Source organism: Colias eurytheme, chromosome 11 (genome assembly GCF_061535395.1).
Source record: "Colias eurytheme isolate Ceu_HAF_F1 chromosome 11, ilColEury1 Martin Lab GWU primary, whole genome shotgun sequence".
NCBI lineage: Eukaryota > Metazoa > Arthropoda > Insecta > Lepidoptera > Pieridae > Colias > Colias eurytheme.
The window spans coordinates 12,800,520-12,922,415 of NC_142990.1; the positions used below are offsets into that span (position 1 = coordinate 12,800,520).

Here is a 121,896-nt window from a genome sequence, read left to right on the forward strand (position 1 = left end):
TTTGTTTGAACAAAGTGCTATGTATCATGCTTTATGCAGAATCGTTAAAGCTTAGCTGCGACTTTATTAAATTGTTAAAAAAACTTTAAACTTAATAAAGCTTTCCTTCAAATTATGATATTTATTATTTACACGATTCATAATGTACAGAGGAATCAGCAGCCAAATCTATATAAAACAATTATTCCTCTCCCTATTCTTAAGTAGAGTCCTGTAGGATTATCATTAAATTTTATGATTAAAAGTAAGTGTGTCAAGAACAAGGCAGCCAGACTTACTTTCTATGAAACGATAAGTAAGTAATAAATGTCTCTGCAATTCGCAATAATTTGAATATTTCATGACAACATTATATTATGCAAACACTTTATTATTACATTAAGACTTAGAAATACTTTATCACATAGAATTTATTCAATAACTTACCGTGTTCTTTTCTATACACGTGATAGGTACTAAAATAAGAGCGAATTGAAACACGAATTTTATAATAATTAATGAGATTTATTTATGGCTTTCATTACTTATAGGACATAATATTTCTAAGATAAACTAAATTAGGCAGAGGTCAGTTCTATACCATAAAATCATTGAGGTGGAAAATGAAACACAATTCATATTTACAAAATTTATTATTTCATTTCTTAGAATAAGTATTTCAAATACAACTGATCAACTTTATAAGCTCTAGACAAATGTTTTATTACAATATTACGAGCGATAAATTGTCTCTGTAACAAAAAATAAGCCCTCGGTCACACCGCACGTCGGCCGGTGGAGCTGCGAAGGAAGTGCGTTATCAGATGTGGACGTCACGGTGTGCACCTGCCCTTACCGGCTAATTATACTGTTATTGGCGTTAAAACAATGGTTACGCTGCGGCCATTATGTGCCGCGAAAAATATTCTGTACGTGACTCTGGAGATATTTGGTGTTTTAATAATATGAACTTGTGATTGATGAACTGAATTACGTTTTATCTTTAATCTTATAATAATAGAGCGGGATATAAAACAACTACCCTTTCTATATTTTAATTTTATAATTATACTAGCTATGCCCGCGGTTTCTTACCCTTAGGAAAGGTATATTTGAATACTGACATTAAAACAGATTATTTATTAGCTTTGCATGGATAGTAAGGCGACATTTTCGCTAAATATGGAACTCTATCTCACAAATAATCTGCACTTCAAAATTCAAATCATGTCTTTCTTATATAAGATATTCTTTATCAAAAGTCGTAGATTCGATACCTCATACTCAAAGTGTACCTTATTGATGGATAATGTAATTATACCAACTAAACCCTACATCAGTAGGCCTTTTTGTGTCCTTACATTTTATGCATTGGTCACATGTAAAAACTAAACAAAACAGCCTTAATTACCTTTGTTATTATTGATATCTTTTTACGTTTTACCTTACCCCTTAGAAACTGCATTATCCTGCATCACCACCGCTGCAACTCGTCGTGTCGACTCGCCATCAAGTAAAACTTTAGCTTTAATATTTACTAGCTTCTTATACCGGCTTGTCCCAGGTTGAAATGATACAAAAAAATAGCTAATATGATACTCGTTAAAAAGGAAGAATTTCAATACCTAGTGAAAGAGTTAAAATCGATAGAGTAGTTTCAGAATTTTTTCGTTACATACAGAAATAAAAATCTAAAATCTTTATACTTAACATTAATATTTAATATTTATTATAGAGGTTAACAGCTAACAAATAGCACTTCATTTTGCGGAATAATTTCCAACGAAATGTGAAATGTGCCGCATAACATTTGTTTTCTTCAAACGTTGGTGTAGGCCGATTATTCACCGCCGTTATATTTTATTACCTACAGTTACGTGTTTATTAATTATTGAAGTGAAAACTTCTTTAGCGGCGTTGAGCACTTTTTCTGTAATGGGTATAAAATCTTAAACTCGCGTCAGGACACGTGACCTGATCGAAAAAGCGTAAGACGGATGGAGAGTAGAGACAGCTATCCCCTCTCTACTACGCGCGTTTTCACTTCTGCCGGCACTCCCGGAGTGCAACCCGTCTTTTTTTTAATATTTATTTGGTTCTGAGATTAGTTTAAGTATTTTAGTGTTTTCATTCAGAGAGCAAGTAAAAGTTTCAGTTCGGGAAGAATTTCCTGCCTTAAAGGCTATTGCATCATACCACAGGAAGGCTATAGGTGAATACTAAAGATTTATTCTCAAAAACATGTAGGTACCTACTGAAATCTATATTCTAGTCTCTATGTAGAGGAACGTTTAAAAACTTTTAATAAATAATAAATTTTACGAATTATTACAGGCGTTCTACCCTTGAGTAACCGAACCAATTTAGATGATATTTGATGCAAACATACTTTACTTTATGCCATACTAGCGGTCCGCCCCGGCTTCGCCCGTGGTACATATTTCACAATGAAACATATTTCCAAATTTCATCAAAATCGGTCCAGTACTTTATGAGCCTTTTCATTAGGTACATTCAATCAAACAAACAAAGTTTTCCCCTTTATAATATTAATGTAGATTAGTTATAATTTCAGTATTACGCGACTGAAACCAACAGCACTACGAAGTTATTTCAAAATTGACGATGAAAGACAAGTTAAATTAGCAATAATTGAAACGTTTAAACAATTTCATAAAAAATATCGAATAGGCTCGCAATATGAAGGAAAGAAGTGTTAATATATTATGAATATTAATTAAAACGGCATAAATCATTGCTTCACTAATGTGTACATCTGAATAATTAAAACATTTCAAAGACTCGTTTGAAGTTTCCTCTTGCGATCTTATTTATTTCGATTAATACCTTTTATCATAAATTACCATTAAAAACCAACACAATATGTTGACTACAATGCAATAAATACGTATGTACTACTGTAGTAGGTAATACGAAAAATAATAACTTAGAATTTATTCAAATAAATGTTTAAGACTCTATTTAAAAATATATTTTTTACTTTGAGAGCATCGAGATATATTACTAGAGGGGTTATTCCAAACAAAAACATTGCGCGCGGCCGATGTGGTGGGGTACGTGTGGAACGAGCGAGGCGTGGCTTCAAGTTCAAAGATTAAGCAATGCGTGCAGATGCGACACATTGTGCAATCTGTTTACTCGGTACTATCTGGTGGTACTGATACTAGGGAATTAATAAAACGAGGATTTTATATTAAACTATGTATTTTAATTTCCTTTAAATTTATTAAGCTTTTGTCGTTTTGTGTAGTAATCAATAGTTTTATCAGTTTTTGCTTCATGATGTAATTTAAATGGATACGATGATTCAATGTTGATGGCGTTTACGTATAACAAACTCACATTTTGAAAAATCTCACGCGAGATTCGAGGATGGGGGAGGGGTTGAATAAATTCTCACGACTTCTCACCAGGGGGGGAGGGAGGTGCAGAAAATTTTAAAAAACACCTCACGTAATTTATGGACGCCCCCTTACTCGATCACAATTTTTGTAACTTTACTATAAACGGAACTACATTTAAAAATATACTTTATTTATTGAGTTATAAGGTTGCTTCCATTCTGTTTATTTACATTCTCAAAAACATCAATCGCTGCAGAGGTGGCTTGCGACAAAGGCGACTTGTGTCAAAGGCCTCGGCGATATCATTTAAGAACATAATATTATGTACTTTAGGCAAACTTGTTATAAGATCTATTTTACTTTCTTATTAGTCCATTTGACAAGGATATTGGGTAAGATACCTATTGGAATAATTTTATTATTATGTATGTACTTATTAAATCCGCGAATAAAAAAAATTTTTAGTCGTGAATATAGAAATTGGGTCGCATTTTTTTAATCCGCGAATAGTGAAAACACGAATAAAGGAAGCGCGATTAAGGAACTTTTACTGTATTAGTTTCTGTGAATGTTGTGTTTATTTGTAATTGTTGTGCATAATAATTTATAAATCCTATTGGAACAACTATTGATTAGGCTTTTTTTAATAAATAAAAATAGGTAAATAAATAAATATTACTTAATATAACCTACCGTTTTACTTTGCGTAGTCGGGTAAAAGTATAAATATTTAGGTACTACACCACGGTAATCTTTCCTAGTAGATATTGTATATACATAGTTAAAAAAATCCAGTTACATTTTTTTAACAGACTCATCGATAGTGTCACGTCTGTGCTGTTAGTCTATGAAAAATGGCGCGAAACGCAGAACGCGTGGTGATTTTTCGCAAAATGATAACAATATTAGTAAAATGCATGACTTACTCATAATAAGGAAACTTACTGGTGAAAAGTCACTCCTCGGGCTTTGTTTGTATTATGGGAACTGTTAAAACAATATCTAAGCAAACACGAAGGCATTTTGAACAGAGCAATAACACGTGTTGACGCGGCAAGCGGGGGGCACAGTCCGACACAGACTAAAGAGACTTGTGATTCTTACCTCTAGCTCGTGTTAAAGAGAGTGTAGTAGCGATCGCCTCTCTAGTACGTAGTACATTCTATCTCGATGTTTGAGAGTAAATTCAAATATATTTATTTGCAAGAATGTAGTACAAAAATATAGATACACATTATTTTTGGGTGTGCAAATTTAAACTGTAGGTACTACATTTTAGTAAAAAATAATAACAAAAACATACTTCCTTAAAAAATTATGCTCAACTAATAGAAGCATTCCAAATATTTGTATTATTAACTGAAGCAACATTTTAAATGAATTAGAATAAAAAAATATTATTATTCGAAGGATTAAAAAATCAGAGTTGTTTAGGAGTTAATTAAGAAAACCGGTCGATCCTTCCGTGTTCATTAAGGAACACCTCGCACATGATAACAATGCGCTATCGAATATCGCACATGATTCCTGCAAGATAAAATAGCCGCTAGTAGTTTGAGATAAACATTATAATTGCTTGGACTATTTTCTCGTGTGTGAGTGGAATTGTGCGATATATTGTACGGTCGCAATTTCGATAATTAAAAGTAATAAATAATGATCGCAAAAAGCAGTGGTGCAGCGTGGGTGCATTGCTTTGCATTTTTCGTTTGTTCATTTATACTGTAGAGATAAGTTAAATCGCCTTTATTTATCTAATCCTAACCTTTGTGGTACATAATTTTGTATTCACTCGAAACACCCTTTGATTCATTGACTAATTTTTTGAACTACGATGAATCTACCTTTGAAACTTATCGACTTTGCTGTTTGCTTGCTTTTATTAGATCTTAGTTTAAAATATATAAATTATAAAGGCACATTTTATAAACTACTAGCGGTCCGCCCCGGCTACGCCCGTGGTACATATTTCGCAATAAAAAGTAGCCTATGTCCTTTCTCGGGTATCAAAATATCTCCATACCAAATTTCATGCAAATTGGTTCAGTAGTTTAGGCGTGATTGAGTAACAGACAGACAGACAGAGTTACTTTCGCATTTATAATATTAGTATGAATGAATTAAGAAATTGTCTGCATGTCTTATACTTATTTCTTAATAATTAAACGACCAAAAAATATATTTTAATAATATTCGCGGACATTTACGATACCTACCTACAAGTGAGAACTAATAAACACCGTTTTTAATTGGCATATAAAACTAACACATATTTTTTGCTCAAGTCCAAACCTACGCCCGATATTCTCAATAATTAAGCTAATAGAATCAATTATCAATTTATTGCCACCGCTCGTATAATTAGGGAAATAAACTTTATAAAATAATGGTACTACAGACTTTTATGTAGCATATTTTTCAGTTTTTTTTAACTAAAAAAAGTAGCAAGACGTTTCAAAATCATGATTTTGCATACTAACATTGTAGCAGTATTAATTTATTGTGCTAACAAATCAGTGTTAAGAGGTGACACTACGTCCTTTGGCATGTTTGACAGGTGTTTGCGCAAGCCTTCCCTTATGTTTGTGTGTTTGTTCATGCACAAGATGTGAGAGCGTGTAGCGTGTAGCCGTGGAGTCGCAAGGTGCAACCCAACGTGACCCGAGGCACCTGCACCTGTTCTAAAATCCACGCTGCGAGCCTGATTTGTGTATTAAATACCGAAAAATTTAAGCTTATACGCATTTTAAAATATAATTCGCCGTAATTTTCCAGCAGACTTCATTATTTTTGATTTAATCTCACTTTATTCGAATAGTTTTAAGGAAAACAAATCCAAAATTGTAATTAAAAACTCAAAATATGTACCTAGTATGTACCTTTGTTTAAATAAAATAACGATATTTAAAGGATAAATTGTGCTAGAATAGGTAATTAGCAACGTCTAATTCTTAGTTACTTAGATTTAGATGTTTATCTTTATTGTTGTCTACATAATATTTTAATTATAAAAATTTAATTAACAAGGTTAGTGTGTATTATTATAATATTCTTCTTCATTTTAGTGTTATACCTATGCGTTGTTGCTAACTAGTATCCGTAGGTAGGTATAAGGTAGGATTATTATTTGCGAGATTCTTTTATGGTTCTTATAACATGTAGGAACATGAAATAAAACTAATAATATTAAATAGTTTTAGGCGATTAACACACGGTGCCGCGTCCCGCCGCGGTTGGCGGTGAAGCGGTTCTCAAGTTGCATTAGCTTCTATTAAATCCGTTGATACCAAACACACATACACCGCCCGACCGCGCGGTCGAATGGTCCGTTCCTCGTAGGGATTCACTGCCAACCGCCGCGGTGCGCGGTGCCGTGTGTTAATCGCCTTACTCGTTACTATTTAACCGAAACGAGAGACTATTTGTCTCACAGTCCAACTATACAAGTGCATAGAATATTAATTTATAATAATACTAGCTTTCCGCCCACGGCTTCGCCGCATTTTCAAAGAAAAACCTGCGTATGTTCCCGTGGGATTTCCGGGATAAAACCTAGCCTATGTGCTAATCCAAGTTACGCTACTCTATGTGTGCTAAATTTCAGTGAAATCGGTCCAGTAGTTTATGCGTGAAAACCATACATACATACATAATTACAAACCTTTCCTCTTGATAATATTAGTAGAGACAAAAATTACAGTTGCATTTTACGTTAAAATTAATTCAATCAGCCCATTCGACAATAACATAAACAAGTTTTCTATTAACGGAACACGACAGTTTTGCAAATTTTGTGTATCGTAGGCCCAATTAGTTGGATAGAAACAATGAACCGCACCCGAGCTACGCAGCCTATATCTCTATGTTAAATAATAAATATCTATGTATAATAAACTGGATTTAATTACTCGACCATTACATATTATAATTTTATTTATGTACATTAGTACTTGTTAATTACAAGATTAATAATCAGTTGGTTAAGTGCTAATTCTCAAATACCTGAGATATGTTGCATTAATATTTAAAAATATTCTGTGTAAATTATACCAATATAGAATGGATGTTATTTAAAACCACACTTACCACATTTAGATTTAAATTTTTCGATTAAAGCCTTCTGAATAATAAAATGAAATTTTCAGGGTAGCTACCTGATAGATAGAGCAAGTTTTTAAAAGCCCAATGGAAAACTTTTTTTATGTGATTTTATTTTTTTATGGGCCCTTGAAGTTGTGAACATACAGGGTAATTTTATCTTTTTGGTATTTAATTTTTTTTTATTCAATCCGAAGATCTAACGATAGTAAATGTTACCATACTGAAATGGCCTATCTTTCAGCTTAGCACACAAAAAAGTCATAACGAAAAAAATGTCATATCTCCGAAAATACGAAAAATCGCATAACATACATGGGGGTGATTCGGATAGCCCTCTAGGTCCTCTACCTCCCAGCTTCCGTTCATCACTACTTTTTGGGACACCCTGTATATTATGAAAGATGTTAAGGTATAGTAAACTATAATAGCGAAATTAAAATCCACTCTCCATAATCCGTCTCATATTACCATTAATATATGAATAATGAATATGTAAACGGAAAAAATAACTCATAAACTTTCAACCGCACGCTTATACAAAGCTCCGTAGCAAGATCGCTAAGAAAAATATGTAAATGATTGGGCACCATACGCAATGCCTGAATAATTGACTTTGACTACAACACATAATTAATAATAATAGGTGTCGGAAGTAATAGCAGCTTCTGTGATGCGATGATGACATGCTTTTTATACGAGTTGAATCTATTAACATATTAACCTGTAATTTCGAAGTTTAATTTTATTATGAGATCGACGTTTGAGAAAAAATTTGTATTCGCTGTTCACTTTGTTGCACGTTTATTCTATACATTTTAATTACCTACGTACATTAATTAATAGGTACTTCACTTTTTGCCGAGCGTATTTGGGAAACTTCTATTTTCTTCAACTGATGAAATGACGCGAATTAGTAAAACAAATATGGATAAACACAAACACAAAACCTTATGTGCCAAGTAGAAATGTCGCTCATTGAAATATATACACTTTGCTCTACATAACTATTAACTATACATGGGACTGGGAGCATTCTTTAAAGTACTGTAGTCGTCTTTCTATTGGTCATTTAATATGAAATATCGATATTAAAGAACGCTTATGTAACAAGAATTAACACATACAGAAAAGTGCAACCACAAAATAAAATAGGCAAAAGCAATTGAACTGTGAGCTTTAAAACTAGGGATGTATTGCAATTGGCGACGCGTAGTTAGGGTCTGAAGCCCATTGTCTAGTCTAGACGCAAATGGCCGGAAGTTAGACAAATCGGCGATCAATCATCATTGCTTGTTGACTCAACGGATATACAGACAGACAAATATAATATATATATATCATATATTGATTTGACAAATATATACTTAGATATTATATGATATAGATTTAATGCATTGTGCGTGTGTATTAATTTAATTCGTGTTTAAAATATAATCTAAATTAAATTTAACATGACCTTTGAATACCAGGCCAATGTTGATAATTTGTGATAATTATTATCAATGATACTTTAAAAGATTAACATTCATCTTATATTATCAAAATTAATTAAATTATAAATGATTGAAACAAATATTTGCACGGAACCCGAAATATTTTCACAGATCTTGAACTCTTTAATTAAAATCTTTTAATATGTATTACGCATTTAACCTCAAAAAAATGCACCTCAATAATTTATACTTGCATGTACGTTAATAAAGGTTAGGTACCTATTTTCATCAATCATTAACTTAACGTAAAAATGATCAAGATTGTTCCTGTAACTCCTCGAAAAGCAAAGTGCCTCAGTATTTTTTTTCAGTTACTTCGATTTTGAGCTTTGCTTTGCTTTTTACTAACGCAATAATATATAGTTCTATTATAAAAACAATAAAATTGAATAAGTAAAGGGTGTAGGATGCGACTCCCGCCGACACCTAGCGGCCATTCATGGAACTACACCCACACATGCGCAGTACACCCGCACACAAGCACATAACTAAATTGTATTACGTACAGTAAGTGCTAAAACTGTTAACACGAGGGAATTTGTCTACTGTCCGTAGTAGAATAGAGTTAGAGTTTTATCACTTTAGTCCTGTTAAATGTCCTCAAAGTTGAGTGCGAAAAACTATTTATAATTACGTTTGTAATTTGTAAAAGAAGCTATGGAAAAATAATGACTCTACATTTTTGTAACATTAGAAAAGTGTCCCTATCCGTAAACCTTAAACTGTAAATTATTATCTAGGTACATAGTTAGTACATACCTATCTACACGGTTTACTGTAAGTAGTAGGTATTCTAACAGAATGATATATCCAAGTCTTTGTTATTTACATTCTTTTAGATAGCAACTACGCTACAAAATTCTGTAAATTTACAAATTTCGACTTGCTAATACACGTAATATAATTAAATAAACGAACACTACACAAACTATAATCCATACAATATCAATGTTGTATGTAATCACCAGATAGGAATGAGATGAATTCGATTCTGTTCCCACGCGTCGGCTCAAGGCAGTGAGAGTGTATAATAATAACTACTTCATTGTCAGTATTAGTGCTCAATAGATAACTAATTTGACACTAGAATTACCATACAATTAATATTGTTAACCTACAGTTATGTTGGACTGATTTTTACGACCGTTAATCGGAACTAATTTGTTATTAAGTGTCCTGCTTGCAAGATTGTTCTATTCGATAAGAATTAATATTTAAGGATAATTTATACGGAAATTTAATAATCATTTTATAATGTACCAAATTCACAGCGAACAAAATACACAATTCAATGCGTATCCTTAGACACGAATATAAGTAAATTTGATTATTTTTTCACACGACAAGGACACAATTAAATTGTAATTGCAAATTACTTTAAAAAATTACCTACTTCTTACAGTATCATTTGCGTTAATGTCTGTCTGGTTTATGTTCTACCAATCTAATTTTTTTTATGAAAAACATAAAAATTAAGTTGTTTTTAAGAATAATTATCCTTACAAATTTTCAAGGCTACTAAAATTAACGGACCAGCATTTTAAACGTCATTAAAAACACAGTTTGAATATTAGGAACTTAAACTCACATATTTATTTATTTATCTAGCGTTTAAGAAGCGCTTTTTAATCGCGATAATGCAAAAAACTAATGAAATAGGTAGTAGGTAGGTATTATTATACTGGTTCGAACTATAAAATATTTATTCATAGGATTTATTGTATTCTTATCAATTTCTTTTCATAGTATAAGAGTTAAATTATTGAGTTAGGGAGATTATTTCTTAGTTTCGTTATAATTACGATTGATCGATCAAGGCCACGAGCCAGTGACCCAACGGCCCTAATTGAAGACCAATTGACACCAGGACACTGTCTCGTTAGTGACCAGACATGACATCCTTACTAAATCTATACTAATATTATAAAGCTAAAGAGTTTGTTTGTTCCAACGCACCAATCTCAGAAACTACTGGTCCGATTTGAAAAATTCTTTCGGTGTTAGATAGCCCATTTATCGAGGACGGCTATAGGCTATATTATATATCATCACGCTAAGACCAACAAGAGCGAAGCCACGCGGGTAAAACCGCGGGGCACAGCTTGTTAAATATATAACCATTTCTGTTAGTTTATCACCGCGACCGGTAAGCAGGTAAATATTAAAGCTCATATTTTGGAAATCATTTCAACAATTTTTATGATTTAGTATTGTAAAAAATATGAGCAATTTGTATTTTAATTACATGCCGCATGCGAATACATTTAAACCGAATCAATTTAAGTATTTTACAGGAAAAGTAAAATTTAACTGCAAAAACAACATTAAAATGTCTTGTATCTAAATTTTAATATTTTAAAGCGTCTAGCAATAGGTAATAGATTGTAAACGCATAATGAGATCAAAACACTATCATTATTCTCATACCTTAAAACTGTATTACAAATAACATATAGCTAATAGCACTCGACCGTCGCTAAATAAATCATATATTCACATATACTTATGAAAATTTCAGACTTTTTCTACTTCCTCCAGTCTAGAGTCTAGACAGATTGAATTAACATTTTTTACATCACGCACGTTGCTTGCGAACAAATACACTTTGTTGTTTGTAGATATAACAAGGAAGTTCAGTCAAAATCAAACTATCATAATGCGTCATAGACGTAAGGGGATTTTTTATTTGTGGGTATAAGTTATTGGATCAATTTACGTTTAAGGAAAATAGTACGAAATCTTTAAGTTAACTTCCCTAAAAAATGAAAGATAGATGTCTAGTTTAAAAAGAAAATATTAATTAATATAGAGTCCTTTCTTTTACTATTTTTTTCAAGTGTTACACGATAGGTACAGATAATATTAAAATGTAATAATTTGTTTAGTTTCGATTGACTTAGGCGTTAATTTCTCGTACTTTCATACTAACATAATTAGGTTTAACAAAATGTAACATAATTTAATATATATGTCTCTAACCGTTAACCTTATCAAGTGAAGCCCGTATCGAAAGAGCCTTGAAGTTACGTCTTATTAATTATTTAATCGAAAGAAAACATTTATACACCTTTGTATTGGCTAGGTTTTATATTACCTACGTAATGTCCTACACATTTCCTGTTATAGAAAATTGCTAACCTTCCGCCAGCGGCTCCGCCCGCGTTTCAGTAGTATTTGCGTGAAAGAAGAATAAACACACACACATCCTCACAAACTTTCGCATTTATAATATAAGTAGGATTTATAGATAATTATTTAAATAATTCTAAGGAAGTAGATAAATAACAATATTATTTGATTAAAATAAACGATATTTTTTAAAGAATAAGTTGGTTTAAATTTGTTGTATTCCTAGTAAACATTGCTTTCAGGTCATAAACTTTTAAATGTTTCATATCAGTTTATTAAAACATTCAATGTGCTTGTATCTGTAAGTAAAGCGCTTAAGTAATATATGTACCTATAATATATAGAGGTCTATATCTTTATTGGTCTTATTGACTTTTTTATAATCAAATACTAAAATGGATTGAAAACTAATTTATAATTAATCAGTAATATACTACTTACTCGATTAATGAGAATTCGAAAAAAATATTTTCGATTACTCTTTGCAAATTAATAAAAAACTGTTTCTAATGATGAGCCTACCGATGTAATCTACCTAATAGACTCCTATTTGTATCCAGTATTTTCAAAACGTTATAAATTATCAAAACTGTAAATAGTAAAATGTGGTAAAGGCATTTCACATATACCTAAGTGGTCCCAAACTCATCGAATAAGGATTAAAATAAAAAAAACTTATAAACACCTTTTAATATAGGTACCTACATTAATCTACATATCAAAAGTCACCAACTAGAAACAATAATTTTGTGCCAAAGGATATAATGAAGTGACTAGGCATTTAATAGCAATAAAACTGTACATAGGAACACAATATACAGAAGGTCCGGCATAATGAAGGCATATAGGCAACATTAGCAGCAGGCTGTTATTACACGCAGTTAGTTACCTATAGTTCCTATGTCACTGAGTGCTTAGCGCTAACTGCCTAAGTGCTTATCAGCACGCCATTCTACGCGACAAAACAAATTCGCTTTTATTGTCTACGTCTCAAAGATTATAGTCCCCTGCATGGCCCTTATCAAACAAATGGCATAGGCTGTATCGCTGAAATTAGTTTATTATTGTTATTCTCGCTGCAAACGGAAGTCGGTTATACAATATATTATATTGTATCTAGTTTTTTATTAAAAACAGTAACGTACTGATGAAAAATTTTAATGTTTTCCGGCTCTGAATTTTTTAACAATTACAAACATATTAATAACAAAGAATTTTCAAAAACTGATAAGGAGTTGAAAAAAACTTTTAATTTAGAAGTAGGTATGCACAAAATATAGTTATGTTCATATTCTAATAATTATATAGGCACCTTTCTAAACCTATTTCCCAGATAAAAGTCTATATTTATTTGTAATGTTTTGTTCATTTATATAAATAAAACACCCCAATTTAGTAAGCATTGATAAAAGTGATCAATAAATTTATATTTATAAATTTATAAAAGTCATCAAGTTGAAATTAACTAAAACGTTTTTAAACCCAATTTTACCTTGAAGTGTTATTTCCAAATATTCCCAAAGCTACGATTAAAAACCACTTAAAGCCAGTTTGTAACAAACATCGAAAGTGCTTCCTTATAGTCACACTCACACATCGTTAGAATTTATACGAAAATAAAAAATAGTTCTTTATTTTTTTATAAAGCATATAAAATGTCACTTAATGATTTTAAATATATTTGTAACAAGGTGGTAATTTATTTTATGACACAAAAAATATTTTAAATTAATTCATAAAAAATTGCAAGTAATAATTTGAATATTTTGATATAGATTAAACCTTTTGTAAACTGCCTTCTTAAATATTAGCTAACCAAAATATTGTTGTATTAGTTTAGATGCCTAAAAGCAAATTAGTTTATTTTTATAACATGGAAAAAAAACAAAGCATTAATTGAGTAAATATTTCTTTTTATTCTGACGCAAGTATCGGTGGGTAAATATATTGAAACCGAGACAAATGCGTAATATCTATGTGTTATGGATAAATTATTAAATTGGACAAATCTTGCATAAGTATGTATAATATATGCACATATATGTTTTTTACTTTAAGTCTTCTACGCATTACGACAATCCTTCAAGTGTAGTATTTAGTTTAAAATTAATGAATAAAAGTTTAGTACCATAGTAGACATAACTAACATAAATTAATGAAAACTGATAAAATAACTATTTATAGAACTACCTACTAATTCTAGGGACAGCAAAACATTCTGTTTTGATATTGTCTTGTCATTGAATATTTTATTCGTTTATTTTTTCTTTACATACCTACTTTGATACTACATAGATGTGCTTTTAAATATTATCTTCTCGGATCTTCAATATGAAGTAACTATGTCCTAACTTTAACAGATTTTCAGAGTTATGTTTATTTGCTATAACATAGAAAACTCTAATATCAGAGGAAATACGCATAAAACTTGAATATGTAGGATTTGTACGCGACATTAGTGCGAAGGAATACGCGTGAAGGCCGCAGTATTATTAGACACCCACTGTACTATCTGGAACCTTGAACAAGCAGCCACTATCGACCATTTAGTGTCATTAACACTACACAAAGAATATTTTTTTGTACGCAATTAATAGTGTCATTTAGACAAAAATACACTCATAACTATCGTTTACCTTAAAATATTTTTAACTATGGTTTTTCTACGTTATCAGAATCCTACTGATATTATAAATGCGAAAGTTTGTGAGGATGTGTGTGCGTTTGTTACTCTTTCACGCAAATACTACTGAACCGATTACAATGAAATTTAGCACACATATAAAAGGTAACTTGGATTAACACATAGGATAGGTTTTATCCCGGAAATCAAACGGGAACGGGAACTATGCGGGTTTTTCTATGAAAACGGGGCGAAGCCGCGGGCGGAAAGCTAATTAAATATAATTTAATATTATATTGTATAATAATAAGCGTAATTCAAACAAACGATTATCGTTTTTACCGAGACTACAATAAAGTGTTTATTATAAGACTGACTTGGATCGAAAAAACCACAAGGCTAAAGATTTTTAGATTACAATACACGTAATGAATCCACTAATTCAGGTTGTGTTCGCTTATTTATGATAATCATTATCGCTCTAGGTAATAATAATAATAATTTACAGTTTTCAATGTTTTATTGGTAAGTTTTAGGTTAATCTCGCCCGGCTAAGAACAGGTGAAAAGGGATATACATAGTACATACCTATCAATCATGTTTTATACTAGATATCTGTCTACCAACATTTTCGGGTCAGTCAATTTGCCTGGTTCAGTGCGAAAATAAAAACTCTATCTAAACCAATATTCAGTAAAATTACGACCATTCAGTTTCAAAATTTAAATTATTTACTTGTAGGTACCTATTGTTTTTCAATGGATTGACTTGATTGTCACACAAAATGTGGTGGCTTTGAAAATATTTTAAGCAGAAGTAGGTACGGCCGCGGCGACGGGAAATTTTAAGGTTTTCACATTATAAATCAAAATCAGACTAAGTCAAAACGAGACGACAACGGGCTTACTTAACACATTTTATATTATCTACATGAAAAATGAAACGTTTCAGACCATTATGTTAATTATACAATTATTTTGATAATATAGTCATTTTTAGTGCAAACCTAATCATAAACACGTTTCCATGCAATATTAAACAGCAATTTCTTCTAGACAAAATACTTGAATGTTTGTTGACGATTACTTATCGAATTATTTATAGGCCAATAAAATAGTGATTGCAAAAGAATTAACATCATTACAGACTGGAATAGTTTATATGGAGCCGATAGCGACAAAGCTATTTACCACCTTTTTCGTGTTTTTCAATAGATATCTTATCTATCTTTAAATAGACAATTATAATGTTTTACACTGAACATGATATCATGTGTTTGTCAAATTTGCACCAAATTGTTTTAAAGTTTTCGGTGCCTACGCTTTATTTCTATAATCGTATCACAAGTTCAAAATGCATTTTATCTCAGTAACACTTTACACTAACTTCATAATATATACCAGACTGGCGCAAAATGAAATATAATTTAATAATTCATTTTAATTTTTTTTCTTTGAAAATAAACTCTAATATATTTTGAACCAGAAAATTATATTGATTAAAAAGTTTTCCAAAGCGAAATGCCCGTTGAAGTCTTATGAACGTCTGACGCATCCCTATCCAATATTCATATTCAATCAATATAAATATTAATGATATTCTAAATTCTTTAAACAACAATCATATGCTGTTGCATCTTTCTTATTTAATTGAACGTATCGTGACTTTTTTTTTACTATTTAAGTATCATTTTTGGATATCCATATTAAGTTACACAAAAATAACATGAAAGTTAAACGAGCAGCGACTTTTTATAAATTACTTTTGTAGACATAATAATCAACTATAACAGTATAATATTAAATGATTACTTTAGTTCTAGATAAATCTTCCACTCCAGAAAAATAGATCAACAAATACTCTCTATTCTATTTCTATGTCCATGTTAACAAATAGACCGTTTTAAAACTAAAATTCTTACCGCAATTAATAATACCGTGGCATAAAAAATGATCCCCTTAATAAAAAACTAGTTGCGCCCCGCGGTGTCACTTATACAAGGTGCTCAGTTTATTACAATAAAATATAACCTCTAACGCGCCGCGATAACGCATCTTATCACTTAATGAAGAGAAAATATTGTTCAAATACTATCAAAATTTTAAACAAGAATTCGAGAGATCAAAAGGGTAAAGTTCATTAAGAAACACGATGAGTTTAACAAAGTTTTAAAGCAGAATGTTTCGCATGACGTCGTAGCTACAACTAATAAATTAGGTTTATATAAAAATAGCGCTGTGATTTGTGTCGACTGCGGCCCGCTATGCAAATGTGCACGCAAACTGTACCTAAACAATGATACCGATACTTTTTGTTTCAAATTCACTTGTTGTATGACATTCTGTTGGATCCATTTTAACTGGAGGTAATTGCTCATCCCTAAATATACCTATCCAACTTTTATTAATTAATGCCTTTGTATTTTCTATTTTTCGAATGCATTTTTGCCTACATGCGCTGTTCAAAACAATCATACGAAATAATATTATGACCAAATTACGTTGTAAATCCATAAAGTTTTCAAAAAAGCGTAGACCTTGAATTAAAACGGCAAATAAAAATCTCATATTGTTTAAAATGTAAAACTCTACTTTTATAGAGTAACGGTTAATTTCTGTTATTCAAAGATAGAATATACTGTTACTAAAACACAATTTCAGCTACTAAATATTAAATAATATCATATTATAATAATTATTAATCGAAACAAAACCGAACAAAGCTTTATTTAAAGTTTAAATCATAGCTCTACATAATATATTGCTTCAATATTGAGTAACGCACAATAATCAACGCAATTAGTGTTAAAATCATTGTCAAGCACCAATTTGTAAACCGTAAACACCCTGATAAATAATATAGACAAATATTAGTGCGTATAAACTACAAAATGAAGATGGCATTCATTACAAGGTGGTCGGGTTGGAACTTGGAGCGTGGAAAGTTACCGACAAGTGTTCCCAATTCTTGGATTAGGTCAACGTGAAATATTGCTCTCGGGTGCCGAGAAAAAACATCAGATCCATGTCTTCTATAGATATTAATGTTAGATTAATGACCATACTTTAAAAGTAGAAAATATGTGAAACGTCGTCCAAAGCAGTAAGCACGCAACGCGCTTTATTCATTATAATACTTTATTTATTTATTTTGTGTACTTTTAACGTTTAACCGCGATACTGAATTATAATGTGTTTATTTGCATTTAGAAAACTATTCATATTGTTTATTAAAATATGTATCTACACTTTTGTGTATTCTATATATATAGTATTTTTATTTAATTTTATTAATAACGCAACAATGTCCCGTTGTATAAAAAGCTAAGCATGAATAATTGAAAAAGAACAAAAAATAAAGTATTTTTGTGCATAATTAGTCCAGCGTTAACATTTCGATCCGTTTCTTTGAGTCAAACAAGAGTTACGTATCTATATATTAATATTTATGATTTTATAACGAATGCAGACGCCGCGGTAACCACACATACAATTACAGTTATTATTTTAACGGAATTTATTCATTCAATTATAACTAAACTTGGTCATAAACGCGCGATTATACGGTAATGTATCTTTAATTTACATTAAACATCACAAAATAGCGTCAAAATTTAATGTTAAATAGTGTATTAGTGTAAGTACTGTAGCTCGAGTTACCGGTCGGTTCGTATCATTTACACTTAAGCTGCATAATTTCTAATTATGAAAATAACAATAATAAATCGAGCTCACGCAAGTGTAGGCTTCATTAACTAATACGCTAGCCCTTGAACTGAATTAAGTATCAACCCCATCTTCACTAGAGCACTCGTTAAACAAAAAATCTCAATATGAGACATTGTTCTATTAGCTATAACTCCCTTATCGGCTCGCACAGTTCAGTTTCACCTCCAACGCTCGACTAGGCCCGCGGAATGCCATTTTGTCCATGACCACGTCACGTGATGTTTTTGTCACTAACATAAGTTATGTTCCTTCGCGCGAACCATTTAACTGTAGCCGCTTTTTATAGAGCTATTGACAGGTGAAACTAAGAGCCAGCCGAGCCGAACTAGCTCCGAACTGATTGACGCGCCATTGGGCCTATGTTGAGGCTCCACTTTTTGCGGTTAACATTTACTTAATCAACATTACTGTTCATGAAATTTAATACTTAACAAAAATTGATCGTTCCGCTCGTTACTACGCCGACGCCGACGCTAGAAGATTTTACGCGCTTATTGTAGAACGGTTAAAATTATTTATTACTCGATTTGAACAAAAAGTTCACAATATAGAAAACAGAAAACCGCCTTATTTTCACTATGATAGAGTCGGTAGAGTTTTTAACGTGAGTCGTCGGGTCAACGTCCAGACAAGAAAAAAACTTATTATTTTTAATTGAGAGCGTCTAGCAAACATAATAAAAACGCGAAATTAGAAAATTAACATTATAATACTACACATTAAAACCTTTAAAAGTTATGACAACGTCTTCCTTTAACGCAATTAAAAATAACCGATGTCTTCGCGCTTCTTATATTACAAATTCACAAAAACTTGCGCCAAATGATAGCCCGTATTAAAATGTAGATATATTATAATAAAGAAACAAACTAAACACACATTGTTTAATGATACGCGGTGTACAGTTGAGCGCCGGCGATTGAGACAAGTTTTTTATCAATAAATCACGAGCAGGTAGCGGGATCTTATCGGAACATATTGCACACTGATTTAGTGTTTATTGGCAGTAAGCAGTTATGATCTGTGTCTGGTATACAAGCCAGGACGTGTCCTGTTCTTCGGGCATTATAAATATTATAGTTATTCAGAGAATTTCAGTAGTAATCAGAATTATTTTATCATGTTCAACAACAGTTTTAGTAGGTCAAAAACTATTTCCTACATAAAATGCAAAAGAATTCATCATAACATTTGTATCAGAATAAATTTTTCATGTGTTCACTAATAGAGTAAAAATTAAAGTGTAATAATGTTTGTATGTGTGTGTTATTTGTGTATAAGACTGATCACACGAACATTTCGCAACACAGCAATCTTATTCAAGTTCTAGTTACTTCAAACTGTCGCTAGCACACTTTTATTAATTGTCGGGACCTCAGAGTGAGTGTTGTACAGCGATAGATCAATTAGTGCAATGAATTGAATGTAATGTAAAGTAACACCGCGAGAGAGCGGTGCGGTGCGGCCGCCGCAAGGAGCGGCGCGGCGGCGAGCGGCACCGCCCGCCGTCGGCACGCTTCACAAAAACTCAACAAGACAGCGAATAAACATGCGAAACAAACGAATGTGTCAGCTCACTCTTTATCAAACTTTTTATAAGGTCTCGGGTTCGATTCGTTTTGTTCGCTCCCTACCTGCGACCGCGTAAAAAAGCACCTCTGTCCCTACGGTGTGGCCTGTTGACCGGGATTCAATAATACTACTTTGTAAAATATTTACTCTGGTTTATTTAAATACTTAGATAATAATATAAAACATTTTAAGACTAATTATTCATTATTTACCTACTAGAGGCTCGCACTACCACTGCCGTTCGTTTATTACCTATAGTTTATACAGTTATATACATATCAACTTCAACTTCGTTGAGAATAACGGAATAATTACATTTACAACAGGTTTGGTTCGAATCGGGCGAGCTCCGCACTCTCTTCTACTCTACAGGAATAACTAAACATAAGCAACTAATATGGCTCGCTCGCCTGCCTCGCGCCCGCCTCGGCCTCGCACACTGGTTCACAACATTTATATAAAATAATATTAAGTACCGAGATTGGCTACCATATAAACAAAGAAAAACAACAAAACAAGTAAAACATTAGATAACCATTTTGGCATAATGGCTGCAACTTTTTGATTAAAATAAAGTACGAATAAGGGCTCGGTGAGCGCGGCGCCGGAGCCAGAGCCCGAGCCGGCCGCGCACACACCACTTAACATATAAACATTGCACCTAATGACTCGATCGTATTCCCTCTAGCTCACACCCGATTCGGTTTCTTCGCTAATTAATTTACAGTAGTAGCAACGGGTTTAAAATTTAATCCACACCACGACAACCTACACAGGTAGGCACGTATGAACGTTAATAATCTATAAATAAATTCGATGATATCGTCTCTCACGAAAGCGGCCCTCGCCGGGCGCGGCGCTGTACTTACCGGCGCCGGGGCCGGCGTGGCGGTCACTCACTGCGACACTTGCACCTATGTACAGGGCACTGGCCGCGGCACGTCCTGGCCGCGGCGCTGCCTAAGTCCCGCGGGCTAGTGCGGCTCCGCGTAGAAGGGCCGCGGCGGCGCCCACGGGGCGAACTGTTAGTGCGCCGCCAGCGTGTGCGCGCTCTGTAGCGGGTGCTGGCCGTGCCCGTGCTGTCCGTGCCCGTGCCCGTGCCCGTGGTGCGGCGGCGACAGCGCGGGCGAGTGCGGGTGAAGCGGCGGCGAGCCGTGCACGTCGTGCCCGTAGTGCCCGTGGCCCATGCCCTCGAGCATCTCCCCGCCCAGCGTGTTGGGCGGCGTCATCCTCTTCTCTTTCTGCCGCCTGTTGCAGAACCACACCCGCACCACCTCCTTCTCTAGCTGCAGGCTATCCGCCAGCGTCGTGATCTCCTGTGCCGACGGCTTGGGCTGTTTGTGGAAGTGTTGCTCGAGCGCTCCTTTCACTGACACTTCGATGGACGTGCGCTTCTTTCTTTTCCTGCCTTGGGCCGCTATTTTATCGATACTCGTCGGACTTCCCGTCGTCGAATCCGCTTCCTCTAACCACTTTTGTAACAACGGTTTCAATTTGCACATATTTTTAAAACTGAGTTGTAGCGCTTCGAATCGACATATCGTCGTCTGAGAGAACACATTTCCGTACAGGGTACCGAGCGCCAGCCCGACGTCGGCCTGCGTGAAGCCGAGTTTTATTCTTCGCTGTTTGAACTGTTTGGCAAACGCCTCGAGGTCGTCGCTCGTCGGCGTGTCCTCCTCGGGCTGGTCGCGTTCGAGCGGGTGGTGGTGGTGCAGCGGGTGCGGCGAAGGCTGCACGTCCCGCAGCATGTGGTGCTGGTGCATCGGCACGGGGTAGCCGCCGTGCAGCGTGACGGGCGAGCCGGCGCCGTAGTGCGCGGACACGACGGGCGCGTGCCAGCCGCCCTGCAGGTGGCGGTGGTCGTGCGGCGCCGCCGGCGGCTTCACGTCGGCGGCGTGCGCGTGGTGCTGGTGCATGCCCCACGGGTCGGTCGGGGGCAGCGACGCCCAGGGGTTGATGGGCGCCCCGGGCGACGGTGAGCCACCCGAGTGCAAGTGGTGCTGGTACTTCATGTCGGCGGGCTCAACGCTGCGCGGCGAAGCAGCGTGGTACCCGCTCAGGTTGCCGAGATCCAGCTCTCCCGGCATGTACGTGGTCGCCGCCATGGCGCCGTACCTCAGATCCACGGTGGACGGCGTCTTGCCGGTTCGAAGGCTCTGGAGCCTTCACCTGGCGCACACGATCGCGAAACAAGCGCGTTAGTCGCGCGGCACTGCGGCAGCGAGGGCCACCTCACATCACCGTGTTCGACAACGAGCGACATGCGCGTGCGTGCTCAACGGCAGCACGGAGCGGACTGGTGGCGAGGCGGTCGCGGCGCGCCGCGCGCCGGCGCCGGAGAGGGGCGGCCCCGCCCAGCGCCGCCCGCCGGCCGCCCCGCCCCGCGCCCCTGCGCCGCGCCCCGCGCCCCGTGCCGCACACCGCGCCCCGCGCCCCACACCGCGCCCCTCGCCGCGCGCCCCGCACCGCCACGCTTCACACGACGCCGCTCACATCGACACCTGATTATTTACAAACATTATGATTACTCGTACGATTTACAGGCGGCCCTCAGCGGCCTGAATGTTTTAAGAGCATTGATAACCGACAACTACGATAACTTCACAGCTGACGCGTTTAACTTGTAATATTTATTATTACTGTTTTTCTATTTCTGCCTCCGCAATGAAACCACTGATATTTTATACTACAATATTGGTGTTTGCAAATATTGTAGTTTCTTACAAAAAAGTAGACTTATAATAATAATTATTATAGGTATTTCAGATAGTTTTAATTTATTTTATTAAAACTTTAAGCAATTCAAAATAACATGCAAACAAAATTGTGAAATATTAGGTACTAATAATTGCTACATTAAAAATATTATATCGATTACAATATATTATTATGTACCTTATTTGTTTATTTTTTTTATTCCTAGAAAAATATAAAGTCACAAAACATAATTATCTTTATTCTACAATAAATCGAGAGAGTTTATTTATTATTTTTCCGATAAAAAATGTTTAGTGATTAGTCATAAAATTTACATTAATTATAAAATACTGATTATAATACTACATTTGAGTCTAAATTTAAATTTTATTAAATATTATACTATGTTATTCATAGCATTTTGTTAAAACTTAAATCATTTAGCACGGTGTACGTGCCGCAGACAGCGCTTACCTATGTAGACGATATATCGATAAACATGTGTCTAGCTTTTATTCAAGGGATATTTAATTAGTAAATAAATTGTAAATTATTTTGCTCTTTGAATATCAATACTTTTATTACAATTTTATATCACGAAATGTTGAGAAAAATGAAAACAAATGTTCGTTGTCAGTTGTCACGTTCAATATAAAATACTAGAGAATTTGGAATAGAAAATTGAACTGACAAAATCTTGTTTTTTTTTATTCTGTCCCAATGCATGATCATTGATACTTCAAAAACTATTTTTAAGTTGAGTATGTTATTAATTTTAAATTAGGTATTCACTATTCGATAGGTAAGCCCAATATTTCCTCACTAATTAAAACTTTAATAAATTTGATTTATTTAATTAAAGTTTTAAAAGCGTAGTATTTTTATTATTTTTTGCCTCAAATATTATGTACCTACTTACAATAATTTAAACAATGCCTGCTAGAGCAATACTAAAAAAATGTTTATTTGCCTTATATATGTATTTTAACCGTTTTTTTTTTGTTATAAAACACTTATTTTATAACAATGAATAAAAAGTACTATTTTATTATAATTACTTCTACTTCGTGTTTACTAGATGTACTAGTTTCGAACTTTATTCATCAAACCGTAACTTAGAAAGCTAATACTAGCGCCATCTAACGTTGAGTAGTTGAACTATTTATAGCAACGAAATTAATTTAATTTTTTTTTACTTTAAAAATAAAAAAGTGAAATCGTAGATTTTCATTATTTTGAATAAAACAATATTTTTCTAAGGTCCTTTACGTTCTAAGGTTATCGTGGTCAAAGAGATAAATACAAAAATACCTACAATTAAATTAAACATTATAAAAAGTAAAACAATGTTAAACAACACCAGTTCAAAATAATATGGTAAGTGTATTGAAGTGAAGTCTATTCAATGTGCATGTAAAATTAATTTGAATGTATTAACATACCATTTGATTGACAATTCTTGTGTTCAGCGCCATCTAGCGGGAACTGGAAGCATTCGCTACCCCTCAGAGTTTGGAGTTTACCCTCGCAACTCATGAGGGTTCGTTACTAGGCTCTTGAAATAATCAAAAGCAATAAAGAATATTACTTGACCCGAGTTTCTAACTAACGGTTTATTATTGTGTAAAACTATATCAAAATTAGAAGGTATGGATATAGTAAAATATTAGGTATGTTAAGAATTTTTATCGAAATACAGTTTTTGTTGATATCTTAAGATTATGATTTGTTAATTATTAATTGATTTTTTTTTCTCGATGAATTCTAATTAATTCTTAATAGTTATATTTACTAAGATTTTAGAACACAATTAAACCATTAATTAGTACCTGTGAGTATAAATTTTATAGTTACATTCTAGGACGTAGGTATACCTACGTACAATAAATCTTTTATTTTATCTAACAAGTCAGGAGCAAAGACAAAATATAAGAATAATATTTAGGTTTTGTATAAAAATATGTAAGTTTCATCGAAAAACATGAATATATAGAGCCTGTGGTAATAATACAAATTTTATTCAATGTTTTGATTATTACATTAAAAAATCTGACCCGTAATAATATGTGGTAATATCTTCTCACGGTAAGTACCTAGTACCTACAAAGTGTGCGTTTTTTTAACTTATAAATGTTTAGATCTTACTAACTAGTATAATTCTCAACATAAAATGAAAAATATTTTCAAAATATTATAATTATTATAGGTACCTATGTCCATGCCGTTGGTCCATGCACTATTCCCGAATCCCGACGGAAAACTTAAACAGCTTGTATTTTATAGAGTGCACAATTTTTGTTTCAATTCTTTGTAATAAACCTTTCTAGTATTGAAAAAATAACTCGAGAAAGTTGATTACATATTAAGTAGTAACCTAACCCCTAAAAAATCGAATCAAAATATATTAGAAGTCCTTAGAGTTAAAAATATAGAGCATACCCAATAAGTTCGTAATAAGAAAATTTTAGATACTATTACCAATATTTATGATTACCTATTTTCTTAAGAGTTTTCGATTGATTTATACGGAGTATACGTTTAAGTAAAAATTTGCATTGAGACTGACAAAGTTTTAAAAAATTCGCAATGCCTGCATGCCTACAAGTTAAAAATATTCTATTGCCTTATTTTTCTAATAAGATTCTTGAGACTTATATGATTTTGGACTCTCTTTTACAACACGTAGTAAGTATCTATGTGAAACAAAGTTTAAACTTAGTAAATTACCTATATTTTTTTCAGGATCTCAAGTAGGTAATACTTCGGTGTAATCTAATGATTAACATAATAAGAATGCTACATACTAGCAGCAATTTTAAAATTATACAACAATCAAGAGTATCTAACGTTTAATTTTCAATGTTGCCCGTAATTGTCATTATTGTCTGCTGGGAAAACTATCGATCAGTTATAAAAAGTGTTGCCCGTTTATAGCACTCAGCATTGCCCATAAAAACGTCGGTAAAGCTGAGCTATGTCTACGGTAAGTCACTAACTACGTACAGTTTATTACCAGAAGCCTCTAGAATTATAAAGATATTTTCCATCCTTTCCACCCGCGGCATCACCCGCGCTTTCAAAGAAAAACCCGCATAGTTCCCGTTCCCGTAATGTTTTCGGCATAATATTTATATAGCCAAGTTACACTCTATGTTTGTGCCAAATTTCATGAAAATCGGTTCAGCAGGTTTTGCGTGAAGGAGTAACAAACAGACATAATTTCGCATTTAAAATATTAGTAGGATATCCTTCATTTTTGCGTGAATCTGTTCCTTTATTTCCACCAATAACAAACACTTTGCTGTTACAAACATAACAATCCTTTTGTTTTCAATTGGGCAATCATTGGCAGCTTGAGAAGGAATTGCAAACAAAATAACAATGCTGTTTGCTGTCCCGAGCAAATAAGGGGTGGTGTGTCAATATTTTATGTGCCCTGTGACGGGGCAAGGAGATTTTAATGTTTCCTCTACGTTTTACGGGTCACGTGCTTTAAAGCTACGATTAAAATATAGTTTTTAAGCTATAACTCTATGATTTATTTTGTTTGTACAACGGTAAGTAATTGGTATTTTATTAACGTTGCGCTTTGATACTTAATTGAAGTGCGATTTTTTTATAATATTTCAATAAGGAAGCTTGATATGTTAAGTATAAATCGTATTGCTTAAGGGGGCGCATAAAGCAAAATAACCAATCTTCTATTAGATGATACGTGTAATATGCAAGACCAAATCTAAAAAATAAAATATATATCAAACTAGATGATATGTTCAACGATTCTGTTTAATCAAAAACATAAAATATTAAAATTTACTCGATAAAAAAAAATCACCAAGTTAGCTCTAATTTTCACACTTTTACGTTTTCTACTTGACATGGTAATACTTATTATGATTTTTTTTTCATAAACAATTATATTAAAACATTTGCAAGATATTTGTCAGAGCATTTTGTGTAATTACTTTTAGTTTTGGTTTTATCTGCGATAAACCACTTTTGGCGCTCTTTTTTTCTCGAGATAAACGTTTGATTTTGTCACGATAAAAGTGGTTTATCGCAGATAAAACCAAAACTAAAAGTAATTACACAAAATGCTCTGACAAATATCTTGCAAATGTTTTAATATAATTGTTTATGAAAAAAAAATCATAATAAGTATTACCATGTCAAGTAGAAAACGTAAAAGTGTGAAAATTAGAGCTAACTTGGTGATTTTTTTTTATCGAGTAAATTTTAATATTTTATGTTTTTGATTAAACAGAATCGTTGAACATATCATCTAGTTTGATATATATTTTATTTTTTAGATTTGGTCTTGCATATTACACGTATCATCTAATAGAAGATTGGTTATTTTGCTTTATGCGCCCCCTTAAAGATATTTTGCTTATGCAAATATCAAAAATAGGTTTCAATATTTGGAACCAAAAAACATATAATGCACTATAATACACATACATAAACATATAATACACAAAGGTATATATATAGGTCATATATATATACCTTAAAAATGCACTCCTGTAAGAATTTAAGTAATCTACCACAAAATTTAAATGTTTTAAGACAAAAAGCTCCAGCACAGAACTTTGCTCAAAAGTGCACGATTAAAAAGTGCACTTTAAGCTCTTAGAATAATTTCATTTTTTATTTCCATGGTTTTACCAGTTTTAAAAGGATATTGCTATTTTCATGACCATAGAACAATCATCAAGTCATTATAATACTTGTTTTTTACCGACTTGTGTACTCGTGAACTTGTAACTCTGTGTTGTAACTTAACAACTTGTTAAGCCACTAGACAAAACTTATCAATTATCGTGGCATATAAAATACATTTTTAATTTTATAAACACTATAATTCTCAGCACATGATCCTAATTATTCTGAAGCTTATAATAATGTAAGTTAAGAAACCTATTTATAAAATTTTCTAATAAGAAAATAGCGAAATGTCCACATTTCCATATTAAAAAGCAGTTCATTATTAGTATTTTTTTTTTTTTAATATTCGACAACATAGATATTTTCTGTATAGCCGAGCTAAGCATTATAAAAAATACTTCTACGTTGCACGCTTAGGTTGCACGTTACAATCACTCTATTTTATCTGTTTTTCAGAAAACAGGAAAACAGATTAAAAACCTGTCTAATGTCTATTACAACTTTAATATCAAATAAAATACTTTTGAATCATATTCAATGGAACTTTAAAGTGTCTGAGTGGAAACAAAAGAGCTGGCCGCTAGAGCGCTAGATAACTTAGGTTCTATTAATTAGTATTAAAAAAAAAACAATAATTTGTAACGTGTATACTTTAATAAAAAGAAGTTATAAATAATATCGATCGCTTACAATTATGCTATTGCTGATAGATACTACATTCCATAGATTTCAACCTTCCATATATTTATTGATATTACAGAAATGTTTCACAACTAAAACATTCCTCACATATGTGTGCCTTTATTGAATCACTCTATACATTTACAAATTGTATTATACGCTCATTTATGAAACCTTTACAGGGACAAGTCACAGAGCGAGTAGAGTTAACAATTTTTTTTTACCATGCCATTGTGATGTCATCTCATATTATTTGAACTGATGATGTATCATAGATCATTTGATAAAAAATCGAAGCTAATAGATATAATTTTGTACTGACATTTCTTCTTACTGAACGAGTCTTATTATTTTGTTGCTACACATTCGTACAAGCTACCTTCCCAACATCGCTATGCAATGCCACACTTATCTTAGCATTGAATCTGCTAATTGCAAACGATCCCAATCCCGCGTCTCATAAAATCACCTGGTAGATGCGATGGCACGGCAATTGTCTGAAATACTAAGAACACAATCATTGAGACATAACGTGCGGTAATTATTTGTAATTATTTAGACGCGCGGCCCGGGGAGGTCTGAGCGAAGTGCCTACGCGCTGCTTATCTCGATTTTTGAGATGCTATTAACCAATATACATATTTTTGTCCTTATACATATTGATGATTTGATATTTTAGTGTATTTTAATGAAATTTTCATGTAGGTATTTCTTAGAACTTTTTAGAGTAGTGCAATTAAAATATGTAGTTGGATTTACTCCCGATTAAAAGTGACCTATGTACTTATTCAGACTATAATATAATATATCTGTAGATATCAAATAAAATACAAATAAATTGACTATTTCTTTTAAGAAACATCCATTTCAACCCCAAAAAGAAGATTAATTATTAGTCGTCTAATGTAGCACTGGTAGGGAACTAAAATTTCTTTTTTTTCCATTTTGTGCTGTACCTACTTTGATAGAACCATAAAATATATACAGGTGCAATTGGTGTAGTGCGGTTTTCATTCATAATAAAAAATCTTATAAGAATGGAAAAATTTCATTTCTTAGAAATTTATGCGATTCGACTTCTTTAATATGTAAATATGAGTAGGTAAATTTAACGATATCAGTTTAAACATATTATAACAAAAACTTCACGCAATAATTCATTCACTAAGTGATTTTGTAAAATCTACTCTAGATACAGTCAGCAATTACAATTTTAAAGATGATATTTTTATTTGCGTTATAAGCCATAAAAATACCGGTTACAAGAATATTTAAGCGAAATATTATAAAACATCGCAACAATCAATTATGTTCCGCCCGTGAAGAATCAATTTCACTGCTTCGGAGTTCCGACCACCGAGATCTCTATCTACACTTTATTTCTTATTTATTTTTTTGTGTAACTGATAGCAGTAATATAAAATATTCGTAATAGTAATATTCTACTTTGTAATGTGTATAAAATTTTATGATTTATTTATTCTTGTTAGAAGACGTAAACTCATCTTGGAATTTTCAATTTCAAGAAAAATATAAGTATGTAGTTCTTTCTCCTCTCCCCTCTCTTAAAAATCTCAAAATATATTTCTATCAAATGTGGAAAAAATATATTGTAAGCATATAATTTAGTTACAGTATTCAAATAATGACTCACATATTTTCCCTAAATATGTAAGTGTTCTATTCATCTTGAATGACTGCCTCCTCAAATATATTATAGCATAAATTTTTATTTGCAAAAAAATGTGTAACCACATTTCAACAAAGATGTATTGAAGTTACAATCTGTCTGTAATAGTTATGATCAATATTTTATCTTACACAGAGCAATTATTACAAAAAAGTTATACCTAATACAATACTCATACACAGTAGAGCATACCTACATCGAATCATCTATATACATACTATACAACTTATAAGGATCTACCAAAACTGCATAATGATAAGATCCAGTGGACAATAAAAGCAACATTTAATTAATATCTGAACCCGCTTAATATCTGGTACCGGGGTCCGGGCTGCGGCCAATTTGCGTCGCTCCCGCCGGCGGTTCGCGCTAACACAACTGTGCCTTGGAACATTGGAACATTCCACAATTAGTTCATAATGTTATGGTTATGAAATTATGATTTTATACCTAATAGCAAAACAACTTAAATATTTCTGTAAGATTTCGTGAGGTTTCTTGAGTAGATTGGTTAACAATGTTTACCTTTTTATATACATATTTTAATTTCAGACAGGTAGGTATAATTGCACTGCCATAGAACATGGATAACAAAGATTAAAATTAAGCAAAACTTTCTTAAAATATAACAAAAAATAATCATCAGCAATACCTAGAGTCATTACCAAAAAACCGAGTTTGAGCCTATAGCTATAAAATTTATGATATTCCATATTTCTCTGTAATTTAAACATTATCGTAATATTAATATCAATTAATGAATTGTCACACTTTTCATCCTAGCCTAACCTATCTAATAAGAATCTTATTCTGAATATTATCAAGTGGAATCCTATTAATAAATAATATCAAATGCGCAATAGTCAGTAAATATCTAAACCTCTAGATACTACAATAAATATAAAGTGAATAAATAGTGAAATAATAACTTTCAATAGTATAATGATGAAGCGGCGGACGTTTGTAATTAGCATATCATCGCAAGTGAATGATAATTTATTATATTGGAAATTGAAAGTGCGTCTCTATGCCGATCACGAGCAGTATTAATTGTTCATTTATATGAAGTATTTTTAATTGATTTTGGATATAAATTAATTCTTAATCGTACACATCACGTATTGGAATTAATATTAGTAAGTGGCTTGTTTTAGTAGGTACCTACTTGAATTGTGATGAAATCCCTGTGTGTATGTTATAAATTTAAATGAATACTATAATTATTATTCCTATTCCTATTTAGTCCTAATTATTAGTAAAAAAACATATCGAATAAACGATTCGATATCGATTTTCAGCTCCTCATATAAATTAATTAATTAAATGATTGATTTGTAAGCTAATCGTGTGCCATTCACCTGAAGAAGTTTTGTAAAATACACCTTCAATATCAAGATAAAATAAATAAATTATAATTATTAATATAGTCCTCATAATTTTGTTACTCGTTGTTAATAAAAATTTATTACTTTCGCCTGTGACCCATACAGGTCCTCCGACTTTTCACCTTTTTTTAATTCTGTTTCCTAATGCACAGTGATCTTACAATTACTGATGATATCGTTATTATAGAATTGTAAATCCGAATGAAGATGGAGATTCCTTATTATTTACTAGTACATAGGTATATACCACAGGCATATGCCTATAGTGTCTAGGTTCTGGCATTAGAACACAAATGATGTTCTAATAAGACGTGCCATAAACAAATGCTCGAAGCGAATCAATTTGACAGCTTTATGGTGAACGCGACTGAATACCAATTTTTATTGTAAGTACTAGTATTAACTTTTATTACACTATTGTTTTCTTGGAATTCTTTATTGTTGGGTTACGAATATTCATGGCTATGCAATGGGGAAAATATTTTTCTGTATTTTTCAGATGTGTTAATTTTTTAGTGATGATAAATCGAATTTGTTTTTTGACTTCCATAAAGTATGATGATTATGTTCATTTTATGTCAGACTCTTAAGGGGCTTAGAAGAGCTAAACGAGGCAAAACTCGAGTTTTATAATGCTTTAAAGTATATGATTAACTGTAGTAAAAAATCTCAGACAAATATATGATATTCTTCAGGATATATACTAGTTAGATATCGTGCTGAAAACACAATACAACTTATTTTACTCGATAGAAAAAAATCACAAAGGTACCTCTAAAAAAATCTTTTGATACTTAAAAACCATACTAAACTACATGCAATCATTCTGTTTTTACGGCAAATAATTCTACAAGCAACATACTAAAAAAACTTCGTTTTATTTTTTTAGTCCAATCAATAGATTTCGTGTAAATCGCAAATTCTTATTCCCAAACCAAAAACGTACGCATGTGTGCGTGAACCGCCTGTGTACCGACACTACCGGCCGAGGCCTGTTAACCACTAACCGTCGTCGATTGTGTTAATGTGTGCGCGAGTCACTCAATTTCAGCTAGCTCTTGTAATCCCCTTAACTCTAAGTTTATGAAAAAACAATATCGTTATTACTTAATTGTTTTAATATTAATCGTATACACAATAAAAGGTTGTGTCGTCAAGATTTTTATTGAGTTTCTTGTAAGTAAGCCATAAATTAAATGGTGATTATAAAAAAATAACTAGGTAGTATGGAAATATTTGCAAATTACAGGATGTTGTCTGTACCAGCCTCCGCGTTTAATAGATTTATAAATGCTCTGTTTTATAAAACTAAGTTTTTTATGTTGTGATCTATTTTCAATTATCATTTTATATTATTATAGTTGATATGCAGGTTTTGAATATTCATTTTGCTCAACATAAGATTGATAAACTCAATAAATATAGATACATTGTACAAAATAATATATTCAAATTAGAATAAAAAGGTAATACCACACCACACTTCTTTACACTAGCTCGCAGAAAATACCTATAGGTACTCTGTGCGAAACCATTTCTTAATTATATTCAAGTAATTTTAAGAGTCTTGTCTCAAAAATGTAATGTTAATTGTCTATAATGTAATTAGCATGCACTATCCCATTACTTCGTTCTTGTTTAACATTAATACTGACGGACTATTATGAGTGTATATTTAATATCAATATAATTACATGGTCGATTTGAGTGCATGAAAACAAATGAATTGCACATGTACCTATGCGGCACTAAATGCAATTTAATTTAATTAAATTTGCTATTTTTATGAATAGTAGTAGGTATCATAAATCACTTGTTGAGTACAGATTTGCTGATTCGTCAAGGTTTTCGCTTCTCGTTTCTTTCCGCAGCTATTCAGCAAGATTCCATTAAAGGATGTAAACGCAATCTCAAGAACCCTTGAAAATTCCTAAAATAATTTTTAATAAAGCCCGTTCAATTATAATCGCTTTTAAATCGCTGTGAATTCTTAAGTGTCCGATCCGAGCTACTGTATCATGTTTATGTCTTGTGAGGCTGCAAATTTGTCTCAACGCGTAATGACCAAAAATAAACCATAATGTTACGAAATAAGGTATATTTTATTACAGATAAAGTTGGTACTTACGTTGTTATGGAGTTGGATTAAGCAGAGTTAAAGGCAGTTTATTTCATAAGAATATAATTAGTGGGCGGAGTAGCTGCAGCGGTCGGCCAAATAAATCTATCCGAAAGGAATCCGGAGGACGGCGTACGTGCATAGTTTTATGGAATATTATATTTTATTATTTTACCAATTCTTCATTTATAATATATGTAATATGTATGTGACATACAAACCGCACTAGGCGTACTTATGGGAGAATGGTTTAAATTTCTTCGTACTGAAACTTGAAAAAAATAAGTGAATTTATGTCATTAATTACACTCCCTTGTAAAAAAATACATAATTTATAAAATTACCAACGTCATGATAGTTTAAAAATTAAAATCCCAATAAGTATATTTGAAGCGAGTAACTAAGGTGCGAGTGAATGGCATTCCATCCCCTGGTATGTAGGCTGCTTAGCTACACCAATAGTGAATAGCACTCCATTGACGTACTGTCAGCAACGCGACGCATAACTATTTTTATAGAAGGAGAGTAGGGTTAGCATGAAAATAGTAATATTAAAAACTATACTAACTCAATATCAGAGAAAAATTATAGATTTCTTTACCAATATTTTGCAATTGCTAGGTGCAACCGTTTCAAAACTCTATACTATTGAATCTAGTACGTGATTTACAATTTTTAAACACATGGTTATAGGGAAACAGTATTTTATGTGAATCACTCAAATTTCAATATACAAGAACTCAATTCGCAACTAATTTGATGTAACTTTTATAATATCTCCTGTCTCCTCAGCTCTACATTTCTTATAATAAAATATGGAAAAATTACTTTATTATTATTTGCTGTCCGTACTAGTCCGGGCGGTCGCGATCGATGTTGATTACGCGATCGGCCACTTATGTCGGAAAATTGATAGGAATTATAAAAATGGCGGGCGATTAGCGACGGCTTACCGAAATACGCTCGCAAATTGGCCGACAAACCAAAAATGGCAGACATGCACCTGTCTAACTCTGGCTCCAACCGGTTTTGGGATGAGCTAGCGTTAGGATATCGATGTTATTTGCATAATAATAAAGACAGATGTTTTGGCAATATGCGAAACGAATAATAAATTAAAAGATTAAAGGTATACAGAATGAGGAAACTATTCGATTTACTTCATCAACGTACACGCCGTTGTTTTTAAATAGCAAAAAGAATTCATCAACTGCTTCTTTTAACATACCTATCTCAAAACAACATAAATCTTAAGCTGCCATGCAATATTACTCTAAAACCATAAACAATCCTCTTTACGACGGTAAAACCCAGATCACTTACATGTAAACGCCACTCGCAAAAAACGTTTGATGTCATCGCTAGCCAGGAATCCTCTAATATAAGTAACAGTTACGATTTGCATGAAGCCAGCGACTGGCGCCAGGCGGCTCCATCTGATAACTACGTGACGGACAGAAAAACAAACACCGCTATAGCTAGTTATGCTAGTTGCTGGTCGAGGTCGGAGGTTACGCGCGTTTTGGGATATTGCACTATTGTTTCATTTTTATATAATTTATACAAGGTCTTTTTAGGTATCATGTTTGGTCTTGGCGATCAGGCTTGTCTATCAATAGATACCTATCGTTTAAACGAAACAGGAAGCGATGCGAAAGCAATAGATTTTCCTTGCACTTTTGTTACTGGGATACCATTTATCCTTTGATGTTTATTGATAGCAATTCAAGAGGATGCAGCGCTATTGATGAGTAAAACAACAAATTAACGAGACAAGGAAAATCCTAAACCCATGCATCCATTACTGTCATTCGTTGATCACAATTCATATCAAGCGTCTAATGGCAGTTCTAGCGAAACTAGCAATTAGTAATAATAGCAGAATGCTCGTACGTACCACCGCCGTCACATGCCCGTGGTATTCCAGCTATAAGAAAAGGAAGCAGCAGCGCGTGATGCGGCGACGTGTCTCACATGCCGAGTGATACGCGAGCATACTCACTAAATGGATGAACTGAGATTTATACGGCTCCACTCAATGATATTTTATGCAATAATTAGTAGAATTTAAAAACACGCTTAAATTCATGAAAATATTCTATTGTCAATCTGTCCGTTTAAAGTGGGTCAAAGTCGAGTCTTAATGATTTTTACATACGTTATACATATACATACAAACATACAAGTAAAGATAATAATAAAAGTGTATTTGGAAGGAGTAGATTGCTTATTAGCGCTTCTGGAGTAGTATTGGCTAATCCATACTAATATTATAAATGCGAAAGTATCTCTGTCTGTCTGTCTGTCTGTTACTCAATCACGCCTTAACTACTGAACCAATTTGCATGAAATTTGGTATAGAGATATTTTGGTACCCGAGAAAGGACATAGGCTACTTTTTACCCCGGGAAATAGGTAGGTGGTTTTATCCCGGAAATCCCACGGGAACGGGATCAATGCGGGTTTTTCTATGACTGCGCGGGTGAAGCTGCGGGTGGAAAGCTAGTTAGCTATAATTTGCTTCAGTTGACTCTATGTCGCTCACGATATTTGAATCGTGCCATCTCTCTGACGTCTAATAGTGTGTGTGCCGTTTTTGAAGACGTTGTGTTGGTAACCCATCTACACCTTTTTACTTATAACATCATTGGCTTTAATAATATTGCTTCTTTCTGAAATAGAAACAACATATATGGACCTTGTGAGGCGGGAAGTTTCTAATTACGCCTCTCTATCACGAAGATATATGGCTACGATTACTTCAAATACAGGACTCGATTATCAATTAGGAATCGTAAAGAACTATTAATTACGATTCGCGGAAACATTAATGAGTGTGAAAGATGTTCTCTATGCCGATGTAAGTACAAAGAATTTACCTAGAGTTGATTAAATTCATTCAGATGGGTAAAACAACTGTGGGTAAAATTTCTCCAAGAATCAAATATGAATTTGAGTAAAATATACTTACTCTATTTATTGGCGACGCGGTTGGCGCAGTGGTAAAGTAACTACCTACTGAGCCGACGGTCCCGGGTTCGATCCCCGGTCAGGGCAAATATTTGTGTGATGAACTCAATTATTTGTTCTTGGGTCTGGGTGTTATTATCTATATATATGTATTTATTAATTATTATATTTATCGTCGCCTAGTACCCACAACACAAGCCTTAATTGAGCTTACTGTGGGACTAGGTCGATTTGTGTAATAATGTCCTATAATATTTATTTATTTATTTTCAGCACTGAAGTTATCGAAATATTAATGCATCGATTTCACATAACTAACTATATATTAGAAATAAAATTAATTATAATTGAACATGAGAAGAGACAAGAAACAGGAAAAAAATACATAAAGATGCCAACACAATGATTGAACTTTAAATGTTATTATGGTATTAATAATATGAACTTATCATCATATAATAGCAATAAGCAAGTAGGCATGTTTCTTTATCACAGGCGTTTAACTCTAGAATTAACAAAAACTGTCCAATGCATAGGTACCTACATACAGCTACAATTCGTAAGTTTCGGGCCAAGCGGTCATTGATATGTATTCAAGACGATGTTCACTTTATTTATAAGAAGTAGCTCAAACAATGCCGAGATATGATCACCGGGATTGGCCAGCCGCTGCCAACTGGGTTGCGGGTTGCGCCTGCGGATTGACATAAGAAGAGTGCCAGAAGAGGTCCTGAATAAGGAGGTAATTTGTTTACAATAATGATGTTAATTTACATTCAATTTGAGAAGCATACGTGATTTGGGAAATAATTACGTCATACCTACATGTAGGTTAAAGGAAATTTTTTAGAAAATGTTAATTAAATTAATGTAGGTAGTACCTATTTTGTACTGTTGTACTACTTTAGTATTAATTTTAGCCCATTTATTATTTGAATATTCACTTTCCCTTATCATTATTAATTATTACACCCCCTCCTCTCCTCTCGTTTACAACACAACACTGCTTCTTACTGTGTTTACTTCTTCTTCTTTGATATGTGAAAAAAGCTTTTTTTTTTTTTTTTTTTTTTTTGTGGTGTCTCTCAATGTTAGCCAGAAGGGCTTCTACATTTTAACGCGGACGCGGGGGTGAACTGAAGGTTCACCCTGGTAGCGACATGCACAAGGGCGTCCCCCCTTGACGGGGACCACGAACCTCGGCTTGAGCTGTCGCTTGAGTGGAGGAGGCCAGAAGGGCCCTAATCGGACGGGGTGAAAAAAGCTTCTCACAAAGCTTTGCTTCAACAACAAATACAAACTTTGAAGCGTTCAAAATCCTACTACATATATTGTAAGCAGCGAAAAAACCGCTAAACCTATCAAATCTATAACCCATTTACATGAACAGCTAAATTAGTAGATACTAAACTACGGCTATACAGTATACAGGTAGGTACTGAAAAACCTTTTATATTTTTTTTTTGTTTCACCCGCGTGGCTCCGCTCTTGTTAGTCTTAGTGTGATGATATATAGCCAATAGCCCTCCTGGATGAATGGGCTATCTAAAACCGAAATAATTTTTTAAATCGAAGCAGTAGTTCCTGAGATAAGCGTGTTCAAACAAACAAACTCTTCAGCTTTATAAAACACTAGCTGATCCGCGCGGTTTCACCCCCGTGGCTCCACTCCTGTTGGTCGTAGCGTGATGATATATAGCCTATAACCTTCCTCGATAAATGGGCTATCTAACACCGAAAGAATTTTTCAAATCGGACCAGTAGTTCCCGAGATTAGCGCGTTCAAACAAACAAACAAACAAACAAACTCTTCAGCTTTATAATATTAGTATAGATATTCATATAGATTACTGCAACTGTTCCCAACATGAGGGCGTTATTGCTGTTTCACACAGTGGGCAGCAATGAGCAAGGGCCGCTGACCGCCCGGTTGCCAGGCGGTGCGAGCCACGTCCGAGTTTCTACGCTCGCTATGCGCGCACGCAGCCGGAATCACAAGCGCCTCTCTCGGCTATAACTCCTCGCCGACGGCGGAATCAACAAGTAGGTGTGGTGGACGGTTTGTAGAGATGCTATAAGTCCAGGGAACGGTGGCATCAATGCCATTTGAGGCAAGCAGTTGTGTACACGCAAGAAGCAATATAGACAGTATGCATACCTAGGTTATTATTAGTACAACAAAGTTTCCTAAATTCTTATTACTAGAGACTATTTGTTCGCACAGAGATGGAAAATATATCCAAATGCTAGTAAAATACTAAAACCCCCTAGTAGATTTTGTCATATTATTACATTTGATTAATTTTACTTTTAGGCCAAGAATATGAACACGGCAAGGCTGTCAGGAAGATGTCAGGCTTTCAGTCAGACCAAGAGTTATTATGCTATTATGCTGTTATTATGCTATAGCCTGCAAGACTAATTATATTAACTTCAAAATGACTGAGTAAAGACTAACAAAAATTATTAGATGTCCAATCAGTAAACTTTACCTACTATCTTGTTCCAAACAAATACATAAAAACTATGAATGGAAAATATAATATTAAAAAGCTATACCGTATGTGTTATGTAGAGATCTGTAAGCAGATGTATTACTATTAATATAAACAGGAAGCTTTAACATTGAAACTTAAATTTATTGTAATATTATTGAAACAAATGGACGACAAAAATCAAACCGAATTTCGGGACAGAAAAGATGTAAACTAATACAATATTCAACGCCTGCGCATAATCCAATTTAGGGATCAATAAAACGCCGAAAAAAACAACATTCAAAGTCAATTTAAATGTGAACTTTATTAACAAATATGTACATTTCTTTTTAGAATAAAACATAAAAGTTTTGGCGCGTACAGATCCATAACAAGGAGACACCGCGACGGAGACATCGTAATGTATTTATTTAAATTTATTACAATTGCAACTTAATAAGCTGTTCGCACCCGATAATGTGATCTTTAAAATTATTCCTCTTTCTGAATCAATTATAATCTGTAATCCGGTTATGTAACGAGGTCTGTAAGCTCTTACCAGTTAATTATGTCTTAATTGTTGTTAAAATTTGGTCGGCTTACACTAGGCGGCGTATTCAATACGAGATTATTTTCATGGTATTTCAAAACAAGTCAGTTATCCAATTTTTAGACAGCTAAGGATCATGTGTTCATAAATCCAGTACAAATTTTATTATTACTACAGTTTTTAAAATGTTTGTTTTCACACTTTTCCTTCAAAAATATATTCAAACTAAAAATCTAAAACAAAAATATGTAAAAATATACAATGTATAAATCTTGACCTTTTTATAGACAGCGATATATTTCGAATTTACATTATTTGAAATTTTGGTAACTCATGAATAGATTTTTTTTTTGGGATCCTTAGACTTAACATTATTATAATATGATTTTAAATTGTATTTAAGTACATTATAAAAATCAACCATTTAGTGACGTTAATATTTAAAAAAAAAACTTTCATTGGTTATTGCTGACTTCTTTTCAAGCAATCAAAAAAAATTCAAAAAAAAGCATTCTGAAAGGCTATCTAAATTTTTAATAATATTATAATGATGATGATTGTAGGTACATTAAGCACTACCACAGATAATATAGATTTTCCATGCTCTCTAGTTTTGTTAATACCATAGACCACGTCCGCTTAACCTTCCACAGGCGCCACAGATTAAAAATGCAGATTGAAAATGTAACGCTCAGTTAACTAATTATCGCCATAAGATGCAAATCCGATATACGATGGAGTGTAAAGTGTATCGCGGGCTGGTAGCTCCGCTAAATAATTCATTAATTTGCCTCGCTTATCAATCGCATCGTTTTTTGTGCCTCCGAGCCCGCGCCCATTACAATACAATGCTAATGCGCCGGGCCAGGTGGCCGGCAAAACGCGCTTTGTATATTTTGTTACATTTTTTTATTAGTTCCGATTACTTAAAATGTAGTTTTTGTTCTTTTTTACCTGTGATTCAGTGTTAAGTACTGATTTGATGTGTCGTGTTTAACATACATATTTAATATCTTATCGGTTTGCAGTTTAATATAAATAAATAACGAATTAGCGAGACAAGCTCTATCATGCGCTTCTCAATTTTTTGTGTCATTCTTTTAATATACATGTACATGTTCTGTAAATAAATTAAATTGAAATAATTTATATTCGGTTCGACATCATTTATTTAGGTTATATTGACGAACTAATTGTATTTTTAACCTTTTAGGCTAGCTCATTATCTAGATATATACAAAAAAATTAATGCAGCAACTATGTGTTTTTTATAGTCCTAAAATACAGAACTTGAAAGCGTTTTCCATCTTGTTTACATCTTTGTCATTTTTCGTCATCGTAATTCTGTATCTTTTACCCACCTAAGTGTGTCGAGAAGCAACAATCGATGCGCGTAACTATAAACCACGTATTTGTTTACGGCCTACCGGATGTACTAACTACTAACTATCAAGTGTGAGAATAGTAGTAATAACGTTCACGTAACATCGTATTTTCCCAAACGGCGTCGCAGGAAGCAACAAAAAACGCAAGAGTCACGAAGCGCAGCGCACGTAGCCTGGTTTCCGCCGGCCTGCGTGCTCCTGCCTCCTGATAACGATGCACACTCGTGTAAGGGCTAAACTTACACGTTGTCCCTTAACAATATGGAATATACTAGATATAACAACAAATTACACCCTACAGATTGTCAGTTGTAAAAAATGACAGTGGTAGTGCACACTCTTGCTGATATTACAAAAAGTACCAATCATTGATTGCGCATCAAATGTACCTCCACTTTATCGGCCATGATAAATAACTATACTTTTCTTTAATGATAATATCTTGCGAGTTACGGTACATTTATATCAAACGAGCGAATGCTAGTTTTAACTTCACTATGTCAAATTATTTTAGTGTAAACAGGCGTAGAGCAGTCTTTCGGGTTTCTTAGTGGGTTCATAAAGTTCGTTATACCGAACAACACTGAATACGAGTTTTCGTTTACACTAAAAGATCACGAAAGAATGCTCTATCTCTAGAGCTTCAAAGAGAGAACATATAGAGCTAGCTCTATGTTCGTTTTATGTAAATGAACCCTTAGAGTAAATAACTTTTACTACGATCATTGAATCATAGCCGGACAAGTTCATCATCATCATCATCACCAGCCCATATATGTTCCCACTGCGGGGACACGGGCCTCATATGAGGGCACTTTTACCAGACAAGTTATCTACCTACGCAAAATTGATGATAAATTTACATTTTCACATTTATTTATTAAACAACTGGGTTGTATGGATCTATAAAAATGTTAATTGACGAACTATTTGTAAGATCGTCTGTTACCTACATATTTTTATCAACCAGATATTGAAATTATCACTATCACAAAATACGCAAAATGTAGTCAAAGGTAAATGTAGGTAAAGGTATAAATATAGTAGATACCTACTATATTATGCTAATTAGCTTGATTGAATAAGTACCCCTAAAGTCATACCACTTTGGTTCTTAAGAAATATACGTACATTTTAAAGGAGAATGAGGCTATGAAAATAAATCAAAGATTCCTATTGAATTTTCCAAACTATCATCTTAGCGCATTTAAATTGGTTTACTACACCTTTCAACAAATGCTGACCTTCACTGAAAATAATATGCTCAATTGATCTACAATAGCTAATTGCTCTTCTCAAATTTGTTTGCAATTTCAATAAAGCCATTTTTTAGTTGGGTTTTCTTGGATATTAATTTTTTTTTTTTTTTATTTTACATTGAAAATGTAGTGTCCATGTAATACAACTAATATTACAAAAATGTGGTTAAATGCTACATAACATCACACTACGACCTATAAGAGCGAAGCAATAATGAAATATGTAAAAAAAGTACTCCTCATTAGAGCTTGAATAGTGATAATATTTCAGATTTATAATGCTTGATTTCAAATTTAATATAATATATTGTGATTAGTCCAATTAATATTAGTATAGATTTCGACTGGATATGGATGCTAAATGCCTACGTGCATTTTCTTTCTTTCTTTTGACTTTCCTTCGCTTATTAAAATCTTTTATCTAGTAGGTACCGTATGTAAAAATCTTTATCTGCGGTCATAAAAAAGACAATTCAAGCTATATTGGGTAGTCGAGAACGCCGCATAGGAACACAAAATGAACACATTTGAAATCAACTCTCTCTCATAAGCAATCGACATTCACGGCGTGTGCGCCTTATCCTTTCCCGCGTGTCGCCTCTCACACCCACAGCCCCACGGCGGCACAGTTCAGCTGTCTACATTATCCGCCATATTATACTCTCTCTCCAAATGCATTAGCATGCATCTCATCCTTAAACATCACGCTTCCACAACGCTAATTATACAATTTGCCTATCTCGACACACATACTAAAGAGCGCCAAGTCCTGATTGAATCGTCGAGCGAAGGCCGGCCGTAGGGCGCGGGCTTTGAGCCGCTTTTCCCGGAGGCGCCGCGCGTCTTGGCTCCGACTAAGACATTGGCAGCGTTGATTTACATCGCAATGTATGCTAAGCGGTAGTGACCGCGACAATTAGGCTAGATGGGCATTGGGCACGGTCGTGGCTCCGCGCCCTTGCGTTGAATTGCGATCAGCAATTAGTGCAAGACGCGTCGGCTGCTCGCATATTCGCTCACGACCGCATGCATTATGCTGGGCGCAGGGAGCGTCGGGAACCGTGCCGTATTAGGTGTTACATAATGACGCGTGGGATACAGACGTCATCGTGAAATTATCGTCGGGAATTTCCAATTCAAACCACGTTATTAATAAGAAAAGGTCAGGGCTCGTGATCGGGCCGCTCTCCTACGCCACGAACAAAATAGTCGAAAAAGGTAAGCGGTCGTGACGGGAATGTCGCTGATGTTATGTATTTCAGGTCGCACTCATTGTATTTTAAACCGCTATTGTTTCGTATTTCGCGCCTGCGCAGAATGCCCGCTCGCTTTCGTTGTAATATTTCTCGTGTCAAAATCGACGGTAAATAATGCAATTCCGACGAAAAGTTGGACATTGATGGACTGTCAGGGCGACTTCGTAAATCGCCGGCGATAAGGTCCGCGTCGACCCGCGGCCCGGCTGCGCTTCTAAAAACAGGATGTAACATTGACGCGACAAACTTGCCTTTTTTAGATTTTTATCTGCGAGAAAACCTGTATCGACAAAAAATGACATCAAATTTACATGATTACTTTGATCAATATCGTTTTTACGTTGTTCAAATTATACATTTAGAATAAATTTTGTCCACCCGTGGAAAACAATGCTAATTTGATGCGTCTGATAGAGCATTAGATGCAATATGATCGTACAGGAAATTGTTACTCGTCGCATTAGCATAAGTAGTTGGAGACCGCAGTATAGTTACACTAATCAGGGAAACTGCACTAGTGCCAATTATAGCTGATGGTTATAGACTTGATCTGTTTACGTATTATTACAGAAAATGCGACAATTAGGTATTTAACAAGCCAGTTGAGTAAAGATGCCACGTAAATATGGCACCATAAAGACCAATTTAGGTTTTTACCTTTAAGTTAATAATTGAAAAGACCTTTTGTATAAACAAATTAAATGAAAACTGATTTGACCTATTACTTAGATGTGCTATTTACTAAATACCTAGGTTTGAAGTCCGAACTAAACTCAGCTGAAAAAGAACTGCATGGATTTACTTCGAATTTTACATTTAGGTATATTACTAAAGGTCGGGTCAAGATAATATTATAGGCTATAGGTATTATATCATCACGCTAAGACCAATAGAAGCGAAGCAGTAAGGGTAAAACCACGGGGCACAGCTAGTACCACATAAACAGATATATTTTAGTCATTAGGCACTAATAATATTTGCGATGTTCATGAACAATCTAATTAGTAATTAATTTATGCACATGCTGATAGATACACTGAACTTCGACTTATTTCAATTTCTCAACGTTAAAGTTATTATATTATGTTTACGATTTAGCTCCTAACAGAGGAGCAGAGTCTAGGTTACATGCTTACATGTAAATAACTCATATAATATTCATGTAATGGTTGCTATGTGCATTATTTGCGAAATGTAGAGTTATTGCTCGTGGACGATTATAATTTATAATAATGCACCGACTAACAGTATCGATAGCATCGATGAGTTTGTAGTTGTGAGCTTTGATACAAGTGCAGTTTATATTTTGGAATATTTTTCTTTGCATCTTCGTTCCTAAATGTAGGTCCAGCGCAACGAAATTTTTATTTTACACTAGTTTTTTTTGGAGTAATCCAAGATAATATATTTTAAAATATTAATTTTAATCTATTAACAAAATTCACCTGATTCTTCATTTACCTCGTTTGTTTACACGTATGCATATGGGAATAATTGGTACGGCGCGGCACGGCGGCGTTCCCTTCGAATCCTGGAATCCAATTTATTTTTATTCATTAAAATTCTTCTTGATAATAAATAACAATTAAATCACTTCATGCTCAATGTAAAATACTGAAAATAGGTACGTACAACATTATACCTAATATTTTCAATTGAACTTTTATCCAATCCAACATTAAATGGATTAGTGACCCAATGGCAATGTGTTATATCACTTATAGAATAAAGTACATTTGAAGGTCCATACATTAAACCAAGTCATGATTGTCCTTCGTGGTGCGGTGCGTGCGACCGTGCGGCCGGGGGCCCGGATGGGGGAGGGGGGGAGCGCACGTGGCCGCCGCCTCTCCCACGGTTGTTGATTAACGGTGCGGAGCCTTCGCGCTAAGCGGGGACCGCGGAATACTTAGCAGCTCGTGACAGAACTGCTACCGTGCTACCACACATTACTGATATACCTGACACTCAGCCGATGAATAATCAGCGGCTATGGGAAATCTGAGTACGAAAATGTGAAAAGAATTCAATGCAGTAATTGCAGTGCTTACTGCTTCCTAGAAGTTACGTAAGGCATTCTTTAAATATAAACGATTCAAGGTAAAGCTTGAATTCTTATGTATGAAGTTATAAATACAATAGGTATGTGATTTAAATTCTTGTTTCATTTTACAGAGAAGTTGTAAATTGTTCCTTTCTAATGTAATGCCGGACCTTTTTACTAATATTCTGTCATCTTGCCAGATAAATCTTTTCCAGCAACCACCAAATGTATTAATGATGTGTTTTCTACAAAAAAACGAAATTAAAAAGAAACTTTTTTCATAGACTATTCGGAGCGCATGGACGAAGCTACACATCTACGCTTACATATCAAACTTGACCAGATTTATTTTTAACTTTACTAATTCAGAAGGCATGACGCATATGCTAATTTTAGCCACACAATATCCTTAAACCTGTGCATATACTTATATCTCTAGCGATACAATCAAGTCAGTCACCTATCACGCTGAAGCTATAAGGCAGACGTTCCCAAGCTATCGGCGACATCTCGCGCGCGTCCGAGCGACAACATGTGTATTGTGTATAGCAAATTATGTTCTACTGCGCCTCCTTGGCGCAAGGAAGGCACGACTGCAAGTGCGCTTATTACTGCTTTATTACTCTATAAATAAATAATAACAAACTGGCAATAAATTTACTTGGCAGTAACTGTAACAGTTCGTTCTTGATAAAAAACTTTTTTAACTTCTCTAAAATTGTAGATGAAAATTTTCATAATGCTGTTCCCTGATGAAATTTCCCTGCTTACTCATTTTAACAAGGAAGAGAGCATTATAATAGGAACCAATAATATAAAGTACGTATGATGAAGTAACTATTTTGTTACTCATCTGTAAGAGACAGTCTTAAATACAGCGTCTTTGCATTCACCATGTTGCCTTTTACTAATTTTTGCATTCATTTACAAATTTAAGTTTATGCAACAAACATTTAATCCAAGATAAATATGAAATTCACACTAGTTGTAACGTAATCTATACGATGAAGGCTGGATGAATGTAAGTACATGATGGAATCAAGACTCAACGCGATGGCGGCTCCTGTGGGATGCTATCGCTGAAACATACGACGGTCATGCGACGCATACTTAAATAGCAAATTACCTCTTTTATTCTATTTTTATGTGTAATTGTTTACACAAATACAAATGTATGAAATAAAGTTTAGTATAAGCAGAGATAATATTATAATACTATACTGTTTAAGTTACAACAAGAATCGATTGTCTTTTGCATCAAACAAAACGCCCAAATAGAATATTTGATCAATCTTCCCTTTGCAACAATAACTACAGATTATTCTGCATGATTGTATCAATGCCCTTTTAATAATTTAAAATATCTCTCCTACATTTGTTTGTATTACTCCTATTTTATATTTTTTTATCGATCTCTAATCTGCATTCTAATACAAAAACAATCCTTCGATTGATATGCTTTTGTCAGAAAATGGACTGCTGATCAATCAATGGTGCAACTTTGGGTTTAAGATTGATTAGGATTAATATCGGATAAGTCTGTAGGTATGAGGTATCTCCATCGAGTTTGATCCCACATACTTCAGTCCACAGCGGCACTATCTATAAACCAAAGAGGTAGGTAATGAAGACATGAAAAAATCCAAGTACATGCGTGGCACGTTCAAAAACAACGACATTTAGTACGCGAGGCGCCGCAACTCTGGCATTTCTCCTCGTCCCTAACGGTAAGCGGCTATCTGTTTTTACCAGCTCTTCATACCGAAACCTAATTATAACAAACACTGCTTCTATATAAAAAAGGAAAATTTCTGCTATTCAAGATTTGCTATTGAAGAGTGCCACGGAATATAACTCTATCCGGCTTCTGGCTCACATGTCACACTAATTTGAGCCAGTTTTTTGATTATGTCTTAACTTGAAAGAGAAATTATTGCTATTCATGTGTCAAAAGTCGAGAAAATTTTAATAAAATACATACCTACAGTGAGCATACAATTACAGAAATTATTCTCGCAAAACACATGCATTTACAAACCGGCGCCCGGTGACTTGACTTATGAGAAACAGTCGTTTTAATTCGGAATTGATGAATTGTTTTGTTTCTCTTCCGAGTTAAATAAAATAGATATCTCAATAAGTCTTTGATGTGAAATCTCTATCATAAGCTGTGATACTCGAAGACTCAATAAGTTGTTACTCTGAAAAAAAGCTTAAATTATATTTTAACTTATTATTGAAGGAATCGTGTCTATTATAATAAATTTCAATAAAGGACAAAATACTTCTTATGAATGAAATTCGCAAGGGCTATAGAATTCTGAAAACAAAAGTTCTCGCGACTACATACAAAACAACCGTAATAAATATCGTTAATGGATAGCACAAAGAAAAGTCCATCGAGAGTAGAAAGTTCCAGAGCGAGATGTTATCCGGCCGGAATGTTCGAAACAGTTTTTCTGACGGGCGAGTCGCGAACCGTCAGGTAGCGATACGTCGCAAATACGTCGACATTAGTATGCGGGAGGACATTCGGAACAACGGCCAGCGATACCGAATCTCACTGATGCTGAATATGGGGCTTTTTGTGCGCCTTAGTTATGGGTGGAAGGTTTTAATTGTGGTGTGGGGCGCGAGCCATGTGCGAGCTTCGTGCGGCGCTCGCGCGGCGGGGAAGGCGCGGGCGGGGGCGCCGCGGGGGCGCAAGGCACGGGGGCGCGGGGGCGCGGGGCAGCCGCACATTCCGGCGCGCCGGCGCAACTCGTTGGTATTCCGCGCTCGCGTCGCGCGCAAACTGAACGCGCAAAAAAGACAATGACTTTGTGTTTTATAGCTCCTTAAACGTTTCATCAGCGTATTGATACTATTCTGTCGTGTCCTTAAATGATAAGCCGTTTCTGTTTTTGAGGGATTTCGGGGCGAGTCTTCGTTTTATTTTCGGTCAGCGATGGGTTTTTTAAAGTCATTGTTCCCTTAATCTCCGGATATCCAATCTTGAATACGTTTTATGTGGCCACAGCTATAACATTGACAATAACGCGCTTCCCTTATTGTTGCGTCCAGCCCGTATATTACAGGAAAAACTTGACGAATGAAATAACACTAATGTTGAATTAGTGCGCGCATTTTCGATACCACGTTGGATCATTAAAAAAATATAACAAACCATAACAATCATAACAAACCTTAACCTAAAGCTAAAGTAGAAATGAACTAATAGCGCAAAAACCATCACACAAAGATCTGGACCACTGTTCAATATCTGAAAATTAAAACAGAATAGACAGAATAAATAAGTATAGTGTCTTAAAGTACCGGATTTTCCGGATATTTATTTAATTAAAACGAAGTAAATACTTCTACTATTACTAATTTATTATTTAGTGCTAATTTCCCCTTTACACTATCTGATCAACTCGTTGTAGGTATAATAGCTCGCTCCCAGAGTTGCTGGATTTGATCCCAGGACACAATCTCCATCTGGAAATATAGAAAGCTCATCTCTACCAATACAGAAAATAATGTTCCCTTGATCAAATTTTCTGTTTGAGATGTATTTTAAGTTTTTTGTAAAGATGAAAATTATTTACTCAAAATTAAAAAAAATATAAATGTTAGATGGACAACATCATGTACCATCATCATGTAATTATAGTACGTACTATTTATTATTTTTTTATGTTAAAAAAATTTTAATAACAAACTGACCTTTAATTAATTTAGGTAGCCTACATACCTACTTCTGTCAGAAGGTCGGGATCGACTCTTTCCATCCCTACCTACTTGACAGACAAAAATATCATCGATAGAGCAATTCTATCACCAACGTTAGAAAAAAAAAAACAATACTATCTAAGAACGAATGACTTGTGTATAAGGACAATAGTTGTGTGTGTCTGTGCGTCTTCGGACAATGAGGTGACGAGCCGGTGCGTGTGACGGTTGACGACGGTCACTGCTTCACAAACTGTTTATGCCACAAGTCACAACTAATCTCAAACTCAAACATTTACTTAAATATATTTTTAACTTATCCAATTTATTTATTTTTGTATTAATTATTTTCTTTGCCTCCTTAGTTTTAAGTATTAGGTACTATTGTATTTTTTTATTGTGTGCATTGGAAATAAATATATTCTTCATCTCATCTAAACTATGTTGTTTTCGTACCTACTGATGTGTAGTTATACAAATATTTGTGATGATTACGTCTACAGGTACATATTTTATGTACCTATGAGAGACAAGTTTTGATTGTAATCAAAAGTTCTGTAGAACAGTTTGATTTTGTGAATAATTCAGTTTTAAAAATTAACGAACTGGCGCTTTATATTAAAAAAAACACTGTTTTAAAGAATAGTCACTTAAGACTTACAAAAGGGGTGTTTAATGCTTTATTGACAAAAATAATCTAATATCTAATATCTTAATCTTAATACTATTATAAAGGCGAAAGTTTGTAAGGATGTATGGATGTATGGATGTATGGATGTTTGTTACTCTTTCACGTAAAAACTACTGAACCGATTACAATGAAATTTAGCACACATATAGAGGGTAACTTGGATTAACACATAGGATAGGTTTTATCCCGGAAATCCCACGGGAACGGGAACTATGCGGGTTTTCCTTTGAAAACGCGGGCGAAGCCGCGGGCGGAAATCTAGTACTATTATAAAGGCGAAAGTTTGTATGGATGTATGGATGTATGGATGTATGGATGTTTGTTACTCTTTCACGTAAAAACTACTGAACCGATTACAATGAAATTTAGCACACATATAGAGGGTAACTTGGATTAACACATAGGATAGGTTTTATCCCGGAAATCCCACGGGAACGGGAACTATGCGGGTTTTCCTTTGAAAACGCGGGCGAAGCCGCGGGCGGAAATCTAGTCTAGTCTAGTATATTATAAAGGCGAAAGTTTGTAAGGATGTATGGATGTATGGATGTGTGGATGTTTGTTAAACTTTCACGTAAAAACTACTGAACCGATTACAATGAAATTTAGCACACATATAGAGGGTAACTTGGATTAACACATAGGATAGTTTTTATCCCGGAAATCCCACGGGAACGGGAACTATGCGGGTTTTCATTTGCAAACGCGGGCGAAGCCGCGGGCGGAAATCTAGTAGATAAATAAAACAATTATCATCAGACTAAGCATTTTCGATCTAATATTTAATACTGTGTAATAAGATTTTTGTAGAATATTATCTTTAATAATTCTATGAATATCTTTCTGTCTCTCCACATAAAAATCTAAATAATTTTCAATTTTGACGCATCCCCAAAAGATACATAAAATTAAAAGATGTAAATATGTAATAACCAAATACGTACGTTTGTCTTCCGTAGGTTTGCTTGATTCGAATGTTAAATGCACTATCTATACAAATATTATAAAGCTGAAGAGTTTATTTATTTGTTTGAACGTGCTAATGTCAAGAACTACCGGTCCCATTTTAAAATATATTTCGGTGTTAGATAGCCCATTTACCTATCGTGGAAGGCTATAGGCTATATTATATCATCACGATAAGAGTAACAGAAGCGGAGCACGCATTGCTCAGTAAGTAAAACCGCGAGGCACAGTTAGTACCTACATAAAATATGCCTCAAGCATAATGTCCTGTGGCATTAATAAAATAGTAATTGTTGCAAATGGAACAATGGAACACAAATAACCAGATCATAATTCAACCAACAGAGGATTCTTCTATCGAAAGCTTTACAAAAGTGAACATAAACAATAAATCACTATTATATAATAATACTTATATGAAAATTCAATAATGTTGAACAGTTTGAGTATCTTGTGCTTTGTCTCATTACCATGCGTGTGTCGTAAGTTGCCCCGTATTTATGTCAGCGAGCGTAGCGACCACGTGACCGCCAGACCACCAGACAACACCGCTTTTACATCTTGTGTTATGTAACTAGTGATAGACCCCGACTTCGGGTGGGATAACTACACGTAAGGTTAAGTAGGACATTTATAAGAATAAAAAATTGACTTCCATTTTCCCAAATTTCTCATTTCTGGGTTTCTCACGAAGTTATTACATCCATTTATTATAATTATTAAAAACACGCCATATTCTATGCCATTCTATGTTTAGTATGTCCAGCTACTTTTAAGAACACCTACTAAAATAATATCTATCAAAAATCTGTTTGCACACATGTTTGAAGTTTGTTACAAATGACTTCACGTTTAGTATAATAAATTTACGTAGAGAATTTTAATTGGTTGCAATCATACAAGAAACATTCAATAATATTTTATCATTTTCAAAGGTTCCAAGAAATCAACTGATACAAAGTCTTGTAATAGGTACATTGTGACAGTTAGCACCAAACAATAGGCAACTGGAAGTCTGTAATTAGAAAATTAACAGTCTTGACGAATAGGAGAAAAAATAATTAAGCAGTTACATATTGAGGTTACTTGAACCTGTCCAGAAGTAGAGCTTCCACTTTCGATGCCGCCCCGTGACGCGCCAACACTTCGCACATGACTCTCGACCTACACACACATGCGCACACTACGTGACATCACTTACTGCGCTAACCACTACAGGCACCAGCTACATCGCTGACAAACCATTTTATCTTGACATCCCCTGCTCCTCGTAGTTCTAGGAACTGCAGGTACACGAGAGGAATGGTGCGACATTCGCGGGCTCAACGTACGCTGGTCGCAAAATAAACTCAAGTGCTGGCAATGCGAGTGCCATTGTTTTTCACGCGGCACGCTTTTTCCTCGCGTTTCGGCGGCAAAGCGCGGCCAATAGCAGGCGTGCGCGCTCCCGATTGGCGGAGCGCGCGGGGGCGGTCGCCGCGACAATTCTTTGCGCCTTCTGCAATAATATGTCTCGCTTCGACTTCAACCGCGCGATCTATTTTTAAATACGAAATAAAACGTTCGAAACACGCGGCAATTTACAACATAACAGTAGTTCATGACATGCTTTAATTGAGTTCATTTGGGCGAGCTTTATGTGTTGCGTGCTGCCTGCGCGTGGACAGTTACTGTTGTTTGTTACATTTAATTTTATATCTTAAAAATTATATTATTTATTACAATACAATAAATTAATTTTATATTTTAAACTTTATCATCTGCATGTTTGTTATTCATACCTAAATATTTTATCCATAGTGACCTTTAGATATATTTTACCGAGTTAGTTTATAATTTAATTCACAAATATACCTAATAAGTAAGTACCAGATAATTTAGGTAGATATCATGTAATTATTGTAAAAGTAGGTACCTAAACATTCAGAATTAAATATCACTTCTACAATTACACTTATATTATGATGTATAAAGTTTACCTTATTGTTAACAACTAACAAGGTACTGTAATCTAGACACCTATGGTATTATCTACCAACTCACGTACACTGATTGAGTGTGGAATACAATATTTACGCATTCACAATATGTAGGTATTGATTTTATCAGCTGCAAATATCACCTTTATTTCATAACCTTTGAAAAGGATTTATACGTAACGAATAAAAATACAATCTAATAAAAAATAATTTAAAACTTTAGAAAACATTTGCTTTACTCGCACTTATTACCTCTCCATATACCTAATTTCAGTTTATAATCTAACCATATTACATTTAGTTTTCAATCGTTCGAGCTAACTTTACATGTTCAGTAGGTATCTAACATACCTAAACATGTAACAAATAATTACCTATCTATTCATCCAAACTAGATAAACAACAAATAAGTTATGTGTAAACACCTTAAGCAACAATGACATTAATCTCTTAATCCATCAGTCCTCGGAATCACAGACACAATAGAAAATCTATTGTGTCGCGCCCCGATCGGGCCTTACGGTGGTCAATGGGTTAAATAGGTATAGGTAGGTAACTAGGTACCTACCTAAGTATATAGTGTTCAGTTTTAAAAACAATTCATAAAAACTATAAATCATTGTTTATCATTCCTTATTACTCCTCCTATTATCATAATTAACTACTAAAAACTATTGAAGAAAATAAAGGGTCAATTAAAGTTTAATCACATGTATGGGAAACGCATTCTGTAAGCCATCAGTCATTTATTAATCATCAAAGATACATATATATTATATACTATATAGTAGGCTGTTAGGAATTTATCGTATAGATATTATAACTTATAAGGTATGATTTCTTTTTATAAGTATGTTTGAAACGAAAAGATCGAGGATGTTTAGGTAGGTAGGTACCTACCTATATTGATACCATAAAACATAAAATAGGTAATAAAGTAAATTGAATCTTTACAGTTTTATGAAAGTACCTAAGTAAGTCGGTAGCACAGATCCTACTCGATAAATATTATCCTTGTCCCCTAAAATAAATGTTAACGAGAAGAGCAAACAGACAAACAAAATCTAAAATGCAGGGAAGTAAATTATTGGTAAAATTTGAAAAAAATGCATTACAACTTCATTTGCGATTTCAGAAAATCGTTATTCAATTTACTTCTTTGTAGTTCTTTCATGTTAAAATCTTTAAAATCAATCTCTAAGTTAAGTATATTTTATTCAGAACATTCCAGTTATCAAGACGAACTATAACACAATATAATGATCTAACAATTCATATCACCAACATACGAAACGCCTAAAGTCGTGTAACAGATCCATTGAAAGTGTTTCCAAGATTACATCAGCTCCCCTGGTGGTCCGGGCGCCTCACGAGAGCGGCGTCACGTGGCTGTGATCCACCGCCCTCTCACGGTGATAACCATCTGCTTCCTTGCTGGCTCCTGGGAAACAGAACTCCTAGTAAAGCATCTCTCTATATAATAATGACATTTTTAACTGTGATTTACGGTACACCTTCAAGGTCTGCAAAAGCCGGTAAAACAATCGCATGCCCCTAAAGATTCGCAATGCCTTACTTTGCGATTGCTCATGGGCGGCGAGTATCACCTAATATTAAGTGCATCGAAGCTTGCTTGTTTGGTATAAATTAAAAAAGCATACCATAGAAGGCCATCCACTGCAATGCTGTCTAAACTCCACTGTGTCATAACTATTTAGCAATCTGTGACTGTGTCGCGGGTATTGTATGGAATTCATACGCGACCATGAGAAGGACTTACAAAATATAGCTCGCTATAAATTGCGCCCTCATGTACCGAATTATTTTTACGAAAGGTTGGTAAGAAGCCGATTTGTTTCATTAAATACCTAACTCCTTAAATTAAACTATTTTGGCCGCACAAAAAGTACGATCGGATTGGTTTAACTTTAAGTATTCATGCATTTGTATTTTGTGATTATATTTAAAACTAGTATTCCGCCCGCGGCTTCACCCGCGTTTTCAAAGGAAACCCGCAAAGTTCCCGTTCCCGTGGGATTTCCGGGATAAAACCTACCCTATGTGTTAATCCAAGTTACCTTCTATATGCGTGCTAAATTTCATTGTAATCGGTTCAGTAGTATTTGCGGGAAAGAGTAACAAACACACTCACACACATCCTCACAAACTTTCGCATTTATAATATTAGTAGGATTAAAACTGCTTTTTACATTAACTCTCTGATTAATTTTTTTAATTTATCTATCAAATTAAATACTAAATTAAATAAATAATATTACCTTCACAATCGCCTAACAACGGTTTAGAGCAATCTTCCGTATCCTCTCCCATCTCACGGAACCGTTGTATTCAGTTCTCTTCTGAATTATTTCTGAGAAATACGAAATATAAGGTTATTTATTATGCATACCATGTTTAAATAAAAATTTATAGTTGAATCGTTTCTATCGCCTTAAATACGTATTTTATCATAATTTATCTATAATATTATTTTTTATTGACTTATGGATTTTTCCTGACTTATAGAAATTTTTGCGGCAAAGAGAAATTTTCCTCACGTATAGAAATTTTCCTGGCTTATAGAATTTTTCCTGACGTATAGAAATTTTCCGGACTTATGGAAATTTTCCTTGATTATAGAAATTTTCCCGACTTACGTATAGAAATTTTCCTGGCTAATAAACATTTTCCTGACTTTTACAAATTTTCCTTATTTATATAAATTTTCCTGACGTATAGAAATTTTCCTGACGTATAGAAATTTTCCTGGCTTATAGAATTTTTCCTGACGTATAGAAATTTTCCGGACTTATGGTAATTTTCCTTTCTTATAAAAATTTTCCTGACTTTTGGATTTTTTCCTGACGTAAGAGAAATTTTCCTGATGTATAGAAATTTTCCTGGCTTATAGAAATTTTGCTGGCTTATAGATATTTTCCCGTTTTATGTATTTTTCCTGGCGTATAGAAATTTTCCTCACGTATAGAAATATTCCTGGCTAATAAACGTTTTCCTGACTTATACAAATTTTCCTTATCTATATAAATTTTCCTGACATATAGAAATTTTCCTTATCTATATAAATTTTCCTGACGTATAGAAATTTTCCAGGCGGCTAAGATCGAATTGTAATAAAAATGAAGAAAAACTAAAATATTTTTGTCTACCCGCTCGAATATTGATATTTTTGTCGCGGTACGCATACTGTCGCTACAATTATCACACTTTTTATGATTAGTTAATAATTTCTCATATTTGATTTGAAAAAAACTAAACTTTGCAATTTCGTTGAATTAATTAATTTGTCTTCATTTGCTATCTCTTCATCATCATCATCATCAGCAGCCTTTTGTCCTATCTCTTACATATGAAAAATATAAGCATTTCATTCATTCATAGTTAGAGAGATTTCTTGAGAAGGGGTTCTCATTTACATCGTGGAAATGAAACACGAAGAAAACCTAAATATTCATTTTTTCGTCTCTTAATTAATATATCGCCTTAAAGCTCTACCAACTAAAACCATGTCAATATTTTCAACTTTGCATTCTGAAAAATCTTATTATTTTTTCAATTAAAATATAATTATCTCCTCACTAAAAACAAATTTAAACAACGACTCCATAATATTATTTAATTACTTGACGTAACACGGTCCCTTAAAACTGCAAACAGGGGTGATCGCGCACAAAAGTGACTTCAATTTGTTTGTGAAGCGAGTGGTGAGTGGTATCAAGTGTACAAACAAAACAACGCAAGCTTGTGCACTGAAGAACCCCCTACTGGAAGAGATATAGGGGAGAAACAGGTTACGATCTGTGAACAAATTATAAATTACTATAGGTGTTGCTTGAAGTGATTTTATGTCACAGGTTAGATAAGAAATCCGACGATTTGATGATACCTTCGTGTAAGTATAAGAAAAAGTAATAACTTTTAGACGTTATTGTTTTAAATCAATTTCATTTGTTTTAAAGCTGTTAGAATATCTCATAAGTTTTATGAGGTTTCTATACCTACGTAAATATTATTTTTCTTAAGTCAAATTGTTCTTATTTTACTTTCATCACGTAATTTTCTAACTTTTTCAATTAAGTAATCACCTCTCATCAAGATTTAAAACAAAACAATTTCACTCCAAAGCACTTTTCCACCTCACAGTACACAGCACTTCCGTGCCCCAGTGTACAGGGAGGTACCTTGGAGGTACAGTCGCGCACAGAGGGTGGTTCGCATTAAATCATCTCCTCGAGACAGTACAAACGCGAGGACTGACACCTCTTCAGAGCCTCACTCCGGTGGAACTCGAGAGAGCTCCAGTTTTTTCCATTACAATCCTCTTATTTTTAATGGCCTTGTTATCAGAAACATTAAAAAACATATTTCAGTTTGTTTGGAGACATTTCCTTCATTATACCGCTCTAGTTCATAATACCGCTCCCTTCGGCTTTCAAAAGAAGTACATAATAATATTATGTACCTACCATTTCTACATTTCATTCAAACTTAATATTTGTATTTTGTACGATTGAACATTGGTTCACTCAATTACATGAAAGTACATCCTCGTACTTCAAGGAATATAATAAAAAAATTATTATCGAAATCGGTCCACCCGTTCACGCGTGATGCCGTGAGTTGTGACCAAGGAAAACGGGTTTTATTTTTATACATATAGATAACAATTAAAAGAAAGGACGTATTGTTATACAAATAGAACAGCTTTTATGTAACACTGATTTTCCTATAGGAAATCTTTTTGCAAATCTTTTTATAAATCGATGATGAAAATATGATGCGAGATAGCCTATGAAATTAAATGTTGGAATAGCTTTGGTCTGAATTGGAAAGTGTTAATTATACGGGTATTTATTTATTTTAGTAAATCTCTATTGCTTCTATCTAACTGCTGAAATAAGATGAATTTTAATTAGTAGTGTGTTTAATTCATTTTGATAATAACAATTTTTACACATTCCCATTTCGACCGAGACGTCGTGTGTTCGGAAAACGCATCTGAGACAAGTCTGATTGAATAAATATAATTTTTTTCGTTGAAATTGATTGATTTTTATATTCGTAAGTGCCCACCAAATATCCAGAAATATAAGTAGGTTAGTAATAGATAATATCAAAGAATGGACAATCTAAACATAGCAAAGCAGATGGTTCTAATAGTGCCAGCTTCTACACATCTACGCAATGCACATAAAACAATGTACTTTAGTTGTGATTCAATTAAAAGTTATGAACAAGTGCAAAACGCGTGTCTAAGTGTTGACGAGCTCGCTTTGATATGCAAAGCGGCTGTTCCTCTCCGCGCCCGACTCGCACTCGCCCCGCACTCACCTCACTCGACTAGCGCCACTCGCTCGCTACACAATAAGGTATGCTTCAAAAATATACGTAGTTAACACATAGCATACACGATTAGAGATACAAGTGATATTAATAGGTGCCTAAAGCCGGGTTTCTGAATAGAGAATTGATTTGATTCAGGTATGAGGTAGCTTATATGTCACATACAAGAAAATATTTAATCGGCACTTAAGCCAATTTTAAGCATGGTTTGAGACGATCTTAACGTCAAATATTCAATTCAGTGCAGGTACTGTATCATTCTTATTAATTAATTTAATTCTTGCAACTTTTCTTCCAGCTGCTTTCAAGGAAAAAGAAATAATAATAATAAGTAACGCCCTACGCCATCTAAGTAATCAATGCACTAATTCAGACTACCTATTCAGACAGTCTATCTCTGCTTCATTTCACACCGATTAAGTATAAGGATATTAAGATAAAGTAACAAGCGTTCATTTATGCACAAACATTAAAGTTTATAAAGGACACACGGGACAGTATATTTTGTACGCACCTTTTAATTTAGTTGAGAAAAAAATATTTGACTTTAACATTTTAAATTTAAAATAGTATTAGACACATGAATTAAATAATATAAATATGGTCATAAAACAATGAAGAAGGTTCCCAAAAGGTGGTCGCAGCAGCCGCGCCGCTCCGGCGACCCACCGCGATATAAAAACATCTGACGTATTTGTAATAGGCATTGTCCTCATACAAACCCCGTGAAAAGATTTTAATGAAGTCGCCTCAGATATTCCGCTTTTTACCGGCTATTTTGTCGCGACAACCTTTTTCCTCCGATAAATACTCGTCACATTTTCTTCAAAGTAGGTATAACATTTTGAGCATTGTATTGAAGACTTGCAATGCCTATCAAATCTTGAGGGATTTTGCATAGTACAGTTATTGTTAGACATAATTATTGATCTCTATAGAATTAAAGCAACTCTGTAGATTTTTTTTATAAAATTATAATAACTCTAGGTGCGTTTCATTACAATTATTGCATCAAATAGTACTGGTTGCTTTTGCGTGCAGCAATTCTCATGTTATTATGAAAAAAATATCTAGCATTAGGTACATATAAGGTATTTAAACACATGAGCACACAAAAATGCAATAAACTATCTTCCCCATGTTTTCACTTGCAATATTCTAATGCAACCGTTTATTCTTCCATCATTCGCGATACTTTTTCTTAATTATACAGCAATAAGGGGTGAGCATTTTAGTTGGACATGCTTGATCACGTTGTGCACAAAAACATCACTTCTATACTTGTATACTGCACCTAGTGGGAGTATTTTTTCTGGGATAACATTACGAAGAAACAGCTGCACATTTCTCGGTATTACAATACATACCTAATAATAATCATGGAATTATACCAGCGTATTGCGTAGGTACGTTTCGTAGCACATTGTTGGATCGTGCATTTTATAGAACATCCAGCTTCTTGTTAGTTTCTACTTTTTGTATCGTCCTTAATTACATGTTACGAGAAATTCAAAGTATTTTCAGCGAACATCTCGAAAGAGTAAGGCCATTAACATTCCTCCTTTATTGGGTGTCTTCCTGAAACGTACGTATCTAGCGGATCGCACCACACACCAGTTTTTGTAACACATTCCTGGAAATATCGCTTGTTTTCTCGTTAAGACGATAATTATTATAAAACGTTAATTAATGAAAGCTACCTATAGTATAATTATAATATAATACCTTAACTATTCGATCTCAATAATTGTCTTCTTTATGTGATGCCAAGTTGCAAAGAAATAAATAATAACGTCACGTTGTAACCTTTCTAAGCTTACACGCTCTATTTTATCGACTCTACAATTATTATATAATTTATTAAAGTATAAATTACTGCAAACTTTTTAGTTAATAAGACAAAGAAGATGTATTCTCGAGGTCTTTTGGTTTTGGATCATTAGAATAAGCTTACATTACTTACACAAGTAACAAAATTATAATTTAAAGTTCAGAATTAACGTACCTAGTCATTAAAATCCGATTCGCTTTACATATTATTTGTTCGGTCAATGCACAAACAGCATTCGATAATATAAAGATTAGACATAGACCATACGATTACTTTCATGGGAGAAGTTCGCCAAATTTGCTCTATTTTTAATTTTATATCTCTAACTTCCGAGGCAAATTAAACATCAGAACACAATGAAATAAAGACGAATCTGTGAACTCCCTTCCCTAATGACACGTCAATCAATCAGAGACGGACGCGTGTCGATAACGAATTGTTTGCCGATACAGCAAGCCAGCCATTGTCCGACCCTTGCCTTGCGTCACAATGCCATAACAATACGAGTGTACGAATTTAACGATCGTTTGCGGTTATAATTGATGGGAACGTGTTTTATTCGATATGCTCTACGTCTAAACAAAAGGTGAAAGAGTTAGAAAGACTTTCTCCCTTGCGAATTCGGTAAACGACTGTGGGACCTGCTTTTTGTTTTATGTGAAAAATCATGCTTAGCAATATCAAATGTGTATAACATCCCCGCATAAAGTATCCAATAACCCACAAATTACACACAAAGAAGACTATAAGATGACATTGTTATAAGCAATATACACCTCTCTAAGTGAACATTCAAACAGTTACTTCTTTGTGGGAGATTACATAAATGTGTTCATTTATGGGCCAAGGTATACGCTTTTACAACAGAATTCCTCATAATATTAAAGAGTTTAATAGTTCTACATTTAAATCTTATATAAAAAATGTACTTGTCAAGAGAGCCTATTACAGTATTAAGGAATATATGGAAGATAAAAACCCATGGAGGGTTGTCGCGTAAAAACCACAGGACAGTTCTTTGGTATATTATGATAATATATTATGATATTACATATTATGTAATTTGTAAAATTGTAAATCTGACATGATTTAAAAGAGCAACTATGGAGTTTCTTGCCGATTCTTCTCCGTAGATACTGCTTTCCGAATCGGTGGTAATGTTAAAAACATGTACTTAATGACGTTTCAAAAGTGCTTCTAGAAGAAGTCTAATTGAATAAATAAATGTTTGAGTTTGAGTTTGAGTTTGAGTGTTCATTTTAAACGACATTGCCAATTTTGCACTGCCTTTTAAACTCAAAACTCAAACTCAAACTCAAACATTCATTTATTCAATTAGACTACTATTTAGTAGCACTTTCGAATCGTCATTACATAGTATTTTTAACATTTACCACCGATATATTATATATATTTAGATAGTGGAACAACGAAAGCTTAATGAAAATGAAATATTATAATGAACAGAAATATTTCATCAGCATACAATATATAACACAGGCTAATGAAACTAAACCGCATCGCTGATATTAATCATAAGGTTAAATCGAACAACATTTGTACCATTAGTGATTACTTAGTACTTTTTCGATGAAGCAATAATAATGGAATACATTTTTATTACTAAATTAGGAAAATGAGCAATTAAAAGGCACGCATGCACAGCGACTAGCAACGCTAGACAGCGTGCAAGCCGCTATAATTACACATTCACCGATATTTGCATGTCCATCACTTTATTCATACAATTACAAGATTTTTTGTGATTTGTTCATTATTCAGCATTCCGTCCGCCTGTCAATTACTATTGCCAGACGATTTTTGCAACAGGTGATCGGCTCAATAGCTCGGAACCCGCGCTGCCCGTCACAGTCTACTGATTCGCGTCTCACTGTACCACTATTTTTATTATTCTAATTAACAATCTCTAGCTTTTTCAGCGCTTATCAATATAGCAATATAATTGATGCAGTGCCAGTGAGCCATAATAATACAGCATAAATATTGTTATGCTTATTTTTTGTTAAGAATACACGTAGCGACTAAAGTATCCTATTGCAAGAATTATCTAAACGTCAGTCATAAATTACGTTGTAAATTACTGATAATGGAAACTGCGATAAGAGTGAAAACCTTTAACGTTTACGAGGCATAAAAATTATTTCTTTGCTCAATTTTTGAAAATTTACCATAAGTCCCGTTATCAATCTAAAACTTTGAGCATGCTCTGATGTAAAAGTTGTCTCTGGTTGCCCGTGGTTGGCTTAAATGGAGTATAGGGACAAATTACTAAACATTGATTGCTCTAAGCCCATCTGTATCAGACATTTAATTATAGTCTCCAGAAAAGACCGCATTGATCCTGATGAAGCGTATCTTATTGTCTTTTGTTTTATCTTACGTGGGTGTGTGACATTTAGAGACTAAAACCTTTTTCTGTATATCGGACAGAACACTCGTAATCACATTGTGCGGACGTCATTTTCTTATAAAACCTTTGTATTTAACCACAATTCTGACAAATACATTTTTCATTTCAACACGCTCGCAGTTGTTAAATGGTCTATTCCTAAAGATAATTTACACATCTTATGAATTGAAACTTATTGATAAATAGATTTTTTTTTTCAATTTTATCATGTATCTACATATAAGCATGTACTTGAATGAGTTATTTTTCAATTTTATTATACAGCAGAGTTCCTTAATCAATGTAATCCCAATGCAATGGAAAGTACAAAGAAAGCAATAAATGAGCTTACAGCGAGCAGCGTGACAGCGTGACAGGCGGCGTGGCATCGTATTGTGCGGTATTGTTCAATTTGTCCGAGCGCCGAGCAGCCGCCGGTAGATGGCGCTATATTGCAGACTGCATTAGCGAGACGCCTCTGACGTTGACGTTCCACTAATTCAACTTTAATTAAAATACTGAGCACCAGTTTTTCACCCCGTCCCGTATTGACGCATGTCAGCGAATTAATGACTACTGTATTTGGTGATATATATTGTTATTAGTAATTCAGATTACATATTAGGCGAGGCATATTTAATTAAAATTTATATTTTTATTTATGCATCCTCCGGCAGGTGTTACTGTGTAGGATCATTGAACTTGCTAACCATTTATGGAACAAATTACTAACAACAACCATGAAGTAATCTGAGGGTATCCTAATGTATGTATGTTTCAATTTATGTAGTAACATTAATATAAATATGGTTACAAATAATAGTAAATTTAACTTGTAACATCGGAATGTGATCTTGCATCGGAATACAAATGAACTTAGACAAAATAATTACTATGCTAATGTAATTGATATACGTATGCTGTTTCATTCATTTTGCTCAATACTAACAATAATTCTGATAGGTATACCTACCATAGTCCATGATGCATTAACTCCACACAAATATCAATTTTTAAGACACCTCCCGTGCAAGTTCCATCTCTCCGTGCCGTCATCTGTACTACAGAAAATTACCCTATCTCGATCCACAACAATCTAACGTGTATTGTGTCGAGTGTCGGTGACAGCAGGCATCAGACATCAGCACACGGGACATAATTAAAACGCGGCGGCGCGCGGCCGAGGGCCCTCAGCACAGCCCTCAGCCTCTCGCCTCGCGCCGCTGCACTCTGAGTAGACCTGCGACCTCTCTACCAGCTTTTAGCTACATTTTTATGTATGTTAAGTTCATTTAGAGATAGTCGTATCTAGTAGTAGATTACGGAACAATGCAATAGGAACTTTTAATTATAATAAGTCTCTGTTATCTAAGAAATATCAAACCACAAATAACTACCTGTTTGTCAAATACATTTCCTTTTTAAAGAACGTGTAAATATTAACTATCTCAAAAAGTTTCCGTTATGGCGATCAAATAAATACGTTTCCAACACAGTGATTAAAATTGTCCCGATCCATTCATCAAAAGAATACCGCTTTTTCTGCATTTGTCGAAATCTGATTTCTAAAAGGTCAGGTTCATATTATAATCTGTGGATATATTTAGTCACGCACGAGATCAGATAAACATTCTCACACTTGTATCGAATATTACCATAAATCTGCAGAACAGAACGTGATAATAGACATCGCAGAGATGGTATCTCGCGGAGACACCTGCACCCGTTTTTACGGCTCGTCTCTGGCGACTCTAAATCATAAGAACCCTTTCGATTCTCCACACTGCTGGCTATTCACATATTGCCGAATTGTTCGTGTGATTTATGTGAGAGCGAGGAACAATACGCCCGATACTCTGTTAACATCCACCGCTACGAAATAAGTCCATTCAAATGAGATAAAGCTTTTTTATATGCCGCTTCTGGAAAAGAAGTCCTTCGAGTGTTACCTATATAGATGTTTTTTTCCTAAAGAATGTTTGTTCTGTTATAATGAAGTTTGAATTGACTGTTGGTATTTTTAAATCGCTTGTCGTTTTCTACACTATTCCATGAAGCTTTATTATTTCCATATAATATTCAATCTACTATTAAGTTTAGATAAAATGATATGATCCGATGCCGTCAGTACGTTTATGTAAGCGTGTAAATGTTTTTAACAAGGGCATGATTATAGGCCACATTATAACCAATAACAGATTGAAGTGAATACATCCCAATGTTCGGGGCATGTGCGACACATGCATAATTCAGGTAATCAGATCGTTGACGGGTTGACAGCTGAGGCTAAAGTTTGACGCCTCGAGCCTAGCGACCGGTCACACGAATAATTCCTGATAATTTGGAAAAACAACCACAATGTATGCAGAGCGTATGCGGGGACGTAACGGTTGGCGACTTTTCGAGAACTCATCAATATTTGATCTGCCATTTGAGTTGTAGATGCGCTGACGCCGCCCGCCTCCCTCAGCTCATTCTTATTCTTGTTTGTCAAATCAATCGTTACGAGCGACTAAATGATTTCTACTTTTGTTTGTTTTCCCCTCCGGTGCTTCAGCTCGCTCGTATTTAAAGCTAACGTTTTGTTCAATTGTACCTACCTATATGATGTTTCTGACATTTTACGAATGTTTAGCATTTTTTTTTTTCATTTAGACGTCATTAAATTCATATTTTTATTAATGAATATCGTTCAATTTATTTTGACCTACAAAAATATATGTTTGGTACACTTTCAATGGAAAATCACTATACGGATTTTGATGTAATAGTAAATTTAACTTGTAATGACGGAATGTGATCTTGCATCGGAATACAAATGAACTTGTCTACTTACAAAACAATTACAGGAATAACTTATTCTAAGACAAAATATTGATACTTGGCATTGATGTAGCTAATATACCAGAATAACACATAGTTATTCTTCAGTTTGCCATGGAACCGCTTATCACACCTAGTTAATATAAAAAAAGGATCAAACGGAAGAATTAGCGTAAACACCTTATATCAGTCTGTGACCTTTTTCCTTAAAATTTGATGCTTTAATAAAATATGAATAAAAAAATATAAATATAGATATGGCAGTGGAGAGAGTGTTGGCATTGACCCGCCTCTCGAGAGATCTGTGTCGCATTCAACACCCGCTTACATAATCGAGCACTTCGAGCTTCAGCCGTGATACTCCAAGGGGTTTCAAGCTTTTACATAGATTATAGTATGCACTCTCTTTGGTACTTCATTAAGGCTTGTTTAATGGAGGCCTGTTGGTAAGACAACTGCCAAAGATTGATCTTTCACCAATTTTAAGGCGTAATCCTTTTAAGGCGTAATCCTTATACATTTTTTGTCAGAATTTTATTACATTCATCATTTAGACTTATCTCACACTTGAAAAACAAGAAATATTTAACTAATAACCTTTAACTAATCTGTAATCTCACGGACAACAACAAGAGGACACGGTATTTTTAGATAAAAATAAAAAGAGATTAAACTTTAAAATGAATGAATGACATCAGGGAATTTAGCATAAAAGAAAATTTCCCAATCGAGCAGGACGCGATGACGCAACTTTTCCCACTGTTTTACATCTGCTTAAATTGTAATCAAATTCAAATGTAAACATTAAAAAGTCCTGTAAATATTGACAAAGTGGATCTATTGAACGGACACATTATGGTAATGGCGGCTACAAATGGTAGCGCACGTGTCCCGGCGACAATGGATGAATTTACATTATTTTTTATTCGAAACTTCTTTGCGATATCAGCGATCCCTTACTGGCTAATTATAATGAATAGTTATGTTTGTTTCGAGTCGTCTTAAGGCAAGTTAACAATTCTCGTCGTTGTCGCAAAAAGAGCTGGCATCGATGCGACATCCAGCTATTTGCATACATATATGCGCCCTACATAAATGGGTAAAATATACAATATAGGTATTTACAATTATAGCGCTATTGAGCTCATCGACGAGGCCGTTACTCAAATACTTTTGAATAAATAATTATCTTAACAAACCTAATTAATTAAATATGCTTCGGTATAAAAATATTCCTTCATTGTTATGCACTTACCATTTTTAGCAAAAAAAACGTGGAAGCGTGATCATTAATTTCATTATTAATGAAGCACTTTACCGTCATCCATTTCGGTGTTGGCAAGAAATGAAATATGTGAAGACGTGTGATTGTTTGGGCTCGTTTGCGTTCGCAGAAGGCAGTCCCGTTGCTACCTGTGCTGGGCCGAGCCGTGGGTCCACTCCGTCTGTTTTTGTGTCAAATATAATGTACGTGTGTCGCACTGCTGGGGACGTGATATCCGCGTTTATGAATTTTCGGGGAATTCGGGATACAGTTACTCTAAATCACTTCGTAGGAATTATTTACTGCTATATTGAGGACTGTTACGAAGAAATAGTTCGTTGATGTTTTCCAAAATTGAAAATAGCAATGGACGCCATGCCACTATGGGGTATGTAAAAAAGAACTTAATTTGGAAATGGAATGGAATGGATGGAATACAAGGTGTAAACCCAATTGATTCTACCACTAGACCAATTTGCAGTCGCAGTCTCAAAAATAAATTATGAAAGTTAACAAAAGTCAACATCGTACTAATTTTACAATTCTCAATCTACCGCTCGTAACAAATACTCTATTCCATCACATTTAATTAAGTCTAATTAGAACACGTACGATACCAGATATTTTTCATACAGCGTCTGATATAATAATTGAATCGACTCTTAACAGTAATTTCAATAAGACAAAGCAAATAAACACATCGCTTATGTAAATGTGGCCACAAAATGACACGAGCTGAATAAATGTTATTAATTATATAATAGGTAATCTCCTTACAGACAATTTACATCACATGCTGATTATCTTACTCATTACGGGCATGTATTGAATTATTTATAAGTACAGTTATCATCAGAGAAATATGGTAAATAGCACTGGGGAGTGAATCTTTAGCGCTTTTGTGAAGACATTATCTACCCGTTCCAGTTGTCTCAATTTAGTCATTAGCTTTTGTTGTCAAATTATCGTTAAATGTAATAAATATCAGATTAAATACAATAAGTTTTAAGGCTATCAATAAAATAAAATAAATCATTCAGTTATTTTTTACACATTCATGTAAGTACCTACCATTTCGCTAACGGTAAAGGCCCCTGTTAAATTATTATAACCAAAATATTCAAAGACTCTGCTGATAAAAACAAACTTTCTCGTTCGACACCGTTTAATTGAGCTACGCAAGAAATGCAATTCATACTAATAATGAATACCCTTGGCCAAAAACTGAATTTTGGCACTTGCGGCGCGCTAACGAATTTAAAACATTTTTGTGGAAGAAGCAATTACTCTATAGATCTAAGCTATATTAAAGAACTTTTCTAAAATCAAATCGAATAAATTATTTAATATACAGTGGAACCGAACCGAGCAGTGGTGAGACCTCGTATTTCAAATCGATAAGTCCGGGGTTCGAGACCAGGCGTGCGCGCAGGAAATTGATTTTTCAATTTATCTGCGCATGTTGACACCACCACTGCTCGAACTGTGAAAGAAAACGTCGTGAGGAATCCGACAAGTCGAAGAATCAAAAAGTTCGAGGACATATTGTGTCATCCGCGAACGCGTACCTACTTGGCCAGCGTGGTGGATTGCGAGCCTGTGCCCTCATAGGAGGCCCGTGTCCCAGCAGTGAGATCGTATATGGGCTGATGATGATGATGATGATGATACCGAAGAAACACTGCCTACTTTCATACTTATTTTAATACACTCATTGCGGGTCTTATATAAAATCATCAACATAACATCACATCGCGTACCGTCACGTCACGTTACGTTACATCACAACACATCAAATCTCATCACATCTCACCATATCACATCACATCACACCGCAACACATAATATGACTACAAACATAGCATCGCGTCACGTCACATCACATCACAGCACATCACAGCACATCACATCACGTCATATATCATTATCACACCACAGCACATTATATGACAACAAACCATCATAGCATCACATCACGTCACATGGCGTAAGCACAGTATTTTTATAAAATGACTTAAAACCACAAAACTCACAATCATGTAAATTTCAGAACATTATTAGGTACTTATTGATTTTTTTTGGTTCTGCTTAAATTTCCAAAATATTTAGTCACCATACGTAATCGAGCACATTTCAATTTTTTTTCGATGTACAAATTAAATCTAAGTATATCTACTAATACTAGATTTCCGCCCGCGGCTTCGCCCGCGTTGTCAAAGGAAAACCCGCATAGTTCCCGTTCCCGTGGGATTTCTGGGATAAAACCTATCCTATGTGTTAATCCAAGTTACTCTCTATATGTGTGCTAAATTTCATTGTAATCGGTTCAGTAGTTTTTACGTGAAAGAGTAACAAACATCCATACAAACTTTCGCCTTTATAATAGTATAATAGTTAAGATTAAGATTATAAAGCTGAAGAGTTTGATTTAAAAAAATTCGGTATTGGATAGCCCATTTATCGAGCTGGTCACGCTAAGACCAACAGGAGCGGAGCAATGCGGGTGAAACCGCGGAACACAGCTAGTAAAAGATAAAAATAACAAAACGACATTTTATCTTACATCTGAATGTGTAAATAATATGTATTATAAATGACAAAATAGAATCTTTTCGTAAATCTGCTGATTTAGGAAGATTTTATTTTATATACGGTTTAATCATTAATTACTGAAATTAAACAATACAATTTAATAACATAATTTAGTGTTTAGCGGCTACCTTAAATACGTTTGTTATCATGCTAAATGGTATTGTTAAAATGAAATTATTAATACGAGTTTGGCAGCGGCCGCATTGTAGGTCGATAAAAGGACACAAAATCACATCGTAGTAAAAAACCTGAGACTGTACCTTACACGGTACATTGTTATATCTTCGGTGATCTATAGCCGCTGATTTATAGACCCTGAGGGATGCTCCGAGATGCCACTGTATCAAGTCCTCCCCAAAAAAGCTGATTAATACACGACAATTATTATTCGTCGGGACGCAGTGTCGTGTCGTTGTAGATTTAAATGAGAATCAATTTGTATTACGGGAGCATAAATGAGTGTCGCTAATTAGTACCTAATAGCACAGACTAATAATAATATACTACGTATCTAATAGTATTAGTCATTAATTAGGTATGTTTATTTTATTATGTCCAATTCTTATGTAACTTGCGCAAAAATATTATTAGTGCAACTTTGTTATATTCTGTAGGTAATTTCATTTGATGTAGGCTCAGCATACAATTTGGCTATCTAGGTTTACATTTACGTGCACAAGAATTATATTTTGTATTTAAAAACCTGTACGTAACCAACGCCCAATGCTCTATTCACTTGGATAAAACATAATCTGTGTCAATAGTTCATATTTTTTTTTCTGCGTAATATGGTTACAGACTATACAGACGTTATCGTAATATTTTGAGTGGTATCTGAGGGTTGAGCACATTGATGTGTTTGGATATGTACCTACATAAACTATAAAGGACTGCCATACATAATATATATATGTACCTATTTGCTTTTCGTACCTATTTCTTTACGTATATCTTTTTACATCTGTCCGTTTTCCGTGGGACAAAATGGAGGAGTTTACATACAAACATACAGGTGAAGCTAATAAAAGCGTATTACAAAGGTCCTTCAAGTCCATGAAGACCCATATCTCTACAGTTCGCAGAAATTACACACCGCGTCGGCTAATTCAAATAGCGGCGAAACTTACCGATAAATACAAAATATGTAAAATGAATATTACGAGGTATGAGTGAATCGACAATGGCGGCAACAAAGCGACCGCTCGGGCACAGCGCAGATAAGCGGCCATAAGTTACGGCGCGTGCGCGTTCGTTACCGGACAAAAGGACGCCTGGAACAATAGCGCGGGCAATACGGTAGCCGCCATTTGCATATCGCGCATCGCTTGCGCATCTACCCTCGCGCGCTTTAGCCCTACACCTCGATGTGAGCCCTCTACCCATCCCCTCCAAAGGTGCAAGTCCCGTGGCCGTGTCGTGTCGCCGGGGAGGAAGCTGCGTGGCGAGTGGTCGGTTCCCTGGGCGTCTTGTCGGTTTAGCGACGCGAGATGTTGTCGCGTCGCGAAGTGCTAATCTCCGATACATCGATTATAATTTTATTTGCCGGCGCTTTGTCATAATTTATCGTTAACGCTTTATTTAATCTAATGCACATGGATGCTATCAGCATAAAAATCTTCTGATTTATTATAACAAATTAACTTTTAGTAATAATGTATTTAGTTGATATCGTAGGGAAGCCGTCGAGAAGATATTAGTTTAAAAACAACATCCTTTTGGCGTTTGTACAATAAAAACATGAAATGAAAGAAACTCTATCACAATAAAGGAATTTGTTTTTGCGGACTCTCCTTTCAAGTTCTTCATAAAGGATACGTTTTAAGCACTTAGTTGGCCTTTCAATTTCATGATTCTTAAGATTCCACCTGCAATCTACATCTCCAATAAATATACACTGATAATATTAGAACTAACTATTCAAGTGATACCAAAACCTTTTTTTTTTCTCCTATTTTCTGGCTTTATTAGCATCAAAATACATATTATTTTATCTACAGCTACCATTAGGTACTGTACTATTTACCTCATACCTATTACAATAGACGCAGATCACGTGTACCCGCGCGAGACATTAGCATGCATCTGAATTGAGTGACAGCTCACGCGGCGCCTCCGCCCGCGCCCGGGACCCGGGAGCCTTCGAGACGACCCACTTCTAGACGTTAATATGCTGTGCCTTGGACATGGAGGTCTATTCTAGATATAGGTAATGTTATAAGATCCATTAAAAATATGGGCTCGAGAAAAATGTTCAACAAACAAAATATAATTTCTTTAATGATTTTTTAATTAACTACATTTCAAAATGTTAAGCTACTTGTTTATAAATTATTTGAATAAAAACGAGATCAAAAATAAAAGTACCCTCGTGGCTAGGAATGTAAAAAAAGCAACCAAATTTGTGTCTGAGCGAGAAATAAGTCAGTCAGCTAGTGCTATTAGAAATATCAATAATATAAATCAGGGTTTCGAAAAAAAGGAAAATTGTATGTTCATATACTTTTTTAGAATATTCCCATAAGCATAATTCATAAACACATAATTAAAATATAAGAAACCATATCTACGCATCTTGGAATTTCAACAGGACCAGCAATGCCAAAAAGTAAGAACAATGATCGGCATAACTTCGTATCATATCCTAATTGCCAAAGGGTCGAAAAAAATCTCTTATCTATATATCTGTTAAGGTGCCCGCAGGTGACTGGTGAAGCAGGCTGGTACAGTTGCACACGACGCAGTTTTTGTGCTGAAGGGGTGACACATGCGCATTGGCCGCTAACTGCATCACTAGTACACTAATCATAATATAAAGGGCTGCTAGTTGCTATACGTGTATAGGATATGCCTAAAATATGGGGAGTGATGTGAGGCTCTTCTTTTGTGAGCTTTTCCGTAAAATTTTTCACAAAGATCCTCTTGAATTCAGCAATCAGCAAAAATTTTCAATAAGAACATTAAAATTGAACCAGGAAAATTTCCATAAGTATATTTTCAGCGCTTGCGCTGTCAACTAGATGGACCTCAATGAAATCAGTACGCAGACGGCAGAGGTAATGAAATCAATTTAATAATATATTTTATATTGATTGATTTCAATAATACTTGAGCAAATGTGAAAGGACGCAGAACTTGAGTTTAAAATATAACAAATTCGACAAGCTGACCCGACAGACGTTGTCCTGTCTTTTATATGTATAGTAGTTAAGTTTTCTTTATATTTTATTAATTTTTAATAATATCTCAAGTTTTTCTTTGATAAGATCCTTGGGCCTTAGACAAAGTAACAATTACAAAACGATAACGAAGTTAGAAATCGCAAAAATGTATGGGATTGACATTAGATAGACCACGTGATCTAACGCGGCGTATGTCAATCCCATACAATTTTGCGATTTCTAACTTCGTTATCGTTTTGTAATTGTTACTTTGTCTACAGGCCCTTCTCCTGACTTTAACGAACATAAAAAAGAAATAATTGTCAAAATCGGTCCAGCTGTTCATGTGCGATGCCATAACCAAGGGAACTTAGCAAGGGAAATACGTATAGAGATTTATTACACGCTTTATATTAGCTTCACCTGTATGTTTGTTTGTAACCGACTTCTTTGGGCGCGATTTTGACCCACTTTAAACGGCCAGATTTCGTTCAAACTTTGTAGATTTATTGAGGACCGATGACAATACACTAATTTGATAAAATTTTCTATTTTTTACACGCTTTATTTTAAACTATTATTATTTTTATATGTAAAGAAGATAAGTTTACAAATTACAATAGTTTTATATTATACTAGCGGTCCGCCCCGGCTTCGCACGTGGTACATATGAAAAATAGATGTTGGCCGATTCTCAGACTTACCCGATATGCACAGAAAATTTCATGAGAATCGGTCCACCCGTTTCGGAGGAGTATGCAGACATGCAGACTAACATTGTGACACGAGAATTTTATATATAAGATTGTGTGGTTTAGTTAAAAAAGCATTGTGATGTGAGGACAATCTTCGATAGCACAATAACAAATTCATTTTAATTTTAGATTGTATAACTCTATTGTTTAAAATATATAATAGTCCACATTTACTTCACAATATTACTTACATGAACAAACGTAATTATCCTGTCCAGTAATAATTTATTAGAATTCTTTAAGCTTACACGATAACAGCATTCCTCATTATCTGTACAATATACACAATTTATATTAGTCAAGTATTTTTTAATAAAAACCAACTTCAAAAATACAACTCAGGTGGGACGATAAAAATATTACAAAATATAATTTGTAGAAAAAACACTCCTTAACGATTCCTTATTTATATCTATAGACATTTGTAAAATTTTTATAAACGATATTTTAATACAAAAAGATAAATATCTGATACGATGTCGATCCTTAACAGGTTTATTATATTCTGATAAAACAAAATAATGAGCAAATATTGCCATAGCATACACAGACCTTTACATTTTTAATAAAAACACAATTAACTTTATCTTAATTAATATGCAGTTTTTCTCCGTATATGAATAATCGTATCACTAACAAACTCGGACAGATGTTTGTGTATAACTAAGCAAACAATGAATATTAATTCACCCATTAACTAATAAGCAACAGGCATTTACTGAATGTCTTTGGGATACAAAAAATTCGCAAACGAAGTGGCGACGCAACTTTTGCTATAAATTCCAACTGTTTATTGGCTTCAGGGCAGGCATTTCGGAATTGCGATCATTTTTATACACCCGGTAATTATAAATGGCTTGCATACCGGAGCGATTCCAGAATATTTAAATGTTTACCAGAAATTGTAATAGAATCGGGCCTCAAGTTGAAAAGATGCATCGAGTTGCATTCCAGAAAAAGAAAAACATACCTTCATTCACAGCTTTCATGCAATTTAAATGATAGTTCCCACTATATTATTAATATGGTATTATCTAATATCAGAGCCTTTAACTTATAGTAACTTCATTTTCTGGGACTAAAGAGACATTTCGTAAGCAAAGGTTGTTTGCCGTAAATTGATTTTTTATGCGTCGTATTAGGTTAAGGTCAAAAAATTTGGCCGTTACTAACATCGAAGGCGGGTTTTTGCCGCGTCGAGTCGCGGGCGCGCTCCAAATCGGACAGTGGAAATGTTTAATTCACTGAATTTCGATGGGGATAGTTTTTCATCGTCTCCTGTCGATACACATGTATACAATGTACACCCAGCACTGCCCTCGTCTCTGTTTCCTTACCACGATGGAAACTTCCATTTTTGTCTGTTTAAAAGTATCTCTAGGATTTATTAAATATTACCTATCGCTACGGCTTGTTACTGACGTGCATGCGATATTCTGGCGAAATTACGTTTTTCATATTATAAAAAAACTTTTGCTTAGTTTAAATATTGTAAGTAGGTACTGTAATAATTGCTGTCTCTTATATTATACAAATTATATTGTTAAAAATAAGCAAAGGCGACGGAGGTCACTAGTTGACCCCGCATAGGTTTTCCTAGTAGGTTAACCAGGGATTTACATTTTATGAAATAGTTTGAAAAATTTTGTGAAAAATAAATAAATTTTGAATTTGAATTAAAAAGTTATTAGGAAATTACCTAACTTTCGTCGTTTTATGAAAAAAAATGTCAAGTGAGTATCTACAATAAATCTTAATTTAGCATTAACACCTTGCGGCACTAAACAATGCTGTGGTGTAGGTATACGAGTAGGTACGCTTTGTCCCATCACGCTACTGTATAAACATATTTGTCTATGGTATAAACCACAGCCAGGTGCAAAAAGGTTGCGACATTTGAAAGAAAACTTGTAGTAAATAAATATTGCAACATCCGGCACTTAAATTTGCAAACAAACAAACGTAGAAAAATATTAAAGAATACTTATCGAAATAATTCGTTACCATCTCAGAGCCATGGTATTACAAAAGCATATCTGCTATTCTCTGCCAATCAATATTAATTAACCAATTTAAACTATTCAGGATGTCGATAATAAACAGATATTATAATAATCATTAATTTAATAATTTAGGATTAAAAAAAATTGTAAACGTGACTCGAGAGTTTTTCTTTGTGTTCTACAGAATTCAAACCATCATCTCTTCCTGGTCAAGAATCGTTGATAGCGCGGGCGCCTGAAAGATTCTTAGACAGAATGCCCGAATAAGCGCTCTATAGCGACTTTCATACGCGTGTTGACGTGTGTTATAATTTAACACCAACATTAGCGAATCGTAAATATTTAGAGTACTTATTACAGTTCAGTGAGTTAAGAGCTACACGACTAATTAATGTCGCAGGCATGTCACCGCCGCGTGCCGCGTGGTGCCGCGTGGGGTCCGTGGTGCGTCGCTCGTTACGAATTGCGCTATTGCATTGTTCGGAGGATTTATCAACGCCCATCACTTTCCTAATTTATTTTTATTTGATTATTTAAACTACCAATATACATAATAATAATAATATAATATAATTTGATTTAAAATTTTAATCAAGTTGCATTCTAATACTATGTATATATGCCTTATTTTTAGGTATTCACAGTTCATAGTTTCAAAAAATATTATATTTAGTATGTACATACTTATACTGTGATTTATATAAATAAGTAGTAATGTTATAATTTATATAGAAATGTAGCAGTTTTATTTCAGTAGGTATATTTATTATTTGTTCCTAAACAAACAAAGAACATTTTTGATTGATTTTTGATGAATAAACATTTTGGAACGTCGACAATACAAGAAATGAATATTTCTTTACAACATAGGTATCCTACAACATAATAATATAATATATCCTACGTGACATTAATAATTCAGACATATCATAATAATACAGCGGTCGTTGGCTAGCTGATAGCTCTAGGTTACATATTTGGACACTGAGTGTAATTTAAACAAACAAAAACAAACAACGTATAATAATATTGATATTGTATTATGAAGGTTGCCTGGCAGAGATGGCTTTGAGTCATAAGGCCGCCATTTGTACATTTTTGAATGGTTTTGTTGTACTTTTATTTTATAAGACTTTTGTGCAATAAAGAGTATCTAAATAAATAAATAAATAAATATTTTAATGAATTATTTTCTTGTTCGTTGCATAACTTTTGAGCGTATCGAAAATATGAACAAAAACCGAATACCTACGTACTATTTTAATGATTGATCCTTGTTAATTAACACCTGATTAACATTGCAGAGCCTCGAACAACTCGCAGCAGATGGATCAACATTTATTTGTCTATTTTGATGAGATCTTTAATGGTGGCTAACTGGCTAGAACCCGCAGCGCATTCGATTTTATCTATATTACCACCTGAAGAATAGTTAAAAATATGTTTGTACCTTGTTTGTACTCTATGATGTACCTAGTCAGTTAGTCACTATAAAATTGTACGTCATTTTTATCCCTATATTATATACGTATAAAAATATAATTTTTAAGGTTTGTGTTGAGATTGAGTCACACAATTTTATAACCTTATAACCACAGACATGTAATACATGTCTGTGCTTATAACGAATTGATCCAAATTTAACGTCAAAGATCAACAGCTACTCTATCCATTGGAATTGTATTTTTATTGATATCAATGTTTATTTATTACATCTTCGTTGGCCATTGCTAATATGAAAAATCTTTTAATGTAGATATGTAATGTAATTGCACGTAAATAATAAATATGTAACTTGTTACTCGGAAAATTACAGAGCAAATTTTTATAATTACTTATAGTAGATAAAGTTTTTTGTGTTAAACGCTCATCATAGTAGGTACGGAGTACCATTTCAATTATTACACAATATGAAATAAAATCAAATAAGATTTGTAAGATCCTATGTTTTCTACTATTAATAGGTACCTGGACGTCATATCTTAATATTATGTGTCATTGAATTTTACTTATTTAAAATAAATACCTAATTATCATTTAAGACCGATGTACGGTTTACGTATTACATCGAATGTGGACTGTATTTAGGTCGCGTTATAAGCTGCTAAGAATGCTATGATATTATGGGACAACTGGGAACACTTTAATTATCGCTAATAATTATATATAATTCACGCGGATTCGAGCGGATAGATTAGCACTCGGGCGCTGCTATGGAAGAACTGCGCTTTCCGGCCGGCTCGGCCGTCGCACGATAATAATGCTGAGGCAGCTTGACCTCATTTACGTTATTGCTCAATAATTGTCATTACTGTAATGTAACTATGGATAATAAGTAATTTAAAATAAAATATTTGTTCGCTGCTCGAACATGCTCCCGAGGCCCACAGAAGATATATAATATAAAATTTTATAAGTTTGGAAATGTTTGTAATGCATAAAGATTATAGTTCCACCACTGATTCACTTATAGCAGAGCGTTTGTTAGTTATTGGAGACGTCGACCTATCGCTCCTTTTAAATCGCGCACTTGCCCATCGTCTGAGCCTGTTTTGTTCACATGATACTTCACTACACTCTCCCCGCTCGGATAAGGGAGACGCACGAACACTAGTAACACTTTTTTGGTGCACACACACACTAGAATCGACACACTCTTGGGGTATTGTCCGAGACTGAATAGTTTGTTGCGCTGCTGGGACGCTCTGCTGTTGGGCTGCTGGGACGCTCTGCTGTGGAGTCGCTCGACTCCTTCGCCACCACACGAAGAAAAAGATGCTTGCTAATATTGCTAGTGTTAGTGTTCCATATGACACTGCGTATTGGTGTGGGTCGTGTTTTGAAATACCTAAGGTATCCGTATTCTCGACAGCGTTTTTCATTATTTTTATTTTCTCCCCAAGAGTTTTTAATGATGCGTTGATATCTTCGTTGTCGGAGTAGTTTTCGATAGGCAGAGCAGAGTTAATCAGATTGTGAATGGGATTTAATTTGGTTTCTAATATGTCGGGTTTCAGATATAGCTTGTTTTCAACCTAAACATGAAACCTAAAAATGAAATTGCAACAAAACGAAAAAAATATAGACTTTTTGAAAAATTTAATAGTTAACTCCAATAAATTGAATAAATCCTGCAATACATTAAATATAACGCCTTTAAAAAAACAAATGTTGAATATAAGTTTTAAGACACCAAGACACTCACCTTTGAAGCGCTTCACCAACAATTTTATACACAACACTTATCCGAAAATAAAGAAAAATATGTTTACTTGCACTGAACAAAAACCTTCTCAAGAAAAAATTGCACAGCTGAACGAAAACACCATGAAATACTGTATAAACACAACACAAATGATCATTCAAGATAATATGAATAATAATCGTTCTACCTGCATTAACAAATATAATACTGAAAACAAACTTATCACAACAGATGTCAGCACGAACCACCAAAAACGTAAAATTGTGATAATAGGCGATCAACGCACTAAAAACCTATCAATTTGTATGCATAACAAAAGGAGATATAAATGAAACGACATATATGAGGTATTTGGCCTAACGAAACCCTATGCTACTAGCCAGGAAATATTAAATAATTGTGAAAAGTTAATTCAATCTATCAGCCATGAAGATATAATAGTATTGGGAATAGGTTCAAATGATAAAAATCCATACAACTTAATCTCAGGGTTGCTTTCTTTTATATGTAAATTAAAAAACAATAAAATATTTGTATTGAATGTGAAACAAAATCGTTATTTAAATGAAAAATTACTAAATGAACAATTAAAATTATTTTTAAGAGGACATACAAATTGCACCTATATCAATATTGATGGAAATTACAAATACTATAATTATGGATTAAATTATTTGGAAAACTTAACTAATAAATTGAATATCGAAATTGACAGTATTGAGTATAAAAAAATATATTTAAATATTAAACATATTGCCCAAAATCTGAAAGAACAATGTACACTACAAAATGTACAAAGTAACTTGAGCATCTCTAAAATAAAAAAAGGCACAATTCCTTATTATTTCACTATGAGCAAAAAAGAAAATCGTAATAAAATAATAAATAAGACTAATAATACATCAAAAAGTGCACCACCAGAATATCCAGCAGAAAATAATGAGCTTTTTCGTTCCTAAAACAAATTATCTAACAATTCTGCATCAAAATATAGCTGGTGCCACTGGTAAATCAGAAGAATTATATCTTGCAATTTCACAATTAAATACAACTTCACAGATAGATATCATATGTTTGTGTGAAACCTTTATAAAAATGGGAAATGAACGACTACTTCAACTACCAAGTTATAAGGTGCGCTCATCATATTCACGAAAGCAAAAAAGAGGAGGAACTTGCATATTAGTGAAGCAAGATATTCCATGCACTAATTTAGACTACTTAAAGGATTATTCCTGTGATTTATATTTTGAATGTTGTGGAATTTATCTAAAACACTTAAACACGATAGTTATCTGTATATATAGAGTACCCGGACTTAATATTAACATTTTTGTTCAAAGGCTCCAAGATTTATTACAAGTTATTTCAGTTAACAATAAAAAGGTAATATTGTGTGGGGACTGGAATATCGACATATTAAAAAATACTAAGCTGTCGTATGAACTAAATACATTGCTAAAAAATTTTAATATTGAATGTCACATAAAGACACCGACAAGACAGGGAGCATGCTTAGACCAGATAGCTACCAATATAAAAAGAGGGGTAATGGCAGAGGTTATTCATCTTGGCCTTTCAGACCATGAAACAGCGCAACTTATAAAAATAAATATTAGTAAACAAAAAACAAATTCACATTGGTTTGAAATTAGGAGAGACTACTGCAAATATAATATAAATAAATTTAATGAATGTATATCATCATTGACCTTCTCGGAAATATACGAATCTAACGATATAAATGAGTGTTTCAGAGCATTTCATGAATTATATTCTTTATTTTATAATTTATGTTTTCCATATATTAAGATAAAAATAAGTACAAACAAAACAAACATAAACTGGATAACAAAGGGCTTAAAAAAATGTTGTGTACGGAAACGATACCTGTACTTAAACTATTTATATTCAAATAATAATAAGAAGAACAAATGGAAAAATTACAAGAAGTACACACATATATTAAAAAAGTGTATTTTCAAATCTAAAAGAATACAAAGTGCTAAGTACATACTCAAAAATAAGAATAAAGGCCAAGCTTTATGGAAAATGATATCAAATAACATCAATGAAGTCAGTAATACACATGAAATAGCCGAGATTAAAATAAATAATATTGTGTATTCCTCAATTAATGACATTTGCGAACAATTCAATAATTATTTCATTGACATGACTAATCAGACGAACTTCCAATTTAATATGACAGACATTAAAAAAACATTGACCTATGATAATTTAAATTCAATGTTCTTGACCCCAACTAGCGTTGAAGAAGTCTCTAAAATAATTCAATCACTAAAAAATACAAATGCAGTAGGATCTGATGGAATATGTACAAAGATATTGAAAATATCAAACAAATGTATAGCTAGTCCACTATCTTTCTTAATAAATTTATCTATGGAACAAGGAATATTCCCTACTATTCTAAAAACCGCAGTAGTAAAACCTTTGTATAAAAAAGGGGATCCCTCTGATATAACGAATTATAGACCCATATCATTAATACCTGTGTTTTCAAAAATCTTTGAGAAGGTGGTAGTAGAAAGACTAAAAAATTTCGTAAACATGAATAAATTATTAACTAGACAACAATTTGGCTTCAGAAAAAATAGTTCAACATCCTTAGCTTGTTTTGATTTAGTAAAAGAAGTTATTCAAGCCTTTATTGAAAAAAATGCTGCGACAGCTATATTCTTGGACATGAGTAAAGCGTTTGATTTTGTAGACCATAATTTGCTCTTATATAAACTAGCGAAATATGGGATCAGAGGTAAAGCGAATGAATGGATTGAAAACTATCTCAGAGAAAGGGAGCAATATGTCGAACTAGGAAAATGTGTTAACAAAAATAAAATTATATATAAATCCAGTAGAAGGTTAAATAGCTCCGGAGTGCCACAGGGCAGTATTCTCGGTCCATTTCTATTTCTCATGTATATAAACGACCTGCCAAACATAACCAAACATAAAGCAGTTTTATTCGCTGATGATACCACACTTATTGTGAAAGGCAATGCAAGAAATACTTCTTACAAATTAGAAATAGGTAAAGCATTATGTGATATAGTAGGGTGGTTAAAAAGTAATAACCTCCAAATCAACTTTGACAAAACTAAAATGATCCAATTTTGCACTAAAAATAGTCGACAATTCGAATTAAAAGTTGATTATGAAAACAAAACCATAGAACAGGTAAAAAGCCACAAGTTTCTAGGTATCCATTTGGACGAAAATTTAAAATGGAATGTGCACATTGAATACATATGTGACAAGATAAACCGATTTGTTTATGTCATAAGACGACTAAGGAACACAGTGTCCATGGAGGCGGCCCTAAATGCTTACCATGCATATGTGTCATCAATTCTCTCATATGGTAAGTCCATTATGGGGGCAATCTTGTGATAGACAAAAGGTGTTTATAGCGCAAAAAAAATGCGTACGGGCCATAGTAGGATTGAGACAAAGAGACAGCTGTAGACCCATATTTGCTAAGCTTCGTATATTAACATTGACATGTATGTATATTAGAGATGTATGCTTATTTGTAAGAAAGCATCCCGAGTATTACACGAAAAAAGGAGAAATCAATACTCAATTTATGACCAGATTTCAAAACAAACTTTATTTTCCGACGTGTAGAATAAATACTGCGAAAAATAGTATAATTTTTAGAAGCATTACAATATTCAATAAAATACCAGACGATTTCAAAGAATTACCTGTACATATATTCCGGACGAAGTTAGTAAATTGGCTAATCACAAAACAATTCTATGATATAAGTGACTTGACAAATCAAAAATAGTAATTTAAAATTAATGGATATCATATCGGGACATAAATTAATATTTTAATCTTTTTCTGCTACTGTATTGGGATCTATAAGTGTTGTGGGATATAATATTGTATTTAATGTAGTTTATAATATATTTGCACGCTCAATTACGAGCAGAATGTTTAAGGATCTATATTATCTGTATCTACAAACATCTTTGTAATTCTACATTCTGCAAATAAAGCAATTTGAATTTGAATTTGAATTTGAATTTGAATTTGAATTTTCAAGTTGCTTAAATGAGTACAGTGTGATATCTTGTCCCTTTATTATGCATTGTTTGCTTAGTGATATAAGTCCGGCCTTGCTGACTTTGCGCGACTGTATGTCATCGTCACATATAATGCGTATGTGTGCCGTATCGCATTGAAAATATAAATATGTAGTTAGATCTTGTAATAGGCATGACGACAGTATCCATAAATGATCGTATTAGTGTTTTTAAGGGAAAATGTATAATAGATAAATTACATATAGTGACATAGAAATCTTAAAAACATTAAGATTAATGAGATTATCAATAAAATAAAACATTGAAATACTGCAGTTGGCCATTTTGACTAAAACACGCGTGACGTCACGCATAAGTAAACAACTCAAATCAGATGTTTTTTGTTGTTATGAATATGTTGAGAATACGCATTTTTATTTATTTTCTATTATTTCACGTATGATTTATCGACTCAGAACAGAAATATAATTGCGAATTCACGAATACATGGTTCGGGGTTCTCCGCGCCAACTTTATACAATCATTTCTTATTATTTTCTCGCTTAAAATAATTACTAACACATTTTTGAGCATTATTTTTATGTGGATTCACACTGCAATACTGCACACCACTCATAAACTTTGAAATTCGTTTCCGTAAAACATATTAAATAAATATTTTTTTAATTTTCTTCGCAATGCGTACAAATAATTACGTATTTACCAAAATGTGACGTCACGCCTACGCCATGACACCTACGAGCTGTTTTGGCACAGTTAATAAATATTTTTTGGAAAATGGCTTTTATCTTCGTTAAATTTAAGTATATTACCGAAATATAGGGTTTTTCTTGTATAGTAAACGTATACACACATTATGGAAGAGGATTTCAAAATCTTTCGTCATGCCTATTGTATCCAACTACTTTTACAGCTGTTTATATTGTATTTACATTTATTATTTTTTAGTTCGCAAAAACGTTCATTATTGCTAAAGCTTATTATGGGACCGTGCAATTGGCAAAAATAAATATCATTCTGGTTTTGGCATGCTTGTAGCTCGGCTAATGTTAATGTAATGTAGGCATCTCTCTTTATGTTTATAGAAATATATTCCGCTATTGGTTTTATGCTTATCATGTTGTTGTTAACTTGCTTCGGGTATCAATCTATATAGTTGGAAATTGTCCCGGCTAATCAATGGTATGAGTATTTCAAATATAAAGAAGTTTTCGGTAATTCTAGCTTTTACCTTTATTAATTTATAGATTTTATACAGGTCGGTATGAATGTTCTCTATGGGTAATGTGACGTCCTTGGGAATTTGACTTGATATAATTTGCAGCTCGTCGCGTAATTGCTTTGGTGACAATAAGTGTACATTTATCTGGCCGTGGTAAATTTCAGTGGTGGTGTCCAATAGAGTATCTTGTATTCTCCGTAAATTCTGAATCAAATTGTTGCACGCTATTGCTGATAAGGTCACTTCTTGAATGGTCTCAATTTCTGATTGGATTACATTTGTTTTATTGTTTAGGATATTTAAATGTCTGAAAGATTTTGTACTGCGTTTCGATTGTTTTTTCAGTTCGCTTTAATATGTTGAATTCGGCTTCTATGACTGATGTTTGGTTCTTCCAAAGTTGGGTTATATGGTTGGCGTTATTTTTAATGAGCTCGATTTCCTGTTCATATTTCTCAGCAAAGCTTTGATCAAGTACTCCGAATAATGAATTAGCCACTGAGCCGACCGCATTGAAAAGACCGCGCCGGGTTCTTGACCGCGCGTCGAAATGCTGATTCAGTAACAGCTGGTTGTAGTATTGCAGTTCATTGTAATCGTGACGTATTTGTAACAAGATAGTCTGGCAGTGATTCGATTCATTCATATTAGCGCAGGTTTTTTCTAAGTAATCCGATAAAAGATCTGCCGCTGTGTTCCCTTGCCAATATGGAGACATGTCAAAATATGCGATTAGCTTCCATTTGTCCCTAGCTAGTTGCATTTCGCCCATCGAGTCAAAGTATATGGATAGATTGCTTTCAAGCTGTTTTAACTTATATTCCGCTGTAGAGTACGATAAAATGCTCATAAAAAATATTAATGATAATACGACGCTTACAAGTTTTGCAGGAATATTTTGTCTGATTCGACTTTTCTTTCTTTCGCTTTTCAATTCGCTGCTGTTGTTTTGAATGATTCGACTTTCCTTTCTTTCGCTTTTCAATTCGCTGCTGATGTTTGGAATAGATATATTATGATTTTGCTGAAGATTGCTTTTTTCTTCGAGTGGTAATAATGATAATTTTACTACTGGCCGCTTTAAGATTCCATTTTTTGTTTTTAATGTAACGACTCTTACTAACCCGTCGCTTCCTGGATGGGTTTCTACTACTCGGCCCACTGGCCACTTCCCGGCTGGCATAATATCATCGTGAATGGTCACTAAATCCCCTATTTTAAGGTTTCTTTGAGGTTCTAACCATTTGCTTCGAACCGTCAACTGGCTGAGATATTCATTTTTCCAACGTTTCCAAATATCATTAAAAGTTTTATTTATTAAATACCATCTGGTCCTGGCATCATGTGCTGTTTCTATTAGAGTATTCTCCGCTCGCTGATGTAAGAAATGTGAAGGTGTTAAGAAATCTAAATCTTCTACGTCTTCCGTAATTGAACATAAAGGCCTTGAATTAAGGCATCCCTCTATTTGGGCAAGGATTGTGCTGTATTCTTCAAAGGTTAAGGCTTGCTCTCCCACTACTCTTTTTATATGCTGTTTTAGGCTTCTTATCGATCTTTCCCAAATTCCTCCTGCGCTAGGCCACGATGGACAGTTCCAGTGCCATTCTATCTCCATTTCGGTGATTTCTTTGTAAAAACTATCGCTAAAATTGCTTATTAATTCATTATATTCTTGTTGTATAATTTTATTTGCTCCGACAAAGTTCGTGCCATTATCTGAATATATATGCTTTGGGGTTCCGCGTCGTGCTGCCATGCGTCGCAGAGCCGCTATGAAAGTTGTGCTGCTGAGGTCGGAAACTATCTCTATATGTACCGCTTTCGTAACCATGCATATGAATAACGCTATGTAACCTTTCGTGGTTTTAACTCCTCGACCTTTATTAATCTTGACGTTGACGAATCCTGTAAAATCGACTCCTGTATGATAAAATGGAGGAGCTGGATTAACACGATAGCTAGGCATATCTCCCATTAGTTGATGTAATTTCGTAGGCTCTCGCTTTTTACATGTGATACAGGTACGAAGTTGCTTCTTTGTTGCTCGATATCCCTTAACTATCCAGTATTTTTGCCTTAAAATTGAAATAGTAATTTTTGCTCCACCGTGAAAAGAAAGTTCGTGTGCTTCGTTTATCAGTAGTTCCGTTAAACGTCCGCTATATGGAATAATTATTGGATATTTCATATCTTCGCTGATGTTTGCATTCTTTAAACGACCTCCAACTCTTAAAATACCATTTTCATCTAAAAATGGATTTAAGCTTAATAATGCACTATTCGATCGTAATTTATTTTCCTTTTTTAATTGCTCTAAATCAGCTGAGAATTCAGTCGATTGAACATATTTAATAATTGCCGTTTTAGCTTTTCTCACGTCTTGTAATGTGAGATACGTCGGCCTTTGTTTTAATGACGGTGTAATCGCTCGTAATATCCATGCTAATACTCGTACTATTTTTATTAATGAACTATATTTGTTTAATAAATTATCTATTATGCTTGATGTGTATGTTTTTTGAATGATATTTACTTGTTTTCTTATTTCTAAATTTGTCATATAATTAGTGTGCTGCTGCTTATTTTTAAAATCTGAACTCAATAACCATTCTGGACCTTGCCACCATAATAAGTTTTCTTTTAATTGTAATGCTGTTTGACCTCGACTCGCTGCGTCAGCTGTATTTTCTTTCGTTTTTACATAGCGCCATGATTGAGGTTGCATTGTTTCGTGAATTTTCTTTACTCGATTTGCTACAAAGGGCTTCCAACGGTCGGGATTTCCGTTAATCCAACCAAGGGCTACCATTGAATCGCTCCATCCATAAATTTCAATTTTCGTGCTGCTGATGCTATTTTTTATTTTATTCATTAATTTTGCTAATAACTCCATGGCACATAATTCTTATCTAGGTAAAGATACTTCTTTTTTATTCGGTACTAATCTGGATTTTGCTGCTATTATTATAGTTGAGATTGCGCTATTTTTTGCGACTCTGGCATATATGACGCATGCATAGGCTTTTATTGAGGCATCGCAGAACCCATGTAATTCAATTATGCTATTCTCATTACATTTATACCATCTGGGAATTTTAATACATTTTAACGTATTTAGCTCATTTTTTATTTTTATCCATTCGCTTTTTATATCTTGGGAGACTGGATCACGCCATTCAAGATCTGCTTGTAACCATACTTTTTGAAATAAAATCTTAATTTTTGTTGTAAGCGGCGTCAACCATCCTAATGGGTCAAATAGCTTAGACATTTCCGATAATAATTTTCTTTTCGTTAACTTTGCTGAGTTTTCATATAATACGCTATCATAGTCGAATACAAATACGTCACTAATAGGGTCCCATCGCAGGCCTAATGTTTTCGGCGTGTTTTCCGTTTTAAACATAAATGTTGATTGCTCGTCTCGTTCTTTGCTGGTTATGTTTTCAATGAGGCTCTTATTATTTGCAATCCATTTTCTCAATAAGAACCCTGCTCCGCTAAGTACATGATTCACCTCCGCTATTTTTTGCTGACCTTCGCTAATTGTGTGTTCTCCCGAAATGTAGTCATCCATATAAAACTCTTCTTTAATGCTTTTTGCTGCTTTTGGGAAATTATTTTGCTCATCTTGTGCTAGCTGATTCAACGTCATAATTGCTAAGAAAGGTGCTGCTTTCGTTCCGTAAGTGATAGTTGTTAATTGATACGCTTTTATAGGCTGGTCTGGGCTTGATCTCCACCATATCTGTTGAAGTTTTTGGTCTTCTTCTTTTACTAATATTTGTCGATACATTTTTTCAATATCAGATGTATAGGCGTAACGGTATAGTCTCCAATTGATAATGATACTTTGTAAATCCTTTTGCATATTGGGTCCCTTGTGCATAATGTCGTTTAAGCTGTAGCCTGTCGTGGTTTTTGCTGATCCGTTAAATACGACTCGTAGTTTAGTGGTGCTGGATGCTGCTCGCTGTACCCCATGATGTGGTAAAAAACATTGTACGCTTGAATTTAATGCTGCTAGTTTCATGTGTCCCAGTTGTATATATTCGCTCATAAATTGCTTGTATTGCTCCGATAATTCATGCTGCTTATTAAGTTTATTTTCTAAACTCTTAAATTGTGCTAACGCTAGTTTTTCAGACGATCCCAATTTTTCCAACGCTTGATCCTCAATAGGTATGCTTACTTCATAACGCCCGTTTTTTAATCGCTTTGTAGTTGCTAAGTAATAATCTAAACACTGCTTATCTTTCGCTGACATATCATTTTGCTCCTGTATATCCTCTATTTTCCAAAAATCTTGAATTGCTTGTAAATGATTCAAAATAACGTTGCAGTGGAAGGTATTTATGCTGCCTCCACATAATAACCAACCCAATTGCGTCTGCTGTGCTAGTGGTTGTGAGATTTCGCGGCCTCGAATGATCCCATCTAACATAATATATGAATAAATATCTGCTCCAAATAAAATATCTATTCCTCGGCTTTTGTTAAATTCTGGATCTGCTAAGTTTAAGTGCGCTATACATTTCGACCAGTTGGGTTTTTCAAACGATCTATTAGGTAAATTTTTTATAAGATTAGTCATAATGAATGTATCGACGTTGAAGGTAAAATTGTTATATATAGATTGGCAATTAATCTTGAGTTTTCCACGACAGTTGTTTTCTTGGCCCCCTACACCAAGGACGATCCCTTTGCTTTGTTGACGTTTTAAGCCCAGTTGTTGTGCTGCTCGTTCGGTTATGATGCTAATTTGAGACCCTTGGTCGATCAGTGCTCGCATTATGTGCTGTTTGCCATCTTTAGCTGTTACCTTTACCAATGCGGTGGCTAAAAGTACTTCAGAATCATCTTGCTGAGACATATTCGATTGATTTTTGGGACTGTAATAGACCTGTCTTTGGGTGTTGCTACCCATCAATTTTTTATTTCTAAAATTTTCGCTAGCTTGCTGCTTAAAACATTCGTGTAATAATGTGTGATGTGGGCCAGCACACACATGACACCGCTTATTCGAAGTACATTGACTTCCATTGTGATCAAAAATGCAATTAATGCAAAACCGTAGTTGCTTAACCGTTTGTAGTTTATTCATAAATGATAATTTAATAAATTGTGGACAATTAGTGAGCGCGTGTTCGAAATTGCATAAGGGGCATTTTTTCGCTGAGGTGTGCATTGACGTCAGTGACCTCTTTACTTGATTATTAATATTAATTCTATTTGAATTAATATGTATGGGTTGTCTGTTCGTTGCTAATAATTGGTTTGATGTTCTATGATATCTTTGTTCTGCTGCTGAATTTTGATTTCTTCGTGATGATTCAAGCGATGTAAATTTGTTTTCAAGAAAATCCAAAAATTCTTGTAGTATAGGGAGCTCTCGAGTGTTTTTTAATGATTCTACGTATTCAGAATAAGTTTCGCTGTCTAATTTTTGCGATAATAAATGTACCAATAGCGGATCCCAAGTAGTTATATCTACGCCTAGGTTTTTTATAGCGTGCAAGCTTTCTAATGTGACGTCATGTAATTTCTTGATTGCTAGGTATGATTGCTGCTGTATATTAGGTAAATTGAGAAATATGTTGACGTGCGATGTAAAAATTAGCTTCTTGTTATCAAATCGATGATTAAGGATGTTCCAACAAACTAAATAATTATCGGAGCTGATAGGCAAATGCTGTATAAGGCGCTCGGCTTCCCCGCTTACTTTAGCTTTTAAAAATTGCATTTTTTGCGCGTTCGATATTGATGTATTTTATGTATAGCTTCATTAAAAAGGTCCTTGAATGATACCCACTGATGATAATTGCCAGAAAATGTCGGTATATCCATCTGCGGAGTTGATTTATCTCTATGACTTGTTGCACACATTTTTGAGTTTATAGCTCTCTTTGTATTGATATATATTTTTTCATGCTTAGTAAAATTAATTTCGTACGCTTCATCTTCCTCTCCAAGTTCACCCACTATCTCCCAATGTAGATTTTCCACCGCTGACCATCGATTGTGGAGAATACGAAGGGAGTCTTCATATTCCCACTTCTCCTCCAAATCATTCACATCAATATTGCTTACTGCTCTGATAAATGCTTTAAAATTGACTTCTTGCTTTCGAGATAAATCATCTAATTTGCTGTTGGTCCCCCGTGATTGAAATGTTGTAGACCTAGGCGTCGTTTGAGATTCTAAACCGGATCCTCCCGCTTTCGGCTCTAGATGGGCTTGCTTTTGTAATAAAAAATTATCATATGCTTCACTGATCGCTTCCTTTGCTCGAATATAAATGTCGTGAATGTTAATAAATTCTTCCCGCATAAAATATTGATGCTGTGTCGATTCATATTTTAAAAGCTTTTCATGATTTTTCTGGCATTCATCCCATAAAGATTCTAATATATCTAAACGCTGTCTACAATATTCGATACTCTTACGCTCTGCACTATCTTTTTTAAAATTCGCTAATAACCTCTTTATTTTCTCTTTGATCTCTAGTTGGACCGTATATAAAGCTTCCATTGTAATATAAAATAATCAAACGGTAGAAATAAAAAATAAAATGGAAAATTCTTACTTGGCTGTCTCGGATACGGTCGACGTGGCTACGTCCCCGGATACCTTAGGTTGCTTGCTGTTGCTGGCTGACGTGGCGGTTGACGCGTGGTGGCACGTGCTGGTGACGTAGGTGGCTGGCTTACGTCTCGCTGGTTGCTGGTTGTTGATTCCTTGATGCTAATTTCTGATGGCTATTTGCTGCTTGCTGATTGCTATATGCTAATTTTTGGTCGCTGATCGTCTGATGCTAATTGGTAGTTGCTGATTGCTAGATGCTGACTGCTGAATGCTCGATGCCAATTGCTGGTCGCTTAATGCTGGATGCTAGATACTTGATGCTAAATGCTAGTTGCTGTATGCCTTTTGCAGTTCACGCTACTTGCTACTTGCTATATGCTGGTCGCTGAATGATAATTTCTGATTGCTACTTGCTATATGCTGGTCGCTGAATGATGATTTCTGATTGCTACTTGCTATATGCTGGTTGCTGAATGATAATTTATGATTGCTATTTGCTATATGACTATGATAGCGTATTATATGAAAACTCAGCAAAGTTAACGAAAAGAAAATTATTATCGGAAATGTCTAAGCTATTTGACCCATTAGGATGGTTGACGCCGCTTACAACAAAAATTAAGATTTTATTTCAAAAAGTATGGTTACAAGCAGATCTTGAATGGCGTGATCCAGTCTCCCAAGATATAAAAAGCGAATGGATAAAAATAAAAAATGAGCTAAATACCGGCTCGAAAATGTACGGTTTACGTATTACATCGAATGTGGACTGTATTTAGGTCGCGTTATAAGCTGCTAAGAATGCTATGATATTATGGGACAACTGGGAACACTTTAATTATCGCTAATAATTATATATAATTCACGCGGATTCGAGCGGATAGATTAGCACTCGGGCGCTGCTATGGAAGAACTGCGCTTTCCGGCCGGCTCGGCCGTCGCACGATAATAATGCTGAGGCAGCTTGACCTCATTTACGTTATTGCTCAATAATTGTCATTACTGTAATGTAACTATGGATAATAAGTAATTTAAAATAAAATATTTGTTCGCTGCTCGAACAACCGATGATGATATTATATGGGTACCCGTATATTATATTTTATCCATTCTTTATCGTCTACATCACAGGTCTACATGGTCTATTATGCGAAATAATTTTCTAAAAAGCGACATTAGGCCGAGGGCACGTGGCGACTTCCGCGCCGGCGACTTTTTTACGACAAAACACTCCGGAAGTTATGTTTCAAGCGCATTACGCACAGATCATTAAGCCGCGCTGCTCTCGCTGAAAGACCAACTATATTTATTACTGCGCTTTGACAACCCTGCTCCCTGCTATCGTTACATTTGCACCGCCCCTACTTCAACATAGCGCCAAAGCAATTGAAGTCTTTAGTGTAGGTGATTGAGTATAGTTTTGGCTGGTAGCATTCTCGTCTAATAGATAGTTTGGTCGAGGGTTGTCACCAAAATAATGACGTCGGAAAGTAATGCCGTCATTATTTTATGACGTCTTCATTCGGCGGATTGGTCACGGCGCGCGCGCCAGCGAACAGGAAGCGTAAATTCATAGTAGAATAGTTTCAAAAAGGGCAGAACGAAATATTTGTTTTCGTGATTTATTTGATGTTCAAAGTGATTTGTTTTTTTATCTTTCGATATACGATTGGAGTTCGAGTTGCGATATAATTTCATGAAAGTAGCGTGCAACTCCCATTCTAAGTAGACACTTTAGATATCCAAAAAAATATATAAACATGTAGTTAGCTTGATTGATGTATAATTGAGGTGTCAGATTGTGTCAGATACAAAAATGAATTATATGTATAATGAAGATTTCAAAAGCAGTTTCGTATAATTGCACGCCTCATAAGCGAAGCGTTGAGGTGGGTACTACTGTCACTTCGCGCAAAACATCTGATTTTTCAAACTTAAAATGTCTTTATGTATCATACATTGCACTTGTAAGATAATACATACACACACATATTAAGAAAAAACACTATTTTTAACGTTCATGATATTTTTGATGTCATTTTTGTTATTTAAACTAGTTAAAAAACAGTTTAAAAAAGTTCTGTCTTGGACGTCCGTGTGTCTGTATGTGCGGATCCTTTTTCTTGTTAACACGATAGCGACCGAAATACTTTACTAATCGAGTCTTTTTTTTTCTCTTACGCTTGAGTATGCTCAGGAATAGAACCCTTTCATTATTCAGGGTCTGATTCGATGTGGTTTAATTGTTATTAAATAAACAAAAATAATAATTAATAAATATTTATTAAAAAAAAATTATGAGGCGTGCACTTTTGGATTTTCCAAATTATTTTCTACATGCTGCTGCTGGAGTTGTAAATTTAGGAACTTCCTTTAATCTCGGGAAAACCAATTTAATTTACCTATCTAATTAAATGAAAAACAAAAAATTAGGTTGTTAAAAATTTTATATTGCCTCCTTTTCGAAAATTCACGAAATACAAAATTTAGTAAACCACGTGAGCGTAGTTGCGGGCGGAAAGCTATATTTTTTGGTACTGTGAGTTCTTTTGAATAAAGCGCCATCTATGGAACAGTGCATGTACTACTACGACAGATGTGACGCTAAAACTAAATATGACGCACTTCAATGTTAATGTGAACGTAGTACCATTCTGTAACAATAGATGGCATTTAGTATGTAAATAAAAATAAATGCATTATTTTTTTCAATTTTAAAGTAATACTAGCGGTCCGCCCCGGCTTCGCCCGTGGTACATATGAAAAATAGATGTTGGCCGATTCTCAGACTTACCCGATATGCACAGAAAATTTCATGAGAATCGGTCCACCCGTTTCGGAGGAGTATGCAGATTGCAGACTACATTGTGACACGAGAATTTTATATAATTATATACTAGCGGTCCGCCCCGGCTTCGCCCGTGGTACATATGAAAAATAGATGTTGGCCGATTCTCAGACTTACCCGATATGCACAGAAAATTTCATGAGAATCGGTCCACCCGTTTCGGAGGAGTATGCAGAGTTGCAGACTAACATTGTGACACGAGAATTATATAATGCAACTAAAAAATAACAAGTTTCAAGTTTGATCGGTTGCAGTTATCTCCTTTTATATTTGGTCATTTATTTGACCCATTTAGTGATTTTTGTATTTATTCAAGATTATTTTCAACCAATCAAGCAATACAGTAGTCTTATAAATAACTGGTAGTGAGAATATTTCCTAAAATTGGTAGAAAAAGTTACATTAACCCCTAGTCGGGGGTAAATGCAACTAACTGCCATAGCTCTTCTTCTATTTCATATAAAACAACGAATATAGAATATATTTATGAGATTTCATGTTATTCATAGGATTTTGAACTGGATTACCGTGTAGCAAGGACGAGTTTTCAGGAAAAATCTTATTTTTCTGATTGTGGGGCAAATGCAACTATTTGTTAGAGAATTAGTGTGGGGAATGCAAAAAACTTATTCATCGATATATTTTTATTATTCTATAAATATATACAATAACGTTATCTATACAATAACGTTGCGATCGTAGATGGCGCCGCATTATTTAGAGGAAAAACTCATGTACCTACTTTGATTTACCACTTTAAATCGCAACAAAAAAAAATAACAGTGTACTACCTACTAAGTCAATTTTAGTTTTTGGTCAGAACAAATAATATTCTTTGTGTTAAATATTGTTAAAAACGTAAACCAAACAAAATACGTTTATTAGTTAATCAACCGTTTACTAAAAATTACTTGAACAATCACAGAACTATCCTACCTATCGTTTTTAGTTACTTATATTCTTTAACCACGCTTTATCTAATTTGAATTTTACTTATGAACCCGTCTCTGGGTATAATATCGAAGAAATAATCGATGGTTCTTCTTTAATTAATCATAAAGAAAGTATATTTTGACTACCAAGAAGGATACATAATAAAAATATCGACACTGTCACATCACTAGTGTTTTTAGTTTCATACAAAAATATAAGGGGCTATTGTAACTAACCTCACAGTTGCAATAACCCCACAGTGAAATTTTCATGAGGCAATTGTAACTGCATCAATAACACAAAATAGAGTCAACTAACGCACTAAAAATATAAATGAAATAAGCTTAACGGCTTGTGATAATCGTGTCCAATCAAAAACACCTGCAAAAAATCACTCCTAAACAATTTTTTTGTCTGCAAAACTCGACACCTGTTTTTACGCACACCAACTTCAAAATAGCGGTTTGACACAATGGCCTATCAATCAAATAGTTTTCATCGTAGGGGCACCATCTATTACTTGTAAGATTTATTAGTCGTTGAGCTATTGAATCATAGGTGGCGATTTATTACAACAACTCTAATAAATTAGTTATGATAACTAGTTGCCATAGCCCCATAGTTGCATTTGCCCCGGTTGACCCTATATAAAGAAGATAAGATTGACATGAATCCATTCAATTTATTTTGTAACAATTAAAATATTACCTATGAAATATAATTAGTAATAACAAAATGTGCACAAACATAAAATATAAATATTTAAATATTTACCTTATTTTAATAGTAAGTATCTAATTTTTATTATTTTATCGGAAAATTGAATGATGGAGTACCTAGGTAAGTTTTGGATTTTTTTGTTTTATAGCACAAGGTACAGGGTGTCCCAAGAAGTATGGATATACTGAAGCCAGGAGGTAGAGGACCTAGAGGGTTATCCGAATCAAGCCCATGTATGTTTCGTATTTTCGGAGTTATTTTTATTTTAATTTTCACCTATTTAGATTTAAATTTTCGATTGAAGCCTTATGATTAATAAAATGAAAATTTCAGGGTAGCTACCTGATAGATAGAGCAAGTTTTTAAAAGTCAAAAATTAAAGTAAATAAGATTTATAATTTTATTTAAATGTAAAACAAAATTCTCGTCATGACCAAGGACGTGCACAACTTCGGTAAAATGATATAAAGTTCTACCACAGTTGACAGATATAGGTATATAGTGCCACAAACTTATCTGACCCGGTGACAGTGTCACTGATGTCGCTTTCTTTTTATATAAACAAAATATTTCGTATGAAAAGTCTGTGAAAATGTGACATTTCAAAATGGCGGCACGTAGTTCCAGTTCTTGCCACCGGGTCAGATAAGTTTGTGGCACTGTACTACGTACATACAGTTAGGAAACTAAGCCCCCCCCCCCACGAAATTATGACGTATAGCTATAGGGCTGTTACTTTTTGATATTTAACCGACTTCAAAAATAAAGGAGGAGGTTATCAATTCGGTCTGTATATTTCTGTTTGCTTTTTTTCACAGTTGATTTTGTGGTAATTTTGAGATTAAAACCCGTTAAAATACAAAAATGGTGTAGCCTAAATATGAATTTACAAGAAGAAACAATCCGAATTAACAGCTTGTAAAAGTAAATACGTTTTTATCAGTGCTATATTTCGAAATCTTGTTTTGTTATGGACGCCGAAGGCTATTTAATGTACCTAAATTATTTATAATGCTTGATATTTGTATTATACACTAGCGGTCCGCCCCGGCTTCGCCCGTGGTACATATTTACGTTTTCTCTACATAAAAACCATCCTCGTACTTCAAGGAATATAATAAAAAAAGAATTATCGAAATCGGTCCACCCGTTCTCGAGTTATGCGCTTACCAACACATTTTGCGATTCATTTTTATATATAAGATAATATATTCAATAATTATTTTAAACCAGAATTTACAATACTTGTATGTAGGTATACCTACTAAGTACTTAAATTATTTTTAAAACGATAAATTAAATTATATAAATTAAAAAACACAAAACATGCAAAAATAAATTAAATTTATTATTAAACGAGCATAGAACCTCTACCTTTTTGTTTTAGGAAGAAAAAGAAAATAGTTTGACAGGCTTAGTGCTTGACAAAGTGGAGACGCCACGTATCGATAAAAATACAATTCAAACTCAAACTCAAACTCAAACATTTATTTATTCAATTAGACTTCTTCCAGAAGCACTTTTGAATCGTCATTACATTCTTTAAATTTACCACCGATTCGGAAAGCAGTATCTATGGAGAAGAACCGGCAAGAAACTCCATAGTTGCTCTTTTAAAGTCATGTCCATATACAATATAATTTTACATTACATGTTACTTACATCTAACTACATAATATTATATATTATCATAATATGCCAAAGAACTGTCCTGTTATTCTTACGCGACAACCCTCCATGGATTTTCATCTTCCATATATTCCTTAATGCTGTAGTAGGCTCTCTGAACTAATACATTTTTTAAATAAGTTTTAAATTTAACACTACTAAACTCTTTAATACTATGAGGAATTCTATTGTAAAAACGTATACCTTGGCCCATAAATGAATTTTTAACTTTAGCTAACCTATAAAATGGCATTTCAATTTTATTTCTATTCCTTGTGCCATAACAGTGTCTATCTCCTACTTTTGTGTGTAAGTCCGCGTTTTTGTGTACATGTAAAACATTATTAAATATATACTGTGATGGTACAGTGAGGATACCAATATTCTTAAAGAGATCTCTTAGTGAGTCCCGAGCACGTAAATTATATATAGAGCGTATGGCTCTTTTCTGTAATATAAATATAGTTTCTATATCTGCAGCCCTGCCCCATAGTAGAATTCCATAGGACATAATGCTATGAAAGTAACTAAAATAAACCAATCTAGCCGTATCTTCATCGGTGAGATGCCTTATTCTTCGAACTGCATATGCAGCTGAGCTGAGCTTAGCAGCGGTGGTGGCAACATGGGTCCCCCATTGTAGCTTCTCATCTAGTGTCAAACCAAGAAAAACAGTAGACTCGACAGGGTATAATACCTCCCCGTTTAAAATGATATCCCTTTTGACCTTTTTTACATTTGGAAGGATAAACTCTACACAATTTGTTTTTTTTGCATTCAATAATAAATTATTAGCATTAAACCAATTAGATATGCGTAAAAGAGCAGAGTTTACTTCGTCAACATTTGTGTCATATCTATCCACATTAAATATTAATGAGGTATCATCTGCAAACAGTACTATTTCACACATATCCTGCAAATAATAAGGTAGGTCATTAATATACACTAAGAACAAAAACGGTCCTAAGATAGATCCCTGCGGAACACCAATGTTAATCGGCGCACCGCAAGATTTCTCTCCATTAACAACAACGGTCTGTACCCTGTTCTGAAGATATGAAGCTATGAGGTCCTGAGATAAACCTTTGATACCATAAAAATTTAGTTTCCGTAATAGAGTGGAATGTTCTACACAGTCGAAAGCCTTAGAAAGGTCGCAGAATATCCCCAAAGCATTCTTTGAATTTTCCCATGCTTTATATATATGTGACAAAAGAGCTATTCCAGCATCAGTGGTAGAGCGCCCCCTTGTAAAACCAAACTGTTTGGCGTGCAGTAAACCATTTGAAACAAAATGACTACATAATTGGTTTAAAATCAATTTCTCGAAGACTTTGCTCAAAGTTGGTAAAATAGAAATAGGCCTATAGTTATTACAGTCTTCTTGGTCACCGCTTTTGAATAAAGGAATGACTTTACTAAACTTTAATAAATCAGGGAATATACCACAGTCACAACATTGATTAAATATAAACGCTAAATGGTTGGCAATGTTTTCTATAATATTATTTACTAAATTCACAGACATTCCCCAGAGATCACATGTTTTTTTTAAGTTTAATGTTTTAAAAGTTTTAACAATTTCATCTGCAGTCACATGTCGCAATTCAAATAATACATTACACTCCGCAACATGGTCCCTCAAATAGGACTCCGCAAGCACTGATGATGAATTTAATTTTTTAGTAATACTAACAGGGACACTACTAAAGAAATCTTCAAAAGCAAGCGCAACATCAGCACTTTTGTCAATTACCCTGCCAGCATTTACAAGTTTTATGGTACTATTTGTCCGGCTTTTGCCCATTTCACCATTAATAATTGTCCAAACAGTTTTAACTTTGTTATCAGAGTTGCGTATTTTATCTCTGACATATAGGCACTTGGCAGTGAAACAAACTTTTTTAAAAGTTTTTGAATAATTTCTAACATAATTATGGAATGACAAGTCTTTGTTATATTGCTTCATGCCATATAACTCATATAGAATGTTCCTGCATCTGTGTATACTAGGTGTTGCCCATTGACTAAATGGTAAATCCTTGGTGATACTTAAAGATTTAACTTTAAATATTTTTTTAAACTCATTATGAACTAAATTAAAAAGATTTGTAAACATTTCACAAGGATTATTATAAAAGGATTGATCATTCAGGTTAGGCAGTTTATTATTAATATTATCTCTAAATTTATCAATGCCTTTTTTAGTTATAGGCCTAACATTAATTCTTTTAAACTTAGGTATGCAATCCCATTCCAAAACTACTTTCTGGCCACAGTGATCTGAAGTCAGTATATTGAGGATATTTTTTTCTAGACAGTTGCAATCACAGTATATATTATCAATACAAGTTGCAGAAGTAGGTGTAATTCGTGTGGGTTCATCAAAAACTTTATACAGATTAAATGAGTGAAACAAATTAACTATTCGTGTTGCCGTCTGTGTGTGTGAAAGTAAATCAATATTAAAATCACCACATACTATTACCTTCTTTTTACTCCTGCCTAAACGCTTTAATGTTTCTTCCATGACTGTCTCAAACATATTATAGTCACTGGAAGGAGGTCTGTATACGCAAACAATAATATAACGCTCAAGCTCAACACAGGACAGTTCAATGGTGCGTTCTACAGAAAGACTTACAATGTCAGTTCGTTCTTTGCATTTAACACTATTGTGAACAAAAATAAGAGAACCTCCATGAATAGCATGTGCCCTATAGTATATACTTTTTAATTTATAATTATCAATATTTAATAACAACTGACATTGTTTAAGCCAATGTTCTGTTACACAAAATATTTTTATACTATTATGATTTAAAAATAATTCTATTTCTAATAATTTGCTAGCCAAGCCTTGAATATTTTGATGTACAATGGAAAAAGGCTGCTTAGCTGTTGTCTTACATACTAGTTTAAATCTAGCTTAGGGCTAGTTTGTCCGTCAACACTTAACCTCGGTTGATGTATATAATTACTACTACATAAAATTATAGTAGATCGATGGTCTGATACCAAACATGTACCAGACTGGTTAATAATTTTATATGCTATTAACATAGCAAGTTCTCTCTTATGTCTAAATGGCAGATACACTGTATTCCTTGTCAAGCAAAAAGATTTTGTACATGAATTTATGTCAAAATATATAAATGCATCACTATGATGATTTGTTAAATTATATAATTTTAAGTTAATGTTATAGATAAATCTATATTGATTTTGTGTCAAACCAGGCAAATATGGTAATGTACACAACATAAATTTGCATTTTGTCTCACTACTAATTTTCAACATTTTTTGAAATCCTATATCAATGTCATGTTTTTTTAGATTAAGACTATCTCCATATAATATAACAACAATGCTATTTTCATTAAAACTAAAATTATCTAATGAATTCATGATATATGTAAATGAACTATTAGGAGTACAAAAATTAGTTACTTTATGCCCTAAGTTGTTAAGCAAAGCGCCAAATCCCTGACCAATGTTATCCGACAACACAATAATTTCCTGCATGGAAAGATGTTTTGTTTTACTAGATGAAATTGTTGCCGTGGATGGAATACTATGCATGTCAGTGCAGTCAATGGGCTTATGGGGCGACGGTTGCTCCTTGTCACTTATGGAACACTTACATACATAGTTATTGGTTAGAGACTCGAAACGATCCATATTTTCATTGCTTAACTTTATAAGGTAATCTGCCTCTTTTATGTGCTCATTGATTTGTAACTGGGCAGCAGAATATTTTTGGTTGAGGTCATGTAATATATCATTTAATGAGTCTATTTTCTCCTTTAGTTCAGTAGTTTCCACTTCATATATCATTTTATAATGTTCTAAGTCCCTATGATATCTATCTAACTCTTTCACAAGGCTTTTATTTTTAGTTTGCAATTGTGCTACATTTCTTAATGAAAATCTATTTTTAATTACTGATTTTGTGTGCTTAATAAACCTACTTAATTTGAGATATTTTTTTAATTTGTTATGTGAATTTAACTTGATTTTTTTATTGTTTTCAAAGCCACTTAACTGTCCACATTCAACCAGTTCACCATAAAGACTGTTGGATGAATTGCATAGCCGCTTGGAGTTATCCTCTTGAACCTCCATTAAACTGCATTCCAGTTCAACGATACGACTGAGAGCCTTCTCGTGGTCATTGGAACACTGTTGGAAGCTGTCAACAATGTCTTGGAGGGCTGTGCACTTGTTTTGGCTGTCCATATATTGAGTGTGGAGTTCAGCTAGCTCGGCCTTCAAACTTGTGTTCTTTTTTATTATTTTCTGGATTTCAAGTTCATGTTCCTCTCTCTCCAGCAAGAGTTGTTCACACAGGGATTGTGAAGCCTTTAAGTCCTGTAGTGTGGCCTTAAGTTTGTTTTCCATATCTTTGGCCACTGCCTTGCGGGTCAGCATGTTGTAATTTTAGTTGCTGAAACAGGTGAAATAGATGTTAAAAAAATTGTATTTATGATGCAATTTTAATAAAATTTACTTGTGTTAGATAGATAGTGAATAGATAAAAAGTAGTTTTTTAGTAGAAATGAAGTATATTTTGTCTGGAGCTATTAGTTTTTGTCCTCTAAATTGCTTCCAACTTGTCAAGCAAAGTGAGACGATAACTATGCGCTCATGTATTTATTGTGACGTTACTCATAAAATATGAGCAGTGTTATTAGTTAAAATGAATGCGAATGTTGTGTATAGTGTTAAATATAGTAGATATATTAGAACTAGTACTCCCCTGGTTTATCGAAGAAATAATTATAATAATCTATCTTTTATGTATTTATGTTTTAACATTTTGTTGAAATATATTATTTCAGTTTAATTTGAACACGTGCTTGTAGATAAGTTGATTTCGGCGATCATTTTAAAAATGCCACGTACTAGGTAATTGCGCAGGCATTGCGGCTGCTTGAATTCAAGTTCATCAAATCCAGAGTTGTCATTTTTTAAACTTCCAGTTAACAATGAAAGGTAAGAATGGAAAAGTATTATGCATAAAATATAATATATGTAAGTATATCTTATCTTAATATACATATATAAATCTCGTGTCACAATGTTTGTCCTCAATGGACTACTAAACCACTTAACCGATTATAATAAAATTCGCACACCATGTGCAGTTCAATCCAACTTGAGAGATAGGATAGGTTTTATCCCGGAAATCTCACGGGAACGAGAACTATGCGGGTTTTTCTTTGACTACGCAGACGTACCCGCTAGCGGAAACATAGCAACAATATAGTAGGTATAAATAAAATAAATAAATATATTAACATTTTCAGGAAGTCAGTTTTATTTCCATTTCCTTGAGATTCCGATTCTTTTAAAATCGGTTCACATGTCTAATAAAAAAAAAGATACAGTCAAACATAGATTAACCACCACCTTTTTGTTTTTAGAAGTCGGTTAAAAATATAAAATCGCTTGTCAGGCAAGTGCTTGACAAAGTAATGGCGTCACGAGTCTCAATAAAAAAGTATAATTTAACCTTACTTATATCAAATCATAATAAGTGGATGCCACTAACATCATCATAAAAATAATATTTAATCAAGTAATTCCCTAATATTTACGTAATTATGCACATAAATTTAAACAAGATTTTTTAATGTTTCCATTTTAGATTGCGTAAAAAATAGATGCGATCTTTAAACAGACTGGACTCCTAATAGTGACTATTTGTAGCTATCATTTTGGTAGAAAATATGTCAACTTAATTTAAAACTCATGCTGCCATATCTATAGAAATTAAAAAATAGTCTCTTTTTAACTTGTAGTCAGATACGGTATTTACAAATATATTTATTGAAAGGGCTACAAACTGAAGCAATCGATATTTATTTAATGTGAATTGACATCACTTTAAACTTTTTTCCATACTATATTCAAAATTTGTGGATGTGTCACCCGCTACTATCGATCCCCCTGAATACCCTCGTAAACACGCTTGATGGGGGGGGAGCCATTTCGAACATAGAAATCTAAATAACAAGACACTAGTCACTAGAAGTCGTAAGCGTGCGTGACCTTGTCGCCACTCAGGTGATTTTCACATCACCAGTGCATTCGTCACTGTTCAGTTGCTCTGGAGACGTATGAGTGTATACATGGTGTGTTTCAGCAATTCCCACTGCGGAAATTCTTCCACAAGTTGTAATTATTATACTTATAAAGGAATAATATTTCATCGGAAAATATTTTTTTTTAGAAATAATGCCGTTTTTCCTTAAAATTATAGAATATTTACAAGTATTACGAGTGTCACCATAGTAATCGAAATAACAATGAATGACACAGTCGACCATTCTTATTATCACGTTTGTTCGTATTGGAGCAAAAAGTCTCATATACTTAGGGATGTTATTCTAAAATAAACCGTAAATTCGTGCGTTAGGATACATATTCAAAAGCTTAATTTAATAGTTAAGTTAGTTTTCACTAAAATCAAGCTGTCCAATAAAAGGCATAGTTTACTTGTGTGTACTGTTTAGCTTTCGGTTTGAATGTGTTGATTTTGGCGACAGCGGTTTTCATACGAATTATGACATTATAGCACTTCTATGTGTCTTGTTATTTAGGCGCGGGTCAAACACAAGCGGCGCGGGCGCGGGCGTGCCATAAGCGCGCCTCTTCAATCTGTTTTGCACCACGTCCTTCTTCTACATTTTGTATGAAAGAATTTTGGAAAGGCGACGAGGCGGCACGCCACGGTTGCGCCGCGGGCGTACCGCAGGCGTACCGCAGGCGCGCTTCCCCCATCGCATCCAAATAGAGGTCAATTCACGGTCATACACAATCAAAAACAAATCGGGTGGTAGGAGACGGTAGCCTGTCAGTCAAAAATGTGTTCTCTCTGTGTGGAATTATATAGAGCTGCTATTACATACCCTTCTTCGTTTTATTTTTAAAGGTGAATTGAATTAATCGATGAAATGATTTACACAGGTGATGGCAGTAGGGAAAGTGAAAATGAAGAAGAGCATAATGAAAGTTCCCATGTATTTACAATGTCAGAAATAAAGATAATCCTGATTTTGATTGTGTTTTTTATTTATTTGTAATTGTAATAATATTGTGGAATGATCAGTACTGTCAATACTTTTGAACTGAGATTTTAATGATAAGATTTATATGGTTTAAATGTAAACCTGTGTTTGAAAACCATATTTTATCTATACTAATATTATAAAGAGGAAAGGTTTGTATGTATGTATGGTTTTCACGCATAAACTACTGGACCGATTTTGATGACATTTGGCACAGATAATCTTTAGACCCTGAGAAAGAACATAGGCTACCTTTTATTGCGAAATATGTACCACGGGCGAAGCCGGGGCGGACCGCTAGTACAATATAAATTTTGTGTTATTTTAACCTTCTTTTCTTCCATCATTACACCAGTACTACTTTAAAATTACTTTAAAAGTACTATAAAATTTTCCAAGTAAATTCCAACATTTCCAACAAAGATATATTTGCAATCGTGGGGTTATCCTCGCTATTTACTTACAAGGAATTATCAAAACAAAATCGTTACTTTCAAATTAATGTTAAACTCTTTTAGCACAAAAAACATAATTTTACTAAATTATGCATGAAGAAAATGCATTTAACCACTCTATATAAATATCATTTTCGGACGCCAACAGCGCGCCCGATGCGCGCCGGCAGGCGCGCCGGCAGCGCGCCCGAGGCGCGCCGGTAGGCGCGCCCGCGGTGCGCCGGCAGGCGCGCCCGCGGTGCGCCCGATGCGCGCCGCGCCGCTTGTATATGTCCCGCGCCTTAGATTTCTATGATTTCGAACATTTTGTATGAAGTTTCCTTACTGTATGTATCTGTATATTGTGGTTCTACTATATAACATACCACATAACATACAGTAGGTATACCTCAAGAATTAACTATCAACCAATATTCATTGGTTTGCTTTATTATAAGTTACATCACAGACTAATAAGTAAAAATAATATACTACGTATACAAGTTACATTCTCGAACCGCCTGACCGTTAATCGTGGCTGAGTGTCGAAAGGACAACGCTTTTGTGGAGTTGATGACCGGAAGCGCGTGTTATCGGCTACCATGGAAACAAATAGTTTTTACTGTCACCCTTGATTTACCTTCATACGTTTACTATCAAAATGATGATACAGTCACGTATAGCGCGTTCTGCAGCAGTTTGCTCGTGCTTAAATTATTTACCCATACCAAAACGTGAAACTTCAGTGGAGACTTTTTAGTATCGGACCTCGTTGGTGACTGTTCGTTTTTCAAAGGTGCGTGTGGCATGTGTCAGTGTGATGCGGGGATCGGCGTGGACGCGGTGGGAGAGGCAGGCCTGTAGCGCTGGCCGAGCTGTGCATGTGCTGCCTGGTGTTCGCGGCGCTCGAGGAGTGCTACCTGCTGCTGCTGCGGCTGCGGTGCGATGAGCGTGTCGGTGCGCTCGGTGCTGGTGGAGGGCCCGCAGGCAAAGCCGAAAGGCCCGTACACGTATGCTAGCCAGCCCAGGGCGCTCTACCACAACACGAAACTCAAGCGGAATCCCTCATGGTATGCAATATGCCAATGTTTTAACATCAGCATATCGTACCGCTCATCTACTCATCATCTATCATTATTAAACAATGGCACGTTTTGAAATTCTCATAAGATATAAATTTATAAAGCATTTGAATGCAATAAAACCAAAAATATCATGCTCATACATATTTCATAAGATGCTATAATAAATGCTGGCTTACATTAATTATTTTCCAACATGATAATTATATAATAGATCAGAAATAGGTATGTAATATTATGCTGTGTCTGATCGTAGTCACTCGAAATTAAATTTTTTATATTTATTTGCATATGGTACTGTAATACTATACATATTATTGTGTCATGGATATATTGTAGGTACTACTGTTTGTTTAACTCTGTGGGTATGTGGATTTTTAATATGCACTTATTTTTAAATGTATAATTCAGAGTAGATGAAATATGAAGATGGATAAGGCATTAAAAAAATCGTATTATAAAAAATAATACAAGCTTTGACAATATTAACTAGGTATTTGTTTTAATATTTTGAGTAATAATTGTAATCAATCTTCGTTCCCGTTATCTTCAGTGTCTTGTCCATGAGAGCTTACTTATTGTTATTAATTATAACTAACTAGATTAACATCTAACCTTTTCAATTTAGTCTAGGCGCTACAAATAAATATGATATAAGTACAAAAGCATGACCTTCGTAGTTCGTGATTAAATACCTCGCGGCCTATAATGAAAAAACAAAACAAATATTGCTACTACCTACATACAGATTTTTGATGCTTAAGATTTAATCTTGGGGTGGCCGTACACGGCCCGGCCGGCCTAAGATTAAAATAATCTAATTAAGAAAAAAAAATGATTAGGTACCTACTCAGCAATATTGATTACGTCTAGTCTTATCTAGTCCTAAATAGTAGTTTTGCATACACTGATCACGTTAAAAAATACTTAAACAACAAAATTACATCAAAAATTTTTTGCTAAATTTTTTTTTCTCCTCTAGCTTCGCGCAGCTGGCAAATACCGCTTCGCTAATGTGAGCATTTTGTCTATGAAAACATAATCTTAAACGATAGGTATAGGTCACGTCACACGTGCTGGTAGCAAAGCTGGGCGGGTTGCTTGTTATGGGTGTACAGTGTACACATGTATGAGTATTATTAGAATTCATCTATTTGAAAAAAAACTGTGTCTGGAATTTTATAAGTATTTTTTACGTACTCAGCATAATATGCAAAACTATATGCTCCTTTGAGCTTAGGATACCAACAGTGGGACACCCTGTATAATAAAGTTTATAAAAATAAAAGTGCAATTAAAAAACTAACTGAGTATGTAGTTAGGTGCATCGAATTAGACTGTAGAAAGTGTTACGCTTTTAAATATTTTAAATAACAAATGGTTTTAAAATATCTTAAGTGTTTGAAAATAATGTTTTTTCTCACTAACTATGTATGTGTTTATCTTAGTGCTTAATTTAAATGTTAGTGAACTTAGCAGATCATTTTTAGCAGATCAAAAAAAATGTGAGTTCTTATCGCGTGCAGTTGAGTTCTACAGTTCCTGATACTTTTTAGACATAGTTCTGGCGTTTTTACCTTAAAAAACGACATTTGAAAAAACCCGACCTGGACCCGGCTTAACGTGATGCTAAGACGTAATGCTACGACGTGATGCTACGACGTGATGCTACGACGTGATGCTACGACGTGATGCTACGACGTGATGCTACGGCGTGATGCTACGCTGTGATGCTACGGCGTGATGCTACGGCGTGATGCTACGGCATGTGTTACGGCGTGATGCTACGGCGTGATGCTACGGTGTGATGCTACGGTGTGATGCTACGGCATGATGCTACGGCGTGATGCTGCGGCATGATGCTACGGCATGATGCTACGGCGTGATGCTACGGCGTGATGCTACGGCGTGATGCTACGGCGTAATGCTACGGCGCGATGCTACGGCATGATGCTACGGCATGATGCTACGGCATGATGCTACGGCATGATGCTACGGCATGATGCTACGGCATGAAGCTACGGCATCATGCTACGGCATGATACTACGGCGTGATGCTACGGCGTGATGCTACGGCATGGTGCTACGGCGTGATGAAATATGACATAAATAAATTTTCTAGTGTTTCATTTTACGCGAGTATTTCTAAAAAGTATCAGGAACTGTAGATCTCAACTGCACGCGATAAGAACTCAATTTTTTTTTTATCTGCTACGGGAAGTTGGCAGATTATTTTTTCAAATGTCGTTTTTTAAGGTAAAAACGCCAGAACTATTTCTAAAAAGTATCAGGAACTGTAGAACTCAACTGCACGCGATAAGAACTCACATTTTTTTTTTGATCTGCTAAAAATGATCTGCTACGGGAAGTTGGCAGATCATTTTTTCAAATGTCGTTTTTTAAGGTAAAAACGCCAGAACTATTTCTAAAAAGTATCAGGAACTGTAGAACTCAACTGCCTGCGATAAGAACTCACATATTTTTTTTTTGATCTGCTAAAAATGATCTGCTAAGTTCACTAACATTTAATTTAATGCTCTAATACCAAAAAAATATTTTCGTGTGTTCTCAAAAGAAGTACTTTCATGAGTCGCCATTTCATAAATTATGTAAAGCACGTAACCTGACATGCCACAAATGGCTAATAAACTTTTAAATCACTTTCGTTTTCTGAAGCAAATCCTTGAACCATCCGAGTGCAGTTCCCGCTGCACGTAACGTCGCGAGTTGTGCGACGCAGCGTGGGCAAGAGGGGATGAGGTGCGACGAGGGGGGACGGGGACGGGGAGGTCCCGTCAACGCCATACACTGCCCTATCGAACCCTCGGTCAACACTCAGCTCATGACAGACACTGATTGTACTCCACACGATATGCACTTCTTGATTGTAAAAACTGCATGGGATAGTAACGATTTGGGTTTTGTATGACACCCAATGGATATACAATTAATATAGGTATTACAAGTTTACGGTAGGTTAATATAACTGAAATAAGCTGGGCATAGTTACCTATAAATTTTTCAAGTTCTTATTTAGTAAGTTACCCATTACTACCTATACGTCACTATTAACAGCTAATCTGTACTTCACCTACGAAGACATAATTCAAAGTCTACAGGAAAACTATTTATTTTTAACATTAAAAAAATTATAACATTGGGTAATAATTGTATGTAAAACTCTTTCATTTGCCAAGTCGTCTAATCGTTATACATTTAATTATTGTACTTAGGTACTAAAAGTACTGAAACTAATCTAAAACTGTATTATTTACATACGAAAGTGTTAAAGCAAGCTCCAACCGTACGGAGGCTTTTACGATGACGTTAATGTCAAATGTTTAATTAACGGCTAACGGCGGGCTAACAGCGAGTTGAGATATTGCGTGAATGATAAGGGCTTTTGGGAAGGCCATTAGCAGTTGTTATGAAGAGGTTCACCTTCACCTTGCGGGACCAGAGATGTGGCGTGGCGCCGTCGCCGCGGCAACCGACTGCTGACCCCAGTCCCTACCGTGCTTTTTTTAATTATACCAATTCACGCGATGTCTTTATCAAGATAAAGCGATTTACATAATCGTTTTATTTTTGGTTGAGACTTGCAAAGACTTTGATGAAACGCCACAATTACCAAAGTCTTACATTCTTTGTGTTATTTTATTTGTAATAAAAATAAAAACTTTAAATTATTTTTTATTAAATAGAGAGAAGAGCAAAAGATTTAGGAATAAATATTGATAATTTAAACAAAACCTGAATAACCTTTGTATTTAAGTTTCCTTAAATAAGTATTTATCTTATTAAATTAAACTCAATATTATATGTAGAGATCCAGTAAATTTATTTTTTAAAAGTACACAAAAGTCGCAATTACTTATTGTTTTCAACAAACATACCTACTTATATCGAGATCTTGCACTAGGCACATAAACAGATTTGAATGTCTTTAATTGACGTGAGCGCTTGCGCGATATTGCATGCGGCACGGGGCGAGTAACAAAACGTCGTCCCCAGCGCACGCCGCGGCCTCAGAGCCGGCCGGCCGCCGCTGACCACCGGCCGCCTCGCCCGCGCCATGGCCTGACCTCGCCGCGCCACCATGCCGCCGGGGACCGGCACAGACGACGAGCCCGACGCGTTCACCGTTATCAACCACGACGCGGCGAAGGCACCGCTGGCGCGCAACGTGAACGTCGTCAGACCGCTGGAGCGCGATGAGCCGCGCGGGCCACTGCCGAGCGCGCCGCGCCCTCGCCCCGCGCCCAACACGCTGCTCGACCCCAAGTTCTCGCGGGCGCTCGACTTCAAACTGCGCCGGCTCAAAGAGAAGGAGATCCTGGAGGCCAACCTGCGCCGCCCGACGCGCTTCCGGCCTCGCAACGGCCTCGCCGCCTCCAATCCGAACATCTACAAAGATTATCCCAAAATCCACGTCAAAGCTATGAGCCAGTCGCACCCCCGCATCGACGACGTGACCGGGAGAGATGAGCCCAACAAATTAACCACGAAATTAGACAAGTCACCGTCGCCGGCGAAGAGCAAAGGCAGAATGTCAGTATCCAACGACGGAGAGAAGCCGCGCTTCGTGACCACTGTGAAGACTGGACAGTTCTTGTTGCCTCCTCCGGAGCTCGCATGTCTGTTGGGGCTGGAGACGCTGTACCCGCCCAAGGAACGTGACAAAATTGTGTACTCCTATGCGAGCAAACCCAAAGCTGTAGCAAATCGCACGAAGCGCTCTCTGCCAGATAAGAAACAAGAAACATCAAATACTTGTCCAAATATCGATGGAAGCAAGCGCATGAAGGCTGGGGATGCTTTTAAAGGAGTCCGAGCGCTCGTGGCCGGAGTGGTCGGAGTGCATCACCTGCTGGACGAGCGAGATCAGCTGTCAGTTGAGTTCATTATCATATGTTTTTAATTCCTATTCCGTTAGAAATGCTATCATGTACAGAAATAATACTTATTGAAAACAACACCCGGCTCATCGACACTCATTGAGCGAACGTTATCGCGTACTATCGATTACAAGTCGCGATGTACACAAATCTACTCGACGTCACACTCTCTATTTACTGAAACACATGATATTTACATGCCAAGTCTATTCGTATTCGTATCGCGCATTTCGCAGTATAAAATGCGACACTATTTAAGTTGTTTAAGAATTATTTTTAGGGCCGATTTTTCAATGATTGGATAAAACTTATCCGTCCAATAAAGTATTAGGTACACGATAATATTAAAATGTCACGTAAACTGTCAAATACGGGCAATTCGAATACGTTCTTAAAATGGTAGTTTTATACATTATTCGACGAATAAGTTTTATCCAAGCATTGAAAAATCGGCCCTTAGAATATTTGAAATTATGTTTTGTAATTGATAATACATTTACTAGCTAATTTTCCATTACTTTAAATAACAGCGAAATATGTTGTGTGAATTGGCAAGTATGTAGTACGTATTCATTAATATTCAAACCCACATGGCAACCTGATATTTAGTGCGTCTAACTGAACGCGTAGTAAAGATAAGAAATGCTAAAAGTGGAGCGAACAAGTAATTCAAGAAATATCGAATATGGGGTCAATTATGTTAGAATGTCTAAGTGTGGGGTAAAGGTTGTATAAACGAAGGAGGTGGTCAGTGCCCTCCCGCCGGGGTCGACCACCTTATTACCCTTATCTCGGTGCCCGCATATACCATCGATCTAGAATCTAGATAATATGTTTTTGTTATTTTTACATTGTCATACATTAATTTCTCAGAAAATGAAGAATTAAACAATAACTTTTTGCACGTTTTCATTGGAACGACACACAAAATCAATCAACAATTAATTGGATAGGAACTAAAACATACTGGAAATAAAAAACGTGAACAATAATTATAGCTTGCCAGAGATTAATGTCACGTGCAGCATACAAACGGCAACACATGAGAAGCAACCGGCTATACTCTAAACTCTATTGCTTGATTACAAATTTTATTATGGATCTTTTCAGTAAACTGTAAATAAATTGTATTGTAATTTGTAATGTTTGCAGCGGAAGCATGGCTACGGGCGTCACGGGTGCTACGGGCGCTACGGGCGCTACGGGCGCTACGCAGTACTCCAACGTGATGCACGACAAGCGCGTGGTGCGCGGGAGCACGTTCGCGGCGCACCCGCACGCTGCAGTTAGTGCTTACCATTCATATCGTTATTACGAGTACTAATCATTTCACAAACACAAAGGTTTTTGTAGCTTCGCATATATCGACAAATCCATGAAAGCTTCTAACATTGACTAAGTTAGTATGAGTCTAAATATATAAATTAATTTTACTTAAGTTTTATGAATGTAAGGCGCCAGTTCATCATTACTTACTTTTGATCATTTTCTATTATATTATGCGTGTACTCGTAATCAAGTAACTAAAGTAAACGAGGGAGGGGATAATCATGATTATACGATTGCAACGTGTCGCCCACGTGTCTGATAGCCGGTCACTGAATTAATCCTGTTAATAATTAGAAGCGTTCAATTACTTTTATTGGGGTATATATGTTGCTAATAGTCTGTATCCAATGTTTCAATAATTCAGAGGCCTACTTTGTCCGCGCTGACCCAGTTAGACTCAGCGGAGAGCGCGGTCAGCGGAAAGGGGAAATATTTCCGCATATGAAAATTCACGATGTAAATACGTCCGTGTAAAAATATCAAACCGTAAATTGTCGACGTGTTTGTATAAAAGTTTTAACTGCATGTTGTATTGACTTGAATTAAGCAAACTTTGAAATATCCTTTTATTCCATTACATTAAATCACATTGCATTAATAGCTATCTAATTTGTCGAAATAATTAAATACAACCATAGTTATTTTTTATAGCTCGCGGTTGATAATAGGTAGGTAATATACGAAAATTGAAAGTCGTCCAGCAATCTACGTATTGAATAATAAAGCCGGGTTGTCACTGCCATATGAAATTGAAATGAATACAATTAGATAAGCAATTAGTCACAACAAGGTTAATGTGCGCCGGCACGCCTGCCCGCGCCGTTAGCCGCCGAGCGGAGCGGCCCGCGACGCATATGCGGGCAGCGATCGATATTGTACACTATAAATCTTGAAATTACATATTATGTTATCCAGTTTTTTCCATTGTTTATAAAAACACATTATGGATAATGTGTTTTGGTTATATTGCCACACCGACGGACTTTTAAAATCGTAACTTGAAAGCAATTACGTTACGTCTTTGTCCTATGTGTATTATTAATGAAAATGTTGAATGAAATAGTTACAACGAAAATGCATCTCGAGCAATTATTAATAGATTACGAAGACGAACGTTTAATTCGACTCAATTTTATTCCCTAACTCCCCTATCTTTAACACTATACATATTTCCTTGCAGCACGTACCTAACGGCGTAATTAGCTGCACGCAAAGTATTAATTTCTTGAAAGGAGTTATGGCTCATATTGTGACTGTTTGTAACAAAATCACCTATCGTTATTGTTATATTTGAAGAAAAAACGTGTCGTGAATTTTTTCGCTGTAATCAATAAAAATCATAGAAACGAAAATTAGTTGTCCTGTCTTCACGCAAATTGCCAAACCCGTGAAGTTTACATGGCTACTCTGTTTTCCCATTTATTACTTTTTTTTTTGGCGTAACTTTCTTGAATTTTTCTTTTACAAAATCCTTATCTCCTGACAATAACGAATGCCGTTCACATGTGATGCCGTGACCAAGGGAAATAGGAATTTATTTTTATTATATATTACGCATGACGTTCGCGTTGGCTACAGAAGCGATGTGTTGTACCAGGGCGACGGGGCAGAGAGCGCGGCAGCTCGCGCGGCTCGCACGCGGAGGCGCGCGCTGGCCCGCCGCGCGGCGCTGGCCCGCCTGCGGCCCGGCACGCCGCCGCCCGCGCCCGGCCGCCGACACCATCCCATACAGACTGAGTACTATCTTGAGGAGGTGGGTAACCATTCGCAAAATTATATCCAAACATTTTTTACGTTTATTCTCAGATCTGCAAGCTTCTACTGCAACCAAGATAGTCGGCATTATTGCCATCGAGAGCTTGCTATCAATTTATATAACTATCCGCTCAAGAATAACTAAAAATTAACGATAGATTGGCAATGTTCGTCCTTTGCTGAAACAACTACTATACCTACTCGTTCAAATTACGTTATAATTTGATTTTTTGGCAGCTATTCGACAAAGGCGTGGAGATGGAGGTGGGTGTCCAAACGGACCTGTTCGTAGACCGGCCCGCCACGCCCGTGTACGTGCCCGCCAAGACCGGCGCAGACGCAGCCACACAGATATATCCTGGTGATGTAAGTTCACTTTCTTTTTATATTTAATAACCTTATAATATGGTCAATTACAAATTCATAAATGATCACTTGCAGCTGTTCGATTTCGATGTGGAAGTGCAGCCGATCCTGGAGGTGCTGGTCGGCAAGACGGTGGAGCAGGCGCTGGCGGAGGTGGCGCAGGAGGAGGAGCTGGCCACACTGCGCGAGCAGCAGCGCCGCTACCGCGAGCTGCGCGACGCCGAGCTGGCCGAGCGGCAGCGCCTCGCCGCGCAGGACCTCCGCCTCGAGCACGAGAAGGTACGATTACTTTTAACGTTTTAAATTTATATTTCGGCTACGTTTCTATTAAAGTTTTCAATCTAATGTGGCCATGCATGGTAATAGGTATTATACAGGTATTATACTGTTGGTATACTAAGCTCAAAGGAAGTTATAGTTTTGCATACGCTGAGTACGTAAAAAATACTTATAAAATTACAGACGCAGTTTTTTTTCAAATAGATGAATTCTTAAAACTCTATGTATACATCCATAACAAGCAACCCGCCCAGCTTTGCTACCAGCACGTGACCTATCGTTTAAGATTATGTTTTCATAGACAAAATGCTCACATTAGCGAAGCGGTATATGCCAGCTGCGCCAAGCTAGAGAAGAAAACATGGATTTTCAGGAAAAATTTAGCAAACATTTTTTGATGTAATTTTGTTGTTAAATTATTTTTTACGTGATCAGTGTATGCAAAACTACAAGTCCCTTCGCGCTTAGTATACCAATAGTGGGACACCCTGTATAATTATAGTTATTAGTTAAATGCTAAAATAAAAACTTAAAAATACAAAATGAAAGAATCAAGAGATATATTATAAAGGCGGCTCTATCTATCTATCACTAATAATATTAATGATATCTACTAGGCAGCGTAGGTTTGCTTATTCGGTAACAATAGTAGTTTTTAAACGAAATGGGCATAGTTAACATGTGACGCGTGGTGCAGGAGCGCCGCGTGGCGGAGGGTCGCGCGGCGCGCGCGGCGGCGGTGGAGGCGCGGCAGCGCGTGGCGGCGGCGGCGCTGGTGCAGGGCTACGTGGCCGAGCTGCTGCCCGCCGTGCTGGCCGGCCTGCGCGACGCCGGCTACCTCGTGCGCCGCCTGCACAGAGGTACTCACTTTGTTACTTTCTCACTACAAGTGATAAATTACATAGTTATTACAGTGACAAAACTTATCTCGGTCAGGGACAGAAGAGGAAATTGTAAGGACTACTATGAAAGCTTTTGAATACATAATATCATTTTGTACTTACGATAGAGCTGATACTGACTTGTTTTTAGGTTCAAGCGATTGTATAATTATTCTAGTCTGACGTTACATACGTACAGTAATTTACTGTTAACAAACGAAAAATTGTAGAGATTTTATAATAATTTTAAAATAACACGTCTCTATATAATCTCTATATAAACTGTAACAAATGTTTATATTTGTATTGCAGGTGTAGAAGAAGAGTTCATGCCGTGGCTGGTAGAGGAAGTGTCCAAAGAAATTGAATCCATCATCACGAGTCGAGACGTTATTAGTGGTAAGGCATGGCTTGTCTAATAGACTCAACATTGAGTGAAAAAATTGCACAAAATTCGTTGTGACCATTGTAAAAGGCATGGGCGTAGCCACGGTGGGGCAGGGTGGGGCGCTTGCCCCACCCTGGCTCTGACCTGGAAGGTACCTAACCAAATTTAAAAAAACTGAATTATCTAGGAACTAACTATATACTAATTAGGTACTTAATATTTATAAGAAATTCACACTCAAAAGTCGTCAGTCGACATAAAAAATGCGATCAAAACAAAAAGCTGGTACGATTTATCTTATACGTACACAAACGCAATCTTTTTCTCCGATTTCTCGGAAACTATCTACTTTAGGGCAAAAATTATCATGACTTTTTTGTAGAGAATTAAATTTCGCATCTTTTTCACCTTGTAAACTTTTTTGTAAAACTTACCGTTTACAATTTATGGCTTATTTAATGAACCAGTTTATTGTTTTTGGCTAATAACTCTTAAAATATTTGATTAATCAATAAAATGCATCTATTCATTTTTTAAGAGCACTTTATTTTCTACACTCTACAGCATTTGTTTGATTTTTTTTTCTAATGCCCGTACTTTTTGAGTTATAGAACGTTTAATGTTGGACTACTGGGCGTTTAATCGAAAATTTCAAGTTATGCACAGTATATAATGGTACAAATTCAACAAACTAAAAAAAAATAGTGCTTAAAAATTTATAGGTAAGTAGTTTATTTCGGCCGCCCGCGGCATTTCTACATTAAACGTTCTATGCTCAAAAAATATGGGCAATGGAAAATATTCAGTTTTACGAAAAAGTTTAAAAGGTAGAAAAGATGCGAAATTTTATTCTCTACAAAAAAGGTCACATTAATAACTTTTGCCCAAAAGTGGATAGTTTTTGAGATATTGGCCAAAAACTTTTTAAACTATATTTCATGGTAAAAAAGAAATTAATAAATCAAATTATTGTATTTATAGAAAACTAAACTGTATAATAAAGTAGCCCCAAACATATGTTTAGGGTTCTGAACCACCAAAAGGAAAAAAGCGGAACCCTTTTAGGATCACTTTGTTGTCCGTCTGTCTGTCAACACCTTTTTTATCAGGAACGCGTGGATGTATTGCTATCGAATACTCAAATCTAAGGTCCCTTGAAGAAAAAAAAATGAAAAATCCAACTACTAGGCAAAGCAATCAAAAAGATATAGCCGCTTTTGCTAAAAAATTTCAAGAATCGAAAGGGTCCCAAGGAAGAAAACCTACAGGGTACTTCCCGTGAAACCAGAATCTGTATTAAGATGGTATTAAGTAACTTCTTATAGCGCAGATATAGAAAAATTTTGCGAAAAGCATAAATTTAAAGTAGGTAACAACAAAAAAAACATGTTTGTATAGAACCCTCGGTGCGTGAGTTCGATTCGCACTTGGCCGGTTTTTTGATTGTGTCTAGGTAGGTACTATTAACTACATCCATGTAGTATCTAGAAGACACAACTGTTATCTTATTTCTTGATACAAGGCCGGGTGTTGTCCCTACAACACCCGGCCAGACCCTTCTGACCATTTAGTATGAAATAAAAACCGCGAGTTTAACTTGCGCACCGATGGTTGCGTATGAGCCTGTTTATATGTTGTTACAGAAAATTTATACTTTTCACAATAATTATTCTTGTATCTATCATATAAGATGTTGCTTCTTACCAAATTTCAAGATTCTGTGTTCACGGAAAGTACCCTGTAGGTTATGATTCCCTTGCGAAAGTCGCAATTTGCGAAAATTTACAGCATAAACGGCTGTATCTTTTGATTGCGTTGGTTTATAAGTTTGATTTTTTCACAGCTTCAAGGGACGGTAGACATTAGTATTTAATATTAATTTCAGCTTCATATCTTTACGCGTTCCTGAGAAAAAAGTTTAAAGATAAACAGGCAGACAGACGGACAACAAAGTGATCCTATAAGGATTCCTTTTTTCCTTTTGAGGTTTGGAACCCTAAAATTTAACCGGGATAAGACCTCAGCTCGGGTAGGTACTGTTTCTAGTTACATATTATTTTATATGATTGCCCCACCCTGAGCCCATGGCTAGCTACGCCCATGGTAAAAGGTAGGTATAGACCGCGAAATAGACCACAAAGCGAAGTTTGTGTCGCGGCTGAAATGCTATTCGATCTTTACACTTTTTGTAATTGAAGTATCTTGATCATTTATTAGTTTAGCATAATGCGTCGGACATGCTTTTATTACTAAACTACATATTGAACAGTCTAATGACTTATTATAGGTAGTACAGATCAGCCCCCCTAGTCAAGTGGCTTTCTGTTAGCGTAGCGTTCAATAGAATAGACTACGAATGTATGAGATTGACGTAACCTGCCCCCCTAGTCAAGTGGCTTTCTGTTAGCGTAGCGTTCAATAGAATAGACTACGAATGTATGAGATTGACGTAGGCTGTAGATAAACGTATCTACAGGTTACGTCATTCTCATAGGTACATTCGTAGTCTATTCTATTGAACGCTACGCTAACAGAAAGCCACTTGACTAGGGGGGCAGAGAACATTGGAATTCAGTAATAAGGCCTTTCTCTACAAAGCTTCTTTGAAACTATACTATATCTGTATACCTTGCCATATTACTGCTACTACTTAACCATACAGTAATAGTAAGAAATGGTAAGTTATTGCGTGTGGTTGTGCAGAGATCGTCCGCGAGGTGGTGGAGGCGCGCGCGGAGCTGTACCGCGCGGCCGGCGAGCGCACCGCGCAGCGCCGCTCGCCGCCCGACTCGCTCACCCCGCCCTCCGAGCCGGAGGAGGAGGAACACGGTCAGTCACGCTGCACGCACTCAACTATTTAGATGTCTTTCATTCACCAAACACTCACCCAAATTATGCGTTCAGCAAGAAAATTATTTGTGTAAAAACATATCCATAAAAATTAAAAATATAAACAACTTGTTTTGTAAGCACATCCTAACCTCCTCCTTTTTCTTGAAGTCGGTTAATAATATGATACCACAGATAATTTTATACTATAAGTACTAATACTATATTATTATATAAAATTTTAAAGAAATTAATACAGTTTAATTTCGTCAATCTATTTCATCAGATCTCCGCTGTACCTAATAGCTATTGAATAATATGTAATATAGCATATTGACCGCTGTACAAATGCGATGATGATGCGCGGTGCGGTGCGGTGCGCTGGACCTGCGGCGGCGCACTTGTCGCGGCACGTGCGCGCGCCGGCTGCGATTCGTTCCGCGGTGCAACGTGTTGCAAATCGCTCTGCTTACCATTGTTCGCGATACCGCCGCACGAGTTGCTTTACCGTTGGGGTTGGCTCACACTTGTATATTAATAAGAAAAGACATTAAAATAAAGAATATTGTGAAACTTGTTATAATAGATTGTTACAATATAAATCCGTACTTCTTTATTATTTCGCGATAAGTCACGTAAATAAATTTCAAATAGCAATAGCACTGTGCACACTTTATAGAAACTGATTGTTTATTCTTTAGTTTATTATGCGAAATTAATGGTATTATTAATTATTATGTATTCTAGAATCTAGATCGAGAATCGAGATCATAATATCGTACACAAATATATTATTTAACAAATTGTAAAAATAATAAGAAAAAAAATATCTTAATACGAAATCGGCATTAAATGTTTGAGCTTTTCATATTCTTAGAATGTAATATGAAAATATCAATCTTTTATTTTTTCTCGTTTATTTAGAATGTGCGGCAACCCTTAGCGAGTTTGGAGGGTAGTGGACCGCGATTGATACGGTGTGATGACATTATAATATTGTTATGATGTGGGTCGCGGCTGTGGGCACTGGGCGCCCCCCTCGCCCCGCACCGCCCCCTCACCTCGCACTGCGCACGTGCGCTTGCACTTAATTTTACCCGACGTTTACCCGACAATAGCCCATTAATATCGCTATTAGCGACACTCGCGATTTGTAGGTGTTATTCTTTTCATTGTGTGTGGCTTATAAATATTTTTTAAATAGCTTATGATAGACATCTAATATTTTTATTTGAAGCAGAATAATATAATTAAAATCACCTAATATATGTATTTCTATGTATATTTTTCTGATCTTGACAACGTATAATAATAATATTTATAACGTTATCAAGATCAGACAAATATACATATAAGTATCATTCAAGATAAATAGTATAGAAGAAAACTTACGTAATTTTATTACAATTGTAATATAAATTACGATCAATGATGATGATGATGATATCAAACGGTTCACTATAATGTTATAAAGTGATTAATGTAATCTAATTAGTCGTCACATGTTTACTGTTGTATACGTTTAACAGTAGCCACATGATCAAACTGATAAGAGTTAGAGATCTCGCGATAACGCAGCAGCCCACACGTGTTCTCTATATGTATAGGTACTGTACCTATGCTTACTGCACGGTCTCGTAGTTAGGGTTACTTAAATATATATTACATAATATTATCATTATACTACATTGGTAAATATTTATTTAAAAATGTTATATTTGAATGACAAGACCTCTAAATTTTACTTATATTAGAAAGGTAAGTTTGCAAATGTATAAATGATCACGTCTAATAGCAAAACAATTTAAAACTGCCTCTTCTAAATGTACCATTTTGTAATGGTATCAAAGCTGGTAAGGGCAGCCCTAGCGGCATGCAAGGTCGCGGCCACAAGTGCGCTCGGCATATGCGACGGATCAGCGGCACGTGCGCGGTAATCGCGGACAAGGGCCTCATTACGACTCACATTTTGATTATATTGAACTGAAGTGATACCTACTTGATAGTTTGATACAAAAACGTGTAATAGGCGATAGTGTTCATTATAAAAAAAATGTAACAATTTACAAGCATCAATGTAAAGACATATTTTTTCTTTTATAGGCATTTGACTTAGGCATAGGTTTACTTTATGTAAAATAGAAACTGATCTATGCCCTTATATAGATAGTGACATGCTTTCGTGAGGGCTGAGAGTAATCTATTCGTTCTAGCCTATTTTTTATTGAAGTAACTATAAATTTTTATTAAAAGTGTATAATACAAGTGTTAATAAAATTATAATTGTACACTGCGGCCGCGGCATAGGATGGTATTAGATGGATCAGCCGCAGGGGGCTCCTATCTCGACATCAGCGCGCGATACGATCGCTCCGCTCTCGCTGGCTTTGTGCCGCGGCTCGCAACTAATGCACTTTTACACTTGACGCACTCGCAGCTGATTTATGGTTTGCGCTTTTAACTTTAATCACTCTATTGATGCAAACAATATTATTTGCTTATTTATTTCACTCGTAGCGCACGTGCGTAGATCGGATGTTGATTGGGCGGGCGGTTACCAATTGTAGAAGTTGAGATGCAGGACATATTGTGTTTGACAAAACAATTTGTACTAGAAATCTATAGGTAACTAGCAAACCGGGCGAACTCCGTTTCGCCACCAGAGACACCTTTTCTTTGCTATAAACCTCACGGAGCCCGAGACCTTTCCAACGAATGCAAAACCGTGGAAATCGGTTCGTGCATTCTGGAGTTATAGCGTCATTAAGGAAAACCCGACTTATTTTTATATATTAGATATTATAATAAATCAAATAAACCTTCATTGGTTCGTGTGGTCGATTTTTTCTGATTAATTAGTTATAAAAAAATTACGTACGGATGATGTCCAATAATGAAGATTTTTGAACTTATCAATTAGGCTCGAGGTCTAATAGCAGAATGATGATAAATTAATAAACCAGGACATGCGAGGACACTCCGTCGAACAAATATTGTTTCAGCACTCGGCCGGCATTCGTGCCACTCGCTAAACTCCATTACCGACCCCTCAACCGCCAGTCGCCAGTCGCGACACCTCGCGCGCTCGCTCGCCACACTAGGAACACTTCCATCAAATTGAAATGTACAACCAAACCTCAATAACACACGAAAAGCGCCCTTAATTCCTCAACTCAAAGTAACATTTCGCACAACTGCAGCGTATTTGTGCAGCTGCCGCTCTCCACCGTCGCCTCCGCACAATACAATAATAATGTAAAGAGCTTAATGTTACAATTTAGAAGTGAATTAAAATATAAGCGGTCGGTTCCGTGTTGTAATAAATTTGGCACGTTTTAATCGTTGCTGTTTAGTTAGTTGTTCTGATAAATCTGGAAAATGTGTAGAAAAATTACTTTTTATAAAATAACTAGCTTTCCGCCCGCGGCTTCACCCGCTTTGTCTAAAACAAAATAAATTATATACTAAAATTTCCTCTTGAATCACTCTATCATTAAAAAAAACCGCATCAAAATCCGTTGCGTAGTTTTAAAGATTTAAGCATACAAAGGGACATAGGGACAGAGAAAGCGACTTTGTTTTATACTATGTACTATGTAGTGATAAAAAATAATAATCAATAATAAACTAATCTTTCATAACCACGGCTCCCGAGGAGGAGCAATGTTATGTCGGAATCATACCATCCATATGGAAGAATGTAGGGATACAATAAAATAACCTACACCATCCTCTACAGTCTACTTGTGAAGCAATTAATAAGTATAATTATATTTATTTTGAGCTGAGGCCTGAGATTAAAAAATAAAAGTATCAATACTGTTCAATCCGTAGCGCAAAATCAGTTTAGTGAGCAATTTTATTGAAATTAAAATGAGTTGCCTGTTGTGTAACAAATCTGTACCTTTATCGTTTGAGCAAACATCACTCGATTCTATTTATTCAAATTTGCATTCACCCGGATCCCTCCAGGATCCAGCAAGTGCATTTCACTTTACGAGTTTCACGTAGCAGCGCTACGGTTTTAGCGTAGCCGCATTTTAGCTTAAAGCATGGACCAATATATATTGGTCCATGCTTAAAGTAAACTTGGTTATAAGTAAAAACTATTTTATTTTTTTTCAAAATATTTATTTAACCACCTCTAAAACATTTTGCCTGAAATAATTAAATACACCCATTCTCTGATTAAAACATTTCACAATTCCAGGTAATGCAGACCAACCACAATAATGCTTCAAGAGTCAAGACTGAAAGCAGCTCTAATGCGACGTGCTACAGGCCTACAGGCCTACAGCTGGTGAAGTCTTGTAAATAAAACATCTAATAAAGTCTTGATAATTTTGTGTTATCTAATATTTAGATTTAGTAGGCTACAAGAAAAAATATTTCTGTTTCTTTGTTTAGTTTGTATAATCAAAAAGTTATTGTTTTTCTTATGAAATAAAATTGAACATATACCTAATATTTATATTACTTATTCTACACAAAAACGTACCCATTGGACCTAAAATTAACTAGTTAAGCATTGTAAAGGTATTTTAACATCTTATCACTATAAATGCTACAAGCATTTTCTAAATATTGTATTTGTA

The 121,896-nt window shown here is 34.8% G+C and overlaps 4 protein-coding genes and 1 long non-coding RNA gene across 5 annotated transcripts; 1 reads left to right on the top strand and 4 right to left on the bottom strand.

Moving 5' to 3' along the window:
- Nucleotides 1-20,121: 20,121 nt before the first annotated feature.
- vvl (ventral veins lacking) lies at nucleotides 20,122-22,304 on the bottom strand. Its single transcript, XM_090106907.1, has one exon. The coding sequence runs from the start codon at nucleotides 22,096-22,098 to the stop codon at nucleotides 21,016-21,018; it is 1,083 nt and encodes a 360-aa protein (XP_089963033.1). The 5' UTR covers nucleotides 22,099-22,304; the 3' UTR covers nucleotides 20,122-21,015.
- Nucleotides 22,305-53,772: 31,468 nt separating this feature from the next.
- LOC149904942 (uncharacterized) lies at nucleotides 53,773-63,109 on the bottom strand. The gene is made up of 3 exons (XR_016457223.1): nucleotides 63,100-63,109; nucleotides 62,479-62,702; nucleotides 53,773-53,965 (listed from the first exon to the last, which is right to left on the bottom strand). It is a non-coding gene; the product is annotated as an uncharacterized LOC149904942 (long non-coding RNA).
- Nucleotides 63,110-77,165: 14,056 nt separating this feature from the next.
- LOC149904943 (uncharacterized) lies at nucleotides 77,166-88,103 on the bottom strand. Its single transcript, XM_090107129.1, has 2 exons — nucleotides 86,553-88,103; nucleotides 77,166-77,756 (listed from the first exon to the last, which is right to left on the bottom strand). Exons 1-2 carry the CDS (start codon nucleotides 88,101-88,103, stop codon nucleotides 77,166-77,168), a joined length of 2,142 nt encoding a protein of 713 aa, XP_089963255.1.
- Nucleotides 88,104-95,933: 7,830 nt separating this feature from the next.
- Nucleotides 95,934-100,754, bottom strand: LOC149904944 (uncharacterized). Its single transcript, XM_090106948.1, has one exon. The coding sequence runs from the start codon at nucleotides 100,416-100,418 to the stop codon at nucleotides 98,901-98,903; it is 1,518 nt and encodes a 505-aa protein (XP_089963074.1). The 5' UTR covers nucleotides 100,419-100,754; the 3' UTR covers nucleotides 95,934-98,900.
- Nucleotides 100,755-104,434: 3,680 nt separating this feature from the next.
- Nucleotides 104,435-121,534, top strand: Rsph3 (Radial spoke head protein 3). The gene is made up of 10 exons (XM_090107130.1): nucleotides 104,435-104,564; nucleotides 108,591-109,466; nucleotides 110,627-110,759; nucleotides 112,401-112,556; nucleotides 112,796-112,924; nucleotides 113,000-113,203; nucleotides 113,901-114,063; nucleotides 114,397-114,483; nucleotides 117,176-117,301; nucleotides 121,512-121,534. The coding sequence occupies exons 2-10, from the start codon at nucleotides 108,676-108,678 to the stop codon at nucleotides 121,532-121,534; spliced, it is 1,812 nt and encodes a 603-aa protein (XP_089963256.1). The 5' UTR covers nucleotides 104,435-104,564; nucleotides 108,591-108,675.
- Nucleotides 121,535-121,896: the final 362 nt, after the last annotated feature.

What these genes read in the sequence shown, in the direction of transcription:
- vvl (XM_090106907.1), bottom strand. Translation starts at nt 22,098, where the DNA reads ATGGCGGCGACCACGTACATGCCGGGAGAGCTGGATCTCGGCAACCTG.
- LOC149904943 (XM_090107129.1), bottom strand. Translation starts at nt 88,103, where the DNA reads ATGTCTCAGCAAGATGATTCTGAAGTACTTTTAGCCACCGCATTGGTA. An exon ending in TTGTATTCGACTATGATAGC is followed by an intron (nt 77,757 to 86,552) that starts GTATTATATGAA and finishes TTTCATGTTTAG; the next exon opens with GTTGAAAACAAGCTATATCT.
- LOC149904944 (XM_090106948.1), bottom strand. Translation starts at nt 100,418, where the DNA reads ATGCTGACCCGCAAGGCAGTGGCCAAAGATATGGAAAACAAACTTAAG.
- Rsph3 (XM_090107130.1), top strand. Translation starts at nt 108,676, where the DNA reads ATGCCGCCGGGGACCGGCACAGACGACGAGCCCGACGCGTTCACCGTT. An exon ending in CTGGACGAGCGAGATCAGCT is followed by an intron (nt 109,467 to 110,626) that starts GTCAGTTGAGTT and finishes TAATGTTTGCAG; the next exon opens with CGGAAGCATGGCTACGGGCG. An exon ending in CTGAGTACTATCTTGAGGAG is followed by an intron (nt 112,557 to 112,795) that starts GTGGGTAACCAT and finishes ATTTTTTGGCAG; the next exon opens with CTATTCGACAAAGGCGTGGA.